Raw genomic sequence first — 106,046 nt, forward strand, 5'->3', positions numbered from 1 at the left:
AACCCATTTTCATTAATCTAAGTATTGCCATGTGGTTGTGGTGTTACCAGGGGGTTGGCATGTTGTTCCTTGGGTGACTGGATGGTATGTCCAGGCTCCCCCCTTCTGCTACTCTATCTCTGCTTGCATTTCCTGCCTGGCTTTTTCCTGTCTTGCCACAGGCCAAAGCAGCTTTATTCATCCACCAATGAGATCCACACATGCTCACAGCACACACAGAGGCATCCCACATTTCCCCCTTTTTATGTCTAACCAAAAAGGAGAAAGGTTTAACTTTAACATAGTAAAATTACAAAACAAAACAGTTACCAATGGAAATTACAGTTACTATATTTAGTCTATTTGTAATTCACAAAATTAGGGAAAATATTCCATCATTCCTTCTATCTTTGTGAGTCTACAGTTTCACATCTAATTTATCATTTGTCAAAACTGAGGAAAACTATAATTATACTTATATAGCCTTCAACTCCATCAGAGACTCCAGAAGTATATACTATTACTACAGTAAACAGGAAATGCATTACAAACACCTTCCAGAATACTGGAGAGGACAGAGACATCTGGCTGCCAGGACAGTCACCCAAAGTCCTTCTGCAACACTGGGGCATCCGTCTTTAGCCTATAGTCCTTGAGTATTAGCAGACTTTTCAGTGGAGCAGGAAATTTGAAGGACTGTCCCACCTATATTGGCAATGTTCATCGAACACTTTCCTCTGTGTCCTGCAGAATGTCTGGCTATTTGTTCTGTGAAGCAGGAACCTGAAGGACCACCACGCCTTGTTTTGGCAATGTTTAGTGGTCATTTTTCTGTGGGTCCCGCTTGTCTGTCAAGCAGTCCAGGCAAGAGCTGTTTCTTGCCCAAATGGCTAGCTTTGCCACACTGACAGTAAACTCCATAACGAGTTTCTCTGATGCTCATCATCCTCTGTGAAGTAATTGGTGCTGCTAGGAACCAATGTGTCTCGCTTCAAGAAAAGTCTAAGTTATTAAAACATTTGAAATGCCACATGCTCTATGTTTTGAAGCATTTGAAGATTACCTGTCTATCTGAAATATACCTACGTATTACCTTAAAAACATGACTAACATGACTATAAGTTTGATACATATGGGTGATTATTAGCCTGTACTTCTTAATTATCCTGAATAGCTTTTAAGGACTAAAAATTCACATTGCATAATTAAGCAAGAATTTAAGCTAAAATAAAAATAGATGTGCCGTATGGTGCTGGCACAATTGGATGAGGGTGTGTAGAAGACTGCAGATACACCCATGTCTGTCGCCATACACAAAACTCAAGTACAAATGGATCAAAGACCTCAACATCAATCCAGCCACATTGAACCTCTTAGAAGAGAAAGTAGGAGGTACCCTTGAACAAATTGGTATAGGAGACCACTTCCTGAACATAACTTCAGGGGCACAGACACTGAGAGAAACAATTAATAAATGAGACCTCTTCAAACTTAGAAGCTTCTGTAAGGCAAAGGACACAGTAGACAACACCAAACGGCAGCCCACAGACTGGGAAAAGATTTTCACCAATTCTATATCCGACAAAGGGCTGATCTCAAAAATATACAAAGAACTCAAGAAACTAGTCAACACAACACCAAATAACCCTATTAAAATGGGGTACAGAACTGAAGAAAGAATTCTCAATAGAGGAAATCAAAAAGGCTGAAAGACACTTAAGAAAATGCTCCACATCCTTAGCTATCAGGGAAATGCAAATCAAAACAACTTTGAGATACCATCTTACTCCTGCCAGAATGGCTAAAATTAGAAACACCAATGATGACTCACCTTGGAGAGGATGTGGAGAAAGGGGAACACTCCTCCACTGCTGGTGGGAGTGCAAACTCATACAGCCATTTTGGAGATCAGTATGGCGGTTCCTCAGGAAAATGGGAATTAGTTTACCACAGGACCCGGCAATCCCCCTCTTAGGCATATACCCAAAGGATTCACATCCATGCAACAAAGACATCTGTTCAACTATGTTCATAGCAGCACTATTGGTAATAGCAAGAACCTGGAAGCAACCTAGATGCCCCTCAATTGAAGAATGGTTAATGAAGGTGTGGCACATCTACACAATGGAATACTACTCTGCAGAAAAAAATAATGGTATCTTGAAATTTGCAGGCAAGTGGATGGCACTTGAAGAAACCATCCTGAATGAGGTAACCCAGTCACAAAAAGAGAAACACAGTATGTACTCACTCATATATGGATTTTAGACCTAGATCAAAGGATCACCAGCCTATAATTCACACCACCAGAGGAACTAAAATACAAGGTGTATTCTAAGAGATTCATATAAAGTCCCTCACAGAACCAAAAAGGGACAAGTCCCCCAAAGCTCAGGGGAAGTGGGGGGGCAGCGAATGGAGAGAGAAATAGGAGAAAATGAGGGGGAGGAAAGGTAAACATGTGCGACCAGGAGGATTTAGGCTGGTTAGGAATAGAAGACAGGAAAGAGAGAGAAAGAGAGAGAGAACATAAAATAGGGAGCCAATATTGGTTTGAAGATAAAATTGAACACAAAGAAAGGTCTAGAGAACTACAAGACTGCTGCCAACTAACAATTTGAGCTTCCGTGGAAAGGCTATCATAAATGCCCTTCCCGGAGAGTGAGATCAACAACTAACTTATCCATGGAGCCCTCAACTAATGCCTGTTGGAAACAGAAGCAAACACCCATACATAAACACTGAGTTGATCTAGAACCCAGACGCAGAGGGAGAGGACAAGACCAGGTGGCAGAAACACATAGAGACTGCTGACCTGAACAAGGAGGAACTAATGGGCTCTCAGACTGATAGCTGGGAAACCAGCATGGGACTGACTCAGGCCCCCCTGAACATGGGTCTCAGCCAGAAGGACTGAACAGTCTAAGGGACCTCAGACAGTGGAGCCAGGATGTATCCCTGGAGCACAAAAGGACTTTGCGAACACATCCCCCATGGAGGGATAACTGCCTCAATCTAGAAACAGGAGAGAAGCCCTAGTCCCTACTTCACATGACCTGTCAGACCTACATGACCCCTACTGGATGACATTCCCCTACATAGGGAATTGGGGTGGGGGGATGGGAGGGTGGTTAGAATGCATGTGAGAGGGCAGAGAGGGTAAAAGGGAGGGAAGGAGGGAGGGAGGAAGGGAGGAAATGAGAGAGGTTGGGAGGGAGGGAGGGAGAGGGAACTGGGATCTATGTGTAAAATAATAAATTAAATTAAAAAAAAACATGCTTTGACTCCAAAATTTAAGTTCAAGGACAAGTTACTGGGGAAAAGGATTTCTATTTTTGTTTCCACAGAAAATGAAAAGATGTGGATTCCTTCCAGACTAATGTGGTTTGATCAAGCCAGACCACCTGAAACAGAGTACCAGGTGATCCTACATTCAAAACAGCTGGACAAAGCAGCCTGACAGACTACAGCCAGGATTTCTGAATCTTCTTCGAATCCTCCATGACAGCGCCCCTTACCAGCAGGAAGTAGTTTGGAAAGAACAACGCCCAAATTCCCAAATATTGTCTATAAATGTTTGTTTTCATTTAAATGGACTTAATTAGATAAAATTAAAAAAAAATACATGTGCCGTATAAAGACAATAACCTTCAATTTGCATCAATATACAAAAATCCTTTAAACAAGAATAGAAACATATATACAGTATAAGAAAATTAACTTTAAATTTTTATCATTGTATCAAAATTCATGCCAGGGCAAAAATATGAGATCAATATATACATATATGTTTGTCTATTTCTCCTTTATTCCTGTATTCCCCTGAATATACCAAACATCCATGACTCACCAAAAAACCAACAACCATCCATGCCACCCAACTCTTGGGAATGTGGGCATCATTTTCTCCAGGCTGCTTCCTGTTGTCTGCGAGCAAAGGCATTTTTAGGGTCCCTGAGAAAATTGAGATAATGACCACGCCCTGGGAAGACCAGTTTTAACCCTTGTTGATGGATATCACCTATCAAGGTTCAGGACGTCTCTCTTGGTCAAATTTGGTCCATCTTAACCTGGAAGGAAGGAATCCACCCCCTTGTTTCCTTGGAAACAAAAGGAAAACCACTTCTCCAAAGCAATGCATATTTTACATTCCATTTTACAAATACCATTTTCACTTATATTTTGAAGTGAAGGCATTTTAAAAATATTTAAGTGGGTATATTTTAGTAGTCTTTCTTTTAATCCTATGTCACTCAGCAGCTGTTGTTTGCTTGTCAGCATTCAAAAAATTCAAGATCATAATACTACACAGGGTCTGCACTCCCTGTGCATTTCCCATTTCTGTGTTGCTTATTTATTTAATTTCTCCCAGTAAAGGCTTTATTATATTATTTTAACTATATATTTATTTCTATGGCTGTCTATAGCCATATTCTTTCTTTCTTAAGCCTGCACATATTATAAAACACACTGTTTAGAGGTTCTTCTGTTAATCTTTTAGCCTTTTTGTCTGTATGAGCAAAAGCTAAATCCACCACACACCTTGAAGCTGATTAGCCTCTCTGTACCTAGGTTTGTGTGAGACTGTGGGAACCAGCCATGCAGCTTAGCTCATGGTGGCTGGCAGCCAGCTTCATCTTGCAGGCAGCTTTGGGAGACTCCTCTCTGAGCTGATGGCCTGAGACTGTGAGACTAGGAAGCCAATGAGAGCAACACATATTCACAGTAAACGGAAAGACCTCCTACACAACAAAGTGTGTATTCATAATTGTCCATTGTACTATTTTTTATGATGGCTACTTTAAAAGGGTTCTTAAAGTTAGAAGCTGTGTCCCATCTGTCAATCCCCATTCTCAGGTGGGGGGTGGGGGATCAGATTATATGCCCAAGGCCAGTCTTGGCTAGGAAGTGATATTGCAAAACCCTGTCAAAAAAATAAATAGTAAGAAAATTTAAAAAAAAAAACAAAACCTTTTGAGTTCCACATCCTCTGCCCTCCTGGGGTTGATGTCCATGGGAGATTTATTGGTTCTTGTGAGTTATTGTCAACTGAGACACTGGCGTTTTGGGTATTGTATAGACTCTGCATTTACTTAAACCTACATTAAAGCCCATCTGTGGTTTTTTTTTTTTTTTTTTTTTTTTTTTTTTTTTTTTCTTGACTGTCTACTTTTTTCCAAACCCTGATTCATCTACATTACATTGAAATCCTTGAGTCCCATTTTCCTCTACAAAATACTCAGCGCTGTTCATAGGAGGAGGATGGGCTATCTACTGTTCTATTCTATCCCTATCAGTGAATAACTGCTTTTCTGATGCTATGGCTCCCCCAAACAGTGAATATTTCTTTAAGTTCAGTTTCATCAGAGCATGACACCAGTTCCCTTGTTCCCTATAAATACATGCCTAGGTTTCCATTTCATAGACTTACTGGGCTTCCTCTTGTCTCTCTCAGCTGGGATGTGAGCATTTATGAAATCCTTCCACTTCTCAGGATGTGCCTGCTATTCCAATCCCAGGAAGCTTAAGCACCAGGTGAGAACATTCACCACACCCCCTGCACAGTTGCTACTGCTTGTGTGAGTCCCTAGAGAGAGTCTGAGGCAGCCTGACCTTAACCTTTCTCAGCCAATCCCTCCTGTGTGCAAGGCCCTCTGGTAAACGGTAGGGGAAAATAGTTTTTGAACAACTATGTCCTAGTTTTAAGAAGCTGGTATGTGGTGGTGGTGCATGCCTGTAATTCCAGCACTAGGGAGACAGAGAGAGATCTCTGGGAGTTGAGGTCAGCCTGGTCAACACAGAGGAAACCCTGACCCAAAAAACTTCTCCCCTGTCGACATCGAGAAGTACCCTGATTCTCACACAGAGGTGAAATCAGAACTAGGGCAGAGGGACTTGTCAGAGCTTGTGGTAGTAATGGGGTGGAAAGGAGGATGTGATGATGCTTTGGTTTCTTTTGTTGTTGTTGTTGTTTTGTTTTGTTTTAATTAACGTGCATTAGTCTTTTGCCTGAAGCAGTCCCCTGGAACTGGAGTTATAGACCATTGTGAGCTGCCCTGTGGGTGCTGGGAGTTGAACCAGGGTCCTGTGGAGGAAAGTACTTTTTACTGCTGAGCCATTTTCCCAGCCCCTTATGATGATACTTTGTTTATGATTTAACGAATAAAGCTTGCCTGAAGATCAGAGTGTGGAGCTAGCCACACCAGTTGGCCATAGAGGACAGGCAGTGGTGGCACACACCTTTAATCTCAGCACTAGGGAGACAGAGGCAGACAAATCTCTGTCAGTTCAATGTCACCCTTTGCTACAGGATATTGAATCAGTGTAAAAGAGCTTTGATGCCAGCACGAGGGGTGGAGACAGGAGTGATATGGCTGGGCAGAGAAAGGAATACAAGGTGGGAGGAGACAGGAGCTCGGGGCATTCAGTCTGAGGTTTCATAGAGACAGCACTTAGTCTGAGGATCCCTAGGAAAAGGAGCACCACTTTGGTCTAAGGATTTAGAAGAGGTAAGAACTAGTGCCTACCAGCTCTGCACCCTGATCTTTAGGCGAGCTCTATTTCTTACATGACAAACAAAATATCAGCACAGAAGGGCATGGCAGGAAGTGGTTTGTGTTATAGGGCCATAAGTACTGAATCCAAGGGGATCACAGGAATGGAAAGGGGAGAGGCAGGCAAGAAAAAAGACTGGATAATAATGGAATGTGAGGAAGAGCTGAGGATGAGGATGAGGCTGGAAGGAGCGAGGGAGGGTGACTGAGGTCTTGGCCATCAGGACAGACAGCAGCCAGCTGAGGCCATGGCTGTTGAAGGATCTGGTTGGCCCGAGGCAGTTTTGAGGTCAAAGGTACAGGAGATGCCAACCCAGGAGTCAGGCAGCTGGAGACTGGTGCCCAAGTGCAAGTGTCTGTGGCAAAGACACCAGCCTGCCTGGCAGGCACCACGACGATCTGTGCTCCTGTATAACTCAGTAAAGATCCATTTCCACAGGGAATGAAACCATTTCCTCAACTCATAGGTAGCACTGCTTGTACAGCACAGAAAAGCTCTCATGGGGCTGGGGGTGTAGCTCGATTGCTAGCCTGTGTGCCTGGCATGCATTAACCCTGGGTTTGATCCCCTGCTTTGCATAAACCAAGCAAGCCTGGGACCCCAGTATTGTGGAGGAAGAGGCAGAAGGCTCACAGTCATTCCCAGCTACATAGCAAGTTCCAACCCTGTCTCAAAGAACAAACAGAACAGAAAATTGTCATTGTCCCAGCTCCCAACTTCCCCAGGGTCAACTCACTCAGAAAAGTCCAGGCTCAAGTGCTGTGACTCCCTACTTCCCAGTCTCAACCTTCTCTACACAGTGCTCTGCCCAGCCCCCCCTTACCTCCTGCAGCCTGTGGTCCTCTATCCACAGGGTCTGTCCTGTCACCCCTTTGGGGAACTCCACACAATGATTTCCCTCAGTGTCTGGGTCTGTGGCTCACTGGTTAGGACAGTGAGCCCCTCTGTGCCTGGGATCACCTCCTGTTCCCTCCAGAGGTTGGCCTGAAAATTTTCAAAGGAGCACGAGGTGCGGATTTCTTCTTTACTGTAAAATGTGATGCTTGCATTTGCTCATTTGGGAGTGTTTTGTGGTTTAGGTTCCTAGGGTTTTCTTTCAGGGTGGATATGTCAGGGTTGAATCTTTCCTTACCTGGGAGTAAATTCCACAGAGCCCACAATTACAATACATCCATTAATTCATTCAATTATCAAAGCTTGATATTGCCAGTGCCAGGTGCTATTGAGGGGCTGCAGACACAGTGGTGATGTGGATGACATGAAATACTGTGGAAACACAGTCCCCTCACTTCTGGGAGACAGAGGGGGAGCCTCAGGGCAGTTTGCTCGACAAGGTGCCACTGGAGACTGGTCTCACTCCTGGTGCCATGAAGGGATGTCCAGGGATGGTCCTTCAGAGCCTTCTCTGATCTCTCCAGCACAGACCTACCACATCACCTATCTTAGCAACTCAGCCTGAGCCAGGAGCTGAACAGCACTTAATCCCTGAGGCTCCCTCTAGGCCAAGGAGGGCGTGGCTTAGGCGATGGGCGTGGCTTAGACGTGGTGCTTGTCGGGGGCGGAACTGGGACTAGAGAGGTGGCGTAGGGGGTGGGACTTGACGAAAGTTGGTGCAGCTGCAGTTTCTGAGTCCTTCCTGTTCCTGTAACCTTCTGGACAAGGAATGACAGACGCACCAACAGAGCAATGGGTGAAAATGCCCCTCAGAGCCATCGTAGATCGGTGTGGGAAGGGGGAGGCCCAGCGAGATCCCCCAAGCACCCACTCACTTTCTCTAGCCGGTGGAGCTGACACTCACCGCCCTCCCCACTGCCTGACCAGGCCCAGGCATCAGAGCCTGGATTCAGGAGAGCCAGTCCGTGGATCCAAATGAGTCACAAGGCTGCTGTGTTCAGATAGCCCATAGATTAGAGGAATGTGCTTATTGCTATTTAGGGTTGCACTTCGGGGCCAGCAGCATGAGAAGGTCAGCTCTGGGACACACCTGACCTGAGTAGGCCCAGCTGGAGTCCGGGAATCATGCCTTCTGCTTCTAACTTTCTGAATGAGTTTGGCTTCTAAACCTCCCTGTGCCTATGTTTTGTGGTCTGTGTACTGAGAATGGCAATAGTCCAACTACTGCGACTCCCCTGGCCCGGCTCTGAAGACTTAGAAAATACTGGCCAGGGTAATCTCCCCAGTTTCTGTTTCCAAGGGTTCAGGTCCCAAATGCCCAAAATATTTACTGCAAAGTCCAGTTTTGAGTTGCATGCTACTCTGGTGTCCTAAGACCCCGAGCCATCTTAAAGACTGTCTTCCAGGACCTCTCATTATCTCATTGAATGTAGCTTTAGTGAGTCTGGAATTCCCTATATCAGCCTGTCCTGAACTGATTGCAAATCACCTGCCTCTGCCTCCATAGGGTTAGGATTACAAATACACATTGTTGTACTTTGTTCTTATGCAATATATCTAGAGTCAGAAACCACTGCACAAATTTTCATTACAATGTTTGTTTCTGTGATTTATGGTTTATGAGACAAGGTCTCATGTAGTCAAAGCTGACATCGAATTCCTGATCCTTCCTATTTTTACCTCGTTGAGTAGAGCATGTAGCACCACAACTCTTTATCATAATCTATTGTTTTATATGTATATATGTATAGATGACATTCAAGGTATGAGGTTCAATAATGCTTGAAGTTTCAGGCACTTGGGATTATTAAAAAGGGTGCCATAGTGAAGAGGTATGGTAATCTCTTTACTCCAGTTTAACAGAAAGGGACTGATGATGGAGAGGAGTGAAGAACACAGTCCTAGGACATACAGCCCCAAGTGGCAGGGGTCAACCAACTCCTTCCTGTTCTGGTCCAACACCAATTGGTACATCCAAAAACCCTACTCAGCTATATCTGTCACCAAAGGGACCCGGTTGTCTTTCCTTCCACAGGGCATCTGGCAGTCTGTCTGTCTGTCCAGAGCCAGGACATAGGCCGGTAGCACGAACGCCCATGCATGCTGGAGCATACACAGATGAGGGTCTGAGGAAGTCCTGGGTTCATGGATGCAGGGGCAAATGTCTGCTTCTACCTTACAGGTCTGTTCTCAGAGTTGAGGCTGGCTGTGCCTTGGGGCCACATTGCTGTCAAAGTCTGGGGCTCCCAGAAGAACCCTCCAGTCCTCTGCCTGCATGGCTGGCTGGACAATGCCAACTCCTTTGACAGACTCATTCCTCTTCTTCCACAAGGTGGGGCTATGGGCTGAGGGACTGTGGAGGGGGTGGAAGCTGCCATGCAGCCCCTGCCTCTCCCTCCTCTCTCTGCTGCAGACTTTCATTATGTGGCCATGGATTTCGGAGGTCACGGGCTCTCCTCCCATTACAGCCCAGGGCTCCCGTATTACCACCTACATTTTGTGAGTGAGGTCAGAAGGGTAGCAGCAGGTGAGCGAGAGACAGAGTGGGAGTCATGCAGGAGTGAGTGTGTGTGTGTGTGTGTGTGTGTGTGTGTGTGTATGTGTGTGTGTGTGTGACTCTGCCACAACCCTCTCATCCTAGGAGGTAAGATGCAGTGTCTGGGAGACAGGAGTGCTGGGCAGTGGATACCTGGGGTCTGGCTCCAGTTCTCCCAGCAACTGAGAAGAGCTTGCTTCCTCCACTAAGAGCTTCCCACAGTGGAGCTGAGCCCCTCAGCTGGTCTCCTGGGTGGGGTGCTGCAGGTACTTGGAGGGAGTCCAAGCCAGGAACAGGAAAAAGTTTAGAGTAAGGCTGGACTGTGCAAACATTCTCTTTGAATTTGTGTTTTCCAGCATTTAAATGGAATCGGTTTTCCTTCATGGGCCACAGTTTTGGTGAGTCAGCTTTACACTGGCCCTGGGTTCTCTGGAGGGCTATAGGAGAGAGAGAAAATTTGACACAGTGGTACCTGGTACCTTTCCCTGCCCTTCTAAGGAGGAAGGGAGTCCTCAAGCACTTACCTTAGGGACTGGGCCTCTGGTCTCAGAGGAGTGTGCAGGGTGGCCTTACAAGGTTTTCAGGTGGAGGGACCTTTGTGGCCCAGGTAGGGGCTCCTAGTTGAATATGCTGAGTCCCAACCCCATGGTGGGAGAGGCGCTGGGGAGGGACAGAGCACAGGAAAGGGCTGGGGGAGGATTTGGAGCTGGAGAGGGGACACACAGACTTCAGTACTGTTCTCTTGCCTGGCAGGTGGCACTGTGGCCGGCATGGTGAGTACCTGGCTCTTCTGGGGTCACCTGGGACCTTTCTGGGGGCATGGGGAGGAGACCAGCAGGAGGTAAGATAGGAAGAACCCCTTCATGCAGTGGATGCAGTAGCCAGCACCCCTTAGTCAGAGGCAACTTCACATGTCCACTGTGTCCTGGGCATGGCTCCCTATGGAGTTTCTGCGTGTCTCATCCAAGCTGGCTGCGGTCTGCAGCTAGGTCAGGGAGAAGCGCACCTGGGAGCAGCAGGCTCCAGCTCTGCTGAGGCCTCTGCCTTCACACACTCACTTGTGGCTCTCTTGTCACTTTCCAGTTTGCCTGCATCTTCCCCGAGATGGTGGACAAACTGATCTTGCTGGAATCAACGCCACTTGTCCTGGACTGTAATGTAGGGAGAGGCTTCCTGGAGATTGTCATGGGGTCCCCAGACTTTGGGGGGTTGCCTTCAGCTCTGTCTCCTGTGGACATTAAGGAAGCATGAGAGTGTGGCAGAAGGGGACAATTAGAGGGCAGCATTCTGAAGCTTGTGACCCTGAGATTGTCAGGGGCAGGGCATGGGAACTCTTGGAAGGCCTGCTCTGTGGCCTGCATTCTGGAGAATGCGGCTGGATCCAGCATAGACTGTGAAACTCAGAATGAGGATGAAGGGGCAGCCATGGGTAGAGGAAGTTCTGGGCCACAGGAAGCTCCCTGCCCTAACATCTAATCCATTCCTTTGTGCTGTGCACATGAAACCCACTGTGAGTGTGGCTGATAGAAAAATACCACCACCAGCATTCACAACAGCCAGTACTGACTCTGTATGTGAGACTAGGCTCTGTCCTTTACCTACTGTGTGACCCTAAGGGAGTTAGTTTCCTCCAGAGGACTTCACTGTCCATTTACATCTTCTCGTTTACAGTGTGGCCACACCTTCCTGAAGGACAAGAACTCTATCTGTCTTTTTTGAGACAGGAGCTCATTCTGTAAACAAGGCTAGCCATGAAGTCCTGGCAATCCTGCTGCCCCAACCACTTAACCTCTTAACTAGAATTTATTTTTTGTTTGTTTTTTGAGACAGGTTTTTCTGTGTGGCCTTTGCTCTCTTGGAACTAGTTCTGTAGAACAGAGTGGCCTCAATCTCATAGATATGCTCCTGCAGCTGCCTCCCAAGTGCTGGGTTTAAAAGTGTGCTTCCGTTACCTGGCTGGAAATAGTTTTTACCCCCATGTCTCCAGTCCCTGTACATTGGAAGCACTCAGTAATTTTCCATTGCAAGAAACATTAGCTCATAGGTTATTGTGGAACCCAGTAACCAGGCTTTGCCCTTTTGTCTCTGTAGTTTCCCACTGATGAAACAAGTATAGATCTTTGGGACATTCTCCTGGGTGGTGCTGGGCGGCAGTGAGCCCGCAAGGGCCTGAACCTGTGGTCTTCTGGCATGGGGACATGGTGTATCGCAGATGAATCTCAGGCCCATCTACTTTGCCTAGCAATGACAACATTGATTGAAGTCAGTGAAAAAGTCTGCCCTGAGTGGAAACGTAGTATCACTTCAACAAAGCACTGCCCTGTCTTTGTGCCATGCAAGCCTGTGCTGGATGAGAAAGCACCATGAGCAGGATGACTACCAGGGTCTGATTCCCCTCAGAGGGACACCGAGGACAGGGGGCAGGACCCAGGAAGGGGCTGGAACCCCTGGTTTAGGGGGTCCGTATTCATCAGTTCTGCTAAATCCATAGGAACCAGAGAATATCCTGACCTACAAACAGAGGAACATAGAACACATGTTGCAAGTGGAAGCTTCCCAGAATTCCTTGAGGGTGTCCAACATGGAAGACTTGTTACAGAGGTGGGTGCTGGCAGCAGGGGCAGGGCAGAGGAGGGCTGGGACAGCTGTGCCCTGGGTGGAAACTCTCCAAGTCAGGGAGAAGGTAGAGCCTTGTCCACTCCCCTGCTGCTTCCTCCCCTCCTTACAATGTCATTCACCCACTCCTACCCCTCTCCCCAGTCTTCCTTCCCTCTGGTTTGCACTCAGCACCGGCCTCCAGGACACTCCTCAGAAGCCCCTTGCTGTCACCGCCCCTCCGTACCATGCTTTACAGGGGTCTCTTTCTTGCCCCTCAGGTTCATGCTCTGTTGGCTCACCTCTGCCCTCTGGCTACCAACCTTAGCCTACTGAACAATTACCTGCAGTTCTCTCCCATCTCCTGCTGGAGCTGTCTGGTGGCTTCTACCGTGGACAACCCACACTGCCCTGTGTTAATGTCAGCCTCTAAATTCTGCACCCCTGGCCTGACTGGGAATGCCCTGGTCATCTTTGTAACCACTGCATCTGGCACTCTGCACAGTAGCACAGGGATTCACTCCTTTGTTGTTGTCTAGAGGAAAGAACACACACACACACACACACACACACACACACACACACACACACACACACACAATACCAGGCAGACACGCTGATGCAGCAAATACCCCACTGGTTCAGAAGGACACACAGTTCATGTAGCCTCCCTTCCCTCCATCTCCCCTTCCTCCTCACTTCCATACTTCCTGGAGTTTGAACCAAAGCCCTCAAGCACTTTACCCCTGAGCCACATCCCTAGCCGTTTCTGTTGTTTGTTTGTTCTTTTTCCAGGGATTTAGGTATAATTCAGGCTGGCCTTGAACTCATAATATACCCATGACTGGCCTTGAATTCAGATCTTTCTGCCTCAGCCTCCTTAAGCTCTGGAATTAAAGATGGGCACACCACATCCAGCTGCCTGGTTTCCTTTCTTCCAAAACCCCCGGGCTTGATCAAGGCATGGTTCCCTTAGTGTCTTTCTGTCTCCCCAGGCTCCTGAATAAAAATAGCCACTTGAATAAAGAGTGTGGGGAACTCCTGCTACAGAGAGGAACCAGGAAGATGGGCACAGGTAAGGACTCACTGACTTTATTACTGAGGGAAGACATGGGGGGCTTCATGGGCCAAGCTGGTTCTTTGTGCCTGAAGTGTTTCCTTGACTCTTCCATTGCCTCTCACACGCCCTGTGAGAGCAGGGGAAACTGAGGCTGCACATTGCCGAGTGCCTCGTACAAGGTCACATAAGCGTTGTAGAAAACCACACTCTGTGTGAAGGCTGGCAGCCATTGGCACTAAACTTGGTGGCCGTCATGGCGGTGCCCTGCTGGGCCTTTGGGAGCAGGTGCCGTGGCCCTGGCAGCCTCTCAGGTGATAGTCTCTTCTGCATTACTTCTCCCATGTTTTGTCAAGAAACCCTCACCAAGCTGGGAGTTGCATTCCCCATGAAGGCCAGTGTCCAGTGTCCAGTGAGCCAGTGTCCCCGTCTCAATGGAGCTGCCATCTGTAGAGGTGGCACAGCTCCCGAGGGCAGCACTTACAAATGCCTCTGTGGAGCAGACACCTCCTGGGCCTGGGCACGGAGGAGCCTTCAGAAAAAGTAAACTTAGGAAGAAAACAGGGGATAACAAAGCATTAGGCACATGTCTGTTGCTGAAGCAGAGAGGATGTAAGGGTTTGTTTTGGCTCTCAGTCACAGGGAACTGTCCACCTGGAAGGGATGGGTATGGCGGCAGGAGCAGGGGGCAGCTGGTCATATTGTGAGCACAGCAAGGAAGCAGGGAGAGATTAGTGCTGATTCCCAGTTCACAGTTGTTCAGTCACTGAACCCAGGCCACAGGGTAGAATTGCCCAGAGTCAGGGTGGACCTCCCCACCTCAGTCTCATCTAGAAACTCCTCAGAGACAAGCCAGAGGTTTGTTTCCATGGAGATTGCAAAGCCTGTCAAGTTCACATTAACCAAACTCAGAAGTAAACCATGAGTGAGTGAGGAAAGCCCTGGAGCAGGGGCTTGGAGACTCTCTCAGGTGAGGTAAAAGCTTGTGTGGGGTGGTGTGATGAGACACATAGGGCCCCAGATTGGCACAAAAACCAGGATTCAGTTCCTGTTGGTGCTCTCTTAGTCACAATGGGACTCCCCGCAGTGTGTTAGGAAACAGACAAGTTCAATAGGATGTTGCTCTCACAGCCTGTCCAGCTCAATTGGGCTTGTGAAAATTAATTTCCGCAGAACCAAAAGAAGTATGTATCCCTTAACCTACCTGGGGCAAGTTGTGGAACCCTGTTGGCCAAGAGGAGGGCAGTAGGGAGTGCTGAGCACTTTAGCCAAGATACCCCCTGGCAGAGACAGGTTGTCATGTGGCAAACCGGTCCTGTGTTGCTAGAATTCCAAATGCTGAAAGAGGCCATCTGGCCTACACATTGCCCCTGTAGGTTAGGATATAAGAGCACAGTGTGGCCCACAGGGAGCAGGCCTGGAGAGTTCAGGTGCAGACTGCCTTTCAGATCTATCAGAGTTTACCCTGATCCTGTCCCTTCCCTACACACTTATGAAGGTGAGGGTCTAGGCTCTTGTGCCCCACAAAGATGGCTTGTACAGAAATGGCATTATCCCATGCAGACCAGGGAATCTGACAGTCCTGAGTTGCCTGAAATGTGGGCACAGATGCTGAGTGGTCACTAAGGAGACAGTGGCCATTGCTGAGAAGGTGATCCTCTGTGCTGGGGAGCAGGCAAGGGGTGGGAGCACTGTTGTGGGAGCACCCCTCTGTAGCATAATTAGCTTAGGAGAAGGTAGATTCAGATCCTGCTGGCTCTCTGGATACAGTGTTTGGAATGCATTGTTTTGGGCCTCTAGCTCCTGCTCTCTGTCTCCTTACCCCTCCCTCTCTCCATTCTCCTCCATTCTCACACAGATAAACAAGGACAAGGGCCTTCTGGAACTTCTGAATCCAGGAGGCAGGTTTAACTAGTCTGACAGGAGCGATCTCTGTGGGGAACTGTATTCAGGCTGTATATACCAGGGGCAAAGTGGGAGTTATGGTGAGCAGTTCCTGCACATACTGTCAATATCCACAGTGAGACCAGAGCAAGGCTGTGCCATTTCCCTTGAGTCTTAGGGGAACTTGGTGCGGACACTGTGCCTTTCCTCCATGGGTCTGAGGCTCTGGCTCCTTGAAAAATGGTCATGCCCCTGTCAACAGCACACATTTACTCAGGACCTCATCCACTCAGGCTTCCCTCTGCTCCCTACATGTGTGTGTGCATGCTTGGACACGTGAGCAAGCCATGAACCTATGTGGAGCTCAGAAGATAATCTATAGGGTTCAGTTCTCTGACCTCAACTCCACTTGTAGGCAGGTCTCTCCCAACCCTGAGTCTTGTAACCCTTCCATTTTACCTTGTTGGAGCAGGTCCCCACAGTTGGCTTTTCCATTCCCTGACAGCTCGTGGAAACTTCCAAGGCTTGTGAGTTCCTACATGACAGCTGAGGCTGCTCTGCCCACCACACACACTCCTGAACACAGTTCTCTGGAAATCATGGATGTGGCAGAGGGTAGGGCATGGCTAAACCTTTCTAGTTGGGTAGAGTTATCCATCAAACATGGTAGGGACCAAGTCTGACAAGGATACCAGGGGTCTCCATTACTCCCTGTTTTCTAGTGTTTAAACAACCAAATGAACAGTCTCTTTCTCTGAGATGAGAGTTGGAGACTAGAGTGCAGCCAGTGTCTTTAATCTTGGAGGCAGAGACAGGCAGATCTCTGTGAGTTGAGGCAAGCCTGGTGTACAGAGTGAGTTCCGGGCCATCAAGGGGCACATAGTGAGATGCTGTCTACAAACAACAGAAAGAGAGGGAAGGATGAGAGAACCTGATTGTCTCCATCATCATCCTTCGCTGTCCCTTGGGGTCTGAGCAGATGCCCATGTGCTGTGGTCAGACAGCCTTGACCAAGCTCTGCTGTGCTCTAGAAGAATCCCAGGACAGAAGGACAGGGCTGCCTGATGACAGGGTGGCTTTTGCCAGCCCAGATGGGAGCACTGTGTGAAAAGACTGGGACTTCCCTGGGAAGCCAGGTGAGTCCATTCCTGTAACAGTTGTCACTGAAGCCACCATGCTTTGTGCTTTCCCCAGGTGTGGTGCTGAACAGGGACCGGAGGCTGGCTATGGTAAGTGCCACTGTCTTCCAGCTTCCTTCAGGATACATAGCAGAGATACAGAAGAGAGAGCCCCCATTGTAGATGCCGGGGTAGTATTAAATATATTGTTTTGTGGAACTGTCCCCAACACCTATAACCCAGCCTCTGTCACCCTCAGTAAACACTGAACCCATTAAAACACTAAGTCCTCCCCAGTCTCTCCAGCAACTCCTAATTTACTTTTCTATAACTGTGAAATCCACTGTGTGATTCTACTCTCATGAGGTACCTATGCTTATCCTTCTGTGCCTGGCTTCTTCTCCCTAGCATCATGCTTTCCAGATCCTTCCATGTGAAACACACATCCACTTTCACACCTGTGTGACACCAAAGACTAGCTGTTCCAACCTGGGGACTGTAATCCCCTGATGCTGAGAAAGAAGCAAGGAAGTCTCTGGGAGGATTTTTTTTTAAACATCTATTTGACATCTATTTATCATTTATTTAATATTATTTGTCTGTGTGTGTGAGTGTATGAGCAAGGGCCGGGGATGCCACTGTAGAAGTCAGGACAACTCTTGGGAGTGTGTCCTCCCTTCATATGAGTGTCATGGTTCACACTCAGTCAGCTTGGAGCATGCGTTTATCCACTGAGCCATCTTTCTGGCCCCACACCATCTTTTCCATGTCTAGCCCTCTGACGATAGACATTGGGGTTTCGTTTTGGCAATTGAAAACAAAGTTACTGTAGTATAAGTTAGAAGTGTCTGAGTCCTTGTTTCCTGAACTTGGATATGCTGGAAAAGAATTGCTGGGGCCCAGGGTAACTTGTGACTGATCTTTTAGAAGTTGCTAAACTGTTGTCTCCAGAGGCTGCACTGCTTTATCTTCCCACCAATGATGCACAAGTGTTCTATGTCTTCCCCAATCTGTCTGTCACGTACAGGGAAGGTAGGATGCTGGCAATTGAACTCAAGACCTTGTACACACTAGACACTCAGAAAAGCTTCAGGTCTGCAAGCATGGGCAGACAGAGCATCCCCTACTCCTTGCCTGGCACAACTTTAAGTTAAGGTTCAGGCCTCATTGTAGCCTTGAGCCAGACAGTTCCAGTTCATGAGGAAAAGGAGGGAGATTAGAGGCCAATGCCCAAGTCCCCTCCTGACTGAGCGTGATGCCACCTCCTGTTAGCTGCTGGCTGTGGCCAGGGTTGAGAACTGTGCCCATCGCTGCCCACCACACTTGTTGTCAGTGAGGTCACAGAAGCTGCCCTCCCTGGGAGGCAGCTTTGCCACAGATCTCAGGCAGATGCTCTGTGTGAGAACAGATGAGACACTGGAGGCTCAGAGCTGATGTGGGAATCTTTGTTTAGAGAAGGTACCCATGGTGCTCTTAATCTGAGGAGCAGGACAAGGAGTGACTTTGCTGTGTGTGTCTGTGTGAGCACGTGCAATGGGCATGTGCAGGTCAGAGGTCAACGTCAGGTGTAGTTCCCCAGCCACACTCCTCACAGCCATTTAGTATCTATTTTTTGAGATGGTCTCTAACTTTCCAGAGAGGCTAAGCTGGTAGCCAGCACACTCCAAAGATCCTCCAAGCCCTCTCTGCCTCTTGAGGGTGACATTGTAGGAATGTCACAACATGCCCAGTTGTTTGAAATGAGAAGTCTTAGGATTGGTTCAAGTCTTGTCACGAGGACTCTACAGAGACATTTGTCCACGCCAGGAGTGAATGTTTCATGATGTGTATTAGACTGGGTATCAGATACTCCCCAGGGCCCAGTGCAGAACATCCAGGCTCTCTGCCACTGACCGCCAGCTGTACTGACATCATTATGTACCTTTATTAACTGTATCATTTCTCCTAGGGAGGCTGCAGTGTCCATCAGTAGCTGCCCAGGGCTGCAACCTCCGTTTTGGGCACTGCAGCATAGCCATGCTAAACAGCAAGGACAGCAGGGAGGGCTGGGTGGAGACACAGTATGGAGGACTCACTCAGGTGCACATGGGACTTGGTAGCAAGGATTTCCCCTGGTTTTGTTTCTGCAGCCAGAACACAGCTTTGACTTCCTGAGCAAGGAGATGCTTGTGCACTTTATCAGACGCCTGCGGGCCAATGTGCTGATGATCAAGTGAGTCTAGAACAAGTACTCTTAATGACCCAGAGACCAGGAACAGTGGAGGGAGTCTGGCACAAGGTGTCAGTTCTCCCAGGGTGACACCACACCATAGTCCACTCAACTGGAAGCATCTTTGTCAATAGGAGCTGGGGGGGGGGGGAGGGGATGCAAAGCAAGAGGAAGCCTGGGGACAGGGGCAAGGGTGAAGACTGCAGGGGAGCAGGGGTGTAGGTGTGAGGACTCAGGGGAGCAGGGGGCAGGGCAGGGGGCAGGGCAGGGCTGAGGACTGCAGGGGGCAGGGCAGGGGGCAGGGCAGGGCTGAGGACTGCAGGGGGCAGGGCTGAGGACTGTAGCACAGATCAGCAGGTCTTTGGGGAAAGTCAACATGGGCTATGCTCATGATTCCAGTTATCATGCTGATGAAGCAGAATGCACGACACAGAAATGGCACGGGCAATCTTGGGAGCCTGTTAAGTCCCACTCCATTAGGGAAAATTGTCCTGTTTGAGGGCACAGCATCAGGAAGGAAGCAATTAGAGTGTGGCATGCAGGGACATGCACCTAGTCAGATCAGCCAAGTAAATGATGAAGACCAGTGGGGTGACAGACATCACATGATTGTGTTCACAATCAGGAATTTTTTGTTTATTTGAGACAGGGTTTCTCTGTGTAGCCCTGGCAGTCCTGGAACTCCTTCAATAGACCGGGATAGCCTGCAGTTCATGGAGGCCTGCCTCTGCCTGTTTCCTGAGTGCTGGGATTAAAGAATTGCAACACCACCAGCAGGCTCATTCAGAAATTTGAGTTGGGAATTTTCCAGGCCAGCAACATGCTGTTGGTCTAGCCTGGTCCTTTCCTTTTGGTTGGTGGTGACATCAGCGACAACAGCAAGGAAATAAGAGGAAATTTGATACTTTGGCATGAGTTGGTCCTAGGATGTTTGGAAGCTTAACTAATATTTAAGTTAAACTTTCAAGTCATTATAGAGTTGGGGAATGTTAACCCTGTTAGAAATTATGGCAAATGTGAACTAAAAACAAGGAGCTGGCTGGGCATGGTGTCTCAAACCGGCAATTCAGAACTAGGGAGAGCATGGCAAGGCTGTGACAAGTTTGAGGCCAGCCCAGGCTACACTGCGCTTCAAACAGGCAGGGGGAGGGTTGTGATATGTACATTACTCCTCCAGAGGTTGTATTTTAAAGAAAATCCTGGCCTTGAGAGCCAGTTCAGCTCTGAGCTCAGCTTGTGGGGCCCCACTTTGCACAGTACGGGAAGCTGCTCCCCGGCAGGAACTCTGATTGTGCACTAAGAGGAAGCTGGCACGAAATGACTGAACTTCAGCATCCATCCAGGCTCACAGGGAGGCAGCCCAGGATTGGGTTCTTCAGGTCCCGAACCCAGACATGACACAGGGCTCAGTTAAGATCCAGTACTGAGAGACACCCCAACTTCCTGCTTCCAGAGCAACACAGGGGTACTATGATGTGAGACGAGCCAACGATGAGAAGAAGGAAGCAATGCTCTTCATTGTGGACACACTAAGAAACATCCTAAAAGAGGTAAGGTGTGTGCCCTGAGAGGCTCACAAGGTGGGCGTGTCTTCTGCTCTGAAACCTGTACCATAGACTCAATTACTTTGGACCTGAGATGGCATCACTCTGTATCCAAGCAGCTGGCAGGCCTCACCACTCCGTGGCCATTCCCCAGCAATCCACGACTCAGAGTTCAGGAAGGAAACAGTTTGGTTGGCAGATCCTCAGTTTTATTGTCATCACCTGACCCCTGCCAGGCCTTCTGTGGGGCCCACCTCTTACAGGCAGCCCTGCACTTGCCTTCACTCATCCTGGAACCAGCACATTAGCAAGTGTGATGGCCATGGGGAAGGGGAGGCCAGTCCTGGAATTAGAGGTGTGTGTAGTCATCATCCACTTAAATCACCTGGGCCTGTGTCCTTTGCACACAGCCCGGGCATGCTACCAGGAAGGGGGTCACCTATTCAGGGCCTTCTGCAGTGGGAGCTGTCCTGAACCCTGGCTTTCATGGCGATGACAATGCTTCATCTCCATCAAAACTGCCAGAGACCCTGACTGTGACTCCTCTGTTCAGCACTGTAGTCACAGCTCAGATGCCTACATTCCTGGAAGGGCCTCCATGTCCCCAGGCTGCTGGGAACAGAGGTTGTCCCTGACCCACTTGGAGGCAGTCATCTATGGGAGAGTCTGCTGAATGGGCAGCATCTCATCTCCTGCCCCTTTCAACAGCGGTTCCAGTATGTGGAAGTCCCAGGCAATCACTACATCCACATGAATGACCACCACCTTGTGGCTGGACTTGTCAGCTCCTTCCTCCAGAGCCAACCCAGGACAGCTTTGATGCTGTAGCTCTGGCCTTGGAGCTTGGTCACACTTTCTCTCCAGCCCCCTCAGCCCACACAAAGGTGGGTGGGTCTCACTGGGCTCGAAGACCAAGAGAGGCAGCAGAGAATCCTGTGTCAGAGCTTGGGGCAGGGGTAAATGTTTCTGATCTTTAATATCTGACTTCAAGAAGGGGACAGGTGAGCTGGTGACAATCACGGCCAGGACTGGGGAGGGGTCCCTGGAGCTGGTCCTGGTACCACTCAGTGTGGCAATAAATCCTCTCCCATCTTCACTGCATTCCAAATGGCTCTGTTTCGGGGAGGGGCTTTATAGAGGGCAAAGTGTGGGAGCAGATGCTCAGTCAGCTTTCCCAGGTGTGTCTTTACAGGCTGGAGGAGGAAGGGCCAGCTCTCTGAAGGCCACGTCCTGCTATGGCCTGCATCTCAGCCTGTGGGTACAGGGACAGAGCTGGGGACACAGAGGCAGTTCCTTGGCCTGCAATCTGCTTCCCAAAGCACAGTCCCTAGGGAGAAGTCCTGCTGGTAGTTGTGTTCTCAAAGCCTGCTCTCCAGAGACAAAACAGCTCAGTAGGGCCGGAATTTGCGTTGGGCACGCATTAGTTCAATCCTCTGCTTGTCCTCCTCAAACTTCTTGCGCAGCTGTGCTAGATCTGGGGGTTGAAGGGACACAGGAGGGGTCACACAGAGTACCTGTGCATTAACTGCCTGGTACCCACTGAAGGGGACTCCATTCCTCATGTCTCAGGGCAGCTCTGCACATGCTCCTTCCCCACCCCATACCCCCTCTACTCCTGCTGTGCTCTGGGTCAATTAGGATCTTCCCAGGACACAGAACTGCACCCTTAACTGCAGCCACTCTACAGGCTGAGCAGGGAGGATAAAGTGTGAGGTTTTGAGAAGAAAATGTACCAGGGAGAAGAGAGGCCCAGAGAAAGCCGGACTCCTAACCATTCTTCTGCTCCCTGAGAAGCAGCGGTCCCAGGGACCCCTTCCCCTAGATGAAGCCTTGTCCTGGGGGCCCCAGAATCAGCAGGTAAACAATCGCCAAGTGCCCCAAGTCCAAGGTGGCACCTGCATCTGTAAGGTCGGCTTGGGATCTAGGACAGGGCAGGAGCGTGTGAGGTGTGGGGGACAGTGAGGCAGGTGTCAGTGCCAACAAAACTGGGGTCTGAAGGCAGCTGCCGAGTGCACCCCATGCTCGGGGGAGGACAGGGGCCCACAGAAGAGTCCAGTGAGCAGCATGCGTGCTGACAGCAGCAAGAGCATGTCCTCCCATGTGGGACACTCAAGCAGGCTGCCCTAATCCCCCCAACCCCACTATCCTGCCCTCTTCCTCTGTAGTCAGACACCTCTGGTTGGGAGCTGACAGATCTCTGCCCCAAGTGCTTCTGCCCCTGGGCAAATACTGTCTATGTCTGGGGAACAGTAGGGGCACTGTGGACAGGGACACAGACCTGAGCCTGTAGAGGATGTGCCTGAGGACACCCTACTCCCTGCCCCAGGCCTGTGGGGTGCCCTCAGCTGTGCCTTACGTTCCATCTTGGTCTCTCGGTGCTGCCAGGCATAGAAGTTGAGCAGCTCCTTGCGGGCACGCTTCCTCTTCTCCCTCTCCAGAACACGCAGGCTGGCCGCTTCTGTTCGAGGGAGCACAGGCCTGCGGCCCCTGCGGGTCACCTTCACCCAGCCCTCCTCATCAGGAACACCTTCCTCCTCCTTGGCCTTGGTCTCCTCCTGCATGGAAGAGACTTTGATGGGCAGGCTCAGCAGCAGCAGGATGCCTGACTGGCTAGAGGCCCACTGCCCCCTCCTGCGGTCAACCACCTTGGGCACACACACTCTGCTGGCCCGGATGCCACACTGTAAGTGTTGAAGAACACACATATCAATGACACTTCCTCCACATGCAGACCATTTAGAGTCACGTCACACAGCCTGGTGGCCCAGGTTTCAGCTGAGCTAAAATAGGAGCCTGCACTCCCTATGGTAACCAAGGAAAGGCTGCCACCACCATTCTCTCACAGGCACCACAACCACCACAGAATACTTGTGGTGCCAGCTCCTCGTGACCACGCACACTGATAAGCGGGGCCTACGACAGCGCCTACCTCAGCTATCTTCCTGTCATAGGCCTCCATGAATGCGTCTACTTCCATTCTCAGGGCCTCAGGGTCGAACACTGAATCTTCATAGTCACTGATCCACTCTGAGGGAGAAGGAAACATAACTACACTGGGAGGGAGAAGTGACAGAAAGTACACCGCGAAAGCATCAAGCGCTGTTTGTACAAGTTGAAAGTAGACTCTGGGGACCACATATGGCTTGGCTGGTAAATGCTTTGTTGCTATTACAGAAGACATAGGTTAATTCCAAGCTACAACATAGTGGCTCACAACCACCCTTAATACTATTTGTAGAAATCTACCTTTTTCTAACTTCCTGGTACATGAGACACATAAGTGGTGCTCAAACACACAAAAGTAAAATCTTTAAAAATTAAAAAAAAAAAAAGAAGAAGAAGAAGCCAGGGGTTGATGGTACTCCCCTTTAATCCCAGCACTTGGGAGGCAGAGGGAGGAGGATCTCTGTGATTTCCAGGCTAGCCTGCTCTACAGAATTAGTTCTAGGTGAGGCTCCAAGTAATACTGAGAAATCCTGTCTTGAAAAGCCAAAGAAAAAGAAAAAAGAGAGCAGACTCTAAAAGGCCTTCCTTTGCCTCCTCCAAAACCTCTTGTGTGTCAGCTTGGACCCTTGGCTCTGTAGCAGAGATAGGGAAAAACAGCAAGCTGCTAAATGTCCCTGAGAACAACACACAAATCACTTCCAGCAGATGGCACTATTTTTATGCCATGACAAAGCCCTGCCGTGGGCAGGGAAGGCAGGTAGGTGTCTGCTGTTGGAGGCAATCAACCTCCCAGTCCTCAGGGGTATTCTCAGCTCCCACTTGATGCTGCTCCCTTGGCCTGCTCAGCCAAGCACCTCCAGCCCCAGCTGCCCCAGGGTGCTTGATGATGTTTTGCTGTCTGCCTCGTGTTATGTTCTTCACCTTTGCCGGCCATACACTTAATAAACACCCATTCGAAGCCAGAACTACAGCTATTACAGAATTGTACAGAATACAGAAGTGACCAGCTCGGCTTTCCCCAGATATGTCCAGCAAGTGGAGATCCTCTAGCAGAGGCCTCTAGAGTCCAGAGACTTGGGGTGCAGGTGCTAACAAGGTTATAGTGGCAACAGGCTGCCTTCTCACCTGATGCCAAAGGCTCAGGCTGTATTCTGATGTGTCTCAGACACAGCTCTGCCGCTCAGGCCCCCTTAGGAAGTGGGGCACAGCTTGTGGCACTCACAGACGCTGCCCCTATTAAGTGTCTCTCACCAACCCAAGGCCCAAGAAACCACAGGACACTGCCAGCAATACTGACTATGAATCCCGCTCTTCACAGGATGGCTCTCCGTAGAAACCAGCAATGGACCCTTCAGATTCAAGGCAGCCGACACTCCACTTGGCTTCTGGAATACCACATAAGCTACCCGAAAGCCCTGTGAGAAGAGATGTCAGTGTGGACCTTCCCACTTGTGGCACAAGGTCCCCATACCTGCCCTGGATCAGGGGAGATGGTGCTAGACTATTTTATGTGTTATCTCAGTTTGGGTGAAGGACAGCCAAACTCCTTGCTGACCAACTACTGCTGGAACACCTGTGGACTCAATGAGAAGCAGGCTCCCTCCAAGCTAGGGTCATAAACAGAGAAGGCACAAATTCTGGGTCAGACTCCCTCGTAGCACAAGGACACATGAGGGACCTGGGGAGAGGGGAGAGGAGCAGGGCTCCTGGAACCTAGAGACCAGTCCTGAGGAGAAAGCTACTGACGTGGGAGAAGGGTTCTGGGAACCTGCAAGGGCAGAGAGGGAAACAGGCAGAAGTCAAAGAATGTGACGCATCTGAGAGAATCAGAGGCCATATCCCTGACGCTGCAGAGACCACCCCAGGGCCACAAAGTCTACTGCTGAGCCTACCAGGATGGTCTTGGGGTGAAAAAACTTCGACTTTGGCTCCTTAGGGCTCTCAGCAAGGTCAGGCTTTTCCTGCAACTCGACTGTCTTGATGGTGCCACAGGAGGACAGGAGTCGAGACAGGCACTCCTGTCATGGCCAGAGAGAAGCAGAGCATGAACACACACAGGCCTCTCAGAGCCTCCAGACACCCACAACAGCCCCAAGGACTCAGGCACCAAGTCTATATAACCCAGAGGGTCTAGGTGTCCCAACCCTGGCCAGCTCCCAAGACAACATGGAGGAAGATGTTTCTAGCCTGTGATGAAAGAGAAGTAAGGACTTTGAGTGCCACCGACTTCAGATGACAACTCATTAAACTTTACCACCTAAGTCTGATAGAATCAACTCAGGAGTTGGGCTTGGGGTGGTGGTAAGCTTTGGCAGAAAGAGCATGTGGGAACCTCTTAGGTTCTGTGCTGATTACAGACCAGTAGGGTCAGCTTCTGAAATGAAGCTGTACAGCCCAGCGCTCCTCTCCCACCTATTGTCTGGGTTGGTCTTGAACTTCTGATCCTCTGGCCTCCAAATCTGACTTATGTGGTCTAGGGACTGAACCCAGGCCCTCATAGATGTCAGGCCAGCACCCTACCACTGAGCTATATCCCTAGCTCTAGGATTTCTCTTCTCAAAAAACTAATCCATCCCATCAGGCATGGTGACACACACTTGAAATTCCTGCACTCAGGGGGCAGGTGGAAGAATTTAAAAGTTTTAAAAATTGTATTTGTTTGTGTGTGTTTGTGCACAGGTGTATGTGTGTATGTGGATTCCATGTTACATGTGTAGAGGTCAGAGGAAACCTGTAGGAGCCAGTTTTCTCCTTCCACTATGTGTGTCCCAGAGTTCAAACTCAGACTATGGGACATAGTGGCAAGTGCCTTTATTCAAGAATCTTGCTAGTCTTCAACCTGCTTTATTTTTCCCCTTGGGGGGGTGTTGAGGCAGGGTTTTTTCCTGTGTTATTTGGAACTTGTCCTGGAACTAGCTCAGTAAACCAGGCTGGCCTCAAACTCAAAGAGATCCACCTGCCTCTGCCTGCCGAGTGCTGGGATTAAAGGTGTGCACCACCAACACCCAGCTCAACCTGCTTTTTAAACTAAGTATAGTGACACATGCCTGTAATCCTAGAACTTGAGAGGTGGATCAGGAGTTCAAGGCCAGCCTCAGCTACATAATAAGTATGAAGCCAGCTCAGGCTACAAGAAACTATCTGAAACAAAACACAGAAATAAAAAGTAAGTAAATATAATAGTTTCTGCAAAAAATCAGTGTGTCTAGACAGAACTACACTTGATTTTTGGTAGATTTTCTTTAAAACAAAAACAAAAACAAAAAAAAAAAAAAAAAAAAAAAAGGAAAAAACTAACCAGTAAACAAAAAGATAGTTGGAAGGATAATTAATTTCAAAGCCAGTGTGACCGTAATGAGTCGGGGTAGGGGTGGTGCAGGAGTACAGCAAGTCTGAGGCCAGCCTGGGCTACCCAGTGAGTCCCAGAATAGCCTACAGGAATGACATCCTGTCTGGACAGGTAAAAAATAAATAAAAACGCTCATATTCTTATTCTGAGAGCCCAGGTCTTTTCAGTATTCTCCACTGGGGGTGTGCTGGCATTTTCACTGACCGGCAGAATTTTGTAGGGCCCATGGCAAGCCCCCATTCAGAACCCACTGGTCGCCTGCCAGGCACTTACCTCTGTACAGTACGGGGGCACATTGAGGACAAAAAGGGTCCTATTGGGAGGCCACGTGGACTGGGCGTCTTGGCGAACTCTGTGCTGTCTCACATAGAGGTAATGCGAAGCCTGCTGCTTTTCTGAGAACTTGACTGGAATAGCTAAAAGGGAAAATCTATGTGTCTCACAAGTTCCTTTCTGGGTGTCCCCTTCTAACTCCTGCCAGTTCGTCCTCCCACCCACCCACGGGGAGCTAGAGAGAATGTACTCGGGTAATCACTGCCGGCGGGGGTCACAGAGAGCCAGAGGCTCCGTTCTGAACTCTCCGGGCACTCGCTGCCTCTCACCGTCAGCTCCTCGCACCATGGCACTGGCTGTTCCGCTTGGCACACCAACCCTCTTCCCTCCACCCATTTTTAGGTTGGGGTTGATGTGCCCCGACCCCTGATGCCAAGCTAGCCCCACCTTCCCAGGAAGTCTACACCGTGGGATGCCAATCTCCATAAAGCTAGTGAAGCTTTTCCTGAGGTGTCTAACAGCTACGGCCACCACACTCAGGAAGAGCTTGTTGAAGAACCAGACACGAGCAGGTTAGCGGTGACAAACTCCTGTGCGAGATTCTGCTTGCGGCCTGGAGGAAGCGCTCCCAAGGCCTCTCTGAGGAACGCCCTCGGCGTCAGGGGCCAGAACTGGCGCGGCAGACTCCTACGCCGGGGCACCTGACGAGCTGCTGTGGCCTTCCCCATCCGCCGGCCAACTCCCTGCGAAGAATTCTGTCGCCGGTCCTCAGCTGCTCACCTGAATAACCCGGTGGGCTCGGTATACTCCCCTCATGGCCGCACGCTCCGGCTTTCTTCTTGCGCGCCACCATCTTGTGGACCGGAGCGCAAGGATGGACGGGAGTTGTAGTTCTGCTTTCCGGCGCCGCGTTTCCCTGACGACGGCGCCACATGGGGCTCCGCCTTCTCAGCCCTACGCCCGCCTCCCGCAGCTTTCCCAGCTCCAAGATTCTTCCTTTCCTAGACAAAATGGGGCTGGAGTGAGGGAGCAAAGTGAGATGGGATGTTGAGGAGATGAGGGTGAGACTGGAACGAAAGCTCGGAGGTTAACAGTGCGGGCTGCTCTTCCAGAGGATCCGGGTTCACTCTCAACTGTCTGTAACCCCAGTTCCAGGAAGATCTAACGCCCTCTTCTGGCTCTGTGGGCACAGTATGCACGTGGCTTAGACAGACACCGAGAAAACACTCGACACAAAAAATAAATCTTTAAAATAAAGTAGTAGGCAGTTTGAATCGCGGTGCAACTGAGGAACCACTGGGATTTAGAGAGGAGAGATACGTCTCTCCGTAGTTAATTCGACTGTGAGAGAAAGCAAGAGAGTGTGCGAGAGTGTGCAGTGGGTGAAGGAACTTGCCACCATTCCTGACATCCTGATATAGCCATGGAAGGAGAGAATTGACTCCTGCCAGTTATCTTCTGACCTCCACTTGCAATCCATTGTCCTCTCATACAAGTTAAAATTAACAAAAACAAAACAAAACGTGTGCATGTAACCCTGGCTGTCATGGAGCTGAAGCTAGTAGACCAGGCTGACTTCAAACTCTGCCTCCCAAGTGCTGGGATTAAAGGTGTGCGCCATCACTCGTGACTCTAGAATTAAATTTTTACAAACTGAAGTGAGCTCAAATAAATTTTTCCCAGCTAGCCTACATCCTCCATGTAGGAGGATACCTGTATGTTCCAGACCATGTGAGGTTACAGTGAGTCCCTGTGTCAAACCTTTTACTTTGAGCCAGAAGTCTCACTTAGCCTAAAGGGGCCTGAACACCGATACTCCTGCCTCCATTTCCCCGAGTGCTGGGATAAATGTGTGCACCACCAGGTGATTTATGTACATTGCTTCATGCTGCTAGATAAGCACCTTAACCAGTGAGCTTATCTCAGCCCAGTTTCTAGTGTTCAACCTCCAGGTTCACTGCCCTGTTCCTCTTTCCACTCCTTTGCCTGTTATTTTTATTCTAAAGGGGTTTTCTTGGCTAAGACTTTCAAATTTTCATCTGAAGTGTGTATTCATAATTGTCCATTATACTATTTTTATGATGGCTACCTTAAAATTGTTCATAAAGTTGGAAGCTGTATCACATCTGTAAACATCCATTCTCAGGTGGGGGATGGGAGATCAGATTATATGTCCAAGTCTTGGCTAGAAAATGACATTGCAAAATCCTGTCAAAAAAATAAATAGTAAGGAAATTAAAAAGCCTTAACTCCACAACTTCTGCCATTCTGGGTTTGATGTCCATGAGAGATTTGTTGGTTCTTGTACGTTATTGTCAACTGAGACACGGACATTTTGGGTATTGTATAGACTCTGGATTTACTTAAACCTGTTACAGCCAGTCTGCGGCCTTTTCTCTGTCTCTCCCCCCCCCCCCCACCGACCATTCTTGGTTTATCTACATTAAGTTGAAAGCCTTGAGTCCCATTTTCCTCTACAAATGTCTAGGGCTTTTTAGCATGAGGACGGTGGGGCTAAGTACTATTCTATTCTATCCCTATCAGCGAAAAACTACTTTTCTGATGCCATAACTCACCCAAACAGTGAAGTATTCCTTCAAGTTTAATTTCTTCAAAGCAAGACACCAGCTACCTTGTTCTCTGTGAACAAATGCCTAGGTCACTCTATACTGGAGCAAAGAGGCCTCATAGCAAGTGTACTGGCTAGTTTTATATCAATTTGCCACAAGCTAGTTATCTGAAAGGAGGGAACCTCATGTAAGAAAATGCCTCCAGAAGATCCAACTGAATCCTAGCACTTGGCAGAGGCAAGTAGATCTCTAAATTCAAGGCCAGCCTGGTCTACAGAGTGAGTTCCAGGACAGCCTGTAAGTCCACACTTGTCTCAGAAAAAAATATAGAAAGGCTTACTTTCTGGCTTAAGTCCACTAAAGTCATAGGTGGTTTAATTATTAAATAGGTTCATATATTTGGTGCTGTCTGGGAAAGCTAAGGAGCCTTTTAAGAGATATACACTTGTTGGAAGTAAACATAGGACGCAGACTTTCAGAGCTTGGTCTCACCATGACCTGCTGTTTCCTGTGTGGATCAAAGTGTCATTGGCCCACTGCCTGCTCTTACCTTTCTTGCCATAACAGACTGTATCCCTCTGGATCTGTAAGCCAAAATCAACCTTTTCTTCCTCAACAACAGAAAAATATAACCCAGCAGGAGTATGCTGTTGCTCTAATAAACCTGACCACATGGTGTTTATGTCTTTGGAACTATTTTGTGGGCATTTCGACTCTGGGCAGGACAAAGTGCTTAATGTTGGAAGCAGAACTTAATGGGCCATTCTGGTGGAAACTTGGAAGATAATACTCAAGAGAAATGTGAAGAGCAGAGGTCTGGCTTGTGAGTCTGGTGGCATGAGGCACCGAAATCAGGTCTGGGGGGCATTCGTGTGCTCTTTTGGCAAAGACTCTGCCTGCATTCTGTCCATGTCATGAGAATTTGCCTGAGGCTGAATTTTCAAAACTAATTTATTTGGCAGGGAAAACTAAGACACGGAGTCTATGTGTATCCATGGTTACTCTCATACTGGTCTACTCCACAAGTAGGGCAGAAAAAAATAAAGGAGAGGGACTTGGAGATGAACAGCTGGAGAAGGCTTATGCTGTAGCCCAGTCATGTGCTGAAAGAGGCTGTAACTTTCAGGTTATTGCAGGTTCTCTGGATGCCTCCTGCTCAGCCTCCAAGTGTGAGAGGGGGAAACAAAGCGGTTTTCTGCACTTAGAAAGCAAGTTTACCAGCTTCCACACAGAAGCAGCCACGACTGTGCTCCAAGGGGCCAGACCTGGCAGTATCCTTCATGTAGTGCTAGAATGTGTGGCAGAGTTGGAATGTGGCCAGGCTATCATATAACACAACTGTTAGTGAAGCCTGGGTTGCATTAGAAACCCCAAGATGATAGAGATCCTGGAACCATGGACCTGTGATAGAACGCTGCATACAGGAAGTGGAACCAGCCAGAGCTGTTGCAGGCAGCAATGCAGGGGCAGAGCTATCTAAACCCCCTGAAAAGGAAGACTCCATCACAGGACAGGAAGCTACAGGATTTGGTATTTATACTGCAGGGTTTTGATCTTGCTTTGGTCCAGTCTTCCCTTACTATGTCCCTCATTCTTCCCTTTTAGAATGGGAATGTGCATTCTGTAACATGTGTGTGAAGTATATGATCTTTTATGTTAGAAGGTCAGTTAAGAATTTGCCTGGAAGCCAGGTGGTGGTGGCACATGCCTTTAATCCCAGCACTTGGGAAGCAGATCTCAAGTGAGTTCGGGAAGGTCAGCCTGGGCTACAGAGTGAGTTCTAGGACAGCCAGGACTGTTACATAGAGAAACCCTGAAAAGCAAAAAAGAAATTTGTCTTGAGGCTAAAGAAATGACTCAGCAGTTAAGAACCCCCCCATACACACACACACACACACACACAATTATAGCCCAAGATCATTTGGGAGGTAAAGGTGAGTTGAAACTGGATGAATCCATGGGACCGACATGGTGGAAACTAAGCACGCGCTCCCAATGAACCCTTGACTACCACACATGGATCATAAAATGCACCAGAAAGTAAATATAGTAAAAGCAATTTTAAAAGACATTACAGCTCAGTTAGGAATAACAAACATTTATTGAGAAATGGAAAGTAACAAGCCTCTCCATCCTGCAATGTCATTCTCTCCTGAACAAGACACAAAGAAGTAATGCAAGGGAGGGGAGGGACATGAGGGTTGGCCCACCTTTTCTGTTTCCCAAGGTGACATTGTAAAATGCAGGGGAGTCACCCTACACACACACAAAGTAGCACATAGCCAGGAGGCTGAGGCTGATTTGGTTCAACTGTACTGTCCATAGCATACCTGGTTCAACAAGAGCAGGGGAACCAAGAAAGGTCTAGTTCATCCCTACTCTAAAGAAAGCAAAAAGTGTACCAACTGTTCCCACTGGCAGAGAAGTCAGGCCCTAGTGTTTTTGGGTGTTCTCTTGGGCCAGGAAGAGTGAAGCATAGAGGAATGTCTTCTAGTGGCTGAAAAGAACTAAGTCTGTACCCATTTAGAAGGATTTAAGAGAAGCACACTTCTTTGGACAGTAAAGTGAGCACCCCAGATACCATTCCTGGATCCCTTGGCAGGGCACCTTCAGAGCTGAAGAACTGATCTCGGCTCAAACTAAACCCTTCTAGCTGGGTAGAACAAACTCCAGAAGATAAATTAATTGAAGTTCTCTTTACTTGGCTAGCCTTGAGAGGGTGGTGGTGTCTCAGCTTCCTTTACTGAGTGTGTGCCCTTAGAACCCTGCTCCAGGTATGAGAGCTTAGAACCTCCTGTCCCCAATGACAGAGGACTACTACCCAGCTTTGGAATGGTGCTGCCCCGAAACTCAGCACCTGCCTAAGCTCCATAGTTCAGCACTAAAAGCATGCTGCAGAAAATAGCTCACCAGATTGCCTGGTAGGCCATCTCCACTCTCAGACCACTTGTAGTGGTTCACTTACACTAACAGAGACAATGCCATGGTAGCAGCTGCACTTTGGGCAATCCCGACTGCTGTTCTGTAGATAACTGAAGCCAGAAAAGCAGAGCTAGAGGCAGTAAACAGCTCCCATTCAGTCAATCTCTTGAAAACCCACTATGCTGCAGACTGGGGGTAGAGCCTAGAAAAAGGCCCAACTAATTTGGAGCTGGCACCTGCACCAAAACTAGGCTATGGTGTTGCCCTGTCAGGTGAGAACCAAGAGGGTAAAATGGACCTTTGCTGCTCCTATCTGGAAGCAGAGAACTGGGCCAGGGCCTTTGGCACAACTCTAACAAGGGAACATGAACTCTGGGAAATCCTTTTGAGCTGCCCAAAACAACACAGGCAGCCAGGAGCTAGCAACAAAGCCACCCTACCTGTCCCTATCACAGAGCTCCCCCCACATTAGGAGTCAGGTTGACGATGACGATGGTAAGAAGACGAGGCCAGTGACCTAATGCAGCTTCCAGCTGATCTACTGCCCACCAAATGGCAGGAGGTCCCATTCATTCCGTTTTGCTTGTAAAACTTCAACAGAACAAGAAAACTCCTGAAAACCAACCAACCAAACAACAAAACAAAGCAGCCTCTCCAACAGCTCCAGTGCCCTGTGTCCCACGGCTACCCAGGACAACAGTGCACCATTCCTAGGGAAGAAATCAGCTTGGGGCCGAGGGAATGGGAGGCACATGGACAAAGCCTACCTTGATGAGTGGAGGAAAGAGGAAAACATACAATAGAAATGTAACACACAGAAGGGCAAGGTATGGAACAATATAGAAAGGTGGGTCCCGTCCAGTGAGGAAGCTCTCCCCGGTGCCTTGACCCTTGCTCAGGGGGCTTCAGTCCAACGGCCCATTGGTCACAAGCTTTGCCTTGGGAAACAGAGCCACCCTCCTCTGCCCTGTTTCTGGCTGCCTCACTCCCCTCCTCAAAGTTTGATTTTGAATTCTGTGGGTTGTGTGGTCACAGAGGCCCCCGAGGACTTGAAGAGAGCTTTGAGAATGGTGTCAGGGTCCACTTCAGCAGGAGGGTTGGAAGAGGAGGCCGCACTCCCCCGCCGAGGCAGCTCACTCTCCTTCTTCACCGAGGGGCTGTCACTTAGCCGCCTGTGGGGGCAGAGAACCAAATCCCTGTCAGTTTCTCTTTAGGTCAGGCTACATCTCACCACTGAGCATCTGTTGGGAGCTAGGCATGGAGCGTAATGCTTTCCACACCTCTCTATCTGACTTCACCTTGGAGGAGACCTAGCTGTAGCCTGCTGAGTGTTGTAGTTTCAAGTCTAGAAATAATGGCATGTTCTTCTGGATGGTCATACATTATATAATCTTTCAACCACATTAACACTGGTTAACCCAATGACTTCTTAATCTATCAGGTCATAAAAACCTTCAATATTTTAATTTTTTAAATTTTAAACCATGTTTACATGTGTGTCAATACATGTGAGTGCAGGTGCTCACAGATGGTTTAGAGATGCCCAACACGGGGAATCAACCCTCGGTCCTCTGCAAAGAGCAGCATACACTCTCATTACTGAGCTGTCTCTCTAGCCCCTTTCCAAAACATTTCTAAAGCACAACCTACTCCTGGGACAGTTTTACAGACCTGCCTGATCCGTGCCTTTGCATGTTCAAGTCTATTCTAGGCCTGCTTGACACAATTCCACCTACCTTAGCAAGTCTCACCTTCTCCTTGTGTATATTGCCCCCTTTCAAGAAAATTCTATCTTGCCAGCCTCAACACCATATGGATCTCAGGCTCCAAAAAGTCCTCAACAGTAAGAACAGTAAGCCAGGAGTGCTCAGCATAGTTACTTTTCACCTGGACGATGTCAGTCATATAAAGGGGAGGAGACTGGCTTGCTTTCCACTCCCCTCAGAGGTGCTGGACACTTTCTTATTAGTCCATTGTATTCAGACTCTGGGAATAGGCTAAGACCCTTGGTTTTAATTTAAGCATCCTGATTGACCACTGAGCATCAGCGCAGAGGAAATGGAATAGAAAACAAAAGAGGCTATGATGAAGTACTTTAGCCCTCAGAACAGAAGAGGCAACTGTGCAAAGTACAACCAGAGACCCTTTTCCAGCCTGCCCCCCTTGGCACTTACAGCAGGATGGGTTGGTCTGAGGTGATGACATTCCCATTCATGTGAAGGTTGCACTTCATGGGTTGTCCTGGAAACCAAAAAAAGGAAAAGTCTACATCAAGAGACCTGTTCCTCATAAGAGAACAAAAGTCACCAACATCATGACCAAAGGTCACATCCTACCACTGGAGCCAGACATGGTGGTCCAGCTCTGAAACCTAAGTATTAAGAGGCTCAGACATGAGGATTTCAAGTTTATAGCCAGGCTCGAGTACCTCATGTGGAACAAATGGAAGCTATCTAGCATGGAGGTCTGGGGGCAGCTAACTGGCCATTTTGTGAATGTACACCCTATAGGACTATGAAGTCTGACCTACACCTTAGACCACACTAACTCTTTCACCCACTAGATCCTGGAACTCTATCCTCAGAGGGTGATTTGAGATGTCTCTCCCCATCACTATGCTTACTCTTGCTAACACACACTTCAGCTCTTGTGAAATGTGTGATCCCTGAGTATGGTGTACTGCGTAATGAGAATAGGCCTGGTTCAGTAAATCCCTGCTTAAGCCAAACCAATCAATGCTAGTGCTGCCTCTGAAAACCCCAAATGAACCTCTTTTCTATATAAAGAATATAGCCTCAAGTATTTCATTACAGCAACAGAAAACACACTAACATGTGTAGACACTAAGGAAGCCTGAGAGTGTAAGGGATCCTCAGTAATGAGACCAGGAAACAAAAAGGGCCAGAACTCTGCTTCACACTGGAGTTGGTGACTATAGGATAGGGAAGGAACTACACAGTGAGAAGCCACTCAGGTTTGTGAGGCACACAGTAGGGAAAACATTTATGCTATGACCGTATGTGAAATAGATTTAAAGATGTATGTGAGGCTTTCCCCTATCCATAAAGGATTAAGTGCTATATGAGGCTGCACTACCACTGTGAGAGTCACAATGTGCAAAGAAAACAGAGCTATATGAGAGCATTTCTGTAACCAAGTCAAGTCACTACTAACCTGAACCAGGCTGTGATAAATTACAATGTGTACTGCAAACCCTTGAGCAACCACCAAAAAAAAAAAAACAAAAAACACTGAACACATTCAAGGAACCAAAAATCTGATTATTAGTAAGTAGTGCATGTAGGAGGATATCACTGAATCAATCCACTTAAAGGAAAGCAAAGGTGAAACTGGATTGAATCCATACTGCTGACCTCAGGGACAGCCCACTGCACCACGCTCTGTACTGCAGTGCCTTGAAGGGCTTATCCCCCTTCTTTTCTCCAAACCAAAAGCTCCTAGTACCCTGAATCAGGGCCACTTTTGCAAGAACAGTGCTCACTCTAAGTCTCTGTCACATTTTTGTTTTGGTTTTTTGAGACAGGGGTTTCTGTGTAGCTTCGGAGCCTGTCCTAGAACTCACTCTGTAGACCAAGCTGGCCTTGAACTAGGATTAAAGGCATGTGCAAGTACCGCCAGACCTCTGTCATGTTTTTGGTGATTCTGCCCTGCCTGCCTGGAGTTGTCTCAGTGTTATCACATCTGTCACGTGATACAGTAAGATATATCAGCAGTGTGTACTGCAGAATGAGAGAATATAACTGTACACCATTTACCTACTCAAAGACCCGACCTAAAAATTAAATGAAGAACTCTTGTGCATGGTGTAAGGGTGGGCATGTGTACATGTGGAGGCAAGAAGTCAGCATCAGTGTCTTCCTCTATGGCGCTTTATCTTATTATTCATTTAATATTTATTTGTGTATTTATTTATTGTTCAAGACACAGCCTCTCACTAACTGGCTAGCAAACCTAAGGATCCATGATAGGGTTGTTCTTCTGTATATGTTTCTCTTATTGTTTGATGAATATAGCATTGTTTGGCCAACAGAGGCAGGAAGATAGGCAGGACTAGGAGAATTCTGGGAAAGGTAGGCAGAGAGGCGCCACAGACATATGCCATGTAGCCGAGGAAGGAGTAACAGGTCCAGACATTCTCCAGTAAGCGAAGACCACATGGAAATACATAGATTAATAGAAATAGGTTAATAATTAAGACAGAGCCAGCCAATAAAAATCCCTAGCCATTGGCTAACAGTTTTATGACTAATATAATGTCTCCATGTGTTTATTTGGGGCTCAAGGGCAACAGGACCTGGTGGGACAAGAAAACTAGCAACAGCTCCATCTGGCCCTATACTAACAGCTGTGGTACTGCAGAAGCATGTGACCTTTTATATGGGTGCAGGAAACCTCAACTCAGGTCCTTATGCTTGCACTTAAGCCACTGAGCTCTCTCCCTAGCCTTGTGACTATAAGAACCTTTACAACTCAAGCTAAAAATAAATAAATAAATAAATAAAATAAGATAAAAAAGAGAATCCAGCCAGCATGCCTGTATTCCCAGCACTCAGGAGGCAGAGGCAGGCAGATATGAGTTTGAGGCCAGCCTGATCTACAGTGAGTTCCAGGACAGGCAGGCTATATAGAGAAAACCTGTTTCAAAAACCAACAAGGAATCTAACTCTAGACTGAAGAAACATTTCTCTAGAAAATACACAGATGGCAGATAAGCACCAAAGCTGTCTATTATTCTCTGCCTCTGTGATCCTAATCCAGGGCCCTGGTCCTCAGCTGGCTCTCACCACATATAAAATGAGCAACTAGAAAGGAGCATGGCACAGAGCTCCTTTGACTATTTAGCTTGAGACATAAAGATAGCAGTTTACTCATTGGTAGATCTCAACCAGAAGATAACATACAGCCGAGACTCCAGAAACCTGTGTCCTAGCAAGCCTGAAATGTGAAGCTTGGCTTTCTCAGCAAGACCCTTTAAAATACTCATCCACAGAGTGCACATCACTGCCTCTTCCCGTTACCCAGAAGGTATCAAAGGAGTGAGTTCCCCAAGATGTCTTTATACCAACCTCAGAGGATAGCTCACCCCAAAAGCTTAAAAACAGAGGAGAGCATGGTGACAGCTCCCTCTAACTTACCGTCCAGACATCGGTTGTTGTACTTCTTGTATGCTGTGATGGCATCATCCTTCTTCACAAAGACAACCTCTGCTACCCCAGGATGGACCAGTCGGGCCCGCTTGAGGGCTCCACACACACAGAAAAGTTCCTGCAAAGGACAAGTGAGGTTGGGAAGGAAACCCCAACTCCCTGCTATTCACACTCTCTAAGGACTGCTGTGAAGACCCATGCCCAGGACTTCAGGGCAGGTCCTTTTTTGCTGGTATTCTTTGCTCGCAGTGCCTGGGACATCCCACGAAGTCACCCCCAAGTTCTCTCTGTGCAGTTCAACAGTGTTTACAGTTATGGAACTTCAGAGAGCTCTGTGTTAGAACAGATGCCCAGCATTATCAAAGGACTTTCAGAGAGCTCTGTGCCTGAACCATAGAAAGGTGGTGCAGCTCATTAAAAGCTGGCGCCAATGCAGCCCTGGGAGGGAGACTGTTGGAACTATGGATGTTGGTGTTCTGCTGAGGGCAACCAAGAGTCATGGACTATCTAGTGACAGAGAAGTTCCCAGGACATGACATGGGACTCTAAGTATTAAAATCAGGAGAGTCCTAGCAAATCAGGCACACAGAGTGGGTGCTGCTTTCTACCAGTTAAGTGATCACTTCTCTTGGGCCGTGTCCTCTTCTAGTCGGCTTCCTGCCCCGACCTTTGCGATGCTGAGTAGCACTGGGAGCTAAACATCCAGCTTCAAGTGAAATCATTTTTAAAGGAGTGCTTTGTATATGTTGTCTTCATTATCGAATCACCTCATCTTAGTGAGGGAGGCAGAGGCCAAAGAGGGATGTGGAGATGTTTGAGGGGGCCCAATCAAAACTTAAACCTTATTTCATTTTCTTTTTGGTTTTTCAAGACAGAGTTTCTCTGTGTAGCTCTGGCTGTCCAGGAACTCGCTCTGTAGACCAGGCTGACCTCCAACTCAGATCTACCTGCCTCTGCCTCCCAAGTGCTGAGATTAAAGGCATGTGCCACCCAACCAACTTATAACTTATTTCTTACCTGCCACCCACTTCTATGTTGAGAACAAAAAGGCTAATGACAAGATCTCTGAGTGATTTCACTATGTACCCTTAGCTGTCCCTAAAACTCAGTGTAGACAAGGCTGACCTTAAACTCAGAGACCCACCTGCCTCTGCCTCCCAGGGCCACCAAGCCTACCTGGTCCTACTGCTGTTCTTTTAATGTCACTTATCTGCACAAAAAATTGAAGTATTTATTACTGAGGAAATATTCTGTTTTATTTTCCACTTGTATCTTTTCAAAGACCTTTTACACAAAGTACCTGGTACACAGGAAGTGCTGAGCAAGTGTTAATTACTGTTGCTATGTTACCCAGGCTTCTAGATCAACCCCCTGAATAGCTAGGATGATGGACAGAAGCCATTCCAGTTCACTATTACTTTTTGTTTGGAGATTGTTTCACTGTGTAGCCCTGGCTACTTTGGAACTTGCTCTATAAACCATGCTGGCCTCCAACTCACAGAGATCTGCTTGTCCTTTTTTGCCTTTTTTTTTGAGACAGAATCTCTTTACATAGACCTGGCTGTTCTGGAACTTACTAGGCAAACCAGGCTGTCCTTGAATTCAGAGATCCACCTGCCTCTACCTCTCAAGTGCTGGGATTAAAGGTGTGTGTCACATAATTAGGAAAAAAGCTTCAATTCTTTATAGCTTTCCATGCTAGCTTGCTCATAAGCTCTTGGGTGCACACTTGTGCATGTGCGTCTGTCTGTCTGTCTGTCTGTCTGTGTACTGCCAGCAACACTGTAGCTGCTAAAGGAGAAGGGGAAGGCCTCTTAGTTCTAAAGTTGTCCACACAGCACTCAAGACTTCAGTTACCAGCAACAAATACCTTCATCAGAGGAGGAGCTGTCAGAATCTGAGGTTTGGCTGCAGAGAGCAGCTGGAGTCTTCAGCTGTACTCATTTTATCGCCTGACAGTCCAAAGAGTACTTGGGTTTCTAACAAATAGCTCTGCCGAGGGCCTAATATCTGTTGAGTGAAAAGGAAGTACTGGCTGCTCCAAGACTCAATTTAACAGGCACCTTAGCTATGCTCATGACTCTTACAGTCAGGAAAAGAAGGCAATCTACAGAGGTTACCCACCAAACCCTGCTAAGCCATCTTGCTCCTTGAGAAGATGGAATCATTAAACTCACAAAGATTCAAGGGAAAACACCAACCAGCAATGTTGTACAATGACAATGCCCCCCATTAGCTCTTATGTCTGAATACTTGGTCCCTAGTTGGTAAAAATGTTTGGGAAGGTTTAGGAGGTGTAGCCTTGTTGGAGGAGTTGTCACTGACTTTGAGGTTTCAAAAAAAAAATCATGCTACTCCCAATATCTGCTTTTTCTGCCTCCTACTTGTGGGCTAAGTTGTGAGCTCTCAGCTGTTCCTGCCGTCATGCCTTTGCTCCATCATGTGAACTCTACCCTCTGAAACCCTAAGCCCTATATTAAATATTTTCTTTTTAGTTGCTTTCACATGGTTGTTTTGTCACAGCAATAGGAAAGTAACTAGGACAGGTATGGCAGGGACCTTCCTAGTCCTGTCATGAAAGACACTCTGTAGTGTAGGCAGACTGGGCAGGAGGCTATTTAGAGGCCATGCAGAAGAGAGTAAACATCTGCACCAACACTGTACTCTTAAGGGTTGCCTTCAAGGCTTTGGCCTCATAAAGACCACCTGTCTCTGCCATCCCAGGACAGACCTGCTGAGGTCATGTGAAGCCTCTGGCTGGTGCCCAAAAACTGGGCCTTCCAACACTTATAACTAACAGAGTAGCTCACCAGCACAACACTGTACATAGTACGGTTTATGGTGAGCAATTAATTGCTTTATTTCTGCACAATATAGAATTTGGTACATGCTAAGCTCAGGATCTTCAGAAAGTCGTTGGTTTCAAGTGTTACCCTAACTTGTTGGGGGAGTAGGTCCCCATCCTGTCACCCCACTAGGAGTCAACACCCACTTCCCTAACTCAACCTTTGATGATTTATTTGGTCCTGTATCACTGGGTGGTAAAAAAACAAAAATCTGCCTGAGAATGCCCAACCTTTGAGTTCCAGCAAATCATTAACTTATGTGGTCCTATAAACTTGTACCTAGATGCAAGCTGTGACTTAAAGATTGGGCAGTTGTGATGATACTTACAACAATGTCCTCCTCAGTGACTCGAGGGTGCAGATTATTCACAGTCATCTTGGTACCTTCCAAGGGGCTGAGCACAGGCTGCCATAGAGACAAGAATATGGAAAAGGAGTCAAAAGGCATCATGCGTTAACACAAAACTCACTCCAGACAACAACAGAAGGCCCACCCAGAATCCATCTATCACACTGGGCCTCTTGGACTATACAGGCCACCAGATTCCCATTATTTCCTATGTGCAGGCCCTTCAGACCCAAGCCTCTGCATGGAATGCATACATGCTTCCAGACTCAGCCAGCTCAAGCTTAGTCATGGCATAGGCTTAAATTCCTGAGAGGCACAAGATGTCTCCTCAAGGTTGTCAGTAGCTATCTTCTGGGACTCTCAGGCCATGTCACTATCTAGTGCCATCTCTTTCCAAGTCCTCACTGGCCAGCAAGTTCACTGTGAACAAGGATCTGCAGGTTCTGGCATATTCGTTTGCAGAAAGGGATGGTTAACATCCACCTCATGGGGAGGGACAGGTTTGAAGACCCATGGGGTATACATACCAACACAGGCTGACATTAGCTGGAGTGATAACTTACCTCAGCAGGTAGCAGCTCTTTGGGAGGCTCCTCCTTGTTCACCAGTGTCCGAGACATGTTGGTCAAGGTTTTGGTTCGAACAGAGGAGGGAAGAACAGGAGCTGTGTAGGCATCATTCTGAACCACTTTTGTGAGAGGGAGTGCCTTGGACACAGACAGCTTGGAACTGCTCAGTCCAGTCTACACAAACAGGGAAAAAGGAGTCTGAGAAACAGAGACACAGACTTTTGTTTTGTTTTTTAGAGGCAGGGTTTCTCTGTTAATAGTCCTGGCTGTCCTAGAACTCGATTTGTGGACCAGGCTGGCCTCAAACTCAGAGATCCACCTGCCTTTGCCTCCCAAATGCTAGGATTAAAGGCATGTAACACCACCACTCTGCAAGCTAGGTTATATTGAATAGGTTCATCCACTCTCTCTGTGATGCTTCCTTATCATAAAAAGAAACCCATGTCAATGAGAAAGAGAGATCTTAAATAAAATTACTACAAGCATTGTTCTTCTAACTGGAATTAGCCATGAACTAAGCCAGCAGACAGGCAGGCAAACCCAAACGTTCTAATTACTGGAAAGGCCTGTTCCCTTTATATAAATAAACTGACAACATTCAACCTCACAACCACTGTAAGAATGTAAATGGTAACCAGGAGATTGCTACACACTTGGGACCCTGGACCACAGCTGAGCCTCCTCAAGCTCCCAGACACTGCTTTCTCGCTTCTCTGCATGATGTCTGACATTTCCAGACACAGCCCAACTTTTCTTGACTTGCTAATAAACTTCTTCTGCTTACAATTTACCCAGCCTGTGGTATTGTTACCCAGCTGTGGTACAGCAACAGAAAATGGACTAAGACACAATTCCCTTCAAGTGTCTCAAACCCAGACCCTTGGAAGTACAGTTCTTCATTTCACTGCTGTGGGACATTGAGCAAAGTCCTGGACACCAGTCTCAGCAATGACAAAACCAGGGAGCTGGCTAGTTATGGCTCTAAAAAAACAGGCTCATACCCCAAATCAATGAGAGGCTCTTTTCCCCACAACCTCATCCACCCACTAGATGTGATGCAGAGTATCATACCATGTGATGGACAAAGCTGCCTGTAGCTGCAAACTTCATCTGTTTAGTAGGAACAGGTGCTGCAACATCATCATCTTCATCTAGGTCATATAAGTTCTGAGAACAAAGGAACAGTAGCTGGGCTAGGGATACTGCTCAGTGATCCCTAGCACCCAAGAATAAACAAGATGGAGAAATGCTAATGTGGCACACAGGCCCTCAACTAACATCTGAACCAAGAGCAGAGAAATGGGCTGAAATGAACAAGGAACTAAGGAAGGAGGTGGACACATGAATACAGAGGCCTGGGGAAACTTGAGACTCATGTCCTTACAAGGTGACTCCTACCCACAGAACCCAGTAGGAATTGCTAAAAGGTACATGGAATTCTTTTTTGGTAGAAATAATCCATGTAGCCCAGCCTGGCCTGAAATTCAATCCTCTTGTCCCAGCCTCCCAGGTACTTAACACATAGCAAGAAATAACATCCTCAGTTTTTGTTTTGAGACAGGGTTTCTCTGTGTCACTCTAGTTGGTTGTCCTGGAACTCACTCTGTAGACCAGACTGGCCTTGAACTCAGAGATCACCTGCCTCTGCCTCCCCAGTGCTGGGACTAAAGGCGTGCACCACCACCTGGCTCAGAAGTATCTTTTTATAAGTTGCAAATGCTTATCCAGAATCTCTACATTTTATATTCAATGACACAGTCTGAGAAAAATGTCATTGTGGGACAACAAAGTATAGTTACACTATATACACAAGCCTAGATGGTAACATAGTAAAGCCTACTACCCAGCTAGTCTGGTATATGCCACTGTATGCAGTCTATCATTGACCACAATGCTACTGTGAAGTACATGATTATGCATCATTTGGCTTGGAAGTCATCCCAGAGTCTGGTCTATAGGAATAAGTGTAACCCTACAAAGAGTTTTAGCCCAAATGTGTTCACAGCAAAATATTTCTAGTACGGAAAATGTCAAATCAATAATTATCCAGTTTTTAAAGATTTTTATACAAATTTGAAATAAATTATGAAAAAAAAATCATTACAAAGTTGGGTGAGAACATAACCTTAATTCCACTTAGGTATTAAACAAAAGTAACAACAGAAATAAATGAAAAAACAGGAAGGAAGGCTAGCGTGTTTCAGTGGTCTAGTACTTATCTAGCACCACAAGAACCCAAGTTTCATCCCAGCACATCAAGAACAAAACAACAACAAAAGGGACAGTAAAAAAGCACTTGCTACTCTCAAAAAAGAGCTGGGTTCGGTTCCTAGCACCCACATGACAGGTTAAACTCCAGTTCCAGGAACCTTCTTCTGACCTCCTTGACACTAGGTATAATATGCAGTGCATGTGCATACATGCAAACAAATACTGATACACATTTAAAAATAAAGAGAGTTATGTATTATGTATATAGTATTCTGCCTCTACACCAGAAGAGGACACCAGAACTCATCATAGATGGTGGTGAACCACCATGTGGCTGCTGGGAATTGAACTCAAAACCTCTGAAAGAGCAGCCAGTGCTCTTATCCTGAGCCATCTCTCCTGCCCCAATACTGATACACATTTTAAACACACACACACACACACACACACACAGAGAGAGAGAGAGAGAGAGAGAGAGAGAGAGAGAGAGAGAGAGAGAGAGAGAGAGAGAGAGAGAGAGAGAGAGAGAGAGAGAGGAGCTACAGTAGAATGTCAATAGCTCCTGGCTTGATGAACAGGTACATGATGGGTGTTTTTCTCCATTAGACACATGTAATGTTTATACTAACAAACAATTCAGTTTTTCTGTCTTCTACTGCTCTTTATGCCTCTCCTTTCTCAGTAAGAAGTTTCTTCTCAGAGCTTGGGTGGAGCTGCTGAGATGGTACACAATACCAAGTCCTGGGTTTCGTCTGCAGCACAATATACCAGGAAGGTGGTGGTAGGAGTATCAGATGTTCATAGGAAACTGGAAGCCAGCCTGTCTGTCTACAGAAGACCCTGTCTCCAAAACAAACAGTTTCTTTTTGGAAACAAGGTCTCCCACTACAAAGCTGAGACTGTCCTAGCTCTTGTGACCCTCCTGACTCTGTCTCCTTGATTACACATATACCATGCCTGGATTAAGAAGTTTCTTTTTTAAGTTTTGTTTTTTGAAACAGGGTTTCCTCTGTATAGCTTTGGCTGGCCTGGAACTCAGAGATCCGCCTGCCTCTGCCACAGGAGTGCTGGGATTAGAGGTGTGTGCCACAAGGGCTGGAGAAAGGCCTCAGAGGTTGAGAGCACTGACTGATCTTACAAAGGACCCAGGCTAAACTCCCAGCATCCACATAGCAGTTCACAACTATCTGAAATTCCAGGGGATGTAACATTGTCATATAGAAATACATGCAAGCAAAGCCCAATGCACAGTAAATAAATAATTAAAAGAAAAAAATAGTAAAGTGTGTGGTGCCACCGCCTGGCTGTTTCTTTCTTTCTTTCTTTTTTTTTTTTTTTTTCTTTTTTCTAAAAAAGGTTTCATTCAGTAGCCCAAGCTGTCCTGAACTCACTATATAGCCCAGGGCTCAACTTCTTGGGCTCTGGTCTAGCCTCCAAGTGCTGGGATTACAGATATGAACCACCATGTCTCCAAAGAGGCCACTGCTTCTCTTTCTGCAAAAGCATCTCATTATGTAGAAGAGGCTAGCCTCAAAGTCAGAGAGATTCGCCTGCCTATGCTCCCTGAGCTCTAGGATTAAAGGTGTGCCATCACATCTAGTACAAGTTTCCTTTTAAAACTCACAAACTCCAAGGTGAAAATCTCCTTCTAACACTTTGAAATAGGAGCCGTAGGCCAGTCCTCAGTCGATTTACCCATGCAGACCTCATCAAAATACATGCATACACACTCAGGTGTGGGTCTCTCACACACACACACACACACACACACTCTCTCTCTCTCTCTCTCTCTCACACACACACACACACACACACACACACACACACACACACACACACACACACACTCACTCACTCTACCTGTTTGGCCTGGTGGTTATTGACAACATTGATCCTCATTCCAGCAGGATGAGCATGAAGTGGCACCATGGCCTTTTGCTGTGGAACCTAGAAACATCCAGTGGTCATAATCCGTCCCAGAAGGTTCAAGTGCATTCTAAGTAGGTCCATGAACTTGAAATATGTTGACATGTGCAAGTATCAGCCAAAGTCAAGCAATAATGGACCTGAAGAGCTTAATGAACTTGGCTCAATCTATAACTGGTGTTGCTATCCCTGTAAACAAAGCTAAGGCAGATTAAACACTATTTCTTTCCTTCTGGAGTAGAGGTTGTATAGGGTATCCGGGACATCAGACAACCAGTCAGATCTCCTAGGTTTCTACCTTGGTCCTTTCACTGACTAGATGAGTAAATGATGTCAGATTTGTGGATCTCTCTGTGTTCTACAAGACTATGTCTCTAATGTACTCTATATCTTTCTGTATGCCAAGAAGTGCTGGACCAACATTTGGACCTTGCATTTTTGCTATTTCCCAATGTTTCCTGCATACTTCTAGGTTTCTGTGAATGCAAGCAGAAGCCACAGCCTACCTGGATGGTTTTGGTGAGTTTCAGAGCAGGTGTCACTGTCCCAATGGGTGGGCTTGTGAAGGTAACAGGGGATCTCCTCTTTAGGCTGATCTTCTCCCGGGCATCAGCCACCTGCCGGGGCTTCTGGGGCACAGTGCTCTGCTGCTTTCGTGAGTTCAGCATCTCTCTAGCATCCTGTACTTTTCCTTTGATCCGAAACCGAGCATCTTTCTGTAAAAGCTTCTCTCGGGCATCTTTGACTCCCAGCTTGAGCCGAGCATCTGAAATGCCAATCTTCTGCCGAGCATCAAATCTCTGCTGGAAGGTGGCTGTGCGAGCTGGCTGGCTAAGAAGACTATGCTGGATCCCAACTCGAGATCGGATGCCTCCAATTCCTGGTCTGGCACTGAGCCTGCAAGTACAAACTGCAACAGTCAATGGATCTGAAGATCAACAGCAGCCCATGGAGGAAAGCTAAGAACACTGAGCATAGAGCTTTCCACAACCCTGCTTACACCCAAATATACAAAAACATACAAACTTTTCTTTTGCCTCTGGCTTTTAACTTTGTACCATAAACAAAATTATGGAGAGTCCACCACAAATTAGGACTGTTTTCATCCCTGATCATGCTTTTATTCAACCCATTATATACCATGACATATTTGTTTTGCCTGCTTTCCATGTGGAAGGCAGACAATGCCTCTCTCTATGCAGGCAGACACTTACTAGGACTAAAGGAGCCAACATGTAGGTCTCAGCACTCCAAGAGTTGATACAAAGATATAAAGATTTAATAGCCAGGCATGGCAATGCTCATAATCACAGCATTCAGGAGGTTCAGGCAAAAAGACTGCTGCTGAGTTCAAGAGTGGTCTGAGCTATACTGCAAGACACATTTCTTTTTCTTTTCTTTTTTTTTTAAAGGACACAGGTTGGAGACAGAGCTCAGTAGCTTAAGAGCTTGTGCTTCTCTAGCAGAGGACCTGGATTGTTCCCAGTTCTGGCATGGTGGTTTAAACCATCTGTAACTCCAATTCTAGGTAATCCAATACCTTCTTCTGACTTCTGAAGGGTATCAGGGCTATACTTGGCACACACTTATATTACATACATGCATACATGCATGTGAAATACTTATACACATAAAATAAGTAATTTTTATAAGCTCTACAGTAACAAAAAATATACAGTTTCAATAACTCCTGAAATTAGGAATGAAGGCTAGAACAATGGTACAGTGGCTAAAAGCACTTGCTATTCTTCCAGACTCAAGTCTAGAAGACTATGCCAGGAACAACTACCTGTAACTCCAGCTACAAAAGATCTGATACCCTTTTCTAGCCACTTCAGGCACTGCACACAAACACGTGCATACACATAAATAAAAAGTAAAATTAAAAATTGTTTTTAAAAATTAGAAATGAGAGGGCTGGAGAGATGGTTCAGCGGTTAAGAGCACTGGCTGCTCTTCCAGAGGACTTGGGGGGGTTCAATTCCCAGCACTCAGATGGCAGCTCACAACTGTCTGTAACTCTAGTTCCAGGGGATCTGACACCCTAACACAGTATGCAGGCAAAACACTAGTGTACATTAAATAAATAAAATACATAAATCTTTTTTAAAAATCAGAAATTAATTAAACTCCATTAAGCAGGCCCCATCCTTGTGGTTTCAGAGGCAACACAACACCTGGCCCTGCTGAGTAAAAAGCATGGGAGTCTGCAGGTTTCTCCTACCTGATCTACCCACCTACTCTACTCACAGGCCTCTCTCCACTTCAGCCAATAAAAGCAACCACTCCCAAGGTGGATGTCCTGCCTCAAGACGTCTATACAACATCTCCTTTCTTGGAAACCCTCTTTGATTCTCCAAGACAACTTTCCTTTGTGTCTGTTACATATACTGGTTTCCTTGTTTTCTCCCCAACCACTAAGCTAGGCGGAAAGGCAGAAAGGGGTTCATTTTTTTTTCCCCCCAGGCCCAGTATTTAAAAAGTAGTACTGTGTGCTAGTTAAGTCTCAGAAACTCTTATGCACTCCTCAAATACAGAGCTATTAAATTCCATCCTGAGTTAGGGACACCAAACCCTGGGCACTGTCTGGGCTGAACTTGTAATTTGCAAAGCTAAACCTGGAAAAGAGCTATGTTGAGAATTTTCACATTAGATGGTCAAACTATGCTGATGAAAAGTTCCCCCACTGTTTCCAGCCGACTGACTGGGCCTCCCAGGAGGTACCTCACACTGAACAAGTCACCAGTCACCAGGATCCTCCTCCTCCCCCCCTTCTCCCTCCTCAAGTGGCTGGAGCAGAACAGACCACCTGTGCTAAGGACTGCACCCAAGTACCAACAGAAGCAAATCTGGCCAGGACTGATGCTGCATACCTGTAATCCCAGTACTCAACAAGAGGCCAAGGCAGGAGGATTATTAGTTTAATAATAGCCTGGGCTAGAGGAAATCAAGATCACAAACTCCACCAAACAAGCTGGGTGGTAGTAGCCCACACCTTTGATGCCAGCACTTGGGAAGCAGAGGCAGGTGGATCTCTTGAGTTCGAAGCTAGCCTGGTCTACAGAGTGAGTCCCAGGGTAGTCCCAGCTACATGGAGAAACTGTCTTGAAAAACCAAACAAAAAAAAAAACCAAAAACAAAAACTCTACAAAAGAGTCTCTGACTCTTTTGCCTCCTTTTGGCAACTGAAATCTACTGGGCTGCTTCATCCAGCCTTGATATGAGGGGATGTAACTAGTCTTATTGTAACTTGATATGCCATGTTTGGTTGATATCCCTGGGAGGCCTGCTCTTTTCTGAAGGGAAAATGGACGAGAGGAGAAGTGGGGGGGGGGGGTTTGGAGGGGAGAGACTGGGAAGAGAGGAAAGAAAACAAATAAAAATCAAATCAAACAACAAACCTTACCACACATATGCTCCTCCACCCCCCCCCAAAAAAAATCTGGGAAAAGTTACACTTCATTCATTCATACAAGGACTTTGTGGGAGAGGCATTTACAAAATCAACCAGAGCGAGTTTAAGGTGGAAGGTGGTATTTGCTTGGTGTGGTTTTCTTCTGCAAAGACTCTGGAGATTAGATGGTTCAGTGGTAGAGTAATTATCTAGCATGCACTAGACCCTAGGTGAACCCCCAGCACTGCATGGGAAAAATGGATTCAAGGAAATAGAGGTAGTAGAGAAACCAGTCAGAAGGAATAGGGTACAGAGGGTGGCCAGCACTCACAATTAAGGAGAAGAAAACAAGCTGTGAGGCTGACGACATATACCTTCACTCACTTACACTGGTCTATCCCTGACTGACTTGTTCATAGGTTGGAAGCCACAAGCAAAGTGGGATTACTTAGAACTTGATGCCATACAGAAAGGAGCCTTGGGAAAACTGAGACTCCACCCTTACCAGGGTACTCCTACAGGCTTTCTTATATCTCTCACATTTGTTCTTGATGTCCATTAAAAATAAAAATAAGAACTGGTTACGGGTTCAGACAGAGTTGCTACTGAAGTCCTACTCACAAACTGGAAGGAAAGATTTTAATCTACAGTTACCATCTAGGTCTAAACGAAAGCAAGGCAAGCAGAATGCACCCCAGATTAAAACACCCACTTCCTGAGCTCCTGCAAAGCCATAGGCAATCAGGTTACCAAAGGGAGCTGGAGAGTGTAAGCTTCCAGGTGCTTCAAATTGAAGGGTGGCCTTACAGCCAAACAAATGCCACAGTCTTCCGGGTCATCACAAACAAGTGGACACCTGGAAGGCTGTGGGGAAGCTTAGACATGACCCAGGGAGCCTAGAAAAGCAGTAGGTCAAAGGGAATTTGAGACAAACAGCATGTAGAAAAGCTTACTATAGCCACAACTTACAAGTTCTCCGATTGTGCAGTTAAAGAAGCATCTCCCCCTTTTCACTGCCTGTACCCCCCCCCCAAGCCTCTCTGCACCCAGGTTCCCAGATGGGAGATCCTCTTGATCTTTCAAAGCACCCACAATGACCTGTTGATAAGTCTGTGTCTCCCACAGGCCGGACTTTCTCAGGAACACACCCTGTACCTCTTTATCTGTGCCAATCCTGCATCATAGGAAGGAAAGGCTGTCATCCACACATCTAAATTCTGCAAGACTGTCTGTCCAGGCCTGACTCGGGTGCCTTAACCAGGTCCCAGAAGCTCCAGGAGCAATCTGTCTACTCCTCTGGATCACAATGTTTGAGACTCTAGCAACCTCCCACATATCGCTTTGACTGACTTTAAGACTCCCCCACGTCTTATGACCATGGGGATGCATCTTCCTAACACTTAGGCTCATTTTCATCTTCCCCAAAACCTGGGAGATGCCTCAGGTAGTGGGATAAAGACACTCAGACAGTCCTCCCTCTCACATGCACACACTCTCTCTCTCTCTCTCTCTCTCTCTCTCTCTCTCTCTCTCTCTCTCTCTCTCTCTCCCCCTCTCTCCCCCCCCCCCTCTCTCTCTCTCTCTCTCTCTCTGTTTCTTGAGACTTACAACCTGACCCAGACAGACAGACTCTACATTGGGTGGATCCTAATGCCTGCTGTTTCTATTGGGTCTCCAAGCTTGCTTTCCCTGAGATGGGATGGTTTCTTTGTTCTGGGATTTCTTTACCTTATGCCTTTGGTCTGCCTTTGTTTTTTCCCCCACCAAGCCTGGATGACCTTGCTTTTATTTCTACTTTTCAGTTAGTGTTGGCTTTTCAGGTTGTCTGCTCCCATCTATAGATACAAACCGGTTGTGGTGATGCCAATCTCTGCGTTCCGTTTTACAGAGATTCAGATGTCTTTTGAGTATGGATAGTATTGATAAATTGTCACAGACTGTTTTAACTCACTTGGAAAGTTGGCTCTGAAGATGACATTTGCCTGCTTCCTTCAGATGCAAGCTTATGTGTAGCTCAGTGTTTCCTCCAAAGCCTGTCCTGGGTCATACTGGCCCCCTGACTCTGTCACAAGAAGGAGAACAAAACAGCCCAAGAAAAAGATGTACTTAAAACAGGTAGGAGGTCAGCTACTTCCAATAGATGGTACTACTGATTATTTTATGGTATGAAAGTGTCTATAATAAAACAAGGTAACATGATGCCCACACATGGAAAGAATAAAAATAACCTCTGTTCAAAATCTCTCAATAATAATTCCAACATCACAGTTTTAACAGGGCTTCCTCAGCTAAATTGAGTCAGATGATGTAAACATGAATGTAATCCCAGCTCTTGGGAGGCAGAGACAGTTGGGTTCCTGAGTTTGAGGCCAGCTACACAGGGAGACCCTGCCTTGGAAAAAACAAAAAACATTCCAGGTCAATAAGAAGAAATACTGCTTAAAACCAATTTAAAAAGAAAAGAAAAGTTTACATGCTAAGTTATAAAGGCTGCTTATGTTTTCTGTAAGGTTTTACCTGGAAACTCACAAGGCCCAATGGTTTAACAAATGGGCATAGGAATTCACTGCCTTACTCTCTGTGTGATCTGAATTCAGCCTTCTCTTATTAAGGGGGTGGTGCTTGCTGCACAATTCCTTCTAAGCTAAGTAATTCCATCTTCAGAACTCCATCTGTGCCTGCTTAAAAGAATTACAACTTGACTTGCTAAATGTTAATATTCTTTCAAAAGGGGAAGAGATAGACAAGGTCACTGGACTGTTACCTGAGTAGCCAGTCACTCCTCACAGCTGGTTGTGTATAATTAGGTCCTGATTATATGAGAACTAAAGGTTTTCTGGATGTACAGGCTAAGAACTAAAAATAGGGAGGAGGTCCATCTATGCAGCAAAAAAAAAAATGTTGTAAGTACTGAACAAAGATCCCAATTATTGTCCACTGGAAAATTTTTACAACAAATGATGAGTGTTACTGTTATAGCTCATGGTACTAAATGTGTTTTGTTTTGGTTCGGTTTGGTTTTGGTTTCATGAGACAGGGTTTCTCTGTGTAACAACCTAGCTGTCCTGGAACTTGCTCTATAGACCAGGCTGGCCTTGAACTCACAAGAGATCCACCCTGCCTCTGCCTCCAGTTAAATGGTTTTTTAATCAAGAAAGATGTATATATAAAAGTTAAAATGACTAAATTGGGGGTTCTGGCTATCTGAATACCCCCACACACACCGTCTTGACTCTTTTTTTTGGGGGGGCGGGGGTGGGGAGTGGGGGGGGTGGGGATGGGGGTTCGAGATGGTTTCTCTTTGCAACAACCTAGCCATCCTGGAACTTGCTCTGTATACCAGGCTGACCTCAAAACTTGGAGATCTGCCTGCCTCTGCCTCCTAAGAGCTAGGATCAAAGGTACATGCCACCACTTGATTAACTTAACACCTACAACAAAAGTTAATAGTTAAAAAATATATAGGTCATCTTAATTTGCTACTGCATGCCATGTATAAACTCCTAAGGTTGTAGTGGTATACACATGTTAACAAAATCTGACCTAAAGATGTATGTCTATGGCTTAAAGGGATTTTTTTTTATACTAAAAGGGCTTCAGTTCAAAATTGTAAGTTTTGAGACAAATTTAACACAGAAAAAAATAATAAAATATTAATTTTATAAAAGTTATTGTAAACAGTTAAAGGTAATTAAGACATGCAAGTTAATGTTCAGTTACCTGATAAATGATCAAATTCTCTAATGTGCAAAGAGCTATATATTTTTAGCCATGCTAAGTACAAATGAATCATTTACAGAGACAAGCTTGGAGGGAGAGACCAATTTATATCTCCCTTTAGTCTTTCTGTATATGTTGTCAAAGATAACCCTGAAGCAAGTAACTCAAAACAAGTTTAATGTAAAATAATATTCAAAATTATTTAACACAATATTCAAAATCAGGTATACTAAAAAGTCAGTTATGAAAATTAAATGTTTGAGTAAAATGGGCTAGATTTACAACAAACTTGCATGACAAGATATCTGCAGGCCCAAGTAGTAGTTCCCTTGGATGGAGCACAACTCTACCAAAGTAAGCTGTATGCTAGCCTCATTACAACATAAGGATGTATGGGAAAATAAGACCTGCCAGAAGTCTGCTGTTCCCGTCTCTGTTGCTCTAGTGTAGGCCACACTAAGAAAAACCTCCTTGTCTGTAGAGAAGGTGAATTACTGCTCACTCTCACACGACAGGGGAATGGATTCTCTTGCCTGTGGAGGGTCTGAGAGTATATAACCATACCTCAAATTCCTCAGAGAGGTAAATTGTTGTAGAATAATCCTTCTGTACACTGTGAAGAAGTGTCATTCTGTTTGTTTAGTAAAAAGCTGAAAGCCAATAGCTAAGCAGGATTTCCAGGCAGAGGAAGAAGGGGCAGCAGTCACAAGGAGATATGGAAGAAACATGACATGTAAGACATGAGGTAACAAGCCATGAGCCACATGGCAGCATGTAAATTAATAGAAATGGGTTAGTTTAAGTTATAAGAGCTAGTTAGAAACAAGCCTAAGCTATGGGCCAAGCATTCATAAGTCTCCGTATCATTACTGGGGAGCTACTACAGCAAATACTCTATTTTCAATGTCTCCCAAACAGACATACGAGGATGCTGTGAACAGGTGGGGGGAAAAAAACCTGTACCTAAGCCTACCACCTGACTAGCATAGGACCTGTACACCATTTCAATTGGCTGTGTCCTTTATCTTGGCTATCAATTCTTCCTCTTAACAAAAGCTAATTCCAGGACCCACACCCATGTTCCTTGATTAAAGGAGGCTGCTAGATACTTTGTCATCATATTCACAGTTGTGGATATTTATTCAGACTATCCAAGTGGTGTCTTTGAAAACCTTGCTAGACAATCCTATAAAAATGACTCGGTAGGATTTTAGTTCTCTTTTAAACTGTCAATTAGATGCTGAATTTAACTGAATTTAAAGCTTCTTTTACAAAGCTTCTGGGAGTTTGGTGTAATAAACTTAATAACAGTGGTCTTTGATGGAGCTGAAGACAGAGAGTTAAGGTTGTAGTTTTCCTTAGTTAGGATTAAAGATAAGATACATATAGGACTTTAGACTCACAAAGATAGGATAGATGATATAATATTTTCTTTAAATCTTGCTGAATGTTAATGGACTAAACACTGTTAACTGTTTGATAACTGTTTTGTTCTATATTTTACTATGTTAAAATTAAAACCCTTCTTTTTATTTTAGACAGAGAAGAGGAGATGATGGGAGATGCCATTCTGTAAATATGTTTCTCTTATTGGTTAATGAATAAAGCCCTGCTGGCCAATAGGAAAGCAAGATAGGTGGGATTAGGAGAGGAGGAGGATTTGGGGAAGAGGTAGGAGGAGATTCAAAATGTAGGACGAAGAGAGCAGAGGTCCCAGCCCTCTCTCCAGTAAGATGAGACCACGTGGAAATATTTAGATTAATAGAAATGGGTTAGTATTTAAGTCAGAGCTAGCCAATAAGAAACATTAACAAGCCAACAGTTTTATACCTAATACAGCGTCCCTAATACAGCGTTGGGGCTGGCACATCTGTGGGACCAGGCCAGTGGGGAAACCTCCTCATAACACTTATTCTTCTTCAGGGCTCTGGCACATGGTCTGGCCAGTTGTACAATTGTATTTAATCTTACTGATCAAAATTGATGTTAGCTTTGTCTATTGAGTTTCACTGTGGCCCCTTGGATGTAACCTCCTCTGAGGTACTTTGAATACTGCCTTTTTGTCAGCTCAAAGAGCAATCAATACTATAAACCCCTAAAAACAGTTTGGGTGACCTCTGAAGGGGAATCCAACTCCATCCAACTCCATTCATCCCTCTTTTTGCCAGTCTGAGAAGTTTTTGACACTCAATATAGAACAACCAGACCAAAGCCTTTCTACGTCAATTAACCTGTCTTACCAGCCCTCAAAAGTCCAAGAAACACTTCCATCAGCTTAATACCCAACCTGACTCTCTGGCTGTTGCAGTATTTGGTGACTAGATCTGACTCCAGCTTAGGATTGGATTTGTACCCTCCTCCAAAAAATGATGCTGCTTCCACACCAATAAATCCTAGCTGATTTGAGATGTGGCCCAAAGACACAGGGATTAAAATAAAAATTCAACTACAAGTCTTCTCCTACATATGTATGAGCTTCTAGTTCCCTCCCATTCTGGATCCTCCTCTGAGCACTTCTTTCATCCTTATTATTCTCACAGTCACATTTTTACCCTGGCTTTTAAGTGTTTTGCCCTCTGAACTTCCCCCTATACCCATCTAAATGGTTCCATGTAAGCCTTCCCAATGGCTCTCATCCTACAAGTGATGGGACTCCAATAGTTACAACATGGCTAAGTGAGCAATCAGGTTAAGGAAGACCTGCTTTGCTATAACAAAGCATAATCACTTTACAAAATTAAATAGATCCCCTAGCTTCAGTGGTCCTCCAAAACCGCAGAGAACTAGACTTAATGACTGACAACAGGGGGGCAGACAGTACTTTCAGGAAGGACATCTGATTACTTGGGGATAGTAGGTTGCCCCCTTGGCAGGCCCAATCATTATGTTCCTGCTTTCAGCTGTCTCACCAAGTTTCTCCGGCAAGGACTTTCACTGCCCAGAGGGTCACTAAATTCTTTACAGAGAAAGACTACCAGACCCTATCCCACCTGGGACATGCCCACCTTCCACTGTTCAGACCACTCTAGCTAAAAGAAGCCTCCCTGAAACTACAGCCCCTGCCCCTTCCTTTTACTCTTCCAGAATCAGGGTGCATTGGTGTGAGTTTGAATGTAATTTGCCTCATAATCTCATAGGGAGTGGTACTATTAAGAGCTGTGGCTTTGTTGGAGTGGGCATGGCCTTGATGAAGGACGCATGTCACTGTAGGGGTTGGCTTTGAGGTTTCCTATGCTCAGGATACTACCAAGGTCTCAGCTGACTTTCTGTTGCCTGCAAAATATAGGACTCTCAGCTACTCCAGTACCACATCTGCCTGCATGCTGTCATGCTCCCTGTCATAACAATAACAGACTGAACCTGTGAAACTGTAAACAAGCCACTCCAATTAAATTTTTCCTCTATAAGAGTTGCAGTGGTTATGGTATCTCTTCACAGCAATAAAAACTCTAAGACAGTTCGGTAATAGCCTTAGGTCATGAGGAAGTGAGTCAGGCTATATGGGGCACTAGCCCCTAGCCATAAAGAATGGCTTGACCCCAGCCTGGCCAGTCTACTCCACCTGCAGAAACATGTCCTGTATCAAAATCAACCCACCCTGAAGCAGGTGTGGAGGCACATGCCTTTCATCCCAGCACTCAGGAGGCAGAGTTCAAGGCCAGCCTGGTCATAATGTGAATTCCAATATAACCAGGACTGTTACACAGAAAAACCCCATCTCAAAAAACAAACACAGAAAAACCCTGTCTCAAAAACCAAACAAATAAAAGAAGTAGTCATCCATTTCATCAATCATTTAAGCAGCCAGACATTATTGTCAAGAAAGGGTAGGGGCTGGATAGAGGCTCAGTAGTTAAATGCACTCGCAGAGAGCATGAGTTTAGTTCCCAGTACCAACATTCAGCAGCTCACAAGTGTCAATTCCAGTTACAGGGGATCTGATGCCCGCTTCCGGCTCTCTGAAGACACCAAGTATACATATGCATATACATGTGGGCAAATACTCAATAATATCAAAATAAGTAAAGCTTTTCTTTTTGAGACAGGGTTTCACTGTGTATCTCTGGTTGTCCTGGAACAACTCACTATATAAACCAGGCTGGCCTCAAACTCACAGAAATCAATCCTTTCCCTGCCTCCTAGTGCTGGGACTAAAGGTGTGTGGTATTGGCCAGCTGAGTAAATCTTTAAAATAAAACAAACCACCAAATCCTACACCACAACCTTGTAAATAGAGCAGCAGTGATATTCGAAGAGGTTACCCTAATCCCTGGCATTACTGATGAAGAACAGATTTGAGTGTTTTCTGTCTATTTAAAACACCAATAGCCAGGCATGGTGGCCTGTGCTTTTAATCCCAGCACATGGGAGGTAAAGGCTGGTGGATCTCTGAGTTTGAGGCCAGCCTGGTCTACACAGGGAAATCCTGTCTCAGAAAACAAAAAACCAAAAACCAATCAACAAATTAAGCATGGGTCAACAGACATTAACTTAAAGAATCAAATTTAAACAATTTTCCCTGTTACTGATGTCTACTGTTTTAGTTCTAATATACCATACTAACACCTTCAAAGTAAAGAGGAAGGATGAGTACTGTCCCCAGGGGAAGTAACATCTTAGGACTCTAGTCTTCTTCAGGGACAGAGCATACACATCTGCTACTGATCAGTTGGAGAATGCACAAAAAGAACACCTGACAAAGTGCTTATCTGGTCACACATAAGACACAAAGACAATCAATCTGGACTGACATTTTAATCTATAGCAATACCTCACTTGGTGATAGGGATACACTGAAAAATCCAGAACAGTAATGAAAACAACATAACCTTAGGGGCCACCTCTATGCATGCCACTTTTGTCTGTACACCACGAGTACATTTGTGGAAGAGAGGCTCTGGCAATTAGGGATATAGGTGCTGTTCCTGCTGGGAGTGGCTATTTTGCAATTTGATGCATTCATTCCTTGGTTACAGGCAGTCTTTCAACTCCTTTCACAGCTTTGGGGGCCTCTGTGTTCCAGCTTTTTATAATCACATATCCTCTCCTGCATGAAAAGACAGCTATTCATGCCAGCAGGCAACAGCACTGGTTACAAGGCAGGAATTAGTCATCAGGAATTCTTCAAATAAACACAACTGCTAGGGGCAGGCCTCTAAACCAGAGTCAATTATGTTACCAGTTCCAGAACTGCTGAAAGCTCTCTAACAAAGCCCTGCCCTAAGGGGGTGTGGGGTCTCTAGTCCCACCCTATCTTTGAGCCTACAGTCCCATTGTAGGAACTACTGAGTTCCCTGAACACATTCTGCATATTTGTCTTTGGAAAAATGAGGGAGGGTGGCTTTGAGCAAGACTCTTAGCTGCCCTGCCCTGGACAACAATATCAGTATTGCAACTCTGCAATGGCTCCAAGCACCCCCAGGTACTCAAGACCCTGGGAAGAGCACTGCAGGCTAAGGAGAGGGCAGATGTCCACTGGACCCTTCTCTCTCCTAGTCTCCAACTAGGACCTGGCATACTCTAAGGGTGTGTGGGGGAATAGGAATGCCTTGCCTTCCTGGTTCTATGGAAGGAGCCAAGGCCAGCTCCAGATGATACAAAAGAGGCTCATGAAGGTGGCCATGGGTTACATAAAGTGGATTTAAATATAGGAAAGGGAGTTTTGTTAAGTATATGGGTGCTGACAAAAAACAAAACAAAACAAACAAACAAAAAAAAAAACAAAACAAAACACCCCAAACATTGATTTGAGTATTTGTGTGGCCACATGTTAACCACAGCACAAATGTAGACATCAGAGGACAGCTTTCAGGAGTCTGTTTTCTCCCTCTACAAAATGGGTCTTGGGATGGAACACAGCTGTCAGGCTTTTTTACCTGCTGAGCAATATTGCTGGCCTTGAGGTCATTTTGGGGGAGGGGTTGTTTTTTGAAGATTTAATTTATTTTACATAAATGTTTGTCTGAGCTGGGCCATGGCTGTGCACACCTTTAATCCCAGCATTCAAGAGGCAGAAGCAGTGGATCTCTGTGAGTTTAAGGCTAGCCTGGTCAATAGAGCAAGTTCCAGGACAAGCTTCAAAGCTACACAGAGAAACCCTGTCTCGAAAAACAAAACAAAACAAAACACACAAACAAAAAAGTTTGTCTGAATACTTATGTCTACGTACCTTGTGTAGAGGGGGTACCAAAAGAGGGTGTCAGATCGCTGGGTACTAGAGCTACAAAGTACTAGGTACTGCCACGTGAGCGCTGGAAATTAAACCCAGGGCTACTGGAAGAGCAGCCAGTGCTCTTAACCTGAGCCAGCCTTGAGGTCTTTTTGTTTTGTTCTTTTCAAGACAGGGTTTCTCTGTGTAGCCTCGGCTGTTGGGAGCTGTGAAGCTTGGTGTTGGATAACCATATAACTACCTGTCCAATGGGTTTCCTCAGGGCATGGCACCTATGAAAATGACTCTCTCTTGGCAAGGACCAGTAGTCCACATAGGAATTTGCAAAATTTGTGTCACTTGCAGGCTCTTTTCTCTCTCATTATATTGGTGAGTCTTTGGGTGTTTTTTACTTTTGTCAGTCACACATGCAATAGTTGTAATTTTCCCCGGAAATTCTGTACCTTTTCAAAAATTCTTCCCTAAGATTCAAAAGGCACTAATGTTTCTCAAATCTTTTATCTGTAATTACTAACTCCTAATCCAGGGAGCTTTTCTGACTCCATAGAGATAGTTAGGTACATATGAAAACTAGTTAGATACCTATGAGAAGACAACAGTTGAAACATTAACCTTGTCTGGAAGCTCGGGACTTCGGGAATACACATATTGAGAATAAATTCCAAACATATAGAATCAATGATAAGGTCTAGTATGTTCTGATGGGAAAATGCAATGTAAAATATGGGATGGAGAGATCCATCTTTACCATGCACAGGAGCTTATATTGGTGAAAGAAGTATGGTATAGTGAGATGGGAACCCATCCCAGTTCCCACTCCCTCCTCTCCTCCTGCTCTGCCCCCCTCCCCCTCCCCTTTCACTCTTCAGAGAGGGTGAGGCTTCCCATGGGGAGTCAACAAATGCCCTCCCTCCTATATCTAAGCTAAACAAGATATCCCTCCAAAGAGAATGGGCTCCAAAAAGCCAGTTCAAGCACTAGGGATAAATTCTGGTCCCACTGCCACTGGCCCTACAAAATGCCCAAGCCACACAACTGTCACCCACATTCAGAGGGTCTAGTTTGATCCTATACAGGTTCCCCTGCTGTCAGTCCAGTGTCAATGAGCTCACTAGCTTGGGTCAGCTGTTTCTGTGGGTATCCCCAAAATGGTCTTGCCTACTTTGCTCATATTATCACTCCTCCCTCTCTTCAACTAGACTCTGGGAGAATATTGTTGTCTATTACTTTTAACTTTGTCTAACTGCAAGTAGCAGCCAGCTGACATAAGTACTGCAAGAGCAGGATGTATCTGGCTTGATAGTTAGTAAGCCTGCAAAAATGATGAACTCTATGTCTAGAATAAGGTTATGCAGGGGATGGGAAGGTGTATTGGGAAAGCATAAAGGGGAACAATGGGGGCTTTCATAATGATCATGATGTGTTCCTTAAATTGTGATGTATTTCTTAAAGTAAAACATAAAAGCCAATAATAAAGCTGTTCATGTACCCTGTTTAAATATACATAAAGATAGCCTGAGCTATTCAGGGACATTTGAGTGCAATCTACTTGGTAGTCATAAGTTTTCCTTGCATGACACCACTTCCCCACTTCAGGATCTGAACCCAAGCCAAGGATGGACCCTAGAACCTGGTTGTCCTAGAACTCACTCTGTAGAACAGGCTGGCCTCTGCCTGCCTCTGCCTCTGGAGTGGGTTAAAGGCGTACACCACTACTGCACAGCTAGCCTTCCACTTTCAATAGCCAAGTCCACCTCAGAATGGCTTTTGGGACTGTCCATGACCCTGACCATGGTCCAGCTATATTAACCAACATAACTGATGCCTGTGCAAACTTAAACATAAAACTAAATAATTATGAGGAAATGTAAATTTAAAAAAATAATTGTTATGTAGTATCTGAAATGCTGAGCTTTGCAAGATAACAGGTGTTTTCTTGACACCCCAAATCCTTTACTAATGTGGCCCTTGCCCCAGCACTGATGTAATTGTGGTTTTGTCTTAAAAAGTGACATACCACTGGGTGTTGGTGGCTCACACCTTTAATCCCAGCACTCAGGAGGCAGAGGCAGGCAGAGCTCTGTGAGTTCAAGACCAGCCTGGTCTACAGAGCTAGTTCCAGAATAGGCTCCAAAGCCACAGAGAAGCCCTGTCTCAAAAAAACAAAAAATAAAAAAAAATAAAAGTGATATACCTCTGAGCTTGGTCAAGAGACTTTCGAGGCAGCTCTTGGTCTGACCATTAATAAAAGGACTTAGTCATCGTGGCTGTCCATAACTATCTCTCATGGGTCATGACCCAGAACTGACAATTGGAACTGATGAGCTGGGTGGTGTTGGAAGCAGTAATGCTGACATTGGAGTACATTTCCGCAAGGGAGACGAAGTGTTTACTAGACACAGGCATGGGAAGGGGTGAGCATTCGCTGAGCAGATCAATGTCTAGGAAAACAGAACCTAACATCTCTATGGGGGCATTTTCAAACTCCAAAGTTTGTAAATGTGCTGGACCACTAGCCAAGTTACCACTTCTTCACTGGCAAATTTAAGTCATTAAAGGGCACAAAGTCAGTCATTAGTCCACCTACCCAGCTTCTTCTATTGCTTGACTCTTGCCCTATATTCTGAGTGGCAGGGAGAACAAGTTAAAATTAAGATGGGACCCCAGCTGTGTCAAGAGCTATGATAAAAAACCACAGCCCCATTAAGCTTGTACAAACACTATGTTATCACAAGTTGTAAATTCTGGAATGCACTCCCCTCTTTTGCCTACGCTCAAGATCTAATCTGAAGATTAATCCTTTGACTCCCCACCCTGTGTGTGTTTTTTCTGCTATAAAAAAGAAACTTAAGGCCTTTTCTTAGGGGTCTCAGGTCACAGAGTCATTTCCCAACCTGCCTGTGGTCTTAACCCCTGCAGTGATAGGATAAAAGTTGCTTCTGCTCATCTAATGTTGGTGGCCTCATCTTCAATATTCCCAGTCATAAAAGCTAAAGATGGCTACCAATGTTTAAGAGTCTATTTAGTCTTAAGTGTTTCTCACTTAAAACTCCAGGACATCCATCAGTGAACACCAACGCACCCTTTCTTTTTCTTCCCTTGCTGTGGCCAACTCAACCAGCAGGTAATACTCTGAGCCCTCTGTGGCCTTGGGGAAAGTCATTCTACCTTCTCTCAGGCTCCAGCTCCCATTTGTGAAAACAGTATAAAGGTAAACAGCACAGGAATGCCTGAAAACCCAATTACACGGGAGACTGAGGCAGGAGGACGGAATGAGTTCAGGAGTTCGAAACCAGCCTGGGCAACATGGAGGACGCCAGCTTCTCAAAACAGAAACAAACTCGCCTGTCATCCCAGCACACAGAAAATGAAAACAGAGAGGATCCAGGCATTTAGTGTCAGTCTCCGAGACACAGTGAATTCGAGTCCTGTTCCCGCTACGTGAGACCCCCGTCTCAAGAAAACAGACGAACCAAAAGAAAGGGAAAAAAAAAAAAAAAAACAGATTACAGACACTACAATGAAAGGAACAAGGCACTTGGCATGTGAAAGCTCTAAAATGCCTCTCAGCGGGTCAGGGTTAACTACAGCGGCTTGAGAGAACCTGCAGAATTGGGTATTACAGCTCTGGGTTAGGCTCTCGTCCGCTCAACTTCCATCCTCTTAATTCCGAGGGCCACAAAGCCCGAGCAGAGACTGCGCCGCGTTGCCCTCGGACCCAGTCGCCAGGTAGGAAGGCCCGGCCCTGCCCAGCCCTCGGCCGGCCTGTGGCTGGGCCTTTCGGGCCCGGTAACCAGTGGGTTGGCGAGCGGACGGGCCCGCGCGGCCTGGCCAATAAGGAGCGCGGCGGACGCAGGGGGCGGGCGCAAGCGGCTTCTCGCGTCGCGCCCAGGGCTGCTCCCTCCTCCGCACCCGAGCCCCGAAAAGATGAAAAGGCCGCTCACCGTCCCTTGGTCGCCGTTCCGCGCTTCCGGATGAGCTCGTCCAGCGAGATGTCGGCCATCTTGCGCCGCCAAGCTAGCGGAGAGGCCGACAGCAGCGAACCCGCCCCTTGGCCACTTACGGAGCGACGAGCAGCTTCCGACACCCGCGACAACCAACTCTCGCGACAACTCAAAACGAAGTTCGGAACGGAAGGGGTAGAGCCCGCTCCCCGTGAGCCTTTGCGGTGTCCACTTCTAATCTGCATACAGAAAGCCGAAGCGCGGTGGATTCCCCGCTCCTCCTTTTACAGATGAAGAATTAAAATGATGTAAATTGGAAACCACTAGAAAACTTTCATATAAATAATTCTATCAGTTCGATGGCCGACCTAAAACTCACCACACTTGAAATGCGAACCGAATTCCTTACCCCTGAAGTCCGAACAACAGTTTTTCATGCCTTAAACTTATGAGTAAGGAAAATAACGATTCGGGGTGACGCCCGAGTCCTCACTGCTAATGTGAGACGAATTTTTGAGCGGGTAAAGGTTGCCCCCTAAGGCGACCCGCCTACTTTGCGGGATGCCTGGGTGTGGTAGTCTGCCCGAACCCCGTTTGCCAATAAAGTCAGAAAGTTGTTGGCATGAACGCTGAATCGGATTGCCTTATGTGAGTCTTACTGTAGGGAATAAGGGCCACACGAACATCACAATCCGTTTCTACCTATTCTATCGAGTTCCATGGGGAGCTGCCTTGTTTCCCCTGGAAATGGGCTGTGAAGTTGTAGGCTACCTGCTGTAGGTTAAAGGGGCCAAGTCCACTTTTGGCTTCTTAACCTACCAAACCCCATCTTCCTTGCCACCAGTGGCTAGACTACATGTCCCCTATGAGTCAGCCATTAAAATAATAAAAATTGACAGCATGGGTATTAAATGAAGAGCTAGGCAGAAGCTAGGGAAGCCTTAAAAGTTTGTCTCTTTCTCTGCCTGTCTCCTCCATCCCTCCCTCCCCCCCCCTCTCATACACACACCTGATTCTAGTTGTGCAAGAGGAGCAAGATCCCAGAATGGGCAATGGGGTAACTGCAAGTTTAGCCTCAGTGTGTTGGGGCCAGTTGAGCCATGGAGAACAGAACAGGCCAGAGGGGTCTTATCACAATAAGGCATTCCTAATACCACTGTTTTCCTCCAGTACATGGGACTATAAGAAAATCATTTAATTCTAGTGTTGGGACTGGGAATGAGACTTTCTTGTGGGAGCAACCCCACTGTACTATCCCATGAGGCTAGAACTCTGTGTTCAGACAGGCCTTTCTCCCTGGGGCAAACAAATGCATCTTCCAGCGATGAAATTGCCTTGTTGTGACCAAAGGTATTCACTCTGCTTGGTAACCAGGGGAACCACACCTCTGACTGTGAAACCAGGAGTCCAGCTGCACTGGGGGAGGGGGGTGCCCACGTCCTGCTCTGGACAAGTCTACTATGACAGCATCTCTTCTGTAGGAAACTCTACAGCAGCATACTACATAAGCAAGAGTCACCCTCTTGTGAATTCCTTTTCTTTTCACTAGTTCCTGATATCCTTGGAGCAGGTTGATTTCCCCCCAATTCCATTGTTAGGGAGTGATTTCTCCACACCTCAAGATCAACTTTTGGAAGTAAGGGGCCACTGTAACTTTCTAAATGATCCTCAGGTCTTAGAAGAGTGGGGAATCTCTAGCCCATATGGTGGGCTGGAAAACTGAGGCAGAAAGGCCAGGTCTAGCACATCTCCTAACCCTGGTTTGTTTTTGAAGACCAGATCCCTTTCAAACCCCAGCCCTTACAGGATTTCACACCCTCAGGCAGCACAGACCTAACCTGCGCTCACACTGATGAAGGCCTGTGGGACCTGAGATTCTAAGTGGAGCACACAAGAGTCCTGTGCGCAGCCTTTCAGGGACGTAATGGGATACACGAGAGGCTCCCCACTGCTGAGGCTTCCACGGACATTCCTGTGACCCCCCCCTTCCTGGCTCCACTCTGGACTTACTAACTTAAAGCAGGTGGGGGTGTTTGTGTTTATGTGGTTTTTCACCTACTGGTCACTCCCTTGAGTATAGCACCATCCCCACCTTTACCGTTTCCTATCCCTTCCAGCCACCTGCGTTCTTGTATGTATGTATGTATGTATGTATGTATGTATGTATGTACGTACGTATTAGTGTGCATGCATTCACCAACTGTGCACATGCAGAGGCCAGAGATCAATGCCAGGTGTCTTTCCCTCTCTGCTTTTTTTTTTTTTTTTTTTAAGATTTATTTATTATGTATATAGTGTTATTTCTGCATGCCAGAAGAGGGTGTTGTGAGCCACCATGTGGTTGCTGGGAATTGAACTCAGGACCTGTGCAAGAACAGTCAGTGCTCTTAACCTTTGAGCCATTTCTCCAGCTGCCCCCCCCCCCATCTTCTGACAGTCTTTCAGTAAGCCCGAATGTCTGCCCCAGCAGGACCAGGTCTTCATATCCCAGCTGTGTCACCAGAGGTGGCCTTCCTGATACCCAGTTGAAGAACAGCCCATACTCCCACCTCATCTGTCTTCATGTGACCATCTTTCCCATAAGAATACAGAGTTGGGGATCGGGAAAGGGAAGGCAATGGCAGAGGCATCACAGGGAAACCTCAACATGGGACAGTGAACCAAGAAAGAGCAGAGGAGACCCTCCCCTTCCTGTCTTTCATAGAACTGTCCTGACCTGGGAGTGGCAGTCATAGTAAGGTGACAGGACAAGGGTGGGCTTCCTGTCTACTTTCCCCTCTTCCCAAACTCTGAACAGGCAATACAAATGCATATCTGGAATAAAATGTCTGTCCCACATGGCCCTCCTGCCCCTCCCTGGCCATCCCCATGGAGACTCCAGAAAGGTCAGTATTAGCAAAGTTTTACTTCAACTCTTTTCTGCCCATAAATGACTAAAAAAGCCAGTGTGCAGGGTACATCATCACCTGCTGGAGGCAGTGCTGGACACCGGGTCCATCTCCGACAAGAGGCACTGTCAGAAGCCTTCCCCCAGGCTGGGGACCAGGCAGAGCAAGGTTCGGGATAGAAAACAAGCCATAGTGGTGGCTCTAGACAAAGCTGGGAATCCCAAGGTCTACCACACTCTGTTGCACTGACGACTCAGGGCACCCAAGGTTGTAGGGGGCATGAGGTTTTGGAAGGGTCTGTGCATTGCGCCAGGAACTCTTGGCCACCAGTCGGGGTAGCTTGTCACTACCTAAAAGAACCTCTGGGTGTGGCTATATAATGTAGTGTTAAGGGCATAGGGCAGCCATGGCATAAGGCAGGTGGGTGGAGGGTAGGCATGGATCCTGGGACTGTGGCTGTTACCCTTCCCTTTTTTTTTTTTTTTTTTTTTTCCCCTATAGACTGGTCCATGGCAACGGGTAGACATGGTACTGACAGTTCTGTGTGTGTGTGTGTGTGTGTGTGTGTGTGTGTGTGTGTGTGTGTGTAAGGGGGTGGTCATGGGACATCTCTGACAATGGCTAGTTAGTGCCAAACAGGAGCCTATGCAGAAAGTGGTTAGCAGGGGTCACCTGATACAAAGTCCTGATCCCAAAGGCCCCTCAGGGGCCAGTACAGCTGGATGACCAGGGCTGGGCAGGCCAAGCTGAACCCAGGCCCCAGTATGGATGTGAGCTTATGTCAGAATGAGGGACAGTGGTGAGAAGGGTAGACAGGTGGCTGTGGTGAATACATGAGCAGCAGGCATGGGAGTGGCCAGCATCCAGCCATCAGAAGGTGAAGCATCGCTCCTTGGGGTGGCCCACACGCTCCAGGTTTGGCAAACAGGCAAACTGGATCATGGGTGGAGGTCCACACATCAGTATCAGCGGCTCCTCCCCAGGGGGTGGAAGGTGGTCCCTGATCATCTCCTCGTTCACAAAGCCCTGGCTGTAGTTCCAGACTGTAGAAAAGAGACCAGTTCAGTCATAATGGAATCCCCTGCCCACCTGACTTGCTGCCCAGCTGACCCAGAGTTCCTCTGTCCATCCTGTCCTCTCCCAGATGTTATACATGCCTGAACCCACTACCTACTGACAGCCTGCAAACAGAGCACAAGGCCTCCCTGTTTGTCCTCACCTACCCTGGTTTGAAACCCTAGCCCACTGGCCCCCACAACTGTCATAGGATTAGTCTTGTAGTGCTAGGATGGAGTTTGGCCCATGCATGTTAAACAAATGTCCTGCCCAGGACATGGCACATGGATTTCATTTTATAGAAAGATGACCAGATGACCCAAAATTGTTCAAGGTCACACCCAACTAACGAGTCTCCCTAAGGAGGTGCCCAGCCCAGGCTAGTCAGTGACCGTTTCTACACCTTGAACCCCAGCTGCAAGCTCACTGCCTGACTCTTCTGCCACCAGAGTCAGCCCACAAGATGCAGGGCCTTGTTCATAGCTATTCAGTAAACACTGAGCAGGACAGGAGAGATTATAGGCTCAAGACTGAAATTCCAGCACTTAAGAGAGACAAGGGAAATGAGGATGTGAGTTCAAGGCCAGCTAGAGGACTGTAGTGTGGGAATACCTCAAAATAATTAAATAAAACAAAAATTCCCTGAAGGCAGCCTGTAAGAACAGTCTGAAATCCATCACCGGTGAGACCAGGACAGACTCAAACTCTAGGCCTGGGCACTGGGTGGAAGCTGCTCCCTCCAGGTCCTTCCACTACCTCCCTCTGTTTCCTGGGCCTGTATGTACACTATTTCTGCCCTTCACGTCCCTCATAGCAGGTAACACAGAAAGAAGCTAGCACACGGCCACTGGGTGGGCTCTGGCCCAGTGCTGACTTTTAAGCACTGGCTGGCTGGTTAGGGAATGTCCAGAACAATTCTGACACCTCTTGGTCCACCTGAGGGTACCTGCGCCAGGCCAGTCCCTGTGCTGGGCTCTATGGGCACATTCTCTAGACTGGTTTCAGAGGTAGACAGGTGAGGTAGCAGCTGAGCAGAGGGATGCTGGGCCACTGGCACCTGCCAATGAGGCTGTTTCTGAGACTCAGGGCTCCACCAGGCCTGACAAAGGCCCCTTCAATCAATCCCTCTAGTCCACATCACTCAGGATTACCACTTGCTTGTCTCTGCCCTCTGAAACCCATACAAGCTTGCTCAAAGCCCTCAACACCAACAGAAACCACACAGAACCCCAAGGTAAAAATGGCACTGGGGCCAGGAAGATAGCTCAATGGGTAGAGGCACTTCCTGTGCAAGCCAAGACTGGTGACCTGAGTTCAATTCCCAGGACTTAACTCCACAACTTTGTCCTCTAACCTCCACAAATGTACATGGAATCCACTCCGACACACACACACAATGTTAATAAGTTTTTCAAAAGGTGCTGACTGACAGGGAGGCATTGCCTATATGATGATTCCTCTATGGGTGTCCAGGTACAGGAGGGGCCAATACAGTCCCAGGAGACCCTAGAGCTGGGAAGAATCCACTGTTTGACCAATCACACCCTCCAGCTCATGGATACCATGAGCAAAGTAACTGAACACATTCCCTTTGCACCCTGGGTGCTGGGAATGTCTGAGTGACAAACAAATACCTCACTTGTGGCAGCATCCTCTACAGCAATGTTTCCATGTGAGCCCATCCCTGGCTCTGCTTTAGACCACCCTTGTTTTTCTTCCATTCCTAAATTCCATTTGTACCCTCTGACTCAGCATGTGAGTCACTGCAGGCTTCCTAGGATTCCTCTAGAACAAGGTGTGGCACATGTAGACAGCTGCCTGGGAACAAGCCATCTGACAGCACAGAAAGGTAAGAGGAGAGGCTCACAAGGCGTTTTGGCATGGTGTCTCCTAATCCAGGTCCCAAAGGTAGCCTTGGGGAAACCTAGCATTTGACAGATGTGTAGGCTGCTGGCACTGTGTCTGGGTCCTAAGGGCCCATTGCTTCTTCCTTGTGGGTCAGGGTGGTATTGGATAAAAGGGAAATGCCAGCTGATTACCCAACTCTAGCCTTGCTGGGGAAACCAGCTCTGAGAATTGGTCTACATTTTCACAGACCACCACAAGGGGTCAGCACTAGCCCTAACCCCTCAGAGGATGGTCTCCAGTCAGCTGTTCCAGGCAAGCCCACCTCCCACTACCACTTTCTTTACAAAAGAAGTCATTCAGACACCCACACCCAGTACAGAGCTGACTCACACTCATGGCTTGGCCCGTGTTGTGAGTAGCTGTTTCTTCCCACTGAAACCCCTTCCTGCTGGGGGAGGAGGGAAGCCAAGGCTCATAAAGCTCTAGAAATTTGGTGTCCCTGGGATTACAAAGCCCCTCAGGTGGTCGATGCAGCTATTTTAGAGTCACCATGTTCTTACAAGTGAGCCATGCTTCTAGGTAAGCCCAATGGACTCACTGGGGATCAAGAGGGTGAGCTGGGGTGGGACTCACTGGGGATCAACAGGGTGAGCTGGGGTGGAATCATTGCTTTGCTCTCTTTGCTCTCTCTACCCAAGATAAATGGGAACTTATCTTTTTGCCCTCTCCACCTGGGATTAATAGAAACAATTTATCTTTGCCCTCTCTCTCAGGGGTATTTAGAAACAGCATATCTTTGCTCTCTCTCCCAGGAGTGACTAGAAAATTTACCTTTGCCCTCTCTCCCAGAAGGGACTAGAAATAGTCAATCTTTGCCCTCTCTCCCCAGGTGACTAGAAAGTCTGTTTTAGCCCTCTCTTGGGGGAGGGGATAGAAACAATCTTGGACAAAGCAGGGGCAGCTGCTCTCTTTACAGCAAAGACAGCAGTGTTAGTTACTGCAGTTGTTTTAAGGGGTTAGGGTCTTATGTGGCCCACACTGGCCTTGAACTTGCTATATGGTTGAGAATGATGAACATCTGATCCTCTTGCCCTCATCTTCTCCTGAACAATGAGATGGCAAGCATGCGCCATGTCCAGTTTTTGTTATGCTGTAGGTCATGCATGGGCCTCATGACTGCAGAGTGAGCCCACCCCAACACTGATGTAACCTCTTATATCCTCATTTTTTACTCAAAGCAGGAAAAGGACAGCTCAGTTCCCAGAGAGCAGTCTCACAGGAGTTTGGGGTTCTGGTTCCCTCCTTCCAGCATGGGCCTTGGCACCGTGACCTTGGCCCACAGCTTATGCAGGTGCATGGCAGTGTCAGGGCAACCATAACATCCCAGCTCCTCTCCAGAGTGAGGGACCAGGAAAAACACAAGACTGTGGCAGACTACAAACCACATAGAAGCTGCCACCCCAACCCTCAGCACTATCCCCAGGACTGCCCCAAAGTGGGCCAGGCCCAAGGAGATAGTGTGGGCTTCTCTGTCCAGTGGGGCAGTGTGGAAATCGGGATTCCAGGCCTGGCTCTGCTGCTTCCTAGCTGTGGGATGTGGGCACTTACTTCCCCTCTCTGAGATATGGTTCCTCCACAGCCATGAGTGCCGAATGAGCCTGGTAAAGGCTCAGGGCTGAGGGTGGGTATCTGCTACTCCACCTGGGGTTCCCCATGCTCACCGTCAGGGGCTTTGTCCACTGTGTACCAGAGCTTGAAGCGAGCAGAATGTTCGTTCCTCAGTTCCTCCAGCTCAGGCCGCAGCAGGATGTCTTTCTCAGACTGCAGGAGACAGGCCACCCAGTCAGGAAAGGTGACTCAGGGGCTGCCCTTGGGGACCTCAACAGGGGTCTGTCATAACCCTGTGAGCCATACTCAGCAGCTCACTAGAATCCTAGTGACATAGTGGCTCCCTCCAGCCACCTTGCCTGTAGGGCCCTCAAAACAGCTGACCAATGGGTCCTTATAAATGGAGCCTGTGGGGCTGGAAGATGACTCAGCCATTAAAAGCTAGACTCACAACCAAAAATATAAATGGAGCCTGTGAGGAGGGCACAGTGACACATGCTTATGATCCCAGCAACCAGAGGGAAGAGCTTAAATTCAGGACCACCCTTCACTTTGTGGATTTACAACCAGCTTAATTCTCTCTCTCTCTCTCTCTCTCTCTCTCTCTCTCTCTCTCTCTCTCTCTCTCTCTCTCTCTCTCTCTCTCTCTCCCTTGGCCTAGCAAATACCCCAGTGTGTTTCCTACAGCTGTGCAGGGACCAAGTCTCAGGACAGTCAAGACTAGATCGGGGTCAGGACATAGCTTCCCTTGGGCAACTGTGCCTGATACATGGGCAGTGCAGAGCTGGGCCTGACACACCCTGGGGACAAGATGACCTCAATCATATTGAGAAGCACAAGGTGCCAGGGTCTGGCCTCTACACTGCTAGGACAGATGGAACTCAGGTTGGACCCCCGAGAGACATCACATAATTCCATATTCGGCCACAAAACATAGGACCTGAGAAGGCTCTTGTGATAGTCTTGCTTCACCAGCCTAGACTACCAGTGACAAGTACAAAAAGGATAAGCTCCTCATGCTAGGCTACACAGAAGGTCACAAAGCCAGACTTAACCACACTCAGAGGGCTGCATCCTCAGCACTTCACCTCTGTCTCTGCCCAGGCCAGTGTCCTCCCACTCTATCAGAGTTCCAGTCTCTGCCCAAGGTGAAGATGGAGGAAGGATTTAGGAATAGAGAGATGGCCCAGGGCTCCCTCTTCAGCAGCCATCCACACCTGCTTCTGCCAGAATGTTTGCCCTGCCCCTCATTCCAGACATCCTTGGCACCTCTGCAGAGACTTCAGATGCTTGCACAGGACCTGGCCTAGCCCCAAGCCTGCCTGCTCTGGGGACTGTTCACTGACCTGGTTGGCAAAGAGCAGGTAGCACACAGTGTGGTCGTTTGGGTCCTTCATGACAGCACGGATCACTTGCAGCATTGGGGTGATACCTATAAAACAAGGACCCCGCACACTGAGTTGATGGGAGATGTCATTCTGTAAATATGTTTCTCGTACTGGTTAATTGAATAAAGCACTGTTGGCCAATAGGAAAGCAAGACAGGCAGGACTAGGAGACAAGGAGGATTCGAGGAAGTAGGAAGGAGTCAGCATGGAGAGACTGGGGAGACCAGATGCAGGCCCCATTCCCTGGTAAGATGAATGCTCGTGGAAATACATAGATCAACAGAAATGGGCTAATACTTAAGACAGAGCTAGCCAATAAGAAACTAGTACCTGGCCAACAGCATTGTATCAAATACAGAGTCTCTGTGCATTATTTGGGGCAGGTACGGCGGCAGGACAAGACCCGTGGCAGGCGGAAAAACTTACTCCTTATATTGAGTGATGCCTGCTGGGGCACACCAGGCACCCAAGCAAGAGGAGGCTTGGGACATCCAGGCCTGACCTCAGACCTGCCTCTTTCCATTGGCACATCCTAACCCACCACAGCTCAACTGGGGCTCCAACCCTTACCTGTCCCTCCTGCAATCATGCCTACAGACTTCACTGTCCTGACAACAGGGTTGGACTTCTTGTCTGCACGGATGGCAAACTTCCCTAGGAAGAGAAAGGTGGGTGATTAAAGCAGTTAAGCCCTGCAGGGTCCAGGGCAAAAAGAACACCACACAGCCCCGGCTTGTTGGAGTGACAATTAGAATCCAGGACCTTGCTCAAATGAGTCCTCTCACAGGAAAGAGAGCAAAGGGGGGGGGTAGAGTGAAGGGTCCCCACTCAGACACTGGCTGGGTAGTATGGGGGCACTGAGTAGGCAAAGCAACAGGGACCCCCCCCAAGCACAGCCAGGGACCCCTGTGCTGGCCACTAAACAACCAAACAACCAAGATAGGGGAGAACACCACCTACCCCCCCCCCCACGCAAGAGTCACTCTCCAGTTCCCAGAGATGCCTGCTCCAATCACCTTTGCCCTGGTAGACCAGCAGTCCATTGGGGCCCCGGAATTCAATGGTGTCTCCAATATTCATGTTTTCCAGGTACTGGGACATCTTCCCTCCAGCAGGAAACTTGGGGTGGGTATCCTTGAAGTAAACCTGCAAGCCACACAAGTATTTCTCAGTCCCTACCCAGCCTTGGTGTACCCCAGCCTCTCCTAAGGTCCCATTCACCCCAACTTAAGTCTTTCACCCCACACCTCACAAAGGCAAAGCTTCCATCTGCTACAGGTACCAGCTGGACGGCCATGCTGTGCCAGCTGAGGTTCTGTGTCCACATCTGCCAGCAATGAGGCTCAGCGCATCAGCTCAGCCCAGACCCCCTCCTGGTACACGCTTCATCGCAGAGCCTCCTCTAGGTACACACTTCTTCCCAGCCCTCCCTCCTGGTACAAGCCTCAGTCACACAAACATCCCCTTTGAAGCAACTTCCTTCCCGGATTACTGTCTTGGGGAAGAGGAGGCCTTTGATACAAATAGCCTAAGAATATGAACACAGAGGAGTAGCCCTGTCAGGGCTGAGCCATCTTCCCAGGGGTCTAGACCTTGAAGACAAGCAGAAGGCTGGTGGGGAAGGGTAGAGGTGGGCAGAGCATGTCACAGGCTCTGGTGCATCCAGGGCCAGCAGGGCCACGGAGACTCAAGAAGAGCTGTCATCGACGGCCTCTCTCCTCTGTCTCCTCCCTTCCTCCTTCTCCTCCTTCCCTCCCTCTCTCTTTCGCCCCCTCTCCTGCCTCCCTCCTTCCTCTCACTCCCCCTCCTCTATCTCCCTCCCTCTCCCTTCCTCCTCTTCCCTCCCTCCTCCCCCTACATTCCCCACCTCCCTCCCTCTCTCCCTCCCCACCTCCCTGCACTCTTATCTGACAAGAGATTCCAACCAACCATCCATGACCATTTCCTTTGTTTCTGGACAAAGTCCCAAGCTGGACTGGGACATAAAGGCCCTGTCTAGCCCTATAGATGCCTCCACCTTTTAGCCACCCCTCAAGGTCCTGCTCTGCACTTTTTGGTTTTCTTGTTTTTGTTTTTATTGAGACAGGGTTTCTCTGTGTAACAACCCTGGCTATCCTGGAACTCACTCTGTAGACCAGGCTAGACTTGAACTCACAGAAATCTGCCTGCCTCTGCTTCCCGAGAGCTGGGACTAAAGGTGTGTGCCACCAATGTCTGGTTCTGCTCTGCACTTTTGAATGTCGATTCTCAAGCCCTCTGACCTCAGAGTCTTTACACCTGGAAGGCTTCCTTCCCTGTCCCTCCCCACCTGGTCAACACCCACTCCACTCTAGGTCTCCCCTTCTCTGCTACCTGAGTAGGAAGCAGGTTTCCACACCCCACCCGACACCTGCAGGCATGCCCTGGGGATCCCACCTTGACCACCAAGTCCACGAAGCCCTTGTCATCATCACTGGAGACAGGGGTGTAGGGCCGAATGACCAAGTTCCCATCGATCCTACTTGAGAGGTAGATGTGCTGGCCTGTAAAACAGGGAGGGGTCATTTGGAGTCAGGCGCTATCTCCCCAGGAACTTGTCTTCCCATGGCCCTACACCTGTCTCACATTTAAACTCTGGCCTGGCCTTGGCTCCCACTGCTCTCTCCCACCTCACAAGGGATTTCCAGCACACCTCGGCACTGGTCTCTACACTGTAGGGCTGGGCAGGCTGTCCCCTCCCTGGGCTGCAGGGAGGGGATGGGCTGGGTTGGACAGACTCACCAATGGGAAGGCCCAAGATGTGCTGGGGTGAAGGCAGGGCAAATCGGAAGCGCCGTGTGTCGTGACTGATAATCTGCAAAGAGGCAGAGCTGCTGGGTCTCAGAGCCCCCCAATCCCTCAGCAGTGACAGTGACATCACCAGCACACACACTTGGGGGTGGGCCATAGCAGAGTGCTCAAAGCAAGAATAAACACACATTCCCAAAAAGAGGATACCAGAAAACCCAGAAAATTCCACTTGGTAGTGGGAAGAATCTACTCTCATCTGGAGCCTATGGTGGCAGGAACAACTTATGACCAGACCAGAAAAGGAGCAGAGCTGAGACAGAGCCCTATGTGCCAAGCCTGGTAGTAGAAGGTTCTAGAAATCACTTCAGCCAAGAACCCACAGGAAGGGAGTGGCTGTAGCTGAGGCTGAGCTACGTAGGGCCAGGAGCCAGGAGCCATAGCAGCCTTCATTGCCTGGGAGGTGCTGGGGTTGGCCACAGTCAAAAACCCAAAGTCAGGCCTCTACCTTCCACAGGCTAGGCACTGAGGCATAGTCAACAGCTGGATTGTGGCAGCCATGTCCCCTCCAGGGATGGTCAGGGGGCTGCTTAAGGGCCTAAGGAAATGACTGAGAAACACCTTCTGAGACCCCATAGGAGGGCCAAGAAATCTGCCAGAGAGTTCTGGTCAGAGTTGACTGTGGACCTCCTCCTGGAACCCAAGCTGGTTTCAGGAAGAGCCAGCAGCTGCAGGACCACACCTACATGTGCATCTGCACATGGCCACAGCGATAACACCTGGAGGTGAACTACAGGCCTCCCCGTCTTAGGTCAGACTGAGAAAGAAGGCCATGCCACTCAGGAGGAAGTCAGCACAAGGAGGGTGTTGGGTGGGGGAAACCCCACCCTACACATTTGAGAGGAAACACTGGAGAAGCCCAACTGGGCACCACACAGGGCAAAGCTGTGGGCCACCCTGCCTCCCAGAACCTTTGGACTAAGCCACATAAGGAGTCCAGCTGACTAGGGGCAGAGTCCAGGACTATTGACTGGGCCTAAGGGCCAAGGACAGACACCGCCTTTTGGGGGATTTTTGGAGGAAGTATTGACAACTAAGATAGCATCTTACAAGGCAGCCTGGCAGGACCACAAAGCAGGTCCACCTGCTGACATGGAAGGGCAGCACCAGGCTGTGGAGGGAAAGGGAAGAAGCTGAACTCCAGAAAGGCCATGTGCTCATTCAATAGGGATAGGCGGGTCCCCACTGTGTGGCCTCGTGGCCTCATAAAAGACACTAGACAGTCTTGGAAAACAAAAACAACTTTGAGTTCATGAAAACCCACCTGCACTGTATGGGTAACATGGAAGCAGGCTTCAGGTTTCCAGAATAGCTACTGGGCCAGCTATGGGTGGGGAGGGGAAGCCCCACTGCACAAGCAGAACTTTTACAGTGATACACAAATCATGTCACACTTTAAGAATTAAAATGCAGTATACAGAGGGAAGGTGAAAATTAAGAACAAAAGGGTTATGAGGGCTGAGGTGAAGGGCAGAGCTCTGAGCACCTTGCTCAAGGTCCTGGGTTCCATGCTCAGAAACACAACAAGCCAAACACCTGATAAACAACAAGGTTTAAACACATGATGCTGGGGGCTAGAGAGAGGATTCAGCGGCTGGGACCACTGATTGCTCCTCCAGAGGACCCAGATTCAATTTCCAGAACACACATGGTAACTCACTACTGTCTGTAACTTCAGTTCCAGAGAATCCAACACACTCACAGATGTAGGTAAAATACATAAACTATGCACATAAAATAAATACATTATTAAAAACATGATGCTGGCCAGGTGATGGTGGCCCACACCTTTAATCCCAGCACTCCGGGAGGCAGAGGCAGGGGGATCCCATGGTCATGCATCCTGAGGGAAACCTGAGCCTAGGCCCTGAAGCCAAGGCTCCTCCACTCCTCTAGGCTTTGACTCTCTGCTCCCTGACTCAGTTTTCCTGCCACACCCCTCTGGAAGCAACTAGGGAAAGCCAGGAATAGAGCAGGGAGGACCTTGAGGAAAAGGGAAGTCAGCTGAGCAGGAGCGGAGAAGCTCAGCCTCAGTCCTGACCAGAGCCCTGGCCTGGCAGCAAGAGGGAAGACATCCAGGCTAACAAATCTACCACAAGAGCAAGGGAAGGGTGAGCTCTTATCTCCAAGGGGCAGGGTGCTCAGCTTCTCACCCTGCTCCCCAGAGTAAGTAGGGGGTATGTACCCAAAAGTCCCAAAGGGCATCTCCCACCCTGATATTCCATGGACTGTGACCATGGTGGGAGACGGTTGTAGGGTGTTACATTACCCCCAATATAACAATTACCATCTTCTTCAGAGCAGCTGCGATTAGTTGCAAGAGACACCCCAGCCCCAGGTGGGGCCCGTGGTTGACTTTCCCAAATAGAAGAATGGGCTGAGGAGGGTTGGTGGACCCTCACCTGAGATTCTGGCCACTCCCTTCTGCAACTCCCAGTCAGTTGTGGCTCCGCCCGAACTGACTCAGCCTAGAGGACTCCTGGAGGTGCTATAGTGCACAGGGTTGACTCAAGGGGGCCTCCACCTAAGCCATGTGGGGAAATCCATCATCCACGTAGGGGTGAGGCTGCTTTGGGGTCACCCACAGTCACCCATGTTTTGTAAATGAGACCGATTAATTCATTGGTGTGGCTTTCAGTGGACTGGTACTTTGGTTTGTCATTGTGCTCTATCTGGAGAGAACAGGTATTTGTTTCGACCTTCCCAGGGAAGGAGTTCGCACAACTTCTCCATTGTCTTAGGAAGGGAAATCCCTGTGTCTTTCCATCTGTAAAACGGCAGATGACAGATAGGAGACCAGAAACCCAGGAGCCACAGGGATACTGGGGCATGGGGTGGGGCAGTCACCTCCTTGTCGATGAGTCGTAGTGGGTACTTGATGTCCGGGTTCTCGAGGGTGATAGCCGGTGACGAGCGCTGAAACAGCTTCATGAAGAGGCTATAGAGGAACCAGACTGGAGAGAGCGCCACACGGCTCAACTGCAGGGACAGAGTGGGCTCAAGGTCAACAGAGGGGCAGGAAGAAGCCCTGCCACTCCCTTACAGGTGACACTTCACCAGCATCCCCAAGCCCTTCCTCCTGTGACCTTTCTCCACCAGCCTTTTCCAGGGAACTCCATTTGACAGTCCACTAGAAAAAACTACCAAAACCAAACTCACAACGCCTGCCACATCACTCAATCATCTATGCCCAGTGCCACAAGGAAAGTTCTGAAAAACCTTGACTTTCTGACACCCCCCCCCCCACCGACTGTGAAGATTACAGGCAAGTACTCTACTGATTGAGTCAAATCCAAGGCCCAAGTTCCAGTTCTCAGCTATACTCAGAATCCAACTGAGAGCCCTACACTGACCACAAGCCTCCAAGCATCTGTAAACCAGTTTCCTAGGGGTCACTGGCTCCATACTTTCTCCTCAGAGCCAAGAAAACAAGCCAGTAAGTTTGGAGAAGTTCAGTCTCTCCCTGGCTGCTGGGCTCTGCCTCTCACTGGATGAGTAGCCCTGGACAGCTGTTTTGGAAAGTTGGGCTTAGCTAAAAGAAATGAGTCAATGGATCTGGCCCTGGCCCTTTCTCAGCACATCCCGGTTAGCAGGGATGTGAACAGCCTTAATCACAGGCTCCTACTTCTACAGCCATAACCTCCCCACCATGACAAACTGAAATTACAAGCCAAAAGCTCTTTCCTCTCTGGTTATTTCTATCTGGTATTTTGATCACAGGAGAAGTGCTTTCACCCACTGAGCCATTTGGTTGGCCCTGTTGTACCCTCTAAGCAAGGACACTCTTGCTCTCAAGACCTTGCCAGGACTCCCCACCCTCCAGCAGCTCAGAAGGGCACTCTGCGTGAGCCTCTTGTGCCATCTACAGAATGGCATTCCTCCCAAGAAACCGTGAGATAAGCTGGGGGGGGGGGGGCCTGATTCCCACGGATATGTGCAACCTGAGAAGTAGAGGGACAGTAAACCTGACACTCCTCACCTCCAAACCGGCCCTGCAGGTTCCAGCATCCCCAGCAGCCAGGGGCCCTTTGTTGGGCACAAAACAAACTGTCTCTCTCCTAGCCAAGGCCTCACCCCATAGGCCCCTGGGTCTATGTGACCCATAGGGTCTAAAAAGGGCCAATTGCTGGGCCAATTTCTGGTCCACACCCATTTAATGAGCCCCAGAATCATGCAAGCACCTTACCTGTCCCAAGGTTCACTGAAGGACCAAGTTGGCACCATGGATGTAAGCTCAAAGAACTCAGAAAGGGTCTCTGAAGAAAGTGAATGAGGCTTCCAAAGGCTATGCACAGAGCAAACATCAGCCATGAACCCTGAGCTGGCACTGCTTCAAGGACAAGGCCATGTGTCCCTGGGACCACCCCACTTCAGCCCTTGACTGCAAGTTTAGTGTGTACTCCAAGCCACAGAGGGGAAACAGGCTTGAGGGACTCGCCCTGCCCCAAGTCACACCTATGATCATATCCATGCCACCATCTGTGAGCTTTCTCAGGGTAAATAAGCGGCTGGCCATGGGAACAAAACCAAGTAAGAATGAGACTGCAATTTGACTTTAGGACTTTTCAGCCCCATGTTGCTGTTCCTCAGCCACCTCTAGAGACAGGTCCTACTGTGCCCACATCACAGTCCACGGCCCAGATCCAGATACCATACCTCTTAGAAGGCCCAAGCATATTTCCAACCCTAGCTTCCCCAACCAGCAAGCTGCCCCACTCCCACAACACTCACTAGTGCCCCTGCTCTGTGGCTCCCACGCGGGCCTCCCTCCCTGCCCCTCCACTTCTCGCTCCTGCCTGGCACACTTTTCTTGCCCCACTGCCCGCCTCTAGATGCATCCAACCAGCTCCTCCTGTGAATCTTCCAGAACCCAACTCAAATGGTGTCTTTCCTGAGGGTCCATGCCTATTAACCAGGCCCTTGGTGACTTTTTCACAGCCTTCTCTGTAAGCTCTCTGGTGACAAGGACTATTCTGGAGATATTTTTCTGCCAGATGGTTCCATGGCACATAGTTAAACTACATCCAGAAACTACCACTGTTGCGAGCCCTGGGAATGAGCGCCGACGACTCGGCCCAACTGGGCCTATGCTAGGTGTGCCCCGTTTTATCCCCCAGCAGGGTTTTGAACACATAGTCAGGTTCACCAGCTGGAGTCCCCTTGGCCCACAGCTGGCCTCCCAGGGCTGCCACACACCTAGATGGTTCTTGACCCTCTACCATGGGCTTCTGTTGTGGTATGAATGAGGCATGTCCTCCACAGGCTCATGGATTAGAACACTTAGTCCCCAGTTTATGGCGCTGTTTAGTGACATCCTAGAACCTTTAGGAGGAACAGCCTTGTGGAGGAAATACATCACTGGGGACAGACAAGCAATCTCTGCTTCCTGTAAGGGTGAGATATGATCCCCCAGCTTCCTGTCCTTGCTGGCATGCCTTCCCTGCCATGATGGACTCAAGCTCTCTGAAACCATGAGCCAACACAAACTCTTCCTTAAGTTGCCTGGTCATGGTGCTTTATCACAACAGAAAAGTAACAAACACAGAAGTGCAGTTATCGCTACATCCTCATTTAACAAAGGAGGCTCACAGAGGCCCAACATGGACTTCAGATTTGGTTCCATGTGTGGGACAGCCCACAATCCTCACTCACCCTAAACCCACCAATGCTGGACAGCTCTGAGGGTGTGTCTACAAAGACACTCCTCTGTCAGGGCTCTGGGTAGATTCACTGAACATATAAGCTAGAGTCCCCACACAGCCTCTCCACCAATCCTGGGCTCAGAATGACCCACCTCTCCTGTCTCCAGGTAACTTAGGGTTGCTTGGTCACCCCTAACCCAGCACATGGTGCGGTTACCAAAAGGACAACAACATCCTTCTCTCCTGACCCTTGTCTCTCTGGCTTCTTGTGTTGTCTAGAAAGTTCCAGAACCAGGGCAAAAGCCAAGACTGCTCCCTAATGAGAGAAGGGTTCAGCCTATCTGATTCCCCTTACAGTCCTTAGGCTTAGCACAGGCTATGGAGGGAGCCAGGCCACCTGCCCCTAGCCCTGGAGCATGCTCAGAAGGTGCAGGTTTCACGAGCCAGGGCCAGCCTCCTGGCTGCTCCCAACAGGCACTGCCCTCTTACCTCAACCCTCAGGCTGCATCTGGGAGGTGCTATCATCACTCCCAATTCAAGTAAGAAAACAGGCGCTTCAGTGACAAGCCTGAGTCCAGGATTAGTTCTGGACACTGAGAAGGGAAAGGTGAATCTTTCCTAATATAAAAATTCCTATCTAGAAAGGTAGCTGTGACAAGCCACCCTGGCTGCCATTTATTCAGTCTACAGCTTCAACAGGCACTCCTGTGTATGTGTGTGGCCCAGGCCTATACCCCATGCTCAAGGAACTCAAATTAGAGGGGAAGACAGACCCAGTCACAGGGCAGCTGAACCAAGGCCAGGAGCAGTAGAGTGAAGGTTTGCTCTCCTACAGTTAGAGGCCCAACCAAACTCACTCACCAGGGGCCTGGTTGTATTGTGTCCTCACTGGCATAGAGTAAACAGATTGTCCCCATCCCTCCATGGCACCACCCTAGTCCCAGCAGCAGTGGTCAAGTAAACAGGAGGCAGATGGCTGAGGCCAAGTCACTGCCCCAGTTCCTTCCCAGCTGTACAAACGTGCACGCACGCACACACACACACACACACACACACACACACACACACACACACGGACTTATAACTTACCCCAACTAGTTATAAGTCCTTGCTTCCCAGACCTTGACCCTCAGGCCATACCATGTACCAAGAAACCCACCTCTTCTTCTCCTTGCTCTAACAGCAAAGAGGGGTAAAAAGGAAACTGGGTATCAGCACCGAGGAGGGAGCCCTGAACTCACCATCATAGCTAAAGGGTGCACAACCTGCTCCCCACCCAAAGAATACCCTGGCTGGCTGCCCTCTGGCACGTTTCCCTCTAGGACCCTGGAATCCAGTCTGCCCAGGCTGAATCGGGAGAGTGGGCAGAAAGCCCAGTCCCAGCCTCCCTCCAGGTACCAGCTCCCTGACCTGGGGCTTAAATAAACCAGTCATCAACTCGCTTACCTGCCCACCACCCACTCGACAGCTGTCCTGCCAGATCAAGTGACCACAGCCCTCCTGGTCTTGTTCTAAGTGGGAGGAAGTAGGAGGAAATGGAGGAAGTCCTGAAGCAGGGGGGCTCTGGGCTGGGCTCCAGACTTTGGGGGAAGGGAGCCCAGGAGGAGGAACAGGTGGATAGTTGAACCACCCTCTGTTGATTCTAAGCTACCAACCAGGCTCAGGGTTTCTGAGCCAGTGGAAAAGCATTATCTACTCTACAAGAGTAATAGGTCAGGGCTTGCTGGAACTCACGGACAGAGAGGCAGTCCAGAACAGCAAGCTAAGCATGCAACCTTTTCCCCTCGGATAGCTGACTTGAGTGCTGTCCTCTGGGATGGAGCCCCCAAAATATGCAGGAGGCCTCCCACAGGGCCTGCATGGCCCAGATAAAAGACACCTGGTACACTCAATGCCCAGCAGCCACCCACAGAGCACATGGCCTCCAAGACAGGAGGCTGGATTGTGTATACTGTGGGCACCAGGGACTAAGTGGGACCCCAGTCAGTCCCATAAGTCAAGGACAATAGCAAGCAACCCTTGGACAAATGAGGCCAGGGTGGGGGGGTCTTCTGATAATTAGACAGAGCTCTGTTGCCTGCAAGGAACTACTGTTGACATGAATAGACGCAATAGCCAGGTGCTGGGGTGCTGTGGCAAACATACCAACATGGTCCAGAAGATGAGGAGAGCTTGGAAAGCAGGGGAGGGCATGGGCCAAGGACAATCTCTGGGGAAACTGGTCGGAATGTCATTGTGGGGTGATGCCACAGGTTTGCCTTAGGCCAGGCTGCTCCTTGAATGGACCATCCCAAATTGGCCACTCTTTCAAGAGCAAATGCCAGGTCTTGGATCTCGAAGAGAGGAGAACAACTTCCAAGACAGGTGCTGGCCTAATTTTCCTACACCCAAAGAGCTGAGCACCTCAAGGCCAGGATGTGTTTATGCAGTTGGGGTTGGGCACACTTCACATGGATGCTCTTAAGCAATCAGGGAAGGGGCTAGAGACATGGCTCAATACTTAAGAGTACTGACTGCTCTTCCAAAGGTTCTGAGTTCAAATCCCAGCAACCACATAATGGCTCACAACCCTCTGTAATGGTGCCCTCTTCTGGCCATGCAGGCAAAACAATGTATACATAACAAATTAATAAATCCTAAATAATAATAATAATAATAAAAGAGAGAAAAAAAAAGAAACCAGGGAGAGGAGGTGTTCTCCAGGGTAGCCAAGGGGCCCCCAGAGTTGCAGCAAGAGGGTAGATTTGTAGATATTAGAAGGTCCCAGCATTCTAAGTGCCCTGGGCTGGTGGCCAAGTCTAATGACACTTCAATGATAGCATAGTTGTGTGACAGGTGGCCAAGTCTAAGTGATACTTCATTGACAACATAGCTGTGTAACAAGAATGACCAAGGCCTTCAGGTGACAGCAGAAAGTGACTGACAGCTTGAAAGATCATGGCCTTGTTTATGTATGGAAGATGCAAGCAATCCCTGATCTAAAGATATCCTACACACTTCGCCTGTGCACACATGCACCCCAAAGTACTCTGGTCCATGCCAGCTCACATGTGTCCACTATTCACACATGCACGTCTTCATGCCCACACCTTCATAGTCTCTCTCTCTCTCTCTCTCACACACACACACACACACACTATTGGCTCCTCCACGAACACACCTGTGCACCCACAGTCACACTTCACATTCACAAAACCCTCGCCTGTGCACTCGTACAGATGCATACATTTCACGTTCTCAGTCGCTCCAACTTTCTCACTCTCACAAGTCACGTCCAATCACGCGCGCGCGCACACGTCACTCATTCCCCGTCACGTTCGTGCACACCCAGGAGGGTTCCCCAATGTCCGCCGCGCCCGGGCCCCCCTCTGGCCTGCGGCAGGGCTGGCGTGGCGCGGCCACTAGCCAAGGAGTGAGTCACGGCAAGCAAGGGGCCGGGTGTGGCGCGGTGCGCCTGAAGGGATGCTGGGCGTCCCGGATAGTACCTTGTCCCCACAGTGCGCACCTGGCGACCCCAGACCCCTACTACCTACCGTGCTCAGCTGGGCCCCCATGGTGACAGAGAACACAGCAGCCTCGCGGTTCTACACCCGCTACTTGGTCGGCCACTCCCACAACGACCCACCCCAGCCGCAACACCTCGGAGGCGGGGCCGCTCGGCGGAGCCAGTCAGGGGCGCTATGGTGGGCGGGGGGCGGGTACATCAGTTTCCCCGCCCGCCACTTCCGTCCTGCGAAGACAAGAGTGCGTTCTGAGTGGCTGACATCGCCGCACGGAAGGGGCTCGGCGAGACCCTCGCTGTGGCGCCGCTGTGACTCGGGTGGTAGCTAGTTGCCTCTGGGCCTGTTTGGTCCCGGTGAAAAGAACAAGATGGCGCCCCCATAATAGGCTCTCAAATCCTGAACCTTCGGTCCTGGAGGCCTGCAGGACCTGGCTGTGCTGGCCAGGTCTCAAATCCGCGCCTCAGGGTGTGTTGCCAACAGCAGTGGCCACCGAGTTCAGGCCACAACCCTGCCCCTGCCCCACTTGAAGCCTTTGAACCGGTCTCTCCCTCCTGAACAAATCTCCCTAGTGTACTGAGGCCAGCTCCGGATTAAAGTTCAGCTGTTACCTCTTCAAGCAGGCCTACTCTGACCTTGCGCTCCCTGGGCGAACCCAGATGCTGCAGAGTGGTCTTTGTAGCGCTAAATTATCCCACCTGTTCTCCCTGTGTCCTCGGACCCATCCCCTGGACTGTGGGATTCCCCAGGTCAGGACCCTGCAGTCAGAACCCCTGTGCGTCTGGAACCCAGGACAGAGTCTAGCATGTAACTAACTACTCTATAAACGCTTGCTCAGTGTGTGACCTAGTGGGAAAATGAATGCCTCCCTGGTACTCCGGAATATTCTTCAGCGTGCTACAGGCTAGATAGAGAAGGATAGACCTCTTTGAAAGCACCCAGAAGATGCAGAGCCTGGAGGGGTGGGAGAGGCTAGAGAGGCTGAGACAGGTGATCTGAGACCTGTGAAGTGAAAACCCGGATGAGCATGGGAGTTCAGAGGGCTGAGTGCAGGAGTGAGGAAGGGACTTACTGCATAAAATAGGGAACAAGGGCCTGTGGTGGTGACCCATGTTTTCCATACTAGAAGAGGCAGGTGGATCTGTGTGAGTTCCAGGCTACACAGTGAGACTTTATTAGTTACTTTTTTGTTGCTGTGATAAAACACCATGACCAGAGACAACTTTAGTTATTTTGGCTTACGGTTCCAGAGGGGTAAGAGTCCATTAAGGTGGGGAGGCACAGCCACAAGCAGCAGGCAAGCATGGCTGGAGGAGTAAGATGCTGAGAGATAATGTCTGGACCTGAAACATGAACCAAGACAGACAACTGGAAGTAGGGCCAGTCTATAAGTTCTCAGATCTCACCCCCAGTGACAGACTTCCTCCAGCAAGACCACATCTAAACCTCCCTAAACAGCAACACAAATTGGGACCAACTGTTCAAGCACCAGGGCCTACAAGGACGTTTCTTATTCAAACCACCACAGAAACCCTGTCTCAAATAATAAAATGGATAAATAAAGAACTATGGCTGCCACATCTGCAATTCTAGAATTTGGATAGTGGAGGCAGGAGGATAAGGGATTCAAGGTTATCCTTGGCTACTGAGTCAAGGTTAGCCTGAGCTACATGAGACCCTGCCTCAAAGAAACAAACATGAGAGGGGCAACTACTACCCTGGAATATGAGGCTAGATTCGACATCAGTTAAGTATGTTCTCCTTTTAATCTCAGCACTTATGAGGCTGAGGCAGGAGGGTCACAAACTCAAGACAGTCTGTTCTAGAGAAAGACCTTGTCACAAAGGGGGCGAGAGTACATGTGGAGGCTCTTCTTACGCCTCAAAGTAGCCTAGGAAGTGTGTACTGGAGACTAGTGTGTACTGGAGACTAGTGTGTACTGGAGACTAGTGTGTACTGGAGGCTGCTGTGTACTGGAGGCTGCTGTGTACTGGAGGCTGCTGTGTACTGGAGGCTAGTGTGTACTGGAGGCTAGTGTGTACTGGAGGCTGCTGTGTACTGGAGGCTGCTGTGTACTGGAGGCTAGTGTGTACTGGAGGCTGCTGTGTACTGGAGGCTAGTGTGTACTGGAGGCTGCTGTGTACTGGAGGCTAGTGTGTACTGGAGGCTAGTGTGTACTGGAGGCTAGTGTGTACTGGAGGCTGCTGTGTACTGGAGGCTGCTGTGTACTGGAGGCTGCTGTGTACTGGAGGCTAGTGTGTACTGGAGGCTAGTGTGTACTGGAGGCTGCTGTGTACTGGAGGCTGCTGTGTACTGGAGGCTGCTGTGTACTGGAGGCTAGTGTGTACTGGAGGCTAGTGTGTACTGGAGGCTAGTGTGTACTGGAGGCTGCTGTGTACTGGAGGCTGCTGTGTACTGGAGGCTGCTGTGTACTGGAGGCTAGTGTGTACTGGAGACTAGTGTGTACTGGAGACTAGTGTGTACTGGAGACTAGTGTGTACTGGAGACTAGTGTGTACTGGAGGCTGCTGTGTACTGGAGGCTGCTGTGTACTGGAGGCTGCTGTGTACTGGAGGCTGCTGTGTACTGGAGGCTAGTGTGTACTGGAGGCTGCTGTGTACTGGAGGCTGCTGTGTACTGGAGGCTAGTGTGTACTGGAGGCTGCTGTGTACTGGAGGCTAGTGTGTACTGGAGGCTAGTGTGTACTGGAGGCTAGTGTGTACTGGAGATTGCTGTGTACTGGAGGCTGCTGTGTACTGGAGGCTAGTGTGTACTGGAGGCTGCTGTGTACTGGAGGCTAGTGTGTACTGGAGGCTAGTGTGTACTGGAGGCTAGTGTGTACTGGAGGCTAGTGTGTACTGGAGGCTGCTGTGTACTGGAGGCTGCTGTGTACTGGAGGCTGCTGTGTACTGGAGGCTAGTGTGTACTGGAGGCTGCTGTGTACTGGAGGCTAGTGTGTACTGGAGGCTGCTGTGTACTGGAGGCTGCTGTGTACTGGAGGCTAGTGTGTACTGGAGGCTAGTGTGTACTGGAGGCTAGTGTGTACTGGAGGCTGCTGTGTACTGGAGGCTGCTGTGTACTGGAGGCTGCTGTGTACTGGAGGCTGCTGTGTACTGGAGGCTAGTGTGTACTGGAGGCTAGTGTGTACTGGAGGCTAGTGTGTACTGGAGGCTGCTGTGTACTGGAGGCTGCTGTGTACTGGAGGCTAGTGTGTACTGGAGGCTGCTGTGTACTGGAGGCTGCTGTGTACTGGAGGCTAGTGTGTACTGGAGGCTGCTGTGTACTGGAGGCTAATGTGTACTGGAGGCTGCTGTGTACTGGAGGCTGCTGTGTACTGGAGGCTAGTGTGTACTGGAGGCTGCTGTGTACTGGAGGCTCGAACTGTGATCTTCACATTTGCACAGCAAGCACTGTTCCTTTTTATCCTCTGTGCCTTCTCCCAGGCCCTCACTGCTGCCTTCCTTGGGTCATTAGTAACTGTCCACCTCTTTCCTTACTAAGGCATCTCTCTTTCCTTACTAAGGCATTTCAGAGCCTGTCTGCACTTATACTTCAACCCACTGGCAATATTTCTTCTTTTTTCTAGTGTATGTAGGGTGTTTCGAGACAGGGGTTCTCTGTGTGACAGCTCTGAATGTCCTGGAACTTGCTCTGTAGCCCAGGCTGGCCTCCAACTCATGGAAATCCACTTTTCTTTGCCTACCAAGTGCTGGGATTAACGGTGTGTGCCACCTTTGCCTGGCTCTACTCCTTATATTTCTATGCAAGTAGGAAAGGCAACTGGATATCACCAGGCATCATAGTAGCATGGCACCTTGACTAGCTGTGTGACCTCCAGGCTATGTTGACTCATGACCCGAGGTGACAGCTGATATCAAAGTGGAGAATAGTGGGAGCCAATGCCAAAATCTGGACATGTCTTGTCAGCCTGGGGGAGGGAAGGGGCATGTGGTCAGGAAAGTTACTATGGCCACAGGACTGCAGAGAGTCACAGGTTGGAGAAACTCAGAGGTTAAGAGCACAGGCCACTCTTCCAGAGGACTAGAGTTCAGTTCCCAGCACTTCCAACCACCTTAACTCTAGGTCTAGGGCAATGGTTCTCAACCTATGGGTCTAAACTCCAAAAGACCATCGGAAAGCATAGACATTTACATTACAGATTCATAACAGTAGCAATATTATAGCTATGAAGTAGCAACAAAAATAATTTTATGATTGGAGGTCACCACATGAAGAACTATATTTTTGTTTTGGTTTGGTTTTAGTTTTTCCAAGACAGGGTTTCTCTGTATTGCTTTGGAGCCTGCCCTAAAACTCGATCTGTAGACCAGGCTGGCCTTGAACTCAGAGATCCGCCTACCTCTGCCTCCTGAGTGCTGGGATCAAAGGTGTGGGCCACCAATGCCTGGTGAGGAAGGGTCACAGCATTAGGAAGGTTGAAAACCACTGCTCTAGGGGAACCAAATGGCCTCTTCTACCCTCCATGGGAACCTTGTACATGTGCATGTACAGACATAAATAAAATAAATTTTAAAAAAATCAGGTCATGGTGGCACACACCATTCAGGAGGCGGAGGCCTCCTCTTTCACTATGTAGGCCAAGCTAGCTTCCAACTCCCAGTGATCCTCCTGCCTCTTCCCCCTTGGTCCTGGATCACAGGCTTGTCCCACCATGCTGGGCTTGTCCTGATTATTGAGCAGGCTCTTAACTCCCAACAAATTCCCTCCAAGGGCTCAGATCTAGAAGCGCAATAGTTGAGCTCCGCCCACAAGTTTTGCTTCCCAGGGGCACATTGTTCCACTTCCTATGACGTTTCCTCTGAAGCCCTGCCCCTTTTCACTCTGCCTGATCCAGGCTTCAGCTCCAGGCATGGTAGTCAGAGCAAACTGAGGGAGGGTGTGGTCGGGTTTCTTTGGAGTGAAGGAGATACATTTCTTCCCAAGCTTCTACAAAGAGCTGGCAATAGGCCATCCTGGGGCATCAGGGAGAGGAAGTAGGTGATATTGGGAGCAGTTAGCAGTAAAACTGTTGTTTTCTCTCCCTTCCTTCCTTCTCTTGTTTGTTTGTTTGTTTTTTCAAGACAGGATTTCTCTGTGTAGCCCTGGCTGGGAACTCATTATGTAGATCAGACTTAGAAATCCACTACCCTCTACATCCCAAGTGCTGCAATTAAATTTGTGCACCACTTCCGTGGCTTTTTCTCTTTCTATGAAGATTAGTCTTCTGTCTTCTGTCAGTTTCCTTCAGGCATTGGCAGAGAATTCCTAACCCAGTCCAGACCCCTGATCCTCAAAAAAGGCTGAATGAAGTTCAGCCATGGCCCAGAAAGAACAGAGGATTGATTTTTTGTTTGTTTGTTAGTTTACATGTGCTACCATTCATGTGGGGGTCAGAGGACAACCTGCAAGACTTTCAATTCTTCCCCTGGATGACCACCAGCATCCCTGTTACAGTTCTTTGATGGTTTTGGTTTATTTCTTACAATTTTTCTTACTTGTTTGTTTTTTGTTTTTGTTTGTAGCCCAAGCTGGGCTTGCCGGTGCAGCACTCCTCCAGGGTCTGCCTCCAGAGGACAAGGCACTGCAAACTTCTGCTGCACCCAGCCTCAGTTGCTCTTGCTTCTCCTTCCAGGAAGCCTGGTACACTTACTGGGCAGGTCTCTTTGTGCCATTTTTTAATCTGGTGACAGATAAAACCAGGAGCTGTGCAGTGTCAGCTTTCTCCACCGTTCCCAACCAGATCTTCCCAGGGTAAGGCGAACCTTTACTTTGACTCAGAGTTTCAGTGTCCTCAGAGATTCTTGCCTGGGACGAGTGTTACTGAAGCGGTTTAGAGACTGCATTAGGGGAAAGAAAAGACCTATGACCTAGTCACTTCCTCAAGGCCCTGCTGTGACCTAAAACCAGAATTTCCCTATCACTCAGTTTCCTTCAGGCATTGGCAGAGAATTCCTAACCCAGTCCAGACCCCTGATCCTCAAAAAAGGCTGAATGAAGTTCAGCCATGGCCCAGAAAGAACAGAGGATTGATTTTTTGTTTGTTTGTTTGTTTACATGTGCTACCATTCATGTGGGGGTCAGAGGACAACCTGCAAGAAATAGTTCTCCAATCTCTATGAGTTTGAGGCCAGCCTGGACTACAGGGCAAGTTGTAGGACAGCCAGGGCTGTTACATAAAGAAACCCTGTCTCAAAAAACTTGGAGGGCCATTGACAAACCATTCTAAAAGTCCTCTGTGGACCAGACCTGGGGTGCACACCTGGGTTCTTAACACCCAGAAGATGGAAGTGTAGTTTAAGATCATCTTTGACTACATAATGAGTTCAAGGCCAGCCTGAGACATGTAAGACCCTGTCTCAAGCACATCTACACCCCCCCATCCACCCCCACACACACCCCAAAACCAGTGCCACAGCAAAGCATAAGATCTCCCTGTGGCTCAAGGGAAGGCTGAGTAAAGGAAGGGGCCACGGACCAGGGAGGGAGTAACTACAGTGACTAGCAACACACCAGTCTTAGGCCCTTGGCTGGAGAATAAAGACAACATTCCCCAGCTCCTAGGCTTGAGGCTCACCAGCTAGGAAGAGCAGGCACAGGGCTACTGGATTGGGTAAGGTGCTGCTCATGGCCTGGCATGGGAGACAAACAGGATTGGAAGGACTGTAGCAGAAGATATGGAAAGCCCAGGAAACACTTGAGTCCGGCTATGGAATGAACCGGTCTGAGTTGGGGGGGGCACCAAGGAAGGGACAGTGAGGCCCATCCTGGAGAGAGGCTGGAGTAGGTTAGGGTGCTGAGCTGCAAGAACTCTCTGGAAGGAGATGCATTTCAGTTCAAATGATCCCACCAATGTCATTTCTGCTTCAGGAAGCCCCAAGGGACATGGGGAGGGAGAGAGGGTGGGATCTCTACCCCCTGGGAAGGGAAGCAAGAACTAGACACATAGACACATAACCCCTCCAACTAGATCCCTGAAGGGCCTGATAAATATTCCATTGTGCACTAAGGACATAATCCCCAGGCTTTTACAGTGTGAAGCAGATTATGTTTCCAAGTTTTTAAAAAGGAAAGCAGAGTTGGGGATGCTCCAGTGAAAGGAAAGGTAAATGTAGGTCAGTAGAAACCATAGGCAATTTCCTATTGGGTATGGGAAAGACCCTTCGTAGGGAGGGGGTGCTGGGGTGATGAGCTTGGTTCTCATCTCACCAAATCCACCCCTGGAGCCTCTTTTGAATTTACATGATCCAGAGCTATCCTTGAGCAATCTCTAAGCAAGCAAGGCTGGTCCTGTTGAAACAGGAACCCATGTATGGTGTGGTAATCCTCTCAGGAAGTCACCCAAGTCTACAGAGTACCTTCCAGCCAGGAGGATTCATTACCTATGGGGCAAGAAGAACCTGGCCCAGTCCCCCAGAGAGCAAGTAACCCCTCACTTAGAGCTGCTGTCTGATGTAAGGCCAAGGCTCAGAGATGCAGAATTTTGCCTGAAGTCACACAACCAGACAAGGGGTGAAGCTAGAGTTCCCATCTGTGATCTGTTTGTTTCTGAGCTGGTTCTCCCAACCAACTCCTGCCTCTGGAATTAGGCACTGTCTTTCCTCTTTAATGTCTACCTGGGATGCCTTACGGTGGGTGACCAGGGACTGACATGCATCTGGAGCAGGATAAGGGAGATTCTATATCACTCCACACATAATGCCAGAAAATTTCAAATCTTGGCTGTTTCTGTGACCTTGGGATGAATCACTCCTCTCTCCCAGGCTCAGTTTCTTCCACCATAAAATGAGGGAATATCTAGAATCCAGAAAGTTCAAGGGTTAGCTGGATCTGGTGGTGTATGCACTTGGGAAGTGGAGGCAAAAATATCAGATCAAAACAGCAAGTTTGAGGGACTGGAGAGATGGCTCAGGGGTTGAAAGCACTGATTGCTCTTCCAGAGGACCTGGGTTCAATTCCCAGCAACCACATGGAAGCTCATAATCATCTTTAACTCCAGTTCCAGGGGATCAGACACCCTCTTCTGGCTTCAGAGGGCACCACATACACATGGGGCACAAACATACATATAACATAAGATAAAAACATATCTCAAATAAAAAAGCAAATTTGAACTATATGACACCCAGTCTCAAAAACTGCTTTTAAAAAAGAAAGAAGAATGAAGGAGGCAGGGAGGGAGGGGACATGCACATGATGTTACAGGGAAGATGGAAGGAAGGGCAGGGCTAGGGGCTAGGGCAAGCAGGAAGGCTTTCTAAGAGGACATAGGTCTGAGGGAGGTGTGGGAACAAATCCAGTAGATAATTGAGGAAGAGCATTGCTGGCCGTAAGATGAGCACATGTCGGTTGGAGAGATGGCTCAGTGGTTAAGAGCACTGGCTGCTCTTCCAGAGGTCCCAGTTCCCTGAATTCAGTTCCCAGAAACCACATGGTGGCTCACAACCATCTGTAATGAGATCTGGTGCCCTCTTCTGGCCTGCAGGCATACACGCAGGCAGAACATTATATACATAAGTAAATAAATGTGTTTTTTAAAAAAGAGCACATGCAAAGGCCCTGAGACAGCAACAATGGCAATTGGTCTGTTACTGTATTGCTACTATGGTCACTTGAATTCTACAGCCCTTAAAAGCACATTTATACCTGGGGGTGGGGTGGGGGCATACCTTTAGTCTCAGATCACCTGAGGCAGAAACAGGAAAATCTCTGTAAGTTCAAGGGCACCCTGGTCTACATAGCGAGTCCTAGGACAGCTAGGGCTACATAGAGAGACCTGTCTTAAAAACCCATAGCATGTCTATACACTCTTTGATGCTCTACCATACAGAGGTGAGCACTGTTTTCTCCCCGTGAGCTCTACGACAGCTCAGCCAATAGAATGAACCCAACTTGTAAGGCTATGTCTTCAGCTTCCCTTATCTTGGGTTATCCACCCTTGAATCACAGTATTTTTCTCTCTGTAAGCATTTAACCTCTTTGGAAGCCCACATAATGGGCTCTGATGCTCCAGCACACAGAAGTGCTGCCACACATGTGACCAAGCTTCCTGGTGGCAATTTAGTTCTTTCCTGATTTTTCAGCATTTTGACTAGATCCCAGGGAACACCCTGGGATGGACATATATGTACTTTTCACTGACTTCCTCAAAAGTAATGGTCAGAAACAGAAATGCTTGGGCAAAGAGAAAACACATGCTTTGGTTTACTTGATTTCTTTTTAATTTTTATTTTGTGTGTTTGAATGTTTTGCCTGTGTGTACATCTGTGTACCATGTATGTGCCTGTTGCCCACAGATGTCAGACTTGCAGTTATGAGCAGCTGGACTTGCAGTTATGAGCTGTGGTATGGGTGCTGTGAACTGAACGTGGGTCTGAAAGAGCAACAAGTGCTGAGCCATCTCTCCAGCCTGTTTGATCTTAGATTTTTTAAAATATCTTTTTACATTACAATACCAGTTCCCCCTCCCTCCTCTCCTCCTGCTCCTCCCCCACCACCCCCCCACCCCCCCACCCCCAACCCCCCCACCCCCAACCCCCCCACCCCCGTCTCCCATCTGCTCCGCACTGAGAGGGTAAGACCTATTTGATTTTTAAGGATGCTATTTTTTAGTTATATACCTGTGTGTCTGTGTGTGGGTATGTGGACATGGTTGCAGGTGCCTGATGAGACTAAAAGAGGGATTGTAGGGACTCTGTCAAAAGAATGACACATGGTGAACAATGAATGCTGTTACTAGAGTTTTTCTTTCCAGCTTGGTCCCACAGCCATCTAGCCCCAAATAAACACACAGAGATGCTATATTAATTATTAAACTTTTGGCTGATGGCTAGGGCTTCTTACTGGCTAACTCTCTCTTAATTATTAACCCATTTCTATTAACCTAAGAATTTCCACGTGGTCTTGGCTTATGGCTTACTGGACAGTGCCCGGACCCTCTACTCCTTTCTCTGCCTACCTTTCTCAGAATTCTCCTCACCTCCTAGTCCCACTTGTCTTCCTTCCTCTATTGGCCAAACTATTTTATTCATCGACCAATAAGAGAAACACATATACAGAAGGATATTACCCATCACAATGCCTTAGGGAACTGTGAGAGAGCCTCCAGGGAAAAGGGCAGAGGGTCTTTTACCTCTGGTGCATTTTGTCCCCTGGATTGTTCTTGGACAAGATTCCATGCCTCCTATGTGAAACATTTACATTCAATTTATAAGACATGTTTATTCTTGTTGAATGTCAGAACATAACTATAGAACTCAGTCTGAATCTGGATATGGCCTTCTGCCTTGCTTTCATGCTTCACCAGATAGGATTTATACTATGTGCCAGGCAACTGTGTTTAAACTGGTCTGTCCTGAGAAAGTTCTGGGAAACAATTACTCTGTTAATATTTAATGTGCTTATTTACATGTTTTTCTGATCATGTTTCTCCGAACTTAACCTTCCTTGGATCATTGCTTTCTTTGTTACTTTTCATTTATAAAAGTACACTGAAACTGGAAGCCGGGTGGTGGTGGCAGCGGTGGCGGCGGCGGTGGCACATACCTTTAATCCCAGTGCTCAGGAGGCAGAGATCTCTGTGGGTTTGAGGTCAGTCTGGTCTACAGAGCTACACAGAGAAACCCTGTCTCGAACAAAAGTAAACTGAAACTGAAAGAAAGTGGTCTACACCATGAGACTGTAGTCCACCCATTCTTTCAGGTCTTCAAATCCCAGGTCTTGCAGACAGATCTGCATAGGTTTACTAAAGTCAATAGGCGTCAGATGGATCCTGTGGACCTGGAGTTATAGGTGGCTATGAGCCACCCCAAGTGGATGCAGGCAACTGAACTTGAGTCCTCCACTACAGTGACCAGCACTCTTTTTTTTTTTAGACAGTTTCTTTGTGTAGCCCTGGCTGTCCTAGAACTAGCTCTCAAACTCTCAGAGGCAAGTTCCATGACAGGCTCCAAAACAATACAGAGAAACCCTGTTTCAGAAAATAAAACAAAACAAACACTCTCCTCCCAAACAACAACAACCCCAAACAAACTTGTTTCTTCACCGTTTCCACGTGGCCACTCCTGTGCCTCCTCTTTCTTTTCTTCCTTTCCTTTGGTGTTGTCTGTTTGGAGACAGTGTCCCACTGTGTAGCCCTTGCTGGCCTGAAACTGCGTAGACCAGCTGGCTCCTGTTAACCCCACCAAACAAGAATAAGACCACTACCACAGTTTAAAGCCAGATTTGAAGCAAGCTTTAGTTAAATACTGCCCAGGTGGATGGGCTCTGGCCAAGTTCATCTCTGGGTTTTGATGGGAGATGTGATTCTGTAAATATGTTTCTCTTATTGGTTAATGAATAAAGCACCGTTTGCCAATAGGAAAGCAAGATAGGCAGGACTAGGAGACTAGGAGGAGAGAGGAAGAAGTAGGGAGAGTTTCAAGATGTAGGACCAACAGGGTAGCACGCCAGGTCCTGTCTCCAGTAAGATAGACCATGTGGAAATACTTAGATTAATAGAAATGGGTTAATATTTAAAACAGAGCTAGCCAATAAGAAATGCTAGTAACAGGCTAACAGAATTATATCTAATACAGCGTCTCTGCATGTTATTTGGGGCTGGTGCAGCTGTGGGACCAGGGCAGCAAGGAAAAACATACTGATAACAGGGTTTCCAGAATGGCCCTGAATTAGGGTTTGCAGCAGCTTAAGTATTCCCATCAGGTCCAATCAGGGGCAAGCATAAATCCTGACATTACCTCCAGCCTACATCCAATCAGTGGCAAGCATACAACCTGATATGTGTCCTGCCTGTGAACCTCCCACCCACCTGATCAACCACATTCAGTGCAGATGGGTCAAACAAACTTATTTAGGGGAATGAAAATGTGTAACTTGTTATCGTCCAGAAATAATAGCCTCCAGCATTTCAGGAACTATCTATCTTGGGCAAGGGGCTTGCAGATCAGAGGCATTTTTGTTTCATTGGTCTCTAAGGCAAGGAAATTAAAAGTTAAAATGTAACTTTGGCTCTCACACTCAGAACTCACAGATATCTGCCTCTTCTGCTTTCTAAATGATGGGACTAAAGCCATGCACCATGATACTAGCTTTATTTAAAGGAGGGGGTAGTGGTGGCACACACTTTAATCCCAGGACTGGGGAGGCAGAGGCAGGCTGATCTATGAGCTCAAGGACAGCCAGAGCTACGAAGAAAAACCTTGTTTTGAAAAACCAAAAAACTCAAAACAAAAGGCCTTTCATTATTATATGTATATGAGTTTGTGCATTTGTGCTGTGTCTATGTAGGTGCACCCAAAGGCGGTCCTTGGGTCCCTTGGAAATGTGGTTACAAATATCTATGACCAAGTGTTACCATATGGGTGTTGGGATTTAAACTCAAAATTTCTGGAAGAGCAAGTGCTCTTAACTGCTAAGCCATTTCTTTGGCCCCCAGACTAGATTTAGGGTGGACGGATACCACTGGGTGAGACCAAAGAGGGACATAACACTAATAGGTTTTCTGCTCCTACCCCATAATAAGTTTCTCTGCCAACACAGTAAACCAGATTGAGAATTATTAAAAAACAGGTTTATTTGAGCAAAACAACTCTGGAAGAGTTATCCAGTCCCAGAGATGGAGGATGGAGAAGCTGTGCCCTCCCCCATAACTACAGCAGGGAGACTTTTTAGGTTGTACGTGAGGGGTAAGCTGGAGCTTCCAATGGAATAGACTCAATGCAAAAACATGTCTGGGTCAAGCATGGTGACATATGTTTCTAAGCCCAGCACTTGAGAGATAGAGGCAGCAGGGGCATGAGTTCAAGTTTACCTACCCTTGGCTATGTGGTGAGGTTAAACTTAGGAGCAAAAGTGATGGATCTGAGGCTAATAGTGCCAGTTACTCTTGCAGAGTACTCAAGTTGAGTTCCCAGAACCCAGGCAGGAAGCTCATACCACCTATAACTCCAGTTCCAGGGAATCTCAATACAGACGGAAGAATTATGCAGTGAGAATTCAGTGCATACTTCAGAGGTCAGTCCATCAGAGATTGCTCATCTCCTAAAGGACATACCTCATTTAGTGAGGTGATGAGGAATTGTCATCAGAGATGCATATTTGAACCTTATTTGCAAGACGATAAAGAATACTGCATTCTGAATGTGTCAGCTGTCCCCATTGCAGATGCTTGTGTGAAGAAGAGCTCTTTCCCTCAAGTTACAGCTTGGGGATTCTTCCCACAGCACTCTAGTGTTAATTGTTTACTGGGCACGTGTATCTGTAGATAGATGGTCTGGAAGATCACTTTCCATTTAGCTATATGTTTTGATGTATAGACTATATCCTGGGACATGGTTCATAACTAGATCTATTTGTCTCACAAGGACATGGCCTGCCTTGCTCTCTTGCTCATACTAGCTGCACACAATTAGCTCACTTTCACCTCAGAGCAAGTTCAAATTAAACTAAAAGCTTTTTGTAAAAAGAAAACTTTACAGCTTGCACAAGGTCAGTGTCACAGATGTCTACCATGGTTACTAAGAAAAGCATGCTAATTCTTCACTTGCCAGGCTAATAACAATAGATCTGTGTCTTAAAGTTATCATTGGGCACTGTGCCTTCCTTGTCTGTTGGAGGTTTTGCTCCTATGGTCTTAGACCCTTGTGTTGTCATAGCAAACAGCTCAGCTTCTTCTTGCTTGCTCTAGGAATGTGCTTTTGACCAATGAGAGAAATTCCTTTATCAATTCAAGGCTCCTAAAGGAGGAGAGTTTTTAGAATAGAAGAAGCAGCTAGAAGAAACATGGAGAAGTTAGAAGTAGGACAGGATAATTAGAGTAGAAACAGAACAATAAAGAGTATAGGAAATAAAGAGCATTACCCTCTCAAATTGTGTGTGAATTTACTAAAGAAATCTTTTACCCATTGGGCAGTGGTGGCGCACGCCTTTATCCTAGCACTAGGGAGGTAGAGGCAGGTGGATCTCTGTGAGTTCAAGGCCAGTCTGGTCTACAGAGAGAGTTCCATGACAGCCAGGGTTACACAGAGAAAAAAAGAAGAAAGAAATCTTTTACCCTCTCCTTTGCTCCTAAGAGACTGGAGCAGGTCTCATAGCCTTACAGAATCTGACACCTCCTTCTGACCACCTTGGGCACTAGGCACACATGTGGTCCACAGACATACATACATGCATACCTTCATACACATTTTCTTAAAAAATCTGGTTTGTTCTCATCTTAACATTTTATATCTGCAAAATTCTTATGCTCCCAGCCAGCATTCCCACCCTTTGGGAAAGGTGCCAAAGGTCATGGAAGGCTCAGTCGGGCAGTGGTGACACGCCCGACTGGGAAGCAGAGGCAAGTGGATCTCTGAGTTTGAGGCCAACCTGGTCTACAAAGTCTCAAGCAAACAAAAAGTCACTGGACTCAGTGTTTGTGTTTGGATTGTTCATCCAGGCAGCCAGCTGTTGAATGAGTGTCACCAGGCAAGACAACAAGAGCTGTGCTGGAGGAGACAGGAATCCAGTCTGGCCAATAAGAACCCCTGTAACTGGACTAGACTGGCAGGTTTGAAGATACTCTAAAACAGACACTTGTTACCCCCCCTCCTGCTAGCTATTGGGGGGATTGAAATAGTAGTTCCCAAGGAGTTGGAATTTTCCCAGAAATCTCCTGTTCAAGGAGGGAAAGGCTGAAGCCTAGCATCAGCCAGAGGTCAAACAAGTTGTTACACAGTTCTGACAACTTGTTAGACCACCTGCCAGGAGAGATGGGAACAGAGAATGATAGGCAGGACCCCACCTCTACCTGTGTTCAGGCCTAATCTCACATCAGAACTGGGAAAACAGAGTAGGGGGTGTTACTGTATTGCTTTTTTAAAGTGTATCTTTTATGGACTGGAGAGATGCCTCAGGGGTTAAGAGCACTGGCTGTTCTTCCATAGGACCCAGGTTCAATTCCCAGCACCCACATGGCAGCTCACTACTGTCTATAACTCCAGTCTCAGGAGACCCAACACATACATACAAGCAGAACACCAATGCACATAAAGTAAAAATAAACAAGATTATTTTTTTAAAATAGCTTTATTTTAATTTTATTATTTTTGGATTTTCAAAACAGGGTTTTTCTGGGTAGCCTTGGCTATCCTAGAACTCTATAGACCACACTGGCCTGAAACTCCCAAGTATTTCAATTAAAGGTGTATGTTACCACCACCTGGCCTATTCTTTTACTTCATGTGCATTGGTGTTTTTTGCCTGCATGTTTGCCTATGTAAAGGTGTTGGGTCCCTTGAAACCAGAGTTACAGACAGTTGTTAATTGTCATGTAGGTGCTAGGAATTGAACCTGGGTCTTCTGGAAGAGACCACTAAGCCATCTCTCCACCCCTCTCCCCCACAGCAAGGTTCCTTTTGGGGGCTCTTAGTCTCATCAATAAAACAATTTAGCAACAGACTCCAAAGGAACCACAAGGTTAATTTTATTAGATATTAAGAAAAAACAACAGGGCAGGCAAGTCATAAATCTCAGCAGGTATGGGAAAGGAAATGAAGAAGCAGAAAGCCATGACAGTTTTGATGACCATTGACAAGGAGCCACATAGCAAAAAGAGACGGGGGCTCAGAGAAAGAGTGGGAAAGCCCAGAGCACCTTGGAAAACATGCTCTAGCCAGGGTCCGTCTAGAAGAAAGAGAAGTAAAGAAAAAGAAAGGAAAGATCTGCTTTTCCGAGTAACTCAGAGAGTGGGAAGAAATCCCACCTGCCTGCTCCTGGAAACATCTGCTTGGATAAGGGCCTTGTGGGTAGGAAAAGGGCATTATCTCCTGAGAGGATCATTATTCCTCCCAGCTCCTCTTGGGGAGCTTAGAATGCCAGGTCTCCATCAAATGAAACTGAGAATAAAAGCCAGATATCCCCACCTTTATATAAGGTGACTTAAATGTCAAGGGAAGGCAAAGCTGATGTTTACATTTCTAGTGTCACAAGGGCAATAGGAGGTGGAATCTGAAGCTTTGGGAGCTACTGTAGCAACTGGATCTCTTTACCAGTCCCTCCTCTCAAAGTGACCACACTAAAATAATTGGGTTTCTCTGCTGACCACTATTCTGTTCTCTCTCTCTCTCTCTCTCTCTCTCTCTCTCTCTCTCTCTCTCTCTCTCTCTCTCTTCCATCCATCCTCCCTTTCTCTCTTTGCTCTCTGGGGGCCTGGCCACCCAGCTCCCAAATAAATACTGGAAATACTGGGAGACTTTTTCTTACTTATGAATGTGCTGCTTTAGCTTGGCTTGTTTCCAGCCAGCTTTTCTTATATTATCCTGTCTACCTTTTGCCTCTGGGCTTTTACCTTTTTCTATTTCTGTATATCTTTTCTTTCTTCACTTCTCACTGCATGTCTGGCTGTGTGTAGCCCCTCATCTTTCTCTTTCTTTGATCTTCTCTTCCCAGATTTCTCTTCTTATTTATTCTCTCTGCTTGTCCACTCCGCCTAGCTATTGCCCATTCAGCTCTTTATTAGACTAATTAGGTATTTTAGACAGGCAAAGTAACAGCTTCACAGAGTTAAACAAATACAAAATAAAAGAATGCAACACATGTTTGCATCATTAAAGAAATGTTCCACAGCATAAACAAATATAACACATCTTAAATTAATATTCCACAACTTTAACTGGTCTATTGAGGACAGGGGACATATGGCTGAGCCTAGCTTGTTAGAGCTGCCAGCACACTTGACACTAAAACCTCAGCCATTCTCCAGCTCCCTCCCCTCCCTCCTTCCCTCCCTCCTTCCCTCCTTTTCTCTCTTTTTCCCTCTCTATCCTTCTCTCTCCCTCCCTCCCTCTGTCCCTCCCCTCCGTCCCTCCCTCTATCCGCCCCACTCTCTGAGGCAGTTTCCTTATATAGCCAGGCTGTCCTGGAATTCACTGAGATTCCCAGCCTTTGCCTTCCAAGTGCTAGGACTAAAGGCATGCTCAACCATGATGGGTTCCTAGTCACATTCTTAACAAGGGTGTGTCACTCACTGAAAGACAGAACCCTAATTCAAACTAGCTGCTGTAGGAAGGTCCTGGGGTGGCTCACCGACAGGTAGAAGGATCCTTGGGAGTGGGCCCCAGCTCTCCCACCAACCCGAGCATCTTCCCACCTGGGCTGTGTCACAACTTGATCCAAAAAACAAAAACAAAAAACCACCAGTTTTCTGATAAGGGGGGGAAAAATCCTGCAGGGAAAACTCTGATTGGTTTGTTTTGTCACATGTCCATCTTGAACCACATCAATGGTGCCAAGAAGTTGGCACCCTTAACTGGTTCAGTTTGGGTCAGGTGGTGACTCATTGTCCAGTTACACTGGAGGGGGTGGGGGTGGGGTTAAGTGGTTATCTAGAAACTCTTCCTGGGACCAATGCAGGCAGGCTTGTGGGTCTGGAATGTTCTCAGAAGGACTGCACACCCAGGGCCACCCGGGGAGGGAAATTCGTGCACTGGTCTTTGTGGGTGGGAATTGCTACTGGGTTCTGGAGCTGGAAAAGGGTCTGTCCCTAGCTTGCTGCATGACTTTGAGCCATGGAGAGATGGGAGCTCAAAAATAAATATAAATAAATAAATAGATTTTTAAAAAAGCTTTGATTTTCTGAGTATAAAGAAAGAAAACCTGGAACTTGGAAAGAGCTGCCCTGTGCGGCCTGCAGTGGCCCGCTTTGGCCCAGGAGCACAGCCCTCCAGATGCTAATCTTTGCTCTGCAGTCTGTGTTTGCCTTGTTTTTCTTCTTCCCTTTCCTCCCTTGCAATGGTTCAATTCAGAACAGCAGAGCTGGGAGGACATTCCTTGTGCATCCTTAGAATGGCGCTTAGCACTGTAACCACCCGGAAGGCTTGCAGGTCTGGGAGACCGCTCTTCCCACATAGGATGCCTCTGGGCAGCTAGAGAAGAGGCCATTAGGAATGGACACAGATCTAGACTGGATCACTGCACAGGAGCTTGGTGATAGGGTAAGGTGGTTTTGGATTGGTCTCTTCAAAGGGGACACATTGCCAGAGAGGGACTTTCCAGCTAAACCTGGATTCCTGGCACCCAGAGAGGAACTGCAAAGTGATTTAAAAATTTACCTTTATTTTATGTGTATTGGTGTTGGGCCCCCTGGAACTGGAATTACAGAGACAGTTGTGAGCTGCCATGTGAGTACTGGGAGTTGAACCCTGGTCCTCCAGAAGACCAATCAGTGCTCTCAACCAGTGAGCCATCTCTCCAGCCACCATGAAGAGATTTTTTTTAAAGACTAATGAATGGCCTAGCAGAAACTGTGGAAGATGAATGACCCATCCATCACCAGAGCCACCAGCCCCTCACTTGGAAACTCCTAAGAGAGAACTGCACTTGGTTGTAGTCAGCCTGAGTCTTGAGGCTGAAATACCCAAGCTGCCTCTTAGAAGACAGGAGCTGTTTCTTGGCATAAAATCCACATCCTGCACACACATGAGGCATGAAACAAACCTCTTGTACCTCTCACACTGACCCTAGGAGGTGGGAAAGCTTAGCCCTGCTTATAGATGAAAGGACTCGGAGACAGGTAGAAGTCTGCTCAAGTTTCACAGCCTCACATGGGGTGGGGGGCAGCTTTCTGGCCTCCTTCCATTCACTCTTTTTTAAAAATTGAACATATATGGATGCCCTGTCTGAATGCATGCCTGATGCCCACCAGAGGCCAGGAGAGACCATTGGATCCCTTGAACTTGGAGCTTAGAAGGTTGTGAGCTGGCACGAAGGTGCTGGGAACTGAAGCCCACACCTATGGAAGAGCAGCCAATGCTCTTCCCCTGAGAACTGTCTTTCCAGCCCCTCTTTCACCATCTCTACCATGTTTTTTACTGATGTGCCAGTTAAGCCCCTCACAGCCTGCTAAGATTCTAAAACACACAGCAGGGAGCTGACAGGAAGAGCTGAGAAATACCCCTGGCGAGCTGTGTGACCTAGAGAGAGCATCTGTCCTAGTGCCTGGCCCCTCTGTGACTCAGTTTCCCCATCTGTAAAATGGGGATAATTATGATGAGCTCTTGACAGGCTCCAGTTTGGTGTGCTTTAGGAATCAGGTAGCATGTACAGCCACACACCTACGAATAAGAAATAGGGCTGGGTGGTGATGGCTCACGACTTTAATCCCAGCACTCAGGAGACAGAGGCAGGTGGATCTCTATGCGTTCGAGGTCAACCTGGTCTACAGAGTGAGTTCCAGGATAGCCAGGGCTACACAGAGAAACCTTGTCTTGAAAAACCAAACAATGACAATCATCACTATTATTTTGCATGTGGAGGCTGTGCACACAGAGGTCAGAGGGGAACTGTGAGGCTGGCCCTCTCCTTTTACATTTGTGTAGGCTCCAAGGGTTGTAATGCTTGTGAGGCAAGCACGTCACCTGCTAAGACACCCAACTCACTTAAGACAGAGTCAGCCCAGGCTGACCTCAAATTCGCTACGCATTGGAGGGTGAGTTGAATTTCTGAGTCCCCTGACTTCATCTGCCAAGTGCTAGGTTACTGGTATGCACCACCCTGCTCAGCTTATGCTGGGCTAGGAACCCAACCTAGGACTTTGTGCATTGATTGTAGCCAAGCACTCTGCCAACTACCACGCCTCCAGCCCACGTGTGGGGCAGGGTTGAGACCTTCTGGTGAAGTCCAGCTTGGCCTTGAACTCCAAATCCGGCTCAGGATAACCTTGTCCATCTGAGTCCCCTGCTTCTCCCGGCTGGAATTACAGCAGTTTTTCCGAATTCATCAACTTGGGAAGTTTGTCTCTCCCTCCCACTGACTTATTGATAGCACTTCCTTCTATCTGTGCAGATTCTTGGCTATAACTTTACAGTTGTGTACTCCTTTTGATTTTAATCTAACACCAGTTTAGTTTGCTTCCTGCTTGGACTGGGCCAGGCTTGGCCACTGCTGCTCTTTTGGTGACCTTTAATACTATGTATGTTTAAGCACTTCCTCAGTTCCTGGCTCAGAAAAGTGCTCCAGGCTAATGCTATTCCAGTCCTGGTCCTAAAAGTCTTGATTATCTTTCCCAAATGATTCTAGAAACAAGATCTGCTGGACAGTATTCCATGCTGCACATACATGCTTTATTCAAATAGCTACTTATGGATTTGGCCTGGCATGACTGCAGCCATCTTAAATTATAATAGCCATGATTGCCCTGTATTAGTCCTGGTCAATCAGACATGGTGCTGTATGTACAGGAGGAAGAGACATGTGATACACATCTTCCCATCCTCTTCTCTGCTTCTTGTTTGGAAATCCAAGAGCCTGACTAAAGGCTCTTAAAAATTTTGTCAGACAGTATTGCTACATGCCTCTAATCAGAGGCAGGTGGATCTCTGAATTCGAGGCCAGCCTGGTCTATGGAGTAAATTCCAGGAAAGCCAGGGCTACACAGAGAAAACCTGTCTCAAACAAAGAGAAAAAATTATGTGCATGGGTGTTCCATCTATGTCTATGTACCATGCATGTAGTACCCTCAGAGCCCAGAAGAGTGTATCAGATCTGTAACAGGCCTCCAAACCCGATGGAAGCGCTGCCAGGCTGTAAAACTCAACAAGTAAACAGAGTATTTACCAATAAATTTACTTAGAGAATGTAAAGTCACACAAAAGTAAAATTTAGCTGAAGAAGTATGGTCTCAGACTACAGACAAGTGACAAAAGGGGGGGTGAGAAAATGAGGTCATGGGTCAGTCTGTAGACAGGCCTATAGGGCATTTTCTTAATTAGTGATTGATGTGGGGGGTCCAACCCATTGTGGGTGGTGCCACCCCTGGGCAGGTGATCCTGGGTTCTATAAGAAAGCAGGCTGAGCAAGCCATGGGGAGCAAGGTAGTAAGCAGCACTCATCTATGGCCTCTGCATCAGCCCCTGTAAGAGGCCCCCAGATCTTAGCACAACTGACTCCATGATGGAAGTATCATTCATGCTGTAAAACTCAGCACATAGACAGCATTACCTGCTAAAACTAAAACAAAGGTCTAATCCATCAAAGTCCATAGTTCTGGGAAAGTCTCTAAATGTACTAACCAGATGACTGGGTGGAAGTGGCTAGAAGTCACAGGTGACAGACAGTCCAGTGACCCTTCCTAGCCACTCCTTTCCAAGAGAACGCCAGTAGTCAGCAAGTCCTATCATGATGGACTCTAACTCACAGGCACATTTGATCTGATGAACATGATGGCTCTCTTGCTCGGAGGGTTGTGCTCTGCAATATAATCTGGGGTAGAAGTGCACTCTAGAGTGAAGGGAGGACAGAGGGCACACTGTCATATAAGGTGCTAGAAGTGGGGACCGGAGACTCCTGGCTTTACATAATCCCTGGGAGAAGCTGGGAAGGGACCACACCATTTCCAGCCCTGAAGGTGCTCCCTGCACCCCTGCCAGACACTGGGCCAGTTCTGGCTCTGTGCCCAGAAGGAACCCAGACACTTTGCCATTTCTCTCCAGGCCACCCTGTCTCACATTTGCCTAAGCCTCTCAAACTGTCATCAATAAGCTGGGCGCACAAGGAAAGAGCATGGATGAATGGATGAACCAGATGTAGGCAACATTGGGCTAGGGAGACAGCCTGTGCAGTTAAAAGTACTTGCTGGCCTCCTAGAGGACCTGAGTTCTGTTCAAAGCTCCCATGTCAGATGTCTCTCAATTGGCCACAAGTCCAGCTCTAGGGGATCTGGCCACTTCTCACCTCCACAGGCACAAGCCCATGTACGTAAAAATTTAAAAACCACTCACAAGCCTGACTGTTCTGGTGCACACCTTTAATCCCAGTGCTCAGATGGCAGAGGCAGATGGTTTTATGTAGCCAGGCTGTTCTGCATAGTGAATTCCAGGACAGCCAGGGCTACCATAGTGAGATACTGTCTCAAAACAATAAAAACCACCCACAAGTTGGGGCTGGAGAACTGGCTCAGCAGTTAAAAGCACTGCTCTTGAGGAGGGCCTGGGTTCAATTTCCAACATCCATATGCTGTCTCAGACCCATCTTCTAGCCCCTTGCAGACACCAGGCATGCTCATGGCAATTAGACACAGATGCAGGCAAAATGTTCATGCACGTAAAATTAACAAATCTCAAAGCAAAATTTTGTAAATCAAATGATGGAGATGACTGGTTAGTAGTTATTACCCAGAAGTCTGTGCTTGGAGGTCTTCTTAAGGCCTGAAAAACTGGAGCTCCTATTTGGAGCCAAGTCGGAAGCTACAGACTGGATCCTACATTGTGGATGATTTGATCTTTTCTTACATTTTTATTTATTTAATTTATTTCTGAGACAAGGTTTCTTTGTGTAGTCTGTGTACCCTTCACTGTCCTGGAACTTGATCTGTAGACTGTAGACCTAGAACTCACAGAGATCAACATGCTTTTGCCACGTACTGGGTTTTAAACATGTGCCATCACTGCCCAGCTTTTTTTTTTTTTTAGGTAGGTTGTCATTATATAACCCTGGCTGGTCTGGAACTCACTATATAGACCACCAGGGTGGCCTTGAAATCACAGAGATGCACCTGCCTCTGCCTGAGTGCTGGGATTAAAGGCATATGTCA

General features: G+C 47.7%; 4 protein-coding genes and 1 non-coding gene across 7 annotated transcripts; 2 read left to right on the top strand and 3 right to left on the bottom strand.

Moving 5' to 3' along the window:
* Positions 1 to 9,573: 9,573 nt before the first annotated feature.
* LOC127225628 (serine hydrolase-like protein) lies at positions 9,574 to 21,228 on the top strand. The gene is made up of 11 exons (XM_051189110.1): positions 9,574 to 9,760; positions 9,842 to 9,955; positions 10,321 to 10,362; positions 10,718 to 10,737; positions 11,048 to 11,122; positions 12,456 to 12,565; positions 13,555 to 13,634; positions 16,695 to 16,729; positions 18,748 to 18,830; positions 20,281 to 20,377; positions 21,080 to 21,228. Exons 1-11 carry the CDS (start codon positions 9,574 to 9,576, stop codon positions 21,197 to 21,199), a joined length of 963 nt encoding a protein of 320 aa, XP_051045067.1. The 3' UTR covers positions 21,200 to 21,228.
* On the bottom strand, positions 20,559 to 27,876 carry LOC127225869 (ribosomal RNA-processing protein 7 homolog A). The gene is made up of 7 exons (XM_051189493.1): positions 27,720 to 27,876; positions 26,940 to 27,082; positions 25,210 to 25,335; positions 24,615 to 24,732; positions 23,301 to 23,398; positions 22,728 to 22,926; positions 20,559 to 21,845 (listed from the first exon to the last, which is right to left on the bottom strand). The coding sequence occupies exons 1-7, from the start codon at positions 27,871 to 27,873 to the stop codon at positions 21,760 to 21,762; spliced, it is 924 nt and encodes a 307-aa protein (XP_051045450.1). The 5' UTR covers positions 27,874 to 27,876; the 3' UTR covers positions 20,559 to 21,759.
* Positions 27,877 to 31,591: 3,715 nt separating this feature from the next.
* Positions 31,592 to 62,987, bottom strand: Poldip3 (DNA polymerase delta interacting protein 3). Of its 2 annotated transcripts, XM_051189496.1 has the most exons (9): positions 62,728 to 62,987; positions 46,007 to 46,397; positions 45,435 to 45,521; positions 42,435 to 42,530; positions 41,358 to 41,537; positions 40,774 to 40,851; positions 37,588 to 37,717; positions 34,606 to 34,672; positions 31,592 to 33,603 (listed from the first exon to the last, which is right to left on the bottom strand). In XM_051189496.1, exons 1-9 carry the CDS (start codon positions 62,970 to 62,972, stop codon positions 33,426 to 33,428), a joined length of 1,452 nt encoding a protein of 483 aa, XP_051045453.1. In that variant the 5' UTR covers positions 62,973 to 62,987; the 3' UTR covers positions 31,592 to 33,425. The 2 variants fall into 2 exon arrangements, with proteins under 2 accessions (XP_051045453.1, XP_051045454.1); XM_051189497.1 differs by lacking the exon at positions 45,435 to 45,521.
* Positions 62,988 to 63,162: 175 nt separating this feature from the next.
* LOC127226237 (U12 minor spliceosomal RNA) lies at positions 63,163 to 63,313 on the top strand. Its single transcript, XR_007834852.1, has one exon. It is a non-coding gene; the product is annotated as a U12 minor spliceosomal RNA (small nuclear RNA).
* A 2,300-nt stretch (positions 63,314 to 65,613) lies between these two features.
* LOC127225874 (NADH-cytochrome b5 reductase 3) lies at positions 65,614 to 83,582 on the bottom strand. 2 transcript variants are annotated; one of them, XM_051189498.1, is made up of 9 exons: positions 83,517 to 83,582; positions 77,189 to 77,320; positions 74,276 to 74,348; positions 73,931 to 74,037; positions 72,532 to 72,661; positions 72,086 to 72,169; positions 71,474 to 71,559; positions 70,241 to 70,340; positions 65,614 to 66,658 (listed from the first exon to the last, which is right to left on the bottom strand). In XM_051189498.1, exons 1-9 carry the CDS (start codon positions 83,535 to 83,537, stop codon positions 66,486 to 66,488), a joined length of 906 nt encoding a protein of 301 aa, XP_051045455.1. In that variant the 5' UTR covers positions 83,538 to 83,582; the 3' UTR covers positions 65,614 to 66,485. The 2 variants fall into 2 exon arrangements, with proteins under 2 accessions (XP_051045455.1, XP_051045456.1); XM_051189499.1 differs by lacking the exon at positions 83,517 to 83,582 and adding an exon at positions 81,430 to 81,472.
* Between the last annotated feature and the right edge of the window lie 22,464 nt (positions 83,583 to 106,046).

This window comes from Phodopus roborovskii, unplaced genomic scaffold (genome assembly GCF_943737965.1).
Source record: "Phodopus roborovskii unplaced genomic scaffold, PHOROB, whole genome shotgun sequence".
In the NCBI taxonomy this organism is placed as follows: Eukaryota; Metazoa; Chordata; class Mammalia; order Rodentia; family Cricetidae; genus Phodopus; species Phodopus roborovskii.

Excerpts from the sequence above, each read along its gene's own strand:
- LOC127225628 (XM_051189110.1), top strand. The coding sequence starts at position 9,574 with ATGGATGCAGGGGCAAATGTCTGCTTCTACCTTACAGGTCTGTTCTCA. Across the intron at positions 9,956-10,320 it reads GGTCAGAAGGGTAGCAGCAG|CATTTAAATGGAATCGGTTT; the intron begins GTGAGCGAGAGA and ends TGTGTTTTCCAG. Across the intron at positions 20,378-21,079 it reads TAAGAAACATCCTAAAAGAG|CGGTTCCAGTATGTGGAAGT; the intron begins GTAAGGTGTGTG and ends CCCTTTCAACAG.
- LOC127225869 (XM_051189493.1), bottom strand. The coding sequence starts at position 27,873 with ATGTGGCGCCGTCGTCAGGGAAACGCGGCGCCGGAAAGCAGAACTACA. Across the intron at positions 25,336-26,939 it reads TGCCCCCGTACTGTACAGAG|GAGTGCCTGTCTCGACTCCT; the intron begins GTAAGTGCCTGG and ends TGGCCATGACAG. Across the intron at positions 22,927-23,300 it reads ATGACAGGAAGATAGCTGAG|GAGGAGACCAAGGCCAAGGA; the intron begins GTAGGCGCTGTC and ends TCTTCCATGCAG.
- Poldip3 (XM_051189496.1), bottom strand. The coding sequence starts at position 62,972 with ATGCAGATTAGAAGTGGACACCGCAAAGGCTCACGGGGAGCGGGCTCT. Across the intron at positions 41,538-42,434 it reads GCAGCTTTGTCCATCACATG|ACTGGACTGAGCAGTTCCAA; the intron begins GTATGATACTCT and ends CTGTTTGTGTAG. Across the intron at positions 37,718-40,773 it reads TCACTGAGGAGGACATTGTT|GAACTTTTCTGTGTGTGTGG; the intron begins GTAAGTATCATC and ends TGTCCTTTGCAG.
- LOC127225874 (XM_051189498.1), bottom strand. The coding sequence starts at position 83,537 with ATGGGGGCCCAGCTGAGCACG. Across the intron at positions 77,321-83,516 it reads TGGGGGCCCAGCTGAGCACG|TTGAGCCGTGTGGCGCTCTC; the intron begins GTAGGTAGTAGG and ends CTGTCCCTGCAG. Across the intron at positions 70,341-71,473 it reads ACCTGCTCTTTGCCAACCAG|TCTGAGAAAGACATCCTGCT; the intron begins GTCAGTGAACAG and ends TGTCTCCTGCAG.